Below are 121,896 nucleotides of genomic sequence, written 5' to 3' on the forward strand. Positions count from 1 at the left end.
AGCGCGCGGTCGAGCGGGAGCAGGGCTGGGAGCGGACAGGTGCGCGGACTCGCCCGGGGTGTTCGCGGCTCCTCCGGCAAGGCTGGCGCGGCCGCCGGGCTCTTCACCCGGAGCCTCCGGTCGCCGGAGGTTTCGCTCAGAAAGAAAACGCGGTCTCGGGCTTGAAGCGGAAGCTCAACCTGCAGGAAGCTGACCTTCCGCGGCGGAGCGGGAGCCCAGCGGCCGGCATGGCCTCTTTCCCTCGCCGAGCTCGAGTTCCTAGCTGGGCTTCCAAGCGCAGTCGTGGGGGCGGCTTTCGGGGCGCCGGTTACACACGGGGAGCCGTGCTTCGGGGCTCCCCCGCCTGCCGGGGCCCAGGCCTCACCGTCCTCCCGCATCCTGAGAGCTGACCCCGCGCCCCCCGTCTCTAGATGCGGTGACAGCCGCGTCCCCATCCCCTCTTTGAGTCGGGGGCGGAGTCTGTGGAGACAAGGGCCACCACCCAAAAAGTGAGGGTTGAGGAATTAACGGGTGAAGGACTCCTGGTGACCTTTATACAACCTGCGCCTCACCCAGCAGCAAACCCCCCACCCCCCGACAAGGTCGCCCCTCCGCCCACCGAGCAGGTGGTGTGGACAGGTCAGGAAGGGCAGGGGTCAGTGCCAGGATGAATGTTGAGAATGCTTTTGTCCGGCCTGGTCACCAGGCCAGCCCTCCTCTCCTGTCACCCTGTCCCATGGGGTCAAACTTTAATTAGCTCCTCTGCCTCAGGGATCTTTGGACAGGAAGCTGCCGCCCAACCAAGAGCTTTTACAAAAGGACAAGGATGGAGGGTTTACTTTCCACTTTGTTTTCTGAACATCAGCCACTGGTTGACTGGTTAAAGGAATGCGGGTCCTGAGCTGGCATCCACCCACCCCGAATCTTTAGCCAGATGCACTGATACAAGTCACACGGGCTAATTCAGAGAGTGTCCTGTTGGCCCTTAGTAAATGAGGCCGAGAAGTGGAGGGTCTGATTTCACAGGGATGGTGGTCACGCTGCCGGCCAGGACGGGCCAGCTTAGAGGAACTCAAGGCCTCCAGGCCATCTGTGTTCAGGGTCAGGGCTGAGCCTTTTCCAGGTGACATTTCCCTCTTTCAAGCCAAGCTGCCCAAGTGTCTCAGTGCTCATAGCTCTCCTGTCCTGACTTTCTCGTGTCTGGGCTGCCTCCTCTGAAGGAGTGGCCATGGATGGTTCAGCCAGGCCTGGGTGCCCCAAGCAGTGCCCCATAGGCGGCTGGGTGATCAGACTGCACACCCCCCCTACCCTGGCTACTCGGGAAGTCCAGCGGGAAACAGGACCCGACTTGCTCAGAATAAGGAGAACACTAAGCTTTTAAGCAAGAAGAAGCACTGAGAACCAGTTCGGAAGGTGTAGACACAGATTACTCATCAGATTGTGTGGAGGGTGGAGCCTTGTTATAAGAGGCTTGATTGAGACAGACGGGTGTGACTGCACGTAAATGAAGACAGTTCATACCCTGCGATGAGAAGGCCACCAGCTCCTGGAGGCGAATGCCCGGGCTCCCCAGGTCCTCTCCAGTGAGCAGCATGTCACCTCCCAGCGTCCACATTGACCCTCAATACCGTGAGGGTGCCTGCAACGGCCAGTCCCTGGGGACTCACTGAGTTAAGCTTTTATTTATTTTCTTACGATGCACCTCTTTAGAAGCACGTCTAAATTAAAACCATAGCCACAATAAAAATGCACCATCTGAACAGTTTTCAAACCTGAGTACTGACTGACTGGTCAGTCCCAGCAGGACAACGAGAACCCCAGCCCTCACACAGAGCGCACACAGAAACCCAGGCACACACTGGCTCTTCCCTGAGGAAGGACCGTTTCTAACTGGCTCCCTTTTGTACAGGGAAAGGAAGTGAAACCCATTGGGAAATGTTAAACATGAATTTTACCCTTGGGGACAGTCATTTCGCCACTGCATCCCATGTCCAGAAAACTGAAATAACTTAAGGAAGGAGGTGCTGTGTGGAGACATGGCCTCTTGGCCTTGAAGGCAAGGTTGGCCCCAGCAGGCACGAGCCCAGAGTACCATCCAGAGCTGGAGGCCAGCAAACACTTGGGAGTGCTGAATGCTGCTGGAGGGTCAGGGAGACCCAAACGGGGTGTCTGCTGAGGGTTTGGTCAGCACACCCAGGGCCCTGGGTCAGTGGGCACATTTGCTGGGGTGCTCCCTCCCCACCCCACGAGTTCATTGTGCTGAAGGCTGGGTGCGTTACTGGGGTGAGTACACCCCTCTTTACTAGAGAACAGAGAACGCGTCCACGGTCGACTGCCTGCTGCACTGCAAACCCCATGGCAAGCCTGGTTGCTCTTGTTTCCCCTTGTTGAGGGAGGCTGTGTAAGAACTGGCCCTTTGAGATGGCTGGTGCTCATGGGCCAGCCTCTCTGAGCCTCCCCAAGCTGGTCCCACATGCTTACCCCGTGTTGCGCTGTGTCGCTCTCTTTTCCAGCACAAGCCGCCCAAACGAGACGATGGACTGGGGCGGACTGCACACGATCCTGGGGGGTGTGAACAAGCACTCCACCAGCATCGGCAAGATCTGGCTGACCGTCCTCTTCATCTTCCGAATCATGATCTTGGTGGTGGCCGCCAAGGAGGTGTGGGGGGACGAGCAGGCCGACTTCGTGTGCAACACCCTGCAGCCTGGGTGCAAGAACGTGTGCTACGACCACTACTTCCCCATCTCGCACATCCGGCTCTGGGCGCTGCAGCTCATCTTTGTGTCCACACCTGCCCTGCTGGTGGCCATGCACGTGGCCTACTACAGGCACGAGAAGAAGCGCAAGTTCATCAGGGGAGAGATAAAGACCGAGTTCAAGGACATTGAAGAGATCAAGAAGCAAAAGGTCCGGATCGAGGGTTCTCTGTGGTGGACCTACACGGGCAGCATCTTCTTCCGCGTCATCTTCGAGGCTGCCTTCATGTATGTCTTCTACGTGATGTATGATGGCTTCGCCATGCAGCGCCTGGTGAAGTGCAATGCCTGGCCCTGCCCCAACACGGTGGACTGCTTCGTGTCCAGGCCCACAGAGAAGACCGTCTTCACAGTCTTCATGATCGCAGTGTCTGGAATTTGCATCCTGCTCAATGTCACTGAGCTGTGTTACTTGCTGATTCGATTTTGTTCCGGAAAGTCCAAAAAACCAGTGTAACTATAGTGGTCGTCGTGTTTAGATAGAAGAGGAGTGCGATCTGTGCTCGGCCGTGGGGCACAGTCAGCCGGTGGTACCCCCCACCCCACCCCGGGTACAGCTCGGCTTCAGGGCCACCTTTGACCCCCTCCCCAGTAGATCGCACATGCAACCCCAGATGCCCCTAGAGGCTGTGCCCCCTACCCCACCCCTGAAAGTGTCACATTGAAGGCAGACTCAGAGCCTCTGCCACTTTTCTCTAAAACCAGTCCTCGTGGGGCAAAGCTGGCCCTGGTGGCCATGCCTACTTAGGCAAAGGACATGGCATTTGTCTCCGTTTCTTTGAGGAAAGGAGAGAAACGCCAGGGCCTGAAGAGCACAGGGTCTGGTTGATCCACTTAGGGCTCTCTTTGCCATTTCCCCTGCATTAAAGGTGAACACAGAGAATCTTGGTTCTTTTATTTGCTTTGACGTTTCAGTCCTCAACAGTGGACGCGCTCCCTAATGCTTCAAACTCTGTTACACGTTTTTTAAGTGAAAATTTAAAATATGACGTGTTCTTTTGATCTGCAAGGAACCATTCATTATAGGTTCCTCTTATTTTCAAAGGCTCAGATTATGATATGTAAACGGGGTATAATTAGATGCTCTTGTTGAATTTAACTATGGCCTTTCAGGTGTGAGTGGTTTACACTGCCCCCAAGAGGCTGTCCATTGTGTGACATGTGGTGTATGCTACAGGAACGCATTTCAGCTTCCCTCAATGAAACAGACTAGGGCTTCTAATAGTTGGCGATGGCTTCTAATAGCAAACAGCCTCGTTTCAAAAGCTTAGATGTGATTTTGCATGAGGAATGAAGACTTTATATACCATGAGTTACTACCAATGGTGGGGTGGTTCAAGACACCCTGAGCTTCCTTACCATGGTGCCTTTTCCACTCCCACGGGTAGAATGCTGACTTACAGAGATTGCTTGGGACTATTTTATTGCCACAGTATGATTTAATGGTGCAGAAGAAAATGGAAAACTGAGGGGGAAGGGGCAGTAACTGTTTCTAAAAAAGAGGTGTAAAAACTAGACTCTAAATTCTGACAATTAAAAATGAGTTTCATCTACTTCAAAGGTTTGTTCACTTCCCTTTTCAGCATCCAGGCTTTTAAAGTGAAAATAGATTTAATAGACATTTTTTTAAAAGTAGAAACTAGGGTTTAGATAACTATTTAGCAGTTCTATAGGACAGACAGAATCCTAATATTTTCATGATGCTTGACATGGTTTCAAAAAAATGGTACTCAGTATACTTCAATGAGAGTAAATACTTTACTGTTGCCAAGAATAGTTTATAAAAACATTTTGTAATAATACATAATAGTTTAAATTACATACTTGTAATTAAAATAATTTTGTAACATCTCATATCATTTAAATATTAAAATATAATTGATTCATATAATGGTTATTTAAAATCTATTACAGAATGTGTGCTAAGTAGCTTCAATCACGTCCAACTCTTTGCAACCCCACGGACTGTAGCCCTCCAAGATCCTCTGTCCATGGGATTCTCTAGGCAAGAATAGTGGAGGGTTGCCACTCCTCCAGGGATCTTTCCAACCCAGGGATGTGCTGCTTGAATCTCATGTCTCCTGTATTGGCCAGCAGGTTCTTTACCACTAGCACCACCTGGGAAGCCCTTTGAATAGAATAGAATAGTAGCTTCTAATTTCATCTATAGCTGGTTTTGTAAAAGTATATGAAAAATTTCATAACACTAAATGGGTAAGTTACCACTGTGTCTGTCTGAGACTCTGGGATCCTTCTGCCCGAGTTACGGAAAAGCCTGTGTCACCAGAAAGATAGTTGGGGAAGGAGACAAAAGGGTTATTCCTGCCCTATGCTCACCACTAGTGGGTTCCTGAGAAATACGCACAGTGTGGGTGTGGACAGGCTTTGCTGCTTGGAGGATGCTAAGCTGGGGTCATGTGACCAGGCTGGCTCCTAGAAGAATCATTTAAAGATGTTAAAATGTTATTCACAGTCAAGGCTGGCTGAGCCATGAGAAAAATTCCATCAGGTGTCTTTTCTATGGGGTTTTCTATGGGGTTTCATGTCCATTTGTGTGCAACCAAATTGGTCTTATCACCTGCCTTCTGTTCCGGGAGCACCTTCCAGTCCGTGTGTGTGGCCTGCTGCCCAGCGCACTCCTGGGATGCCAGAAACACCCAAGGTGGTCAGAGATCTCATCCAGGGACCTGAAAGCGCTTTACACATTGGTAATTACAAGTGTGTTTATGAGGAACCATACGCTCCTTTGTTGCTGTTTAGCCTCTAAGTCATGTCCAACTCTTTGTGACCCCCTGGAATGTAGCCTGCCAGGCTCCTCTGTCCGTGAGGTTCTCCAGGCAAAAATACTGGAGCGGGTGGCCATTTCCTTCTCCTGGGGATCTTCCCGACCCAGGGATTGAACCCACATCTCCTGCCCGTTAGCAGGCAGATTCTTTACCACTGAGCCACCTGGGAAGCCCATATCATTTGTAGATGGGTTTAGAAGGACAGAAAGCAGTCACTTTTCCTCCAGATGATAGAGAAGGGGTAAGAAATGGTCCCTGGCCACCTTCCAGGCTGCCCTCCACACAGCCTGTTACAGGAACATGTGACTTTTTAAATAGATGCACTCACAAGCTATGAAGATTATGACTCTTGGGTATTAAAAGACTGGGTCAAAATAATTACAGACGACTACTGACCGCTTTTAAGAGTTTATAGACAGGTTTGGCCTCATGCCTGAAAATTAGAGCTTGAACTCTAAAAACGATCATCCTAATATATATCTCAAGCCACTCATTTCTAATTTGTTGTAGGTGAAAAAAAGCTCTACTTTTGTGTTATTTGTGGAGAGTCCACCCAAGTTCCCTGTGTCAGGTTGGCCACAGCAAGCCCGTAAGAGGCAGTGGGAACAGCCCAGCTGCTAAGGCTTTCTTGTTCAGGGTTTATTAGGACACCTCAACCCTTCCATGCATGGGCAGCTGTGGGCAGGTAAATCTGGGTTGAATCAGGAAGACGAAGGTGGGAATCTGGGGGTGGCCAGGGCCTGAGCGGTCCCTCACGCTGTCCCTGACCTCAGGGAAGAGCCTGAGGAGAGGTAGGGTGCTGAGGGGTCTGTCATGGGTACAGGGAGCTCACTCACTTGTCAGACTTGGTTCCTCATCTTAAAGCGCCAGCTGAACAGTATCTGAGGGTCACAGAAACCCAATAAGATAATTTACATCAAAGTGTCCACGCAGCAAAGCGCTAAGTGATTACACTTGTCTCTGTTTTCCATCAGGTGGATCCCAGGCTGGGGGGTGGATGGATGGGGTTCTAGAAGGAATGACCCTCCCAAAGCTTGGGGAAAGCGTCCATTTACTCAAAGCCTGAAATAAGTACAATTTGGGGGGGCAGGGGGTGGAGTGGCTGAGACCACCAAGAAGGGGAGGAGAGGCTCTGTTACCCTGCACCTGGAGAAAGATCTCGAAAGAAAAAAGCTTTGATTCACATTGTTAGGGTCACTTTACACCTCCTTCCGAGTTACCAAGTGCTCCTGAGCTGGGGTGGCCACGCCTCCTCCGTGTGGGGGGCGCAGCTCAGGGCAGGGGCGGTGGGGGGCGTGCAATTCTGGAGCTGGGGAGTTACTTCCGGAAGCTGGCAGCCTTTTCACCCTGCACCGGCAGGGCTGAGGGGCCCGCTCTGGTGACACCGCCTTCCGTTCCTGCCTGTCGCTAATTATTTATCTACTCAGCCAAGATTTACAGAGCGCCCACTGAGCACCAGGAACTGTTGGGCAACAGGACTGGGAGCAAACAAAATACCAACAAATACCTGAAGATGAGTGCACTGGAGAGAAATAAGCGGGAAAGAAGTGGTGCCAGGGGCCAGGCGGTACAGCGTGCCCAAGGGGAGGCCTCTGGGCTGGGGTGACGCCTCCTCCAGGACACCTGCTTCCAGCATCTATCCTGCCCTCTGCTGGACCCAGAGGAGTCTGTCTGCCTCTCAGGAACCTCCCGTCACCAAGAACATGTCCAAGTTCAACCCTGACTTCATTCTCCAGCCACATGGGTCTGCGTTCCCGTTAGCAGACTCTGACTCGTTTATTCATCACGATGAAACAGCTCCTGTGTCCGGATCCACCAGGTCCAGGAAGAGAAGGAACAAGACAGGCCTCGCCCTGTCCTCTGCCGTGGAGCCCCGGTTAGTCCCCGCCCAGGTCCAGCAGCAGGGGCTCTTCCCAGTCCTCTGAGCACAGATAGCCCGGCCACAGATGGACGCGGCCTGTGGCTAAAGCAGTGGGATCTCGAGTTTGCTTTTTAACAGCCGCCCCATCTTTCCTCATGATCAATCAAAAAGGCCAGTGATGTGATGTATGAGATTGTGAAATTAATATAGAAGTACATTGGCTTTGAGATTAAATACGGAAGCAAGTCCAGGTGCAGGTCTCCTCTGCAGCCTTACTCAATGTCCGTATTAACCCGTGGATGCAAACCTGCCCCAGAGGTCCTGCACTGCAGATATTCACACACAAACCCGCACAGACGCACACGGCCATGTCGGTCTGCTTTTCTTAGGTCATTTTCTCTGTGATGGTGTCTCACTCAGTAATACGCCCCAGAACTCTCTCCAGGTCTGTGTGTAGCTCCTCCTTTTCCATCACCTCCACTAGCTTTGTTCGTAGTGATGCTTCCTAAGGCCCACTTGACTTCACATTCCAGGATGTCTGGCTCTAGGTCAGTGATCACACCATTGTGATTATCTGGGTCGTGAAGATCTTTTTTGTACAGTTCTTCTGTGCATTCTTGCCACCTCTTCTTAATATCTTCTGCTTCTGTTAGGTCCATACCATTTCTGTCCTTTATCAAGCCCATCTTTGCATGAAATGTTCCCTTGGTGTCTCTAATTTTCTTGAAGAGATCTCTAGTCTTTCCCATTCTGTTGTTTTCCTCTATTTCTTTGTATTGATTGCTGAAGAAGGCTTTCTTATCTCTTCTTGCTATTCTTTGGAACTCTGCATTCACATGCTTATATCTTTCCTTTTCTCCTTTGCTTTTCGCTTCTCTTCTTTTCACAGCTATTTGTAAGGCCTCCCCAGACAGCCATTTTGCTTTTTTGCATTTCTTTTCCATGGGGATGGTCTTGATCCCTGTCTCCTGTACAATGTCACGAACCTCATTCCATAGTTCATCAGGCACTCTATCAGATCTAGGCCCTTAAATCTATTTCTCACTTCCACTGTATAATCATAAGGGATTTGATTTAGGTCATACCTGAATGGTCTAGTGGTTTTCCCTACTTTCTTCAATTTAAGTCTGAATTTGGCAATAAGGAGTTCATGATCTGAGCCACAGTCAGCTCCTGGTCTTGTTTTTGTTTACTATATAGAGCTTCTCCATCTTTGGCTGCAAAGAACATAATCAATCTGATTTCAGTGTTGACCATCTGGTGATGTCCATGTGTAGAGTCTTCTCTTGTGTTGTTGGAAGAGGGTATTTGCTATGACCAGTGCATTTTCTTGGCAAAACTCTATTAGTTTTTGCCCTGCTTCATTCCGTATTCCAAGGCCAAATTTGCCTGTTACTCTAGGTGTTTCTTGACTTCCTACTTTTGCATTTCAGTCCCCTATAATGAAAAGGACATCTTTTTGGGGTGTTAGTTCTAAGAGGTCTTGTAGGTCTTCATAGAACCGTTCAACTTCAGCTTCTTCAGCGTTACTGATTGGGGCATAGACTTGGATGACTGTGATATTGAATGGTTTGCCTTGGAAACGAACAGAGATCATTCTGTCATTTTTAAGATTGCATCCAAGTACTGCATTTTGGACTCTTTTGTTGACCATGATGGCTACTCCATTTCTCCTGAGGGATTCCTGCCCGCAGTAGTAGATATAATGGTCATCTTAGTTAAATAGAAAGCACCACTACGAACAAAGCTAGTGGAGGTGATGGAATTCCAGTTCAGCTATTTCAAATCCTGAAAGATGATGCTGTAAAAGTGTTGCACTCAATATGCCAGCAAATTTGGAAAACTCAGCAGTGGCCACAGGTTTGGAAAAGGTCAGTTTTCATTCCAATCCCTAAGAAAGGCAATGCCAAAGAATGCTCAAACTACCGCACAATTGCACTCATCTCACACGCTAGTAAAGTAATGCTCAAGATTCTCCAAGCCAGGCTTCAGCAATATGTGAACCGTGAACTTCCTGATGTTCAAGCTGGTTTTAGAAAAGGCAGAGGAACCAGAGATCAAATTGCCAACATCCGCTGGATCATGGAAAAAGCAAGAGAGTTCCAGAAAAACATCTATTTCTGCTTTATTGTCTATGCCAAAACCTTTGACTGTGTGGATCACAATAAACTGTGGAAATTCTGAAAGAGATGGGAATACCAGACCACCTGACCTGCCTCTTGAGAAATTTGTATGCAGGTCAGGAAGCAACAGTTAGAACTGAACATGGAACAACAGACTGGTTCCAAACAGGAAAAGGAGTACGTCAAGGCTGTATATTGTCACCCTGCTTATTTAACTTTTATGCAGAGTACATCATGAGAAACGCTGGACTGGAAGAAACACAAGCTGGAATCAAGATTGCGGGGGGAAATATCAATAACCCCAGATATGCAGATGACACCACCCTTAGGGCAGAAAGTGAAGAGGAACTCAAAAGCCTCTTGATGAAAGTGAAAGTGGAGGGTGAAAAAGTTGGCTTAAAGCTCAACATTCAGAAAACAAAGATCATGGCATCTGGTCCCATCACTTCATGGGAAATAGATGGGGAAACAGTGGAAATAGTGTCAGACTTTATTTTTCTGGGCTCCACAATCACTGCAGATGGTGACTGCAGCCATGAAATTAAAAGACGCTTACTCCTTGGAAGAAAAGTTATGACCAACCTAGATAGCATATTCAAAAGCAGAGACATTACTTTGCCAACAAAGGTCCGTCTAGTTAAGGCTATGGTTTTCCAAGTGGTCATGTATGGATGTGAGGGTTGGACTGTGAAGAAAGCTGAGTGCCGAAGAATTGATGCTTTTGAACTGTGGTGTTGGAGAAGACTCTTGAGAGTCCCTTGGACTACAAGGAGATCCAACCAGTCCATTCTGAAGGAGATCAGCCCTGGGTGTGCTTTGGAAGGAATGATGCTAAAGCTGAAACTCCAGTACTTTGGCCACCTCATGCGAAGAGTTGACTCATTGGAAAAGACTCTGATGCTGGGAGGGATTGGGGGCAGGAGGAGAAGAGAGGATGAGATGGCTGGATGGCATCACTGACTCGATGGACGTGAGTCTGGGTGACTCTGGGAGTTTGTGATGGACAGGGAGGCCTGGCGTGCTGCGATTCATGGGGTGGCAAAGAGTTGGACATGACTGAGTGACTGAACTGAACTGAATGTTCAGAGCGGCAATTGTGGCTTGTTAGTGCCTAGCTGTCACACTGTTACCAGTTTTTCACAGAGAGCAACCCCCTTTCCCTGCTCCCTGGCACCTCCATCTCCTTGAAAACTACACTTCCCTTTGTAGCAAGCACCATGTGGATTTTCAAGCCTAACTCAGGGCTTTGCGTTTTCCCAAGTGGATTCCAACCTGCTGACCTTGGCCTATCCCTCGGCTTCATTAGACCCTCCATGGAGAAGGCAATGGCACCCCACTCCAGTACTCTTGCCTGGAAAATCCCATGGACGGAGGAGCCTGGTAGGCTGCAGTCCATGGGGTTGCTAAGAGTCGGGCACGACAGAGCGACTTCACTTTCACTTTTCACTTTCATGCATTGGAGAAAGAAATGCAACCCACTCCAGTGTTCTTGCCTGGAGAATCCTAGGGACGGGGGAGCCTGGTGGGCTGCTGTCTATGGGGTCGCACAGAGTCGGACACAACTGAAGCAACTTAGCAGCAGCAGGCCGCATATTCAGTTTATATGAATATGTTGGAAGCAATTCCTTCCAACTTCATGTCACCTGTCAGTTTAACGCGCCTAAGGCCATTTCAGCCAGTATAAGTGTTGACCGTGGAATGCCTCCAGACTCTTCCTTTGCGCTCCACCACAGTTCATTTACCAGCAGGATTTGAGTTTGGAGTTTTCCAGGTAAATGTATTTAGCTGTCTCTGGTTCCCACGTTTTCTTCTTAAGAGTAAGGATATTATGACAGACTGGGCGAACAGCCTGAGTGCGTTTACGAATCTGGTATCCTCTCCAAGGACACACTCACCGAGGTCCCCGCAGGTGGGGGGTACTGATAAACACAGATGATTCCAGAAGCAGTCATGGTGTGGAGGGCAGGTGTGTCCAAACAGAACAGAAATGTGCTGGGGGTGATGGGCACGCCAAGCACCACAGGAGAGAACTGGGCTGGAAATGGTTTCTTTGGGGCTGAAAGGAGCACAAAGTAAACCAAGGAAGATGCAGCCTTTGGCCAGGAAGGGAGACAGTGTTCAGCCTGGCATTCTTCCTTTTCTTTGAGATGCTGCATGACTTATCAAGGCCTCTTTCTACCACTTGGTGATACGACTGGCTGGCCGGTTTCTGGGGAGTCCAGTATTTTGAAATCTTACCATCCAGGGCCGTAAATGCTCTGCTGAGATTATTTCTTATTCAGGACTCATCTATGGGGCAGGAAAGTCTCGTATTTAAAATGTTTTTTAAACCATCATCTAATATTAACACAGCAGCTCTAAATATTCAGTGTTATTTGGTCTTAATTCTGTTATAGATGGGAAAATCACCTAATAACATTCCACTCAAAATTTTCAGGCACTTTATTAATTGTGATATTTACACAATTAATATTTACAAGACATTAAAAATGGTTTTGGGCAATTGTGACTCACAAGAACTCAATAAAGCATTAATTTTTCTCATTTGCCCTACCTTTTCCAAAAGAAACAGATCTCAGTGTTAACAGATATGTGTTTGCCTGTGTTCGTAGCAGCTTTATTCACACTTGCCAAAAACTAGAAGCACTACAGGTGTCCATCAACAGATGAACAGATTTTTTTAAATGTGGCTCACATACACAATAAAATATTACTCAGCCTGAAAAAAAAAAAAGGAAATTATGACACAGGCTACCATATGGGTGAAACCTGACATTATGCTCAGTGAAATAAATCAAACACAAAAGGACAAAGGCTGTAAGATTCCACTTCCTTGGGGTCCCCAGATTAGTCACATTCACGGAGATAGAAGGATGGCTTCCATGGTCTCGGGCCGGGGGACGGGGCATAACTAATGGGCAGAGGGTCTCAGCTTGGGAGGATGAAAAGCTTCTGGAGCTGGTGCTGGGGATGGTCTCACAGTGATGTGAGTGTGCTTCAAAGTGCACACACAAAATAGCTAATATGGTGAATTTTATGTCATGTATATTTTACTGTAATTTTTTAAGATGTCTTTTCTCAACACAAGAGACAATGGATTGTCTTCACACAAGACACTGCTGGTGACCATAAGCACTAAGAAGAGTTCTGGGCTCAGACATACCTCAAACACTACGAACGTCTCCAAACCAGTTTATTAGTGCTATAATGCCCCCAAATAACTCCCTAAGCCCGTAGATTAACTGTAAACATGACGCAAACACAAGTCTGAGCCTGGAGCCTTCCTGCCCCACAGAGAACACTCCTTTTCAAGTGCGGTCAGGTCATCCAGAGAAGAAGCCCATGTTCAGACACTGGAGGGACTTTTCCTCACCTCAGAAGTGCTCACCGTGGTCTCTGCCGCCTGTGTCAGGAGAACATTGCAAACAGAGGTACTCTCGGGATAGAGATGAAAGGCAGAGGAAATGCCCATGGCCAGGTCGTGAGAGCTCACGCACATCCCGGGCCCCCAGAGGTGGAGCACTGCAGCACTGCATCCCTGCAGTGACGGCCTGGGCTTCACTTCTGCCCTAGACAGACACAGAAGCGCCTGTGACACTCACACAAGTCCAGAAACATGTAGGGGAAGAGTTTGCTCCTGACAGTCAGCACAGCTTTTACTCACAAAAAGCATTTTGATGGGCTTTTTGTTCTCAAGCATCATGACTACCTTTGCATTTCTGAAAACGTACACAAAGCTCCCAGAACAGCAAAGAGAGCCATCATCTTTACAAGAAGCAGAAAATGGACACCTCTGTGGTTGTCGTCCTTTTTTGAAAAGTGATTTGTCTCTGTCTTGTCAGGACAGGAAAGTCCTTCTGTTTATTGCCTGAGGTGGTGAGGCAGAGCTGAGCTGCTGCGTGTTTGCTGCCTCAGCGCCATTCTGAGCGGCCAGGAGGCTGGGGGCGTGGGAGGTGGTGGCGTAGGGGGACCCTAGCCCTTCATGCACTCAGACCCTGGACAGCAGGGGCAGAGCCCCCGTGATCTTTCTGTCCTGACCCGCCCAAGCCTCCCGTGTGCCCTGAGATGAGACCCTAAGGAACTGAACAAAATCCCAGTCTTTTGTTTGAATTGACCAGCCCTGCCTTACCCCCAGACCCTAATGAAGGGCACCCAGGTCCTGCCTCTCCTCCCCACTCTTCTTTCTGCACCTGCGTCAACCCATCCTCCCAGTTTGTCCTCCAGGACCCTCAAGTCCTCAGCTTCTCTGTCCCAACTCCCGGGTCACTGTCCAGACTGCGTGCACTGCTCCACCGGAGCTCAGAGCAGAGGGTGGACACGTGGTCCGGTTGGAAGGAGAAGAGACCTGAACGGGTAGATGTTCAGCACTTGGACTTTCATGCGCAGGAAAGCCCAGAGGCCGGTGAGGAAAGGCAGCTGACCCCAGGGATGAAGAAGGAACAGTTCTAGACTCGTCCAGGCTGGCCCCACACGGCTCTCCTTGCAGGAGAGAGGACTACTCACCTCCTCACAGCCAGGGACAGCGCCGGAGGGAGCAGGCGAGCGGTGCCCCCAGGATAGAGGCAGCAGTGGGCCCTTCAGTCAGAGAGGATGGCACTGGGGAGGGAATGGCGCTCACTTGCAGATTCTAAGACAAACAGTTCCTTGGTTCTTTCGCATTTGACCATCCCTGAAGCAGAGAGCTGTGTCCTACCACTGACGACATCTCAGCATCATGACCGAGCCTTTATTCTAGTGGAACAAAGCAGAGGGATCCTTGCCTCTCAAAACTTCACTTTACATGGCTTTGCTTTTACTAAAGACCTGCCTTCGTGACCATTTACCATCGGCTGTGCATTGGAGTCGACGGAGCTCAGCGTGTGTGCTGGGAAGGTGACTGTTTGGTGGCCATCACGTTGGACTGCGAGTTTCCAGGACGCAGTGACCGGCTCAGCCCGCGGCCTCGCCCCTAGCCTGGTGGTTGCCTTGCCGGGCTCCTGGCAGATGGGTGGCGGATCCTTCACAGGGAGCAGACAGTCCTCGCCGCTTCCAGCAGAGCTCAGATTCCCTGCGACGGCGTTGCCTGCACTAGGCACTTGCCGAGTTAATGGCGTTCAAGCTGGATGGAGAGCGTCTACCCCCAACAGGCCTGTGCTCATTGAGAGAAAGGAAAGGATTAAACATGCTTCATTCTTCTCGAGGGACAAGTGCTGGCAAGAGTGCACACAGCCTGTGTGTTCTCTTCTTTGGCCAAAGGCCAGCCCAGCCTCTGGAAAGAGAGTGCTGCTTCCTGAAACCTGCACACATGATCTTTCCTGTCACCCTGTGGCAACACTCTCTGCCTCGGGGACGTTACACGGGAATCACTTGAAAGCAGTGTCAGTTTTTTTTTTCTTCTCCAGAGGGTCGGCGATGTGAAGACAATGACACATCTGCATACTCCCAGCAGCTGCAAGCCACTTACAAACACGTACTCATGCATCAAGTGGAATGAATCTGGAACACGCAGAAAAGTAAGTCTGTCCCCGTGTGTGGGGACACGGGGCTCCTGGTCTGGGCGCCTCGGTGTGCATGCACAGGGCAGGGGCTCAGGCCAGGTGCCCAGCATCCCTTCTGCCTCTGCCCTGCTGGCCCCCAGGGGGCCGTGGAGGAACAGAAAGGAGAAAGAGGATGTAATAGGGTGTCCTGTGTCTGCCTGTTCACTCAGAACTGACCTGTGACATTTAGTCCCCAGTTGCTTCTTTCAGCAATTTTCTGAGGACTTTACTAACTATAGATGCACCTCTGGCCACTCTAGAGAACTTTCCCCAAGAACAGGAATCATGACGTGCAGACCAGTGTTTCTCAGACTGTCTGCAGTGAAAGATTGTTTTTCCCCCTCATCTCTTGGGGACCGATACTCTTGTAAGTTACAATATAAATGTCACAGCATTGATGATAAGTTGCTGGAAAAGTTTCCAAGTACCAGTAATAAGAGCCACGTGGGGGCGGCAGCTGTGTACTGTATTAGACTATTTCATACCCGGGCCACCTGGATTCATCTTCAAAACCATCCCACGGGGATTTCCCTGGTGACACAGAGAATCCGCCTCCCAGTGCAGGGGACACGGGTTCAATCCCTCGTCTGGGAAGGCTCCACATGCCATGGGACAACAAGCCTGTGCGCCACAACTACCGAGCCCATTCTGCAACTAAGATGCAAGGCAGCCAAATAAATAAATTAATTAAGGGAAAAAATCTGACCTCTTAAAGAAAACTACAGACTACGTAGATGCTCTCTATTTCGTGCTATTTTGGGCAAGCGAACCTTAATGAATGGGGAGACAATAAGGGTCAGGTCTATGATTTGAGCTTAGACATCCTCTCAGTTATCTGAAGAACATACTTAGCTCTTGTCTGATCATCGCTGCTGAGGGCAGGGACTCTGTAAGCAGGAGTTATCGGGGGGAGGGGGGCTTGCCCACCCACCTCTGCTCATTCCCATCACAGGTGTAGGTGTGGGGTGTGGAGGGGGAGCCGTCCACCCCGAGGAGTCAGGGGAGGAAAACAAGAATGACACGTTAGGCAAAAGTAAAATTAAAATGAGAAGGTGATGAAGAAGAAAATGTAACCGGTAGAAGTCAAGAAGGAAACAAGTAGAAAGCAGTTGAAACAGGTGATCAGTGAAAAAAGTCCGGTTAATCAAGAGCCAGGCTGCGGTGGAGCCGAGCCTCAGACACGGCTGTCCCCATTACGCACCCCAGGGCAGAGGCTGCATCAGGAGCCATCTCAGGGGGCCCAGGGCGGCCATGCTCTTCTGGCCCCTCTCACTCTGTGCCCTGGACGCTCGGTCTCAGAGGACCCCAGGCTCCCAGCGGATGAGGAAGCCCCCCACCTCCTGCCCTTACACAAGATGGCTCAGATGTCCTTCTGACAAATGTCCAAGGTCAGCTGGGGCACCTAGTAGGTTTTATTTAATGCACTGACACACCGAGCTGGTATCCAGCCTTGATGGGATCTGAACTCATTCCTCCCTTGTGGAAGGCTGGCCTCCTCACCTCTCCACAGGTGCAGTCCTGGCACCTTTCACTGCATCCTTCCTGCCCCCCAACCTGACCCTGCAGGGCTTCCAGCAGCGGGAACCACCCCCTTCTAGAGGACTCCAGGCACCTGTGATGGATTGAAGCAAAAGCCATTCTCTTTCCTTGGTGGCTCAGACAGTAAAGAATCTGCCTACAATGCAGAAGACACAGGAGACCAGGTTCAATTCCTGGGTTAGGAAGATCCCCTGGAGGATGGCATGGCAACCCACTCCAGTAGTCTTTTTTTTTTTTTTAATTGAAGAATAATTGCTTTATAGAATTTTGTTGTTTTCTGTCAAACCTCAACATGAATCAGCCATAAGTATACATATATCCGCTCCTTTTTGAACCTCCCTCCCCATCTCCCTTCCCATCCCACCTCTCTAGGTTGATACAGAGTCCCTGTTTGAGTTTCCTGAGTGATAACAGCAAATTCCTGTCGGCTATCTGTTTTACGGTTCCAAGTAGAAAAAGGAGTATGTCAAGGCTGTATATTGTCACCCTGCCTATATAACTTTTATGCAGAGTACACCATGAGAAACGCTGGGCTGGAAGAAGCACAAGCTAGAACCAAGATTGCCAGGAGAAATATCAATAACCTCAGATATGCCGATGGCACCACCCTTATGGCAGAAAGTGAAGAAGAACTAAAGAGCCTCTTGATTAAGGTGAAAAAGGAAAGTGAAAAAGTTAGCTTAAAGCTCAACATTCAGAAAACTAAGATCATGGCATCTGGCCCCATCACTTCATGGCAAATAGATGGGGAAACAGTGGCTGACTTTATTTTTCTGGGCTCCAAAATCACTGCAGATGGTGATTGCAGCCATGAAATTAAAAGACGCTTACTCCTTGGAAGGAAAGTTATGACTAACCTAGACGGCATATTAAAAAGCAGAGACATTACTTTGCCAACAAAGGTCTGTCTAGTCAAGGCTATGGTTTTTCCTGTGGTCATGTATGGATGTGAGAGTTGGACTATAAAGAAAGCTGAGCACTGAAGAACTGATGCTTTTGAACTGTGGTGTTGGAGAAGACTCTTGAGAGTCCTTTGGACTGCAAGGAGATCCAACCAGTCCATTCTAAAGGACATCAGCCCTGGGTGTGCTTTGGAAGGAATGATGCTGAAGCTGAAACTCCAGTACTTTGGCCACCTCATGCGAAGAGTTGACTCATTGGAAAAGACTCTGATGCTGGGAGGGATTGGGGGCAGGAGGAGAAGAGAGGATGAGATGGCTGGATGGCGTCACTGACTCGATGGACATGAGTCTGGGTGAACTCCGGGAGTTGGTGATAGACAGGGAGGCCTATGGTTCGTGGGGTCGAGAAGGAAATGGCAACCCACTCCAGTGTTCTTGCCTGGAGAATCCCAGGGATGGGGGAGCCTGGTGGGCTGCCATCTATGGGGTCGCAGAGTCGGACACGACTGAAGCGACTTAGCAGCAGCAGCAGCAGCAATAATGAGCGATGTTGAGCATCTTTTCATGTGTTTGTTAGCCATCTGTATGTCTTCTTTGGAGAGATGTCTGTTTAGGTCTTTTTCCCACTTTTTAATTAGGTTGTTTGTTTTTCTGGTATTGAGTTGTATGAGCTGCTTGTATATTTTGGAAATTAATCCTTTGTCAGTTGTTTCATTTGCTATTAGTTTCTCCCATTCCGAGGGTTGTCTTTTCACCTTGCTTATAGTTTCCTTTGCTGTGCAAAAGCTTTTAAGTTTAATCAGGTCTCACTCTACTTTTGTTTTTATTTCCATTACTCTAGGAGGTAGGTCATAGAGGATCTTGCTTTGATTTATGTCATCAAGTGTTCTGCCTATGTTTTCCTCTAAGAGTTTTATAGTTTCTGGTCTTACATTTAGGCCTTTAATCCTTTTTGAGTTTATCTTTGTGTATGGTGTTAGAGGTATTCTCATTTCATTCTTTTACATGTAGCTGTCCAGTTTTCCCAGCACCATTTACTGAAGAGGCTGTCTTTGCCCCTTTGTATGTTCTCTCCTCCTTTGTCAAAAATAAGATACCCATAGGTGCATGGGTTTATCTCTGGACTCTCTATCTTGTTCCACTGGTGTATATTTCTGTTTTTGTGCCGGTACCATACTGTCTTGGTGACTGTAGCGTTGTAGTATAATCTGAAGTCAGGAAGCTTGATTCCTCCAGCTCCACTCTTCTTTCTCAAGACTGCTTTGGCTATTCAGGGTCTTTTGTGCTTTCATATGAATTGTGAAATTTTTTGTTGTAGTTCTGTGAAAAATGCCATTGGTAATTTGATAGGGATCACATTGAATCTGTAGATTGCATTTGGAAATATAGTCATTTTACTCCTTGGAAGGAAAGTTATGACTAACCTAGATAGCATATTCAAAAGCAGAGACATTACTTTGCCAACAAAGGTCCGTCTAGTCAAGGCTATGGTTTTTCCAGTGGTCATGTATGGATGTGAGAGTTGGACTGTGAAGAAGGCTGAGCACCGAAGAATTGATGCTTTTGAACTGTGGTGTTGGAGAAGACTCTTGAGAGTCCCTTGGACTGCAAGGAGATCCAACCAGTCCATTCTGAAGGAGATCAGCCCTGGGATTTCTTTGGAAGGAATGATGCTGAAGCTGAATGCTATGCTACGCTAAGTCACTTCAGTCGTGTCCAACTCTGTGCGACCCCGTAGACGGCAGCCCACCAGGCTCCCCCATCCCTGGGATTCTCCAGGCAAGAACACTGGAGTGGGTTGCCATTTCCTTCTCCAATGCATGAAAGTTAAAGTGAAGTCACTCAGTCGTGTCCGACTCTTCGAGACCCCATGGATTTCAGCCTAGCAGGCTCCTCCATCCATGGGATTTTCCAAGCAAGTACTGGAGTGGGGTGCCATTGCCTTCTCTGGCTGAAGCTGAAACTCCAATACTTTGGCCACCTCATGCGAAGAGTTGACTCATTGGAAAAGACTCTGATGCTGGGAGGGATTGAGGGCAGGAGGAGAAGGGGATGACAGAGGATGAGATGGCTGGATGGCATCACTGACTCGATGGACATGAGTCTGGGTGAACTCTGGGAGTTGGTGATGGACAGGGAGGCCTGGAGTGCTGGGATTCAAGGGGTTGCAAAGAGTCGGACACGACTGAGCGACTGAACTGAACTAAACTCATAATATTGATTCTTCCTACCCAGAAACATGGAATATCTCTCCATCTGTTTATGTCACCTTTGATTTCTGTCATCAGTGTCTTATAATTTTCTGTGTACAGTTCTTTTGTCTCCTTAGGTAAGTTTATTCCTAGATATTTAATTCTTTTTGTTGCAATGGTAAATGGGATTGATTCCTTAATTTCTCTTTCTGATTTTTCATTGTTAGTATATAGAAATGCAAGTGATTTTTGTGTATTGACTTTGTATCCTGCAACTTTGCAAAATTCACTGGTTAGCTCTAGTAATTTTCTAATACTATCTTTGGGGATTTCTTTGTACAATATCATGTCATCTGCAAACAGTGAAAGCTTTACTTCTTTTCTGATCTGAATTCCTTTTATTTCTTTTTCTTCTCTGATTGCTGTAGCTAGGACTTCCAGAACTATGTTGAATAATAGTGGTAAGAGTAGACACCCTTGTCTTGCTCCTAATCTTAGAGAGAATGCTTTTAGTTTCTCATAATTGAGAATAATGTTTGCTATAGGTTTATCATATATGGCCTTTACTATGTTGAGGTAGGTTCCTTCTATGCCCATTTTTAGAAGAGTTTTAATCATAGATGGGTGCTGAATTTTGTCAAAGGCTTTTTCTGCATCTAATAAGATTATCATATGGCTTTTATCTTTCAATTTGTTAATATGGTATATCACATTGACTGATTTGCATATATTGAAGAATCCTTGCATTCATGGAATAAAACCAACTTGATCATGGTATATGAGCTTTTTGATGTGTTGCTGAATTCTGTTTGCTAAAATTTTGTTGAGGATTTTTGCATCTATGTTCCTCAGTGATACTGGCCTGTAGTTTTCCTTTTTTGTGTTGTCTTTGTCTGGTTTTGATATCAGGGTGATGGTGGCCTCATAGAATGAGTTTGGAAGTGTTTCTTCCTCTGTAATTTTTTGACAGAGTTTTAGGATAGGCATTAGCTCTTCTCTAAATGTTTGATAGAATTCTCCTGTGAAGCCATCTGGTCCTGGGCTTTTGTTTTTTGGGAGATTTTTGATCATAGCTTCTATTTCAGTGCTTGTAATTGGGCTGTTCATAATTTCTATTTCTTCCTGGTTCCATCTTGGAAGATTGAACTTTTCTAAGAATCTGTCTATTTCTTCCAGGTTATCCATTTTATTGCCATTTAGTTGTTCATAATAGTCTCTTATAGTCCTTTGTATTTCTGCATTGTCTGTTGTAACCTCTCCTTTTTCATTTCTAGTTTTGTTGATTAGAAAAAAAAATTAGTAGAAGGAAAGAAATAATAAAGATCCGAGCAGAAATAAATGAAAGAGAAATGAAAGAAACAATAATAAAGATCAATAAAAGCTGGTTCTTTGAGAAGATAAACAAAATTGACAAGCCTTTAGCCAGACTCATCAAGATAAAAATAGAGAAGAATCAAATCACTCAATATTCTTGCCTGGAGAACCCCATAAACAGAGGAGCCTGGCAGGCTACAGTCCTTTGGGTTTCAAAGAGTTGGACACAACTGAAGTGACTTAGTACACATGTACTGTCTTTGTTGTTCAGTTACTAAGTCATGTCCAACTCTTTGCTACCCCATGTACTGTAGCACACCAAGCTTGCCTGTCCTTCATTATCTCCCAGAGTTTGCTCAAACTCATGTCCATTGAGTCCATGATGCCATCCAACCATCTCATCCTCTGTCATCCCCCTCTCCTCCTGCCCTCAATCTTTCCCAGCATCAGGGTCTTTTCCAATGAGTCAGCTCTTCCCATCACGTGGCCAAAGTATTGGAGTGTTTCAGCTTCAGCATCAGTTCTTCTAATGAATATTCAGGACTGATTTCCTTTAGGATAGACTGGTGTGATCTTCATGCAGTCCAAGTAACTCTCAAGAGTCTTCTCCAACACCACAGTTCAAAAGCATCAACTCTTCAGTGCTCAGCTTTCTGTATAGTCCAACTCTCATATCCATACACGACTACTGGAAAAACCATAGCTTTGACTAGACAGACCTTTGTTGGCAAAGTAATGTCTCTGCTTTTTAATATGCTGTCTAGGTTTGTCATAACTTTCCTTCCAAGGAGCAGGCAAGCATCTTTTCATTTCACAGCACTGTCTTAGTTTCCCCAGTTCTCAAATAGACAAAATAACATAACATCTCCCCAGGCAATGACAGAGGATAAAGCTTCTGCAGACAGTGAGAGATGGAAGTGCGTGAGGACCCCAGAAACACCAGCCCAGCATCACAACCCGCGGCCTGACCCTTCCCTGGTGTTACAGGACTTTCCTCATTCATAAACGACAAAGTTCTCCTCATCAGCCTCACAAGTCTTGAGGTGTTACACAAAAAGTACTATGAATAGATTCATAGTCCAAAGTGTTAGCTGCTGAGTTGTTTACCAGCAGTGGTAAAGGTCGCTTCCCTGCAACTCGGCTTCTTTCTCCAGAACACGAGGAAGTGCCCCTGCCCTCACACCTGTGTTGTGAGGCTCAGGTCTGATCAAGCAGCTTGAAAACTAAAAGTTAAAAACCACCGAGCAGCTGTGGGCAGTTGCATTGTTATTGTCGGAGGGAAGATCATTTTCAACCCAAACGGTCTTTATTTCTGAAAAGCATGAAACTCCAGGAAGAGGCCTGTGCTCTGGGGTGATAACCCAGCAAGCAGGGCCTCCCACATGCTTGTTTTATCAGCTGTGTTCTACTTGCTTTAGAAATCACACTCTTCAATTTGAGGAGATGGAATTCGGCCGCCGGGATCACCTCCCTGTTAACCTCTCTGTTCACGTTTCTTTTAGGGTCATACAGTAAGTGTGAGGGCTTTTTCCACTTTTTTATTGTGGTAAAATACACATAACATAAAATGTACCATTGTAAACATTTCTAAGTATGCAGTTAAATGGTTTTAATACATTCAAAATGTTGTGCAATTACCACCTCCATCTGTCCCCAGAATTCTGTCCATCTTGCAAAACTGAAGCTCTGCCCCCCATTTAAGCACCAGCTCCCCACCTCCCTCCCTGCCCTCACCCATCCTACCTTCTGTCTCCTTGAATCTGACTAATCTAGGGGCCTCCTTTACGAGGAATCACTCAGTATTTGTCTTTTTGTGACCGGCTTATTTCACTTAGGGTAATGTTCTCAAAATTCATCCACGTGCAGCCTGCATCAGAATTTCCTCCCTTTTGAATTCTGAGTTATGCTCCACTATATGCATGGACCACATTTTGAATTATGAATTATGTTCCACTGTATGCATGGACTGCATTTTGCTAATCCATTCATCTGTCTATGGACACTGGCTTCCCTCTGCCTAAAAGCCACTGTGACTAACACTGCTGTGAACACCAGTGGACAAACATCTCTTTGAGACCTTGCTTTCAATTTTTTTGGTAATTCCCAAAAGTGGGATTGCTGAATTGTATGGTAAGTCTATTTTTTTTTTTAAATTTTTTTAAGAACTTCCATACTGTTTTCCATGGCTTCCCCGGTTCTTTCAGTGGTAAAGAATCCACCTGCCAATGCAGGAGACACGGCTTCAATCCCTGCTTCGGGAAGATCCCCTGGAGGAGGACGTGGCCAACCACTCCAGTATTCTTACCTGGAGAATCCCATGGACAGAGGAGCCTGGAGGTCTACAGTCCATGAGGTCACAGAGTCAGACATGACTTAGCGACAAAACAACAACAGCAAGTCAGAATAGGCTGCAAATTGCTCCAGTGGGCAGGATAGGGCCCAGAGCTCAGCACTAGAAATTCTTTGAGTGGAGAAAGTGGGGATCATCACACCTCTTCCAGCACTCATCCATGGCCTTGAATGAGCAGATGTTTTATAAAAATAGTAATTAAATTAATTTTCAAAAGTACAGTAGAAGATATGTATACCTCACGAGTAACTAAAATACCACGCATCACCTATTAGTATAAGTATGTAATGAATTTTAAACTAAAAGGAAAAAACCAAGTAACAACTTTTTATGAACCTTAAATCTGGCTATTTAAAGAAAAGTGAAAATGAAGTAAGTCGCTCAGTCGTGTCCGACTCTTTGGGACCCCATGGACTGACTGTAGCCTATCAGGCTCCTCCATCATGGGATTTTCCAGGCAAGAGTGCTGGAGTGGATTGCCATTTCCTTCTGCAGGTGATCTTCCCGACCCAGGAATTGAACCCGGGTCTCCCGCATTGCGGACAGACCCTTTATCGTCTGAGCCACACCATTAAATTCTACTGAACACGATTATGGCAGGGTCACTGTGTTTACTCTGGGCCATCGTGTCCAGGAAGGGCATCTATATTGAACGAATATTTGAATATTTGTTGAACTTCTCTTTGTATACAAAGCGCAGATGCACCCAGGTTCAACACAGGCCCTGAAGGTTAGTTCCGTCTTTGACCGCCAGAGGGCAGCAGAGGCGAGCGCATCTTCGCGGTCTCCGGGAAAGACCAGAGAGGGCGATGCCTTCGCGGGACCACGAGCTGGGGTCTCCGGGCTGTCTTCACTGCACGCTTTTTTCAGATACACATATTAATAGCATGTGGAAATGGGGTCTATCGTTTGAGGATTCAGCTCTAAGCAGGTTAGCATATGCGTATGTATATGTATATATATGTATTTTCCCCTGAAATTATCCTAAGCACAATCTCTCTTGAAACCAAATGGGCAGTCTTCACATCTAAAACCAAAACCATATGATTAACATCTTAGTTGTCTACCTAGAGAGTATACGTGCAAAGAAACCACTGTTTCCTAATTTTGGTAGTCTTTACATAATGTCCCTGAAACTTTTCATTGTAATAAAACCTACATAATATAAAATTTACCATTTTAGCCACTTTAATCATTCAGTTCTCTGTGTTAGTACATTCGAACTGCTCTGCAACCACCATCGTAACTTCATCTTCTCAAACTGAAACTAACACTAACTAAACACTAACTCCCATCCAGCCCTGCCGCTGCATCCACCACCCTACTTTCTGACAACTTTAGATACTTCATAAGTGGAATTATACAGTATTTTGTGACTGTTGACTTCACTTAACATCATGTCCTCAAGAGTCATCTGTGTGGCAGCCTGTGTCAGAATCTCCTCCCCTTTTTAGGGTGGATAATATTTCATTCTACATAGAAGCACATTTTTTAAGCCATTCATGGAGTTGTCCCTACCTTTTGGCGATTGTGAATCAGGTTGCTATGACATGGTGTGCAAGTATTTGAGTGACACAACATCATTTTAAATCTGCATTTTTAATGAAAAGTTTTTAAATCATTGCAATGTTGTATTTACACGTTTTAGCCTTGGAATACCAATGAGTGTCCCGCAAAGAGACTATAAATACTAAGAAATTTTAGTTCTTCTATGATCAAGAAAAAATAAAACCATTCTTGTACTTCTCAGAGAGAATTAAAAAGTGAGAAAATACCTGAAGACCTATTGTGTGTGTGTGTGTGTGTGTGTTGGTCATTCAATCGTGTCTGACTGTTTGTGACCCTATGGATTGTTGCCTGCCAGGCTCCTCTGTCCTTGGGATTCTCCAGGCAAGAATACTGGAGTGGGTTGCCATGCCCTCCTGCAGGGGATCTTTCTGGCCCAGGGATGGAACTCTGGTATTATGCATTGCAGGCAGATTCTTTACTGTATGAGCCACCAGGGAAGACTTCTATAGTAATATTTCTCAATTTAAAAACAAAACCTAAAAACAAAAAAAAAACCCCTAACAACCAAAAAAACCTAGGTCCAGGTAACCACCACCTACTAAATACACACACACACACACACACACACACACACACACACACACACACACGTCCGAGTTCTACAAGGGAAGGTGTTTTAGACGAGCCTTTAGCAGCTTAGCTTTCTTTCCCCCTGGGTTGCCCTCAAGTTCAGATCCCACCTGAACAGGTAAACTCTGCGGGGTGCGCAGCTTGCTCGTCAGATCTGAGCGCTAATCAAGCAACCCTGGAAGCAACCAGAGACTCGGTTGTTCTTAAAAAAAACCAACAGGAATCCCAGTGCCCTGGACTGAATTAAGTGTGTCTGACGCGAGCCAGGCTCGCTGCGCTATTTATAGCCCCCGGCCAGGGCACCACTACCGCCCCCGCGACAGCGTGGGCCGCTGCGACTAGGCAACACGCACCCGGCGTGGAACCTGCACCCCGCATTCAAGTCCCACACCCGCACCCCTACTGCCCTAAGCAAGCGGGCGGGAGGTGCGGGGTGGGGGGTGGGGGACGTGGAGCCACAACTTGGCCGGGGAGAAGCAGGCGGATGCGGGTGTGGAATGCGGGAGTTCGGCGTGTGAACTAGTGGCGGGAAGCGGGATGCGGGTGTAGGATGCGGGGTGCCAGAGTGGGATGTGTGATGTGTGATGTGCGCGGGGCCGGGCGGGGCGGGGCGCGGGGCCCTGGCGCTCGGTGTAGGATGGGGGGTGCGAGTGTGGGATGTGGGGTGTGGGCGGGGGATGGGGCGGGGCGCGGGGCGGGGCGCGGGGCCCGGGCGCGGGGCGCAGCGCGGGGCGCGGGGATGGCGCCGGGGCGGGGAGCCCGGGTGGCCGGGCGCACGCGTCGAGCCGAGCGCACGGAGACGGGGTGTCCAGCAGAGCGGCCCGAGCCCTGCCCGCGGGAGAAGCGACCGGGTCGGCGCGGCGGGTAAGCGTGGGCTGCGGGCTGCCCCTCAGGGTCCTGGCAAGTTTGGGAGCAGCGGGCAGGTCGGCGCGACTTGGGCACTCCCTGGGGAACTCTGGAGCTTGGCGCGGCGATGGCTTTTTCGGGGTGTGGGGGGTGGCCGGCGATGGCGTCAGACCTTTCCCTGGGCTGCGCCCCTGTGGCGCCGGCACTCCCGCGGGGCGCGCGCCGCTCTTCCCCAAGGTCTTGGCTCGCCTGCGCTCCTTTAAGAAACTCTCTGAAAGTTTTTTTAAAGACAGACTGGCTCTGAGCGCCTCGGCCTCGTTTGTTGCCGCGTGTACGCGTGGCGGCGGGTTTCAGCAGAATTTGCAGCGAGTGGGCTGGTCCCGCGTCTGCGCTCTTCGGGCAGCGCTCTGGGGCTGCGGACGCGGGCACGTGCTCGCTGTCCGGCCGGGTGAGACCCTTCCATCCCGGTGGGCAGACCCCTCGGTCCAGAGCAGCTGCGACACGGACTTCAGCGACCAGGGCAGTCCGCCAGGGTTTGCTTAATCAAGGTTTCGCCCAAATGTGCCATTTAAAAATGTTCATATGCCAACAGCAGGGGAGTGGATGGTGCTTTGGTTCTTAATCACCCAAGAATTCAAAATGATGGTTTATGACATGTGCTTCACTTCGCTGGCAGGCCTTCCGGGTGCTGGGAAATGTATTGCAAATCAGACATTAAGAGATTAGAGTGGAAAACGGACTTATTTCCCGAAGGTCAGTGTATTCAAAGTAAACCTCAGCTAATCTGGCGCCGATTCCACTGGTTCAGCAGTTTGGTTCTTGCCGAGATAAGCATCTGTTGAGGGCAGTGCACGTGTTTTGTAGTGAAAAGTAATTCACAGAAACTTTACAACTGTAACAGATTAGACAATGCTGTTCGTGTCAACCAGCAAATGCTAACTGGCGTAAAGCTGCCTTATAATAATGGCGTGTAACAGGATTTCATTGTTGGCCAACGAGAAAGAGAATTTTGACATAATTTCTTTGAATGTTCTTACATTTTGTGTTCATTTTCTTAACTAAGATAACTTTTACCCTGCACATTTGAAACTTTAAAATAATTATAGTCACAGCCATTTTACACAGTCTCACATGAGTCAAGAATTTAAATCTAATTTGCCGCTCACTTGTTACCATTACTTGAACACACATCTAACACAGAATAAATAGGACATACATGTCTTTAGGACTTTACCTCAGTACAGCACATAAATATATCAATAAGCACATAGTCTTTGTAATGTACTAAAATATTCCCAGAACATTCTATACAGTGTGAAGGCCTTTGAGGTTGCCCAGGGTCCGTATGGGAAAAAATTCAGCCAAACTCAGTTGCCGTCTTAGTGTACTCCCTCTTTCTCCCTGTACTGTGTCAGGTCTCCCCACCCTCCAAGGCCATGCCCAGGGCTGTGTAACACGTGTGGTGCTACCTTTTGAGCAGTGTGACAAGCATGCCTTTCCTGCTGTCTGAGAGGGTGGACTGGATCTGGATTATTTTGGTCACTCCATGTGTAGCACAGTCCCACACATGTAATAAGCATTTGATAAATATTTACTAACTTAAAGAGGGCAAAAAATCCAATACCTGCATCCCTAAATAGCATACACGTCTCTAAAAACACTATGTTTTTGCAATTTCAATGTAATTCTTAAAAGCAATAAAATAGCAATAGATTTTCATGTTACTTTTCATTCCTACACTGGTGGAAAATTTATCTTGAGACCTAGATTAGTACTATGATGCTTGCTTTTTCGAAGAAGGCAATGGCACCCCACTCAGCACTCTTGCCTGGAAAATCCCATGGACGGAGGAGCCTGGTGGGCCACAGTCCATGGGGTTGCTAAGAGTCTGACAGGACTGAGCGACTTCACTTTCACGCAATGGAGAAGGAAATGGCAACCCACTCCAGTGGGCTGCCATCTATGGGGTCGCACAGAGTCGGACACGACTGAAGCGACTTAGCAGCAGCAGCAGCAGCAGCTTGCTTTTTGGGATCTCTGCGTCTTCAAAAGTGTGACACTAACGGTTCATGTAAGGTTTCTGCATTCTTACATGTTCTTTAATTTGAAGTTTGTGGCTTGCTTTAAGTTTCCTGTTAACAGACTATTGATAAATGATGCTTAATGTAAAAATCACTTAATTTTTTTCATTCAGATCACATGATTAGCTCCTGAATGCTCATCTGTTCATGAAACTCCATTTCCTCTTAGTTTTATAATGAATCTTTTATTCTAGAACAGAGAAGAGAGTTCTGCTTTGTACTAATAGAAATAGATTCAAATAAGAAAATTCAGATTCTATTTATACTATATAAATTATTATTTCTGCAGAACATATAAAACATTTTGACAGATGTAATTTGTGTCTGTAATATAAATGGGACAATAAAATGCCATAATTATAAGGCTGTGCATTTTGTTCACTAAGCAAGAATAAAGATAATACCTGAATTTGCTTTAAAATGACAATTCCAATTTATATGATGAGGTAGCTGGCTGTTGTTAGCAATAAAAAATATTTGACAATTTTAGACATTCTGGACTGGAAGAAAAGAGCAAAGCCTAAAACATACCCTAACCCATGTTTCTACACATTTCTTTTAAAGTGTGGTAGAAACAGCTCAAAAGGCACCTGTTGTCATCTGGACCATGTGCCTGGTGCTTAATCCCATGAGGTCACGTGGACAGGGACCCAGAGCAGAAAGTCAGGAGTTCTTGTGCCAACTTCAGCCCTGCATGCTATGCAACCTCAGGGAAATCACAGAACCTCTCTGGGCATCCATTTTCTGATCTGTAAAGTGAGGATGACAGTAGGGCCACTTCTAAGGTCCTTCCAGCTCTAAGATGCTGCGATTCCATGTTCCTTTCATCGATTATGAATAAGATTCCTGAAAGGTGTCACTGGGATTTACATAGGGAAATTACCTTTTAACTGCATTCATGAGGTCACTGTCTGGTGTACTATTGAGACATGCTGACCTTGTGTTTCAGGCATGATGAGCTGCTCAGAACACAGGAAGCTGTCACACCCTATAGTTTCCTTGATTGTTATTTACTCTTGGCCCAAACCAGCCTTCAGAAGGTTGTGCACTGCCATGAGGGAGACAACTTTTTTTCCCACTATTCAGTTATTAAAACTGTGAGGGCTAATGTTGAAGTACATTAAAAGTAACACATCATTACTGCTGCTGCTGCTGCTGCTGCTAAGTCGCTTCAGTCGTGTCCGACTCTGTGCGACCCCATAGACAGCAGCCCACTGGAGTGGGTTGCCATTTCCTTCTCCAATGCATGAAAGTGAAAAATGAAAGTGAAGTCGCTCAGTCATGTCTGACTCTTAGCGACCTCATGGACTGCAGCCTACCAGGCTCCTCCGTCCATGGGATTTTCTAGGCAAGAGTGCTTAGTGGCGTGCCATTGCCTTCTCCGAACACATCACTAAAATGTCTAAATAAAATGTTTGAGTGAGTGAAAATCACTAATGGTGTTCTTAGGTCTTTCGCAGAGTTCATTCTAGAAATGTGCAACATGGTTTAATAAAGGACGGGAGGAGGTGACGAGGCAGTGGGCAGGGGACTGTTTGAAGGGCTTGGAGAGGGTGCCCAGCGTGGCATGAATAGCCTTGGAAGACAGTCATGTTTCTAATTTCACTGCAGACTATCTACGTTTTCTGTCAACTGAACTGAAGCACGACCAGCTGGTAACTTTCTAGCTTAATATTAGAATTCTAATTGTGGAACTGTTATGTGATACTCCTATCTGGAGGGAATATTTATTTTATTCAAGTATTTTAAGAAAAAATACTATGGCTAAAACCTTAAGTGTACTTTTAATTTTGCCATTCCTGAATATACAAGCTTGAAGACATTTGTTCTTTAACATAGTTGTTTAAATTGCTTTTGACTTAAAATTAGCTCTCACTAAGTTTGTATGTTACAGAAGGTCAAAAACAAAGACTAGTGAGTCCTTCCCTTTGACTAAAAATCAAAGTGTCACCCATATTTACCTTCACCAAATAAAGATTTAGGAGCATGATTTTTTGCATATTCATAAGTAATTAAATTCTGTGAAAGAGAAGATGTGAGAATAATAATAGTAATACATGGATGGCAGGAACTATTATAAATGTTTTCATATATTCTTAATGAATAAATAAGATAATGAAATTAAAATATGAATTTAAAACAGTTTCATGTTTCTGGAGATTTTTTATTTGACAGTAAAATATACAATCCTAGAAATGCTTTAGAATCACTAATAAAGAAGCTGGAAAGTTAGTGTTTTATAATTCCACTAAATCAGTCAGTTCTGGATGAGAGTGATATTTCCTGCCAGAGCTTCAGATTATTGAAAAGTTAAATTTCCATTTAAAATTAGGAAGGGAAACCCCTGGATATAATAAGAAATAATTTTACACTAAGGTGAAGGATACTCTTAAATTGCATATGTGTCATTTACAAAGCCATCAGTAAACACTAAAATCTTCATTATCTATTTAAAAGATCCTTAGGAGTTTTTGGTAGATGTATTCTATGTATTGTGAATACGGTATACATGATAAGACATTGGAAAAAATAACAAACTCTCACTTTTTTCAAGCATATCAAAATTGATTCTTTATTAAAAGAAACACTTCTAGCAAGACTAATACTTTAACAGCCTCAAACAATATTTGGAACCAAACAAAGGAATCTAACTACAGATATCATGGAGTCTTCGCATCATAAGAAAATACCATTAATAATTTTATGCCAATAAATTTGAAACTTGGATGAAATGGAAAATTCTCTAAAAGATATAAATGATCAAAAATGTCTTTAGCAAACCTACTTCTGTTAATAACAGTTAATGAGATTGAATTTGTGATCTAGTCCTCCCAACCACTCAAAATAAACAAAAAGACTTTAGGCCCAAGAGCTTTCATGGGACATTCTTTTTTTTTTTTTTTTTAGATAAGAAGTAGATTTATTCAGATTCAGAGAGAAGCACACTCCAGAGACAGAGTGTGGGCCATCACAGAGGGTGAGTGCGGCCTATTGGACATTTTTATACAAGCTTTTTACACAGAGAATTTTAAAATAACTTTCTTTTCAAAATCCAATGACAGTACAAAAAAACAATAAGATCAATCTCAAGTATGAACAAACCATAATCTAAAATAAAGTTGTAGCCAGTTTAATTTGATCATATATTAAAGTCATGACCCAAAAGATGCTTCACCATCTAAAAGTCACCATAGATGCAGAGAAAAAAGTATTCCACCAAATCCAATATTCATTCATGATTTAGAAAACAAAGCAAAGACTGAAGGAAAATTTCTCCACCTGATACAAGTTGAAACATCACACTCAATGATAAAACTTCAGAAGCATCATTTTCAGATTGAAACCAGGGAAAATGTCACCATTCAACATTGTACCAGAAGTCCAAGCCAATGCAAGAAGACAAGAAAAAGAAAAAACAGGGATTCAAATTAGAAGAGGAAGAGACACATCTCTCCTAAAGAGGATAGGATTCTGCGTCTTTCACAGAAAATCCAAAGGAATCTCCTGACTGGTCCATCTAGGAGGGGCTTTCTGCCAGGTTGCTGAATACAAGATCAATATACAGAAATAAGGTTCCTGCTGCTGCTGCTGCTGCTAAGTCACTTCAGTCGTGTCCGACTCTGTGCAACCCCATAGATGGCAGCCCTCCAGGCTCCTCTGTCCCTGGGATTTTCCAAGCAAGAGTACTGGAGTGGGTTACCGTTGCTTTCTCGGAATAAGGTTCCTAGGTACCGATAACAACTACTCAGAAATTATAATGAAGACAACTATTTAGAATGAAGAATTAGAACAACTACAAAGTTATCTCAGAATAAGTCTAACAAAAGATGTGTAAGACCTTTTGGGACAGCATCCTAATGGCATAAAGATGCTCTTCATCTATGGAGCAGTAGTGCTCAGCAGTGGGAGTACTAGATTGTACAGAGGTAAATTTGATTCATCTGTGAATTCCATGCAATTCCAATCAAAACTGTGTCTCAGATTTTTGTGGAACTTGACAAGTTCTGCCTAAACTTCATATGCAAGAAATAAAAATAAACTGTTGTGACAAATATGAAGAATGAAGCTGGAGGACTTGTCTTTTGAAGCATGAAGTGTGTCTGCAGCCACTACCACTGGGTGTCCTGCCTCTTGCTGTGGTCAGTCCCTTTCTTCTGGAGAACAAGTGTCCCGTTAGTCAGTGTGAAACTTTGGAGGTTTGGCTTTTTCCTCTTTCATGCTTGTCTCTGTGGTTGATCTTTTCTGTGCAGGCTCTTACAGGCCTGGCTTCCATCTTGCTCTTGGGATTCCAAAGCTATGTGTTGGGGTCATCTCCAAAGAGCAGAAGAAGAATGAATCTTTTGTTATTTTAAGAAACTTATTTTCAGTTCTATTTCCTCTTTAAAGAGTCAGACCAAAATTATAAAAAGGTGTGATAAGTATGATAAAGGTGGTGCTAGAGGTAAAGTGAAGAGGACGTAAAAAGCCTCTTGATAAAAGTGAAAGAGGAGAGTGAAAAAGTTGGCTTAAAGTTCAACATTCAGAAAACTAAGATCATGGCATCTGGTCCCATCACTTCATGGGAAATAGATGGGGAAACAGTGGAAACAGCGTCAGACTTTATTTTTGGGGGCTCCAAAATCACTGCAGATGGTGACTGCAGCCATGAAATTAAAAGACACTTACTCCTTGGACGAAAAGTTATGACCAACCTAGATAGCATATTGAAAAGCAGAGACATTCCTTTGCCAACGAAGGTCCTTCTAGTCAAGGCTATGGTTTTTCCAGTGGTCACGTATGGATGTGAGAGTTGGACTGTGAAGAAAGCTGAGCGCCGAAGAATTGATGCTTTTGAACTGTGGTGTTGGAGAAGACTCGAGAGTCCCTTGGACTGCAAGGAGATCCAACCAGTCCATTCTGAAGGAGATCAGCCCTGGGATTTCTTGGGAAGAAATGATGCTAAAGCTGAAACTCCAGTACTTTGGCCACCTCATGTGAAGAGTTGACTCATTGGAAAAGACTCTGATGCTGGGAGGGATTGGGGAAAGGAGGAGAAGGGGACGACAGAGGATGAGATGGCTGGATGGCATCACTGACTCGATGGACGTGAGTCAGAGTGAACTCCGGGAGTTGGTGATGGACAGGGAGGCCTGGCATGCTGCAATTCATGGGGTCGCAAAGAGTCAGACACGACTGATCGACTGAACTGAACTGAACTGAGAGGTAAAGAACCCGCCTGCCAATGCAGGAGACATAAGAGATGCAAGCTCAGTCCTGGGTTGGGAAGATCCCCTGGAGGAGGGCATGGCAACCCACTCTAGTGTTCTTGCCTGGAGAATCCCATGGACACAGGAGCCCGGCAGGCTATGGTCCATAGGGTCACAAACAGTTGGACACGACTGAAGCGACATAGCATGCATTGTTGTTCAGTTGCTCAGTCATGTCTGACTGTTTGTGACCCCATGGACTGCAGCACCCCAGGCTTCCCTGTCCTTCACCATCTCCTGGAGTTTGCTTAAACTGAAGTCCATTGAGTCGGTGATGTCCATTGTGTCAATATGCATGCAGGTACATAATACCATAGTCTAGGTTTCTTGGCATCTAGAAATTACTGTCTTAAGTGTGAGAGCTGGAAACAGGCATGTAAAATATGAAAAAAAAAAGCGAAAGAAACAGTCTTTCCAATGGCTAAAAAGATAACCAGATAAGCCCACTTTTCACTATACCAAGCCCACTTTTCATGGCCTACCAAGTCCTTTTAGCTTTGTACCAAGTCAGGGATTGCAAAAAAATAGCATTAGGGCCACCACTGCCCATGCCAAACCCTGGCAAACCCTGGCAAACGTTACTAGTTAAACATAGAACTCTCTGGTTTAGCCTGTACGTCAGTATCCAGATCCTACTTGTGGTGTTCCAGAAAATCACAAGAAAACATGGAATGAATATGCCTGGTCATTCTATTGCCTCCAATTTATAAACCAAGTAGGAGTGTTTCTAGTGTCAGTCTGTTACAAAAGGGAATCTAGTGCAATGCAAATTGTACATTTTGCTCTTGTTCATTCTCGAGTCTCAACTAAAACTGGCATTTTCAGATGGCCAGCTTATGGTCCTCTGGATGCTGGAGCACCTGGCTTGATCTCCAGCCCCTCTGCACTGCCCTCCCCACCCCCACCCCCGCCCCCGTCCGTCCCCATCCCAGTCCTTAGAGGACTTCCTCAGTGCTGTCTCAGGGCACTGAGGAGGTCCGTGATGACTTGACCTCTAATGCGTGTCTAATAGACATTTCAGGCTGAACGTTCCTAAATAAAACTGATCGTCCTCTGCCCCCGCCCCTCACCCTCCACCCTGTGACCCTCTGCTTTCACCCTTGCCCTGGAGATAGTTCTCAGCACCAGTACCACTGGAAGACATGGGATTGTATCACAGCTGTTCAACCCCCTCCCCCCACCCAGTATCTTCCAAACTCACCTGGAGTCAGAGCCCAGGTTCTGGTCACTGACCATTGTGGTCCACCTGCCTCCCCTTCACCAGATCTCGGACCTGCTCCACCAGTCTCACCCCCACCCTCCACCCCCTCCCCCCACCCGACACCCACTCCCCTCCTCACCTCTACCTCCCACCCCCCTCCCCCTCCCCACTGGGGTCTCCTCTGCTCAGTCCTCATTTGCCCTGCCCAGCAGGCTTGCTCCCCTCTGAGAGCCTTGTTATGCCCGGGTTCTCCTTAAGCCCCGCCTCCTCCACCCCCAGCTCCCGGCTTCTCCAGGGCACCCCGGCTCGACTGCTATGTTCCCACATTGCAAACTCTTCTTCTGCAGCTCAGGGCCTATCCTTGCCTGAAAGACGCCCTCTTGACTCGGGAGAGGAGTCTCATCTCCCTGCAGCTGCCCCGCCCCTCCCCCATCGCCCCCGCCCCCTCCCTCCTCCGGGCGACATGAGCCTCCACCGCCCATCCTCCTCCGGGGAACAGGTTGACAGGTCCCCCTCACCCTCGGGTCTCCAACCCGCCCCACGTGCTCCCCGGGCCTGGCCCGCGGCCGGGTCACTGGAAGGGCGTCCGTGGCCTCCTCGTCGTGAGATCAAAGGGCCTCTTCTCTGCTGCTTCTCCCGGAGTGGACGCCTTAGTCACCGGCTCCCCCGAAGCCCGCCAGCGTCCCCACCTCCGCGGGTCCAGCCCCTCGGGCCATTCTCTGGCCTCCGGCCTCTGGGGGGGCCCTCACAGGTGCGCCACCCCCTCCCCCGCACCTGCTGCCCCACGGGGTCTGGTCTGGGGAAGCTGGGGTTGCTGTTTGACTCTGTACCCCTAAGGTTAGAATTTCCTAGAAGTCACTTTTCCCAGAAGACTCAGGGGAAAATAGTAATACAGATAACAGATAAAACAAGATTTCAGAGCATACGCTCCCTGGAGCACGCGCGGCCCCCACCCAGGGCCCTGCCTCCGTCCAGGCTCAGCCCTGGCCCTCCCCCCGTAGTTGGACCCCCCACTACCCTCCCGGCTGGGAGACCTCTCCAGCTGGTCTCCCTCCAACCGGTCCTTCCGCAGGACACAGGGCCATGAGGCTGCCCCGCCCCAGCACTGCAGCCCGAAGTCCAGCCCAACAGGCGCGGGACACAGGCCCCTTCCTTCGGGAAGGACAGGCTAGGGCCCCGCGCCCAGGGCCCGTCCTCCCTGCGTCTGCACGCACACCAGTCCTGCTCTGTTTCATTTTCACGACGTGTTCTTTTCTGTCCTCCCCGCCACCCATCGACCCTCCTATCACCCGCCGGCCTTCGGCAGTCACCCGAGACCTCACGAGGCCCTTCTTTCTGAACGACACCAGCTGTCAGGTTAGGAATCGGCCCAGCTGTGTGCAGAGCGAGGAGGCCGGGAGTGGGCTGGGGCTTCTCTCAGGCAGTCCTCCTCGTGGCCTGCCGTTGCCTCCCTCCTGCTGGCACCTGTGCAGCATGACCTCTGCTCAGGGCCACAGGTGCTGGGGACAGTTACCAAACCCTCCTCAGGGAGAGACACAGGCATGCTCACAACTGTGCCTGCATCGGTGCACACACACACACACCTGTACTTGCACCCATACATATACATACACACACCTGGACATGTACATACAAACACACCTGTGCCTGCACACATACACATACACCTATACATGTACACACACACCCCCATAATGTACACACAGACCTATACATGTGCGCACACACATGTATATGCACATACATACACCTGTGACTTCACATGTACATACACACAGCTGTACATGTATACACACACCTGTGTCTGCACACATACACACATGCACACCTGTACATGTACACTTTGCATGAACATACACCTGTACATGTGCACACACCTGGACATGCACATACAAACACACCTGTGCTGCACACATACACACACCTGTACATGCACATGTGCATATACACACCTGTACATGCACATACACACACCTGTACATGTACACACACAGCTGTACATGCGCACACACCTGTGCATGTACACACATCTGTACATGCACATACAGACCTGCTCTTGCACGTGTGCATACACACCTATATGTGTGCATACACGCAGCTGTACATGCACACACACTCCTGTGCTTCACATGTACATACACACCTGTATATGTATACACACACCTGTGCCTGCACACACACGTGTACATGTACATACACACCTGCTCCTGCATACCCGCATGGACACTCACAACCTTCCCTGGAGGGTTCCCGCTGGGGAGGGTGAGCACAGCTCCCCATGACAGCATATCCCACGCACATCGGGGCCCAGGGCTGCCCGGGGGCCGTGCCCTCGGCTCGCCTGGCCGGCCTAGGCCTAGTAACGAGCCTGTTCCCCTGCAGGTTAGCAGTCTGAAGCGATGGGCGACTGGAGCTTCCTGGGGAGACTCCTAGAGAACGCCCAGGAGCACTCCACTGTCATCGGCAAGGTCTGGCTGACGGTGCTGTTCATCTTCAGGATTCTGGTGCTGGGGGCCGCGGCCGAAGAGGTGTGGGGGGACGAGCAGTCGGACTTCACCTGCAACACGCAGCAGCCCGGCTGCGAGAACGTGTGCTACGACCGCGCCTTCCCCATCTCGCATGTGCGATTCTGGGTGCTGCAGATCATTTTCGTGTCCACGCCCACGCTCATCTACCTGGGCCACGTGCTGCACCTGGTGCGCATGGAAGAGAAGCGGAAGGAGCGTGAGGAGGAGCCGCCGAAGGCCGCTGGCCCAGAGGGGCACCAGGACCCGGCCCCCGTGCGCGACGACCGCGGCAAGGTGCGCATCGCCGGCGCCCTGCTCCGCACCTACGTCTTCAACATCATCTTCAAGACGCTGTTCGAGGTGGGCTTCATCGCCGGGCAGTACTTCCTGTACGGCTTCCAGCTGAAGCCGCTATACCGCTGCGACCGCTGGCCCTGCCCCAACACGGTGGACTGCTTCATCTCACGGCCCACGGAGAAGACCATCTTCATCCTCTTCATGCTGGCCGTGGCCTGCGTGTCCCTGCTCCTCAACGTGCTGGAGATCTACCACCTGGGCTGGAAGAAGCTGAAACAGGGGATGACCAGCCCCTTCCGCCCGGACACCCCTGGTTCCAGGGCGGGATCCGTAAAGCCGGTGGGGGGGAGCCCCCTCCTCCTGCCCCCCAACTCCGCCCCGCCCGCCGTCACCATCGGGTTCCCGCCCTACTACGCGCCCTCTGCCTCCTCCCTGGGGCAGGCGTCTGCCCCGGGCTACCCCGAGCCTCCCCCGCCCGCGGCCCTGCCCGGGACCCCCGGCACCCCCGGCACCCCCGGCGGCGGCGGCAACCAGGGCCTGCGCGCCCGGGCGCAGAACTGGGCCAACCGTGAGGCCGAGCCGCAGACTTCGTCCAGGAAGACCTCCCCGCCCGCGCCGACGCCGCCTGCAGCCGAGAGCCCCGGGGGTGGCCCCCAACAGTCCCTTCCGGAGGGCGCGGCGGGGAGCTCGGGCGACAGCGACGGGGAGGGGGCGGTGACGGCCGTGGAGCTGCACGCGCCCCCCGAGCCCCCCGCAGACCCCGGCCGGTCCAGCAAGGCCAGTAAGTCCAGCGGCGGCCGGGCCAGGGCCGGCGACTTGGCCATCTAGCAGCGGCCCAGCGTCCAGGCCCAGGGCGCTCACCGGCGGGGGGCGGCCTGGAGGCGGGAGGGGCTGGAGCGGGTGGAGGGGGCGAGCGAGGGTCGGGTCCGTGTGTCAGTGCTTGCTGTTCCTAGCGCTGTGAGGTAGTGAGGGGCGCATCCGAGACGGGAGGGGGCACAGGGGCCGGGGGCCTCCAAAGATTGTCCCAGCAGCCTGCGCGCCCGGAGCCCGGAGGCCTTCCCGGAGATGCTGCGGCCCGGTGGGGGCTGTGGTGTCTGCTGTGGGAAGGCAGAGGGTCTGTGTCACTTCAGGTTGGGGTCAACGGTTTTCCAGCCCTATGCCCCCCGAGGCTTTGGACCGCCCAGCAAGTCTAGAAGCTCTTAGTCTTATCTCTGTTTGAGACTTTAACTTAGAGTTGAATTTCATTTGGGATATTTGCCAAACAGTACTAAAAAAAGATTCCATACAGTCACTGAGTTTCTGACAGGTCTCTGAAGCCCAGGACATCAAACCACACCCTTCATGACAACTGAGGAGCAGCCACCCTCCAGGGGCAGAGATGTGGCGGGCAGGCAGGAGAGCCTGCAAGAGGCGGACCCTTTAGATAAGTTTGAATGGCCAAGGAAACTGAGTAAAAGTGTGACAAGTATGCCTTAGGTATTTATTTTTTAAATGGCATTTTGTGCTTTGATATGAATTGTACAGATATGCCTATTTTTCCCCATTTACTATCTTTCAGGAAAAATGAAGCAAATAGTCCTATTAAAATGGATACTGATCAAAAGAGTGCAAATTTGTCTTTTGCATACTAGTAAAGATTTGAACTTTAAAAGAAATTCTTCGACTTTATGAGTCAGTTAATTACTGTGAAAATGTACCATATACAACTGAAGCCAGCGTTGGAAAATCTCTAAGTGCAGTTCAAATGCTTGAAGTTGTGAAGTTTTTGAATGGGAGGTTAAAAGTTAACTACTGTTGCCAGAAAACTTATTTATACAGATGAATCCATGACCTACATTTTTTTAACAGTACAAAATAAAACTCCTCAAGTCTCCTAACCATTCTTTGTGGGTAGCCTGTTTGCTTTTGGAGGTGTGAGTGACAGTGTCGTGGTTGCACACATGGGTACTGGTTGGGACAGGGCCTTAAGGTGTCCACACTGTTGCTACACTGACTGCAGAGGCAGGTTCTGTGCACCCGTGGCTGGACGACAGCACAGGGTCCCAGTGGCTCCTTGTTTACAAGCTAGTGAACGGTGGTGATGCTGAGCCTGGTGCTTGTCATACCTCACCTCGCACCTCCCCTGCATCTCATCAGTCCTTGTCCCCAAAACTGTACCTTGTCCCACCTGGTTCATTTTTTACGAATAACTTTACCTTCCTGATGATGTATGTGCGGCCACACTCCACGGCAGACTGTGTTTTATATCATAAACAGTGACCCACTGACAATATGATGAAAGGATGACTGTGTGGAGCTGGCTGGTAGTGCCTGCTTGGAAGGCACATCCCTTCTCAGCCTCGCTGAAGGCATGGTTAAGAAACTAGCTCTTTAACCATTAACACAACAGGAGAATCTCCATCTGGCATGTCTGCACAGCCAGGTCTCCGAGACCGCCTCCATACTCAGATGATTTAGTCTGGATGAGACACAAAACAGCCACCAGGAACCCTCACATTTTGGAGTTGACCCATTTGGCAAACCTAGCTGAAGCTGGAACAGTCCTTCCCTGTTCCCCTGTGTTCCAGGACTCAAGATTTTCTCCACTCACCATCTAAGCTTTGCCTTGAGACACTATCCCTGATGAGAAGTGATCCGTGGCCTCTGTATGGAGGGGGGTGGGACCGCAGGAGGCCCAAGGGCCAGGAATGGACACCCTGAGACTGTCCCGCCCAGCCTCTGTCTTGCCAGGTCCCCCATGGATTGAGGGATGGGCAGGACAGGCAGGGCCACCTGGAAGGGGCACCCCCTCATCCCCACCCCTGCACTTCAAATGGGCTGGGTCCAGCTTGGGTTCTGCTCGAACTGTCTGAACTTCCTCTGATGCAGGTTGGAGCAGGGGAGGGTATGGTTTCAGAGACACTCTCTCCTGGCCAGGCTGGGGGATTCCTTCTGTAAAACCAGCTCTACTGAGACAGACTTCGAGTTTCCCCTGAGTGGGTCAAAGTGCCACCAGCTCTGGGGCTAAACCCCTCATCCATGGGCTCCTGTGCCCCTCTGGTCACCTCTCCTTCAGGTCCTCACCCCAGGGCTCCACACTTCCATGGCAGGGGATGCAGGTTCAATCCCTGGTCAGGGAACTAAGATCCCACAAGCTGCGTGGCAAATAAATAAATAAATAAAAGTTTAAAAAAGAAATGAAATGAGGCTCCATGAGTGAGATTAAACAGAAACAACAGAAAGCAGAAATATACCTACAAGGAATTCAGATTCTAGACTTATCAGAGTATAATTGAATTATGCCTACTAAGTCTAAAGAATTAAAAGGCAAGGTTAATAGTAAGTGCAGAGAACAAGAAATTATAAAACTAATGACCAAACAGAAGATCTAGAAATTTTAAAAAATAATAGTTGAAATTTAAGACAATGAATAGATTTAACACACAGCTGAAGAAATACTAAAGGTACAGTTGAAGGGATGACTAGAATGCTGCTCAGAGAGTCACAGAAATGGGAAGCATGAAGAAGAAGTTCCATGTCATGAGGACAGAGACGGAGGGTCCCAGGCATGCCTAATCAGTAACCAGGAGGACAGGGAACAGAGAGGAGCAGAGACAATATTTGAAAAGACACAGCTGAGAATTTGCCAGGATTAATCAAAGATCCAACCCAAAGCTTCAAAAGCCCAATAAAGCTCAAGTCAAAGGAAAAAAGTCTATACCAAGACACGTGATACTGAAAGTACAAAGACCAAAGCAGGAAGAAAAATGTGCAGGACATTTAAAATCCCACCCAGAGATAAATCTTTGCTAACATTTTTATTTTTTATAGATATTTTCTAAGTGATCATATTTATTCTGATATTTTTTCCTACTATATTATGAACATTTCTTCAGGTTAATACATTTTCTTCAAATTCATAATTTTAAAGGCTTCTTGACTTTCTACCATATAAATATATGATAATTTGTTTAAGCAGAATCTATATGTTGGACCTGTAAATTATTTCCAGTTTTTGACTATTTTAAATAATGTATGTTGTTCATAAATCTCTTCCACATCCCTGTTTCATTAGGACACATTTGTAGAAATGGAATTACTGATCAAAAGACACAAACTGCACTGAGAGTTGTGATGTATCTGTCCCTCTGCTTCCCAAAGAGACCAGCACTCCCATGGGAGGACACCTTCCCACCCAAGGTCACTCCAGTGAATTCCAAACAGCTTGGTGGACACACTTCCTAAATCGACCAACTCTCACATACACATGGATCCAAAGCCAAACAATCCAATGCTTCTAAACTAGTAAAAGGGCATCAGTTCCTACACTGCGTGGGGACTAAAGTGACCCAGAAAGAAAGAAAAGAAAGTGAAGTCACTCAGTCGTGTCCGACTCTTTGCGACCTCGTGGACTATAGCCCACCAGGCTCCTCTGTCCACGGGATTCCCTAGGCAAGTGACCCAAGTCCCTCAGGAATGTTAAAAATAACAAGCATTTGAAAACCTTTTCAGCTCTTTCAAAATTTTGCCTCCCTGTTTTCCAAAATGACTGTGCTTCATTCATTTGAACAAAACAGTTTAAAATGCAGTCGTCATCTATTCTATGCCTCCAAGAGTCAGGCTGCTGTTTATAATAAAGGTGGTCTTAGTTCATGCCGCGTGACCAAGGGCATTCAGCCTCTAATCACAGCCGTAATCTCGCTTTCACATTCTCTCTGGCCCATCCTACTTGACCCTGCTTATTGAAGCACTTTCATTGTGCTGGCTCAAAGGACAAGAGATGAGCAGGGACAAAAGTGAGGTCTGAGGGTTGTGTTTATGCTTGTCCTCTATCCAACTCCTCTGTCGATGAATAAATTCCCTGGAATCTGGCCAAGTCACATGATGGAAAACTCTGATTCCCAAAAAGCATTCCTGGTGCTTTTTTAAAGCATCGCAATCTGCCCAGGTCAAAAGAGAAAGTTCTGACTGTTCACAATAGGAGCACAGCTAGCTAGGTAGCCAGCTGTATCTGCCAGGGTTCCTCCAATCTCCTGTGAAGGGATGGATAGTTAATATTTTAGATGTTTCAAGCCAGACAGTCTCTGGTGGCACTGCTCAGTTCTTTCGCCACTGCTTGAAGGCAGGCAGACTCTGAGCCCCTGTGGCCTGAGCGCCAGAAACCATCCCAGTTCCCCAGAGATCCAGGGAATGACCTAGCTGGCAGGCAGCAGCTTCCCTTGGTGCTCACCTGACTGTCACCTCCAGGGTCCCCTCCAGCCCTGAGATTCTTTGAATCTGTCACTAGGCTTGGCATTTGACATTTGGAGTTAGGCTGTCCCATGTCAGCTGGTGTAGGGATTTGAGGGTGGAGGCAAAGGAAATTCCGCTGATATGCAGAGATGGACCCCTGCAGCCCCGTGGTCTAGCTCCTAGACATGGCCTGTTGGTCCTTCTCTCTCTTCCCATTACATGTGGCCATTCCCAGAGTCCCTGTCCTTTTCTCTCCTCCCTTTAGAGTTTTCTGATAGCCTGTCCACACCTAGTCTGATCTGTGATCAAGGAGGTGCCCCCAGTCTTCAGGGCCCCACCTGGATCCCAGACAGAACACAGCCAAAGCTGACAGAGGGTTGGCCAGGGCTGGACGCTGTTCCTGATGGGCCTCCTTCAAAACCTCAAAACGACCACCACCTCCCTTTCCCTCTATCCCAAATCGTGTCCCCTCTTCAGCCCATTTCTCTGCTGGCAAGTCTCACATTTGTTTCTGCCACCTGCTCCCTGGCCATTCAACTGTGTTCTCTGCCTGCAGGCTGGGCCCTGTTCAGCCCATCTGGAACAAAACCATTCAGATTTATATTTTAAAGCTCTATTTTAAAGTCACACACCTACTTACAAACCATCTGTGAGTCCCATTTAAATAAAGCTTCGAAAAAAATAAATAAATAAATAAAGCTTTGAGGCCGCATGATCCAGCTCCAGCTGCTACTGGCTTTTTGGGGCACCGTTTTCCTGCATGGACTCTGCACCTGCACTGAGGGAGACCACCCACAGTACCCACTGTTCTCCCAGTGCAGGTCCTTCCTCAGGAACTGCTCCTCTTAGTCTCTGAGAGTTGAATGTCTTCTGTCTTTCCCAAACCATTCTCCATCCCAATTTCAAGTCCAACCCCTCCAGACATCTCCCCACACCACCGAGGTGGACGACAGCTCCTTCAGCCTCCTTGCACCACAGCCCTGAGTTTGCAGCCTTCTCATCCCCTGGGTCACGTGTCATCCAAAGGTGCAGGTGTGCCTGCCGGTATCCAGGCTCCCTGATTGCTCTGTGACCATGTGTCCTCTGAGTTGTCTTGTCCACTGCTGATGCCAATCAATACTGACCATGTGAAGAAGCGTGGGTGAGGGAATAGTGCTGTTTCTACCATTCCTGGGGAGAAGATCCTTTGTGTTTGGGGGCTGAGGTTTTGTTTTGTTCTCTTTTAAGACTGGCACAGACACGTATTTTACAGGCGAGTCTTAATCTTAAAATAATCAGCAGCAATGAATAAAGTACAAGGGAGGCCTTTTCCCAATGACCTTATGCTTAAAAAATTTTAAGAAGTCATAGTAAACTACAGAAATAGTTTATGTAATCAACAATACTCAGAGAAACTACGTAAAAAATACTTATGCTCTATTGGTGCAAAAGTGGAGTATGAATGTAATTGTATTTATATACCAGTTATGTGCGCATACAGGTAAGGACCAGGTGGGCAGAATGTGAATACTCCAAGAGGATGAACTTTCAGATATATTTGTTGTATTAAGATGTTTCCCCCTTATGGGAAAAATTTAGTATTCTTTATTCTTTCCACAAAATAATCTGGCCCAAAATATTTTTTCAAGTCTAAAGCAGAATATTTACCAAAAAGAATGAGAATTGTCCAGAAAGCCATTACTTACACATCCTAATTCCAAAATGTAGTCACTTTCTACCACCTCTAAAAAGCTCTCTAGAATCTTCTTTGCCTCCTCCCCTGTTTCCTGAGTGTTACCGCGTGCATCCATCAGCCTCTCCCCACAGGGTCACTGAGTGGCTGTGGCCTTCGGTTGCATGCTGACTGAAAGTTTGACCACATGATTATTTCAGAGATTCAGTTCAACAAAGTGGAGTTCTGGGCCACATCACTAGGCTAGGGGAGAAGGAGAAAGACAAACGGGGATTTAAATAAACACCTCTTATTTCAGAAGGTTTGCTTTTTCACAAATATCTAGATTTGAGAGCTTCTATAATCTGTCCTGGTGATGCTAGTAGTAAAGAATCCAGCTGCCAATACAGAAGACTCAGGTTCTATCCCTGGGTCAGGAAGACCCCTGGAGAAGGAAATGGCAACACACTCCAGTATTCTTGCCTGGGAAATGTCATGGACAGAGAGCCTACTGGGCTACAGTCCGTGGGGAAGCAAAGAGTTGGACACGACTTAGCAGGGACCCACATAATCTACCACAAAGCTGACTTCAGTTACAAAGGTGACCTGCTTCTTTCCTGACTCATACTCCCCCGTGTCACTGGAAATGTCCCCCATGTTGCCAGCGGGTAAACCTGGTCCTTTCTGGCACACCAGGTCATGTGTGTGTGTGTGCGTGTGTGAATGTGCCCAACCAACAAACACAAGACTTCCAAACTGTGGGGCCTGGAGCTGCTTCACCAGCTACCAGGTTGTCAGAACACAGTTTTTTCACCCAAAGGAGTGAGCTCAAGTGTACCTAGACAGGTCCCCAGACAACAGCTAGTACTTTAATACAGATTTTTTTTTTTCTTTCTTTCAAGTTCTGGGGAAAGGGCATGATTTTCCTTCTGCAGCTTGTCAACTGAAATTTTGTAAGAATTTTGTCAGTCGACATCCTGTAATAATAGTAACAAGGGCCGCCCTTCAGCACCCACTGTGCCCAAGCGTGGCTGCAAGGCTAGCCCCTCCTCTGTACTGGGGTGGGAAGTGGGGGCCGGCCCGCCTGTGATGGGGGCGGGGGCGCAGTCTACAGGCACAAAACACGACCAGAACGGAACCAGGCGGAGAAAGATGGACTTTGCAGAAGGGGCAGCAGGTGCGGCTGACCTGAGCCATCTGGTGGGAAGCCCCCGGGAGAAGCGACACGGCACGGATGCCCTGTCGCCTCTAGAGGATCCTCTGTCTGCCGACTGGGTACAAACCAAGGCCTCCCCGGCGGACCTCAGAGTGGCTGGTACTCCATCCAGGCCTCTCGAGTCGCTGCCACTTCTGGGTCAGCAACCCCGTTAAAAAACGAGCAATCAGATGTTTTAAAAAGATTGTGTGGAAACCGTGCCAGCAGCGCGCTCAGCCCGCCCCTCGCGGCCTGCTCTGAGGAACCAGTGAGCTCTGTGGCCAATCCGGGCCACACCAGAGCAAGGTGCTCCGCGTACCCAGGACCCCGGGCATCCGGGACCCCCAGCGTTTGAGATCCCCAGCATTCGTTGTATCCAGGAGCCTCGCGCATCCGGGACCCCAGCATCCAGGGACCCGCGGATCTGGGCACCCCGCGCATCCGGGACCCCCAGCATCCGAGGACCTCACGCCGGCTCTTTGGCGCAAAAGCAGCCCCACCCCCAGCGCAAACCACCCCCTCGCCGGCCGCCTAGCGCCTCCCAGATGGTGACTCTACCCGGGATCACGCTGTTGGAGCCTCGGCCCCAGGGGCCCCGAACACAGCGCTTTGTCCACCGCTCAGCCAGACTCGGGCTCGGGGGTCTGCGGAACCGCGGGAGAAAGGCGTACGCCCTCCCCCCGCCCACTGAGCACGAGACAGGAGTCCCTGACTGCAGACTTGCCCCGCGCCCCGGTCCCTCTCCTTCCCCATCCATCTGTCTCTCTGCAGTCAGTCCTGTGTGACCGCGGGGACTCCGCGAGGACTGCTGTCCACCCCCGCCCCCTGCAGCCCCAGGTGCGCCCTGGTTGGGGGACGGGCGGCTGGGACCCACGAGCAACCCCGGACACACCTGGTTCCTCTCTGGGGCGAAATCACGACCCAGGTGAGGAAGGGGCGCACCTTGACTTCGCACAAAAAACAGCGAATTAATATTCACGCTCCAGCTGAGGCTCAAGTGCATGTGTGCTGAGTCGCTCACTCCTGTCCTACTCTTTTGAGACCCCACAAACTAGCCCGCCGGGCTCCTCTGTCCATGGGCTTCTCCAGGCAGGAATACTGGAGTAGGATGCCATAAAAGATGACTCTTAAGTATGCAACCATGGGGGGAGTGGGGGTGGTGGGGACCAGCTGCTGTCGCCAGGATGGAGGGAGACTGCCCATCCCACCCGGGTGGACCTGGTGCGCCCGTGGTCTGCTGGGGACAGAGGTGGGTTAGGGGCCAACACTGAGGTTTCCTAGAACCCTGGTGGCCTGAAGCCTTAAATTTAAGAGGCGCCAGCCCCTTCCCTCCTCTCCCTCCGCCAGGCCCCACACCGATATCGCAAAGGGAAGGGTGCGGGTCCGAAATTTCCCGGCAGAGATCACCCGGTCCTGATCCTCCACCTCCATTCAATGCTCCCTCCCGTCCTGTCCCTGGACCCATGTCTCCCTTTCCTTCAGTCACCTCACTTTGGGAAGAGTCACTCCTTGACAAATGCACCTAAGAGGTAAACTTTCTGAGAACTTTTATATCTGAACACATCCTGGTAGTTTGAGATAACGAATTCCAAACTGGAATAATCATTTTTTTGTTGGAATCTTAAAGGCACTGGGGCATCGTTTTCTAACTCGCAGCACTGCTGTTAAAAAGCCTGATGACACTCGCACTCCCTAGCTTGTTTGGGTTGTTTTTTTTTTTTTTATTCTGCCTCTGGTGAACCCTTTAGAACCTTTTCTTCACATGCAGATTTTTTCCCAGCATTGTGTCTTGGTCTGAGTCCCTTAAGTAATCACTCTGTGGGCTGGGGGCCCTTTCACCCGGGGTGACCTGCTCCTTCTTCCTCCCCAGCATTTTATTCTTTCTGGAAGTCTGCCTGTTTCATGTTGCACCTCCTGAACCTTGAGTTTTCTTCTCTTTGCCTTTCTTCATCTTCTTACAGGACTTTATGAAAATCTTCTCAAACTTGTTATTTCCAATATTTTTCTTTTCTTGTCTTACATTCCTCTTCCATAGCCTCTGTTTACTGTGTGTTTATCTTTCCTTGAACATCACTTCCAGTTTTCTTCGTCTTCCACTGCAGTTTCTCCTTCCACCTTCCTTTTATTCTGATGTCCATCTTCCCTGTTGAAAGCTTCCATCCTTGCTCTAGAATGAGAAGACACCTGACAGCAGGCTGCAGACACAAGTGGAAGCTCCTGCCAGGTTCAGGGACAGCTCACGGTGCACACTGGGATCTCTGCCTCCCATCCTGGGCTAGCCTGCCCTCCAGCCTTCTGGGCACCAGACCAGGTCTCCCTCCAGCCTCCACCTGTCACACATGGTGCCTGAGGCCCTGGGTCTCACCCTCCCCTAAACCTCCAGACCCCATGGGTGTGGGGAAAGTGCACTGCAGGGGAATGGCTTCTTTTACAGACTCTTAAACCACATACCGGGGCATCCCTGGTGGCTCAGATGGTAAAGGATCTGTCCACAGTGCTGGCGACCTGGGTTCGATCCCCAGGTCAGGAAGATCCCTTGGAGAAGGGAATGGCAACCCACTGCAGTATCCCTGCCTGGAATATTCCATGGACAGAGGAGCCTGGAGGGCTCTAAGTCTGTGGGGTCACTCCTACACCCTATCTTCAGGCTACCTTGCTCCTCCAACTGAGATGCTGGGGCATAAATCACTAGCTCTGTTGGATAGGTTCGGCATCTGGACACCATAGTAGAGTGACGTGGTGTCTGGAGCTGCCCATGGGAACCCTGGTTCTGTCACCTCCTGGGTGCTGAGCTCGCTAAGTTATTGGGCCTTTGTTCATCAGCTTCTCCATCTGAAAAGTGAAGTAATAACACAGCTACCCTACAGTTGCTCATAGAGAGGGCCATAAAGCAACCCACAGCCTGGATCTGGTCCACAGCCTGCGTCTATATACCCTGTGGGCTAAGAATGGCTTTACGTTTTTAAAAGGTTGAAAAAAAAAAGAACATGCACCAAAACTATTAAGAGGCTCACAAAGCCTAGGGGACTTCTCTGGAAGTCCAGTGGCTGTGACTCCACATTCCCAATGTCGGGGGCCCAGGTTCAACTCCTGGTTGGGGAACTGAATCCCACATACTGCAACTATGACCCAGCACAGCCAGATTTTTTTTTAAAGAGCACTTACCCCCAAAATAAAATACATGAAACCTAACAGATGAATTTTGCAATCAACTTTGATGATAGTGAACCACTGACTTTGAAACCCAACTAAGCAAGGTGGGCACTCCCCCAAAACCTTCCATCCCCCTCATTGTAGCTGTTAGGAAATCTTGTTCTCAATTATATTTTGAATTTTGTCAGTAAAAAATGTGGAAAATTTTCTAAGTACCTACACACTATGCTTCACATTGCCTGAGATATTGACCCTCTGGTCCTATTTACATGGGTTTGCTGACCTCTGAGTTTAAGAATGGGGGAAAGTATTAGAGATGTGAGAGGAAAAGGTCTGGAAATGGAAACAGTGAGTGGATAGAGCAGTGGGGGAGGGGGGGATGGGGGCTGTTCGTGGCCCCGTCTGTCTCCCCACCTTCGAATGTTCCGCAGCTGTCTTTACTCCTGCCCGGGTATCTGCTCACAAAATACTTGTTCTAGCAACAGCAGCAGCTCCCAGATGACTGGGGTAGACCAGAAGGGACCAGCAGGGGTGAAGGGGCACACTGCCCACAAGACCTAAAGGGGCCCAGCTGCACCCCTTACTGAGCTGGTGTCAACACCACTGTGTGTGCTTTCCCACAGAAAGGAGGCCAGTGACTATTCAGCTCATCCCCACGGCCACTCTTGAGAAACAATATCCTCAAAGTTATGGAAACAGGCAGAGAAAAGGCCCATCTCAAATGAGCCACATGCCCCTTGGTTACGGCAATAGGTAAAAGCTGTGTCTGCAATAGTTCACAGTTCTCTGGAGCTCGACTAAGTGAACCGGAGACTCCAGTTAACGAGTCCTTCCACAAACGTAGGCTTCCTCTTGGTTTCCCAAAGGGACGCTTTCAAACTTTGAAAAGCATATGTTCCAATACACAAGTACAAAACAATTTTCATAAGAAAAATGCCTGTATTGGCTTCTCTTCCACCTCTTCTAAAGGAAATGTTAGTGAGGTCTTTGTGACTGTAGGTCTTGGGTTTTGAACCCAGGTGTAAAAAATGCAGCTCTCTGGGACCCACTCTGAATCTACTAAATCAACCTCCTGGAGACAGATCAGAAATCTGCCTTTTACGCTTCACTAGTGACGTCTAAGTATTTCTATTTTGAACATAACTATGAACCACCAAGACCTACATCTCAACTCCCTCAGCCCTCATAGACGGATGGTCACGGGCAACCAGCAGCTCCAGAGAATGAACACAAGGCCAATCAGACTGACTCCTGGAGATGCAGACCAGCGTTCAGAGGTAAACCCAAAGCAGGTGCTACTTACCCAAAGCAGGTGCTATTTCATGGATGGTGGGTCATCCTTCCCACAGGTCACATTCTAGGTGCTTGACTTTAAAAGTGCTTACAATCAATAATTCACTCAACAAATGTTTATGAACACCTTCCCTGTGCAGGGTTTTTCTAGGTGCTGGGGGTGGAGCCGGGATGCACACTCACCTCTGCCTGTGACCTTATCTCTGGTGAGACACCTGCCCCTGCCCCGCGGCTCCCTCGGGAACCTGGGGGGCCACAACCGCGGCTGGCAGCTGGGAAGCCAATAGCACAGTAGAGACCTGGCCTGGCCTACAGTCAGGGTCAGAAAGCTGGGCTAAGAGCAGTCTGTATAAATTACTTGACCTGTCTATTAAATTTTGTTGTTTAATACAGGTGGTCGTGTTCAGTAAGGCCCATGGCTCCATCTTATTCTGGTATTCCATCACACTTTCCCTTCTCCCCAGGTAGACATCTTTTGAGGAGAGGTACTGTGTTCCCAGCACCTTGCTTAGGGCACCTGAGAGAATAATAGTCACTTGAGTGTGTGTGCTGGATGAATAAACAGCTCTGGGACATAACATGAGCCACTCAAAAAAGGCTTTTGAGCAGAACAGTCATGCTACAATTTCTGAGGAAAAAGGAAAATAAAAGCAGTTGTTCTTAAGCTTCAGAATTCAATGATGGTTCTACAACTCCCACTGTATTTATGCCTGTTCCCTGCCATTTTCAATAGGCAAATTTTACAGAAAGCTTTCCATTACCTCTATCCAACTGAGCAACACAAGAGAAAAAAAATACTAGGTGTTTCATTGAATGAAAACAGTAGATCTGCCATTACTTTTATTACAGACCTGCAATCCCTCATCAGCAACTCTGAGACCCCAAAAGTCTTTTGTACTTTCGGCCCTGCATGCACGATCTTTGTCCCCTGAGCAGCGATCAAACCTGTGCCCTCTGCATTGGAAGTGTTGAGTCCTAACCACTGGACTTCCTGGGAAGTCCCATGGCACATTTTTTTAAAGAAAATTCTGGATCCTAAATCCCCAAGAATTTCCGATAAAGAGGTACAGTATATTTACAGTTGTATAAACAAAAAAGAGCAACTGAAGCCTGGGGCTGCACACTACTGCCACCTGCTGACAGCAGCTTAGAAGCACAGACATAATCAAAATGGAAAACTTGAATCTCGCACACAGGGCTATGAACAGCACACTGGTGACCAACTGCTATGAAATAAATGCTCAGTGGTTGACGCAATATACTGGATCTTATGTGTTCCATGCACATCACACAACCTAGAAGCGGTTACCTTAGTTGCATGTGGTTCCATGGTTTGGTATCGCCTCTGACTCACCAGCGCTAGCTGCCCCTCTAAGCACTGTTACAAGTTGGTCTGGAACCCACAGGTGAGCAGGGATGCCACCAAAATGGAACCATTAAACTAACCTGTAACGGCTCCTGACCACTTGCTACAGAGTCATGAGCAATGTCAAGATTACAGGAATCTAAATAAACTACAGGCGGTGGCTGAAGTCTATGACGTCTATGAAGACTACACTAGATCTTAACAGACTATCAGACGATTTCCAAGTATCCACCATCTCTGCTTTAAACTATCATGGATACGTTCCCTAGTGCTCCTCAGGAATTCAATATCCTTACAAGTATATCTTGTTCACCCTCATAATTGTAACCTTTGGAACCCTAACTTCATCTTTTACTTTCTCTTCCTAACTACCATAGTTCGCAGTAGCTCTCTGGCACAGAGAAAATATGAAATGAAGATCTGTGGTTTAGGTTTTGTGATAACGAATTTCCATGGGATTATCTAACAGTAACAGGATTCACAAAACTAGGTCTAATGCCCTTTATGTTCAGGCTATTTTAGGAGAGATCACTCCACTCTCCAAAAAAACATGTTGCTAAATAAATCATATGGATGCAAACATAAATCTGCAAAAATTTAATACAAAGTCTCTTAAGTATAATATTAACCATACTTAATTTGAAATTCCACAATCAAAAATCCAAGGCAAAGCTGTCATTTTACAAATAAACTGAGACCCAGACAGAATAAAGGACCTGGTCCTTTATTTATTCCCGGAGCCGACTGCTCTTCCTCTGGACCCCGGCAGGATCTACATCTGCTTCATTCAACAAAAACAGGGACCTCCAATGGTATACCCACAGGGTCTGTGGGCCCCTCTGGTTCTATTCCTAATATACACTTTATTCACAGATTAAATCTTGGTTTCTCTTTCGTTCTTTTCTTCTCAAAAGGCCTAAATTCATGGACTGTTTAACTCAGTAATGAATTAGGACATTATGTGTCCAGATATTAAGAAATTTCTCTTGTCCAGTATCATTTTCAGGTAGTAACAGCAATTTACTTGCAGTACCTCTCTAAGATCTAGCTTCTAAGTAACGAGGTGGGGGGAAGTACAAACTGAGACACCATTTTAAGTGTTTCTACTCAGACTGACACAGTTAACCTGTTCTGGACATCAAATTCTAATCTGTAAGATTTTGTTATAGTGGTATCATTTTCAAATATGTTATTCTCAGGAATGGCAAAAAAAAAAAAAAAGTACTTAATATTGGGGGAAAAAACCATTAACAACTGTCTATTTCTAAGAACATAGCAGAATGGAATAACTGAAATCCAAAGAACTGCTCTAAAAATGAGTATGGGGCTTATTGAGGGGGAAAATCCAACTGTATTATAATTTAATTAAAGAAATTTACTCTCTAAAAAACATTTTCACACGCACTTTCATGACCATATTGCTTGAGGGAAACAAGATGACCGTGCAGGCAGTGTTTACGTGGGAACATAAGTGATATGTGTGTAATAGTACATTCTGGAAATGTATTTAAGACTGCAAGACATTTAAGATCTCAGGTTAAATGGACCGGTATTAAGAGTAGTACAAACCAAAACTGTACAATGTTATCATGTCTGCATCACTGTGACCCTTAACATGGTGCACATACAACCACCTAACCACAAGCCACAGTCGCCCAGGACAGAACGAGACCCCATTACGAGGCAGTAACAGATGTGTGACGCACAACACAATTCACAGCCTCCTCTCCCTGTCTCAGTGTGTGTAATCCGCTGGTAAAAGCTCCACACAGCAGAGAAACATTAGGTACTATTTAAAATAATGTACTGTTTATGGCCAAAAGAAGAGTTGAGTTTCTTGCCTAGCAAAGTCCTTTAATATCTTACATTACCCAATACAGTTAGAAGTCTAAATAAAAAGAAAAGCGTTAATGAAGATTCAATTTTGCATGGGAAATTCACTTTTCTCAATATGAATAAAATTTTTTTCATTAATTCATTTTAAATGGCAAAATCTTCTTCAGAACAGAAAAACAGAGCATCTCCAACAGCAATCTGAAGGCAACCACGTTATAGTTGTAGGGCACTGTCATCAGAACCACTGAGGAGCAAAATGAACTATCATTTCATTGCCCCTTTCTCACGGTCATGTAGGACCACATACCAAGGAGGTCCAGGAAGCAACAAAATGTGCTCCAGATGAAGTAGTTTCACAGAACAAACAGTCCTCACAAAATAGGATTATTTTATTCTTTTGCTCCTGAGAGTCAAGTTAACCAGTCCTTGGACTGCAGTCAAGACAAAGACAGAAGTTCTAAATCCTCAATCGTATCCACATCAGAACTATGCGGACATTTCTGTTGAGAAAAGGGGGAAGCCTTTTTCACAATAAAGAGAAAGAAAATAGCAAGACAAGGTGCTATGAATAGTGGGGCCACAGCAGGATGTATGGCGTTTGGTAAAACACACATGAGGTGACATTTAGGGAAAACGTTATTGCTCTGGGTGGAATACTGCACCACCTCAAAGAACAAAAGATGGTTAGGATTAATCACCTTTAATCAACATGTGTTTATAGGAAAAGTGCTTAAAGCTGTAGTTCTTAAAAAGGTGAGGATGAGAAAATTTTTGTTATTGTAAATGTTACCTACTTCATTAAACAATGAGCAATCTATATCTTTTTAAGTAATATCAGATTTGCTGTCAATCTATCAAATCCACAAATATAAAACCAGTTCAGGGACAGAAATGTTATTCAAACTTTATAAAACAAGTTAGAACCTTATAGAGTAATTTCTACGTCAAAAATATTTGTTAATTATTGCTTAAATATACAGCTGAATACACTCGTGAAATTTCCCAAATCATGACTGAGGAGACTTTTTTCTGAATGCTAACATTTATCCCAAGGAAGAGAGAAATGTTTAAGGGATGTGTAGACACTGCTTAACCACTGTGCAAAGTAGCCCAATTTCCCCCAAACAGTTTTAATAATGAACATCACTGAAGTGACTCAGGAACTGGAAACAAGACCATGTGATCACACTCAAGCTCTATGAAGTCAGCCAAAGGATTTCTTCAAGATAATCACAGTTGGCACTTCCTCAGTATAGACAGTACGATTTTATATAAACTTCCTTGTTCTAAAAGAAAAGGTCTGAATGGATAAATCAACATGCGGCAGTATAAAGTTTTTTAATGCAATCTTCTATAAGAAGTAATTAAAATGTAAAAGCCAAACAGTCTAACATGGAACGTGATTTCCTTCGAGATACACTTGATCCAGTCTCCTTCTCTGCCCTCCAATCACCTGAACTGGCAGAGTCATTGTACTGCTAATCCTCAGAGTGAAACGGCTCCTATCTTATTTCAACTCACTCTCTTCCATAATGATGGTCTCAGGAGTGGCATTTCTGAACATAATTTTACCTAGCGTGAGGGCAGGTACAAGAATCTTCATAAAGTTTTAAAGCTACAGAGTCCTATCCAGGGACCCAAACGTGATCTGTGTCCTCAAGGGCAGAGGAAAACCAATGCCTATATAGTGAAGGGGTGCTTAGGGTTGACATAAAAAACAGAATTTTATATTTTCATCAGATGTTTTTACAAAGAAAATGTCCCTAGGACATATTAACATCATCTTTTATATGTGTGTATGTGTGTACATGAATGTACACACATACACCCACACACATATATATACAAGTGTGTATATGTATATATGTGTGTGTGTATATATATATATATATATATATATATATATATATAATTATTATTGCTTGGGATGCTACAGAAAGCCACCAGTGAGGAAAGGACACCAAGGTTTTAATACAGGGAACAGAGAGGTCGGCCTGCAGTATGGACTCACATAACAGTTCACCAGCATCCACACCAGGATCAACAGCATTCCCTCATCTGTTTTTGGTACAAAAGATGGTATCTCTCTACATAAGCTTGTAAGGCTTTAGGAACTAAAGCATAAATCAAACAAACAAAACCCCCAGAAAAACAAAACAAAAACCCCAGCCCATTAGTTTACAGTTTATTTTAAAAATTCTGAAAGACACTGCAAGTTCTAAACTTTTAGTAGGTGCTCCCCACACACAACCATTCGGTCAGAAACCCAGCAGAAGAGCCCCCTTTCCAGGAAGCTTTGCAACAGCAGAGTGGTGCAATATGGATGTTTCTTACTACAAGAAAAAATTATACATGGCACATTCTCATTCATATTTTGTAATGTAAAAAGTTACAAACATACCTAATCAAATAAATAATAATAAAAAAAAAAGAATTTGAATGTATTTGTAAGTATCCTAAAACCACTACATAGAATAATGGCAACTTCACTCACAGATTATTTACATGGTAGTACCCGGTGTGGGTGCACTGCTACAAAACCCAGAACAGGAGGAGTAAACCTGAAATGTTTCCATAATGAAGATCTAGCAGCATGACTGCCTAACGCTGTTATCCTGACTGCTTCTGAATCCTTCCTTTTTTTAGTCTGTGTCTTCATCCAGTTCGTAATTGTCTTTATCATAAATATCTTTTACTAAAAGAACCCGTACGAGCATGTTTTCCAAGGTGTTTCGGTCCAGTGAGGCGGACGTGTACCAGACAGGGCTGTCTGCAGAGCTAGAGCATTCTGGTTGCAAATAAAAAACATCCATTCTCTGATTAAGATTCTGTGGACTTTGGAAGAAAGAAGAAAGTCAATTTCACAGTATGTATACAAAATTCCTCACAACTTATTTTTTTATTTTAAGAATAATTCTGCTACCATTACCACATTACATGGGAGGACCACATGCATGATTAACTACATTAAATATTCTATCACTTGAGACATTCTGAAAGTTAATTTCTATAATAAGAGTATTTTCCCACCATAATTTAAATTCTGTATTTCACTGAAACCAAGACATCATCGATAGAAACATTATTTTTAATCATTATTTTAATACTGCCATTAAACAAGTAAAGCACTGCCAATTATAATACTTCAAGATTCATCCCAGTTCCAGAGACAGAATAAAATATGACTGGAAGATCCAAATACTGGTGTAGCCACAGAGGGCTACCCAAAACCACCTGAAATACTAATTATTAAAAATAATCATCCTAGAGGTGACATTACTGTTTTTATGGTTCTTGACAGCTAACCTGGGGACAGTTTATAAAACTGATTACCTAAGAAAATACATTCTGAGTTCATGTTTACCTTTTAAAAATTAGAGGGTACATATATAAAATAATGAACAAGCATACAATAATTTGTGATCTCTAAAAATTTCACTGGCTGCAAGAGAGACTCACAGCCCCCAAACTTTACACTGTTTACTGTCTCACCCTCTACAACAGCAATAACTTCCTTAGTAGAGAGCAATTTCTTAACATATGCTTAAGAGATACAAGCTGGGTGCTTTATAACAGGACTAAAAACATAATTGAAATAAGAAAAGAGAAAAATTTTAAAAAGGATCAATGAAAAAAAGTCACCTCTGATAAATTCACAGCACCTAACTGTTGCTACCATTTAAAAAAATCAAGTATCATAAATACTCACCTCTTAGACAAGTAGCATTCAAACATTTTCACAGGACATCTAGAAGGATTGGCTGTATTTTCAATTTGTTCAAATACTGGCTCATCATCTTCATGTTTTCTTTTTCCAGTAGTAATTTTATCTTAAGAAATAAAAATCACATAAACTCTCTACGACCAGCCTTCAAGAAAGGTGACCCGACTCACTGTGTTCACTCCCACTGCTCTTACACCAAAGGACGGGACCGGGTGTGCTCAGAGCCAGAAGCTGTGGCTTCTGTTAATTCCTAATTTTAACACGACATGGGCTGTCTTATCTTATGGAAGCGATAGTCCTTGAGTTCTTAACAAGGGACCTATGTGGCCTCCAGTCAGGCAAGAAGCAGCTATCCCTGCCACAGCCAATCCCAAAAGAGACCGGTTACACTACCTTCACTATCTGTTCCGCACAAGGAAGACACTTGGTACCGAAGACAGGCTTTATTTTCCATGGTTAAAGGGTTTTTTTTCCAGTGCCTAAACACAGTGCCAAAGGAAAGCCGTAAGTGCTGTTCCACTGTTTTCAGGCCAAAATACTTAGTGTTAAAGTAGAACAGGGTGTTCAGAAGAGCTACTGGAGAGTGTGATCCTAGCTGTTTTATCCTCCACAGATAATCTTCTTCAACTCGAGAAAATATTGACCCTTAAATAGAGAGAAATATTTTTAAAGAATTACAATAAACAGTTTTCCTGTAACCGTCTAGGAACAGATAGTTAATTCAAGAACAAACCTAATCCAATCCTCCATTCACTCCAGGGCAACTAGAATGAATTTCAGCATCCCCTACATGGCTCTGAAACAACACAGAGCCAGAACCATAACACACTACACAATTAGACCCTGGGGCCAGGCCTGGGGTCTGCTCCTGGTCTTCCAGGTGACGAGCAGACTGTGGTCAGAAGGGGATTTAAATCTGTAGAAATCCTGAAAAAAATAGGTCATTTCCATTCAAACAAGTTTTCTTTATACGTCTAAAACAGGTTTCTAAGAGAAATTTATATCAGAATCTCTACTAAAGGGCTTGAGAAACAAACATCCAGTTTATTTCTTATTCTAGAGAAACTGAGTCACATTTATCACAAAGTTCTTCATAAACACTAGTTATCAATCACATTCAGTTCTAATTCAACAAAGGATGATCTGATACATTCATAAATAAGTACTCTCTAATTTAAATTATTTCTTAATTTTAGCCACACTTTCTATAAAAACAAGGAGATCCCAGCAGAAAGTCACTGCTACTGTATTTAAAGGAGCATTACCATCTGGAAGTATGCTTGGTTGCCAACTTCGGAGTATCTTATTCAATTCTTGCTCAAATGTCTGGTATCCTGGATCAATAAATATGTTGTCTTTTCGATTACTACCACACAAGTACTGAAAAAAAAAAAAAAAAAAACACACACCTTGAAGGAGAATCAACTAATTGTATATCACTTATACTCTTTATTTCCTAAGAAAAAAATAAACGCCTTATATGTCTATTAGCACACTTATAAAATCGGAAATTATCTTTATCTATATACTTAGAAAATGAAAGAAACGTTAAGTTGACAATTAATCTGTTCCTGAAAACACTCCAAGCTGAGGTATACACCTAAGAACTCAGGATGTAAGAGGATGAGAGCTGTCAGTCTGTCAGGTAAGAACACAGCAGGTGGCTCCACTACTACATACAGGGTCCAGGGGACGCAGGTTGAGGCTCGGGGCGGGGGCTGGCTTCCCACACCTGTGATGGCCTCGCTGAGCAGCCCAAGAGGCTCTCTATGCTCCACTCTCCTCAAGTCAGTGCAAACTTATGAATCTTATCGCTTCCTATGACAATCCTTAACAGTGAGAGTTGTTAAAGAATGATGTAAACACCAAAGTCCATCTCCAATGAGTAAAAATAAAGTATAAGGGAAACATGGGACGAGCACAAAGCCTGGGAGGTGGGAACCAGGACCATACACAGCATTAGAGTGTCATGTATGTAATGGGGCACGAAGATATGAAGGGTGATAATAAGTCACTGAAGATGCATGTTGAAAATCCATTAGAAATCACCTAAGATGCATAAAAAATAAACCAATGGTGGAAGTAAAAGTATACAAAACTATACACAGAGCAGCTAAGAAAATCCTTTACAATTCCCTAGTATTTTCAAAAAGGTCAGTTTTCATTCCAATCCCAAAGAAGGGCAATGCCAAAGAATGTTAAAACTATCATACAATTGCTCTCATTTCACATGCTAGCAAGGTTATGCTCAAAATCCTTCAAGCTAAGCTTCAACAGAATGTGAACCAAGAACTTTCAGATGTACAAGGTGGGTTTCGAAGAGGCAGAGTAACCAGAGAGCAAATTGCCAATATTCATTAGATTACAGAAAAAGCAAGGGACTTCCAGAAAAACATCTACTTTTGCTTCATTGACTACACCAAAGCCTTTGATTATGTGGATCACAACAAACTGTGGAAAATTCTGAAAGAGACGGGAATACCAGACTACCTTACTTGTCTCCTAAGAAACCTGTATGGGGGTCAAGAAGCAACAATTAGAACTGGACATGGAACAATTGACTGGTTCAAAATTGGGGAAGGAGCACGTCAAGGCTATATATATTGTCACCCTGCTTATTTAAATCATATGCAGAGTACATCATGCGAAATGCCAGGCTGGATAAATCACAAGCTGGAATTAAAGACTGCCAGGAGAAATATCAACAACCTCAGACAGGCAGATGATACCACTATAATGGCAGAAAGTGAAGAGGAACTAAAGAGCCTCTTAATGAGGGTGAAAGAGGAGAGTGAAAAAGCTGTCTCGAAACTCATCATACAAAAAAACTAAGATCACGGCATCTGGTCCCATCACCTCATGGCAAAACAGAAAAGGAAAAAATGAAAGCAGTGACAAGATTTTATTTTCCGGGGCTCCAAAATTACTATGGACAGTGACTGCATCCATGAAATTAAAAGACACTTGCTTCTTAGAAGGAAAGCTACAACAAACCTAGACAGCCTATTAAAATGCAGAGACATCACTTTGCCAACAAAGCTATGGTTTTTCTAGTAGTCATGTATGGATATGAGAGTTGGACCATAAAGAAGGCTGAATGCTTAAGAACTGATGCTTTGGAATTGTGCTGGAGAAGACTCTTGAGAGTCCCATGGACTGCAAGGAGATCAAACCAGTCAATCCTAAAGGAAATCAACCCTGAATATTCACTGGAAGGACTGATGCTGAAGCTCCAATACTTTGGCCACCTGATGCAAAGAGCCAACTCACTGGAAAAGACCCTAATGTTGGCAGACACTGAGGGCAAAAGGAGAAGAGGATGGCAGAGGATGAGATGGTTAGATAGCAACACTGACTCAATGGACATGAATTTGAGAAAACTCCTAGAGATCCTGAAGGACAAGGGACCCTGGTGTGCTGCAGTTCCCAGGGTTGAAAAGAGTATAACACAACTTAGCAACTGAACAACAAAAACCCTATTTCAAGTAAATTATCTTTGCCTTGCTTGGTAAGCCAATAAATCCTTACGTTACATGATATCTTAGAAGAAAACATTTTTCTCTAGAAGCACTGCCATAACAACCTTCCTTAACAACATTGTATTTCAGAGCTGTGGAATTACTGACCTCCTGAATTCCAAGGCAGAGATAGTAGATGCTATCGGGTGCGTAGCTCTCCCCATTGGGCCTTCGGATCTCATTGACAAAGTGGGCCAGGCCGTAGTCCAGCTCAGCCGTGGTGTGAGAGAGCAGATCCTCTTTCAACTTCACTGACTTAGCTAAGAAAAGAAATTTTACTGTCTGAAGATTAAGAAACCTCCTGAAATCACTTTATTCTATAAGAATTCAAATGTATTTTAAGTTCTAGTCATCCTATTCAAAGGTGGTGGATAACAAAAAGCCTGATCTTAAACAGGAACCAGTGAAGACAGAACCAGAGCACTTACGAGGTGTCAGCCCATCTAACACCAGAAGGTCTTCCTCGAACCGCCTCGTCCGGACCCAGTGTCTCCAAGCATTGACCCCATACGCGTACTTGAAAGGGAAGCTGCACTCGGAATTGTCAGAGCTGTCGTCGTGAGACTGGTACCCTGACACCGCCTTCCTCTTGGTGCCCTGGTCATGAAACACCATAGTCACATCTTCTCTTCCTTAAGCCTATTTATCTCACGACTTTAAGTAAGCCATCTCTCAACAAATGCATATTACAGAGAGCTGACTGGAACTTCTGATTTGAGAACAGCTACCTACAACATGAAATCTCTCTCCAAGAATGCTGTATTTGTGCATAAATTACTTTGTATAACAAAATCATATTAACTTTTGCTGTGAGAGTGACTGATGATGAGATAATAAAGACACAAATAATAAACTAAAGATCTGAAGTAAGAGGATTCCAAATATTTATGTAAGACAGAACTAAAGAACTTCTCCCAAGCTCCACCTTAGGGAATAACTCAGTTCCTCCTGCTTCCCTGATGTACTGTTTGCCACACAAAAACTTGGAATTTGGATATAATCCAATTCTTCTATTTTCCCTCTTGTTCCTGAGCTTTTGGTGTCAGATCTAAGAAACTATGCCTGACACAAGTTGAACAAGATTTAGGCCTCTGTTTTCTTCCCAGAGTTCTAGTTCTTACATCCAGGTCTCTGACTCACTCTGAGTTCATTTATGTGCGTGGTGTCAAGTAAAAGTCCCATTTCATCCTACCACAGGTCTCACTCCTCTTTCAATTTTTCCTTTCTTTATGGAGAAATTCGTCAAAGTCATCTTTTTCTTTTATTTAGATCTTGCTTTATGTTGGAAACCAGAAATACAGCAAGTTGTTACTAAAACTTTCAGAACAATGATACCTGTTCGTTTGTTTAGGTCTGAGAGCCCTGAATGACTGAATTCTCCAGCACATCTTCCTATGTGCTAGAAGGCTTCACAGAGACCAAACATAACCAACTGTGAACCCCAGCCTCACCAAAAGTCACAGGGGGGAAAACAGTATCAACTGCTGTAAAAGTAGTGAATTTACTTTTGTAGAAAGTATGTCAGCCTTTAATCAAGATAAAAATTAAAAATAAAAGCTAAGTTGCAATGATACTCACTCTTCTATGAAGGTACAACAGAAGATCCTTTACTTAGAAATGAAGTAATAAAAACTTTACCTTTAAGCCATTTTAATCCTGGAAAAGGAAGTATCTTCCCATATTCTGGTGTACAACTGAAGCTCACTACTCGCACAGATGTGATATGAGTACAAGAACACCATCATGATTCATACCTTTTTCTTAGATCGAGGTCTAGGCTGTTCCTCATATTCTTCTCCAAAAACAGGTGGTAATAAAAACTCATTTTCCATGTCAAGCTCCTCAGCAGCTGACAATCAAATCAGAAGAACTTTCACTCCAAACATAATAGCACAGGCTTGCATCACATAAACTCAACCAACAAAAGGACCAATCCCTGACTCTGCACAATACCACGCACAGGGCAGCCTGTGCTGGCTGAAGAACCATTTCTCTACCTAACCTGATCTATGAGATCTGATAACATCTGTTTAGACTCTTAAAACACAAGTATAATGCATATCAACATGGAATTTCACGGAATGTGTGATAGAAAAATTACTAAAACCTGAAATTCAATTACAGGATCTACATGATCTCAGCACAAATCTATTTCAAGCTATTACATCTCTTCCAAAGTTAAACGCTTTATATCCTGTTCAGTACGCTCACTGGCCTTAAGTAGATTAAGAAAATAATGAAAAACAGAACACACTTCTTTTACAACAAAAGACCTAAACACATCTTTATTCCCTGTGAAGGTTAACTTAATTTTCAAAAAGGTTTTAAGAAAAATACTATCAATATTTTATTTAAATTTTTAAAAAGACACCAAACACTTCTTTATTCTTTATCTCTAAAAGTTCCTATAATGAAATAGTTTTAAGGTTTTTAAGGCTCTTGGAAATCCTGTTAATTAAGCTCCTACAATTCAACATGTGCTTCCTTTTGGAAGAAAACTGTTGAGTTTTATTTGCATGAAAAAGACAAATAACAGTACAGGCAATGACATGAACACGAGATTGTTTCATAACCACAATGATGACCCCATAGCTAAAGTCTAGAAACACACTTCATACTCCAAGAGCAAAACTGCATGCTCAGTACCTCTGGGAAAGTCTATTTCAATATCCAAGTCTGGCTCATATGGCACATCGGGCATGCTGGACTGGGTCTCCGGCTCAGCACTCTTCAAGAGGTCAGAACCAATTATGTCCGTTTCAATAATGACATCTGTAATCAAGCCGTAGTATCATCAGAAAACAAAACAGAAAACTGCAACAATACTGATATTTAATCTGTGAAAAGATACTTAATTATAAATGCAAAATAAGAATCTTTAATTTATCACAAAAGGAAAGAACATGCATCTACCTTCAAATATAAGCTACTATAAGCTTTGAATTAGATAATCATGAATACACAAAAACTTTCAATCCTGTAAGTTTTCACTGTGCCTCTACAAAGAGAAAAAGCATGTTTTAAGAGTAAACAACTCTATAGAGTATTTCTAAGAGCAATCTCTGGTCAAAAATAAACTTATGAGCACAGACAACTGGAATTTTCAACATTCTTTTTGAATTGTGACCTAGGTTTTCCACATCATTCAATACATGCTTATTTACAATTGTCTTCTAATGTTTTGAATAGTTGTTTTAAACACTTTTGTACTGAAACCCACTGAGAAAGGCATTTTACTGAATTCAGGGTGCGGTGGGAAACAGACATGTGCACACTGGAAACAAAAGTTGTACAAAATAACAGCCTTTCTAGGAGGGATTCATGCTGACACAGCTCCGCGCTCTGGGTGAGGGGAACGGGAGTACGAACATGGAGAAACGTGCTCAGACACAGAAGCATCCAGCACACACGCATCCAGCTACCCCATCTGGCCAGCACTGCCCTAACACAAGCCCTGGTTTAAATAATCCAACTTACTTTCTTCGTATAAATGAATAAAACAAAACTGGGGATAACCATCGTAAAATAACAGTTTGGATATTTATAAAACCTACTATAAAGTCAGTTTTGTGTCTGAGCTCACCCACTGAAACAAGCATTAATTTAGATTTGATTTTAAAAACCAAATCTTGTCAACCATTAAAAGAGACTGTTTGAAATAGGTTATAAATTGCTGGGCTTGAACATGGGCTTGGCATCACAGAGCAACTGCAGATCTGATGTGGGTCTCAACCTGCAATCACCTCTGCAGCAGTGCGTCCCCCACACCTCCCCAGGCTGAAGTTCAGTGAGGGGCCAGCCCAGACCCCCACCCGCTCTGCCCACCCTGGGCAGTGGGGAGCTCACTGTGGAGGTCGGCGCCTTCCGCCTTCCCCTCGTCCTCAGTCATGTCCGTCATGGTCAGCAGCTCTGTGCCCAGGGCATCTGAAGAACCTGTGCTTTTCAGCTCTTCGGGCACAGCAGTCTTCTCACCACTGTCCAGGGGGGCAGGGAGAAACACAGGGACTGGCACCTAAGGGAACAGAGGACCTACTATCAGGCTCACTCGCTTACAAGGTATTTTTCTAAATTAAAAATTACTCTGACATGTGATCTACTTCATAATACTGGATTTCTTAGAAACTTTGGAAAGTCACAAGGAAAGCCCCAAATACAGGCAGCTACTTTTTGAAGTAAAAATTAATTTCTGAGGTTACTGCCATCACCAGAGGCCTCCAGCAGCCACACCCTGCACAGGGACCCAGCAGTGCACATGACGACATCTGTATGTGGCTCCATACCATGTGTGAACCTTCTGGCTCACAAATCTTACTTTCTTCTAAAACAAACATGAATACAAAACATAGTATATGTAAAGCAGACACAGACATAGGTTGGAACTATTTACCTAATATCTAATTAAACACAGAGTAACCCTTGGCAAGGAGAAGGCGATGGCACCCCACTCCAGTACTCTTGCCTGGAAAATCCCATGGACGGTGGAGCCTGTAGGCTGCAGTCCATGGGGTCACGAAGAGTCGGACATGACTGAGCGACTTCACTTTCACTTTTCACTTTCATGCACTGGAGAAGGAAATGGCAACCCACTCCAGTGTTCTTGCCTGGAGAATCCCAGGGATGTGGGAGCCTGTTGGGCTGCCGTCTATGGGGTCGCACAGAGTCGGACACGACTGAAGTGACTTAGCAGCAGCAGCAACCCTTGGCAGAGCCTCCAACAGATTCAAGTGAAGGTCAGAAGCAGCCACGCCTCATCCTTGCCCACTGAGCCCACACGTTTGGTGGGGGGGGAGCCCATGCAGTGTGACTTACGGGCACAGGCACGGTGGTGGGCACGGGGATGCTCTGGCTGTACATGTGCATGGGCACTGGGATGTACACAGGCACAGGGATGGGCACAGGCACGTACTCCGTCCTCCAGTCGCCATCTGGGGACACAGAAGGCAGTCAGGGAGCAACCAGCCTCAACCGCCACCCACCCAGCTGCTCAGGGTGCCCTGAGTACCCATTTTAAAAAATGCCCAGTTTTCACAAAATTAGTTAAGTTAAAAACAACAAAACTGAATGCAGTAGCCATTCTAACTTATAGAAAGCACTGCATGTGGGAATCTTAGCTTCTGCAGTGGAAGTGGGGAGTCTAACCCCTGGACCACAGGGAAGTCCCTAGACTTGTTTTTTAACAAGAAAGAAAACATTTTTTGAAATATAATATGGTTCCAGACACCCCGGCACACTCCCCTCACACTCCCCTCAAAAAGGTTTACTTAAACAACAGAATACAGCTAACATTTAAATTTGGTGAAAATACAGGTTTGAATGATTTCAACTCACTCTGACAAGGAAACAGAATAGTTATGGTTACAGATCACACTCAAAGAGATGGTATTCTCAGAGGAGCTCACTTAACTTCAGTGGGCCCTGGCCCCCAAGGAAACCAGGTCACTGGTGACATAACTTGCACACCTCTGTAGAGACTGATCTTTATTAATGACTGTAAATGATATGCTGTATTCTGAAGGCATGTCTAGAACCAGAAAATCAACAGAAAGTGACAAAACAACCCAACAAATATACTCTGAAGCCACTGCTGAAAAGATTATGGATGTCACTCAAGGGCAGGGCCTGGGTCACCTGTCTGACAGGACTTGCTCTGCATGTGGGGTTTGCAGTAGGTCGCCTTGGTCATAGTCAAAGGTTTGCACAGAACTGCCTTGTTCTTCATCTCCTTGTTGGGGGTTGGAGAAGGGGGTGGTGCTGAACCCTACAGAGAAACAAAGAGAGACATTTTATTTCTGCCTCGAATTTTTACTGCTTTTGCTATTAAAAAATATCCAGTGTGTTCCAGTGGAGGGAACACACATGGAACCAATGTGAACCTACCCCAACTATCGGCAAAGCGCAGTAATTACCCCTCTACAGATCTGCTCGTCAAGACACCACAGCACACTGTCTGGTCCTGCAGCATGTGGGGTCTTAGCTCTCCACCAGGGTGTGAACCTGCACCCACCCCACTGGGAAGTGTGGGGTCTTAACCAGTGGACTGCCAGTAAGTCCCCACAGCAAAATTTTTTAAAATATAAGAGACAAGTCTCACTCCTAAGTGAAAAAGCAAGGTTGTTAACCCAGTATTTTAAAATAATTAGGCTCTTTTTGAGAAAGAAAAAAATTATTGAAATTATTATGGCTTTCTGATACTCTGGGTTTTTCTACTACATAAACTGTTAATGTGGTACTAACTCTGAAAAGAAAAATGATGAAAAGAATTGCCATAAATGCTATTAAACCTTAAGCTGTGTGTTTCAGGGTAATTTTAGAAACGTATCAATAGTCTATCAGATGCTTCAGCCTGTTCACATCACACACACATGCACACACACGCATACACTCTATAAAGGAAGCTGAAGCCCTGTCCCTAAAGGCAGAAACAAAGGTGCTATGGGGAGAGCGATAGAAAAAATGTGGGCACCAAACCCAGGCAAGTTGGGTCTTAACAGAGAAATGCTCTCGAAGCCCCTTATGAACCAGAGGTCCAAGTCAAGACGTCCTGGTCGCCCGTGCTCCACTCCTGTCACTCTACAAACAGGGCACCATGTCAACTAAACTTGGTCACCTGGTAAAAGTTCCTTCCTTTCCTGTTAGTCAACAGGCAAGGTCTATACCTATTGAAAACGAATGCTGAAGGACCCCCAATAATGAAGACTACAATGACAACAGCCACCACACCTCCTGAGTGTCTGCTGCAGGGCTGGGTGTCTGTGTCCCCTAAACTTCACACTGAGATGGAACCCCAACTGGATGGCACCTGAAGGCATGGCCTTTGGAAGGCGATAAGGTCATGAATGGGCTTGGGGCCCTCACAGAAGGGCCCCCACAGCCCCTCCCCTCCCATAAGGACACATGGCAAGACAGGAAGAGGAAGCAGGAAGAGACCCTCGCTAGGCCCTGGGTCTGCTGGAAGCCCCAGAACTCTGAGAAACACGTGCTGTTGTTGGCAGGCACAGCTTCTGGCTACAGCTCCTGTTATATATAACAGCTACCATGGGCAGGACTCCATGCACAGCACCCTTGCAGCACCTTATGACATGAGCCCTCTAACCCTCTCAGCACCACATGGGCAGCAGGTGTTTTCTCCTCCTGTTTTACAGACGAGGGAACTGAGGCTCAGACGATGCATGGCCGGGAGAGGTGACAGAGTGAAGAGTTCTGAAGTCAGGGCCCCAGCAGTTCCTTGATGCAGGCCTCTGTCTCAGCGCTCTTTGTAATGATCCTGAGGAGGTTCCACCACAAGGAGCAAAGCCCCACTTACAAACGAGGGTAAAGTCACACAGAGAACCATGAAGTGACTTGCCCCCAACTACACAGCTGACTCTCATCCTCTGACACTCCTCAGCAGGGAACTAAGGCTCCCAGAGTTCACAGGACTAGGTGGGGAGGACTCCGGACTGCAGAGCGTGACGCTGCAAGGCTCAGCTCCCCCCAGGTCACACCCCCTCTGTCCTCCCATCTTCCCGTGAGAAGGTCTCGGGGCTGTTGGAAGAGACAAGTATTCATTCGCCTCGGTGCAGGTGAAGGGGTGTCTTGAAACCTTGGTCAAAAGCTTGGAAACAAGCTTGGGAGTTGCCTTATGGCTGCACAAAGAGGACCAACAGGAAGCAACCATCTTTACACTCCTCAGCGTGGACCAAGTGCCTGGTGAGCATGGGACGATTCCACTGACTATGCTGTCCTGGCCCCCAGCACAGACCCCATCCTGTCTGAGGGGCGCCGGCCGGCCCACCCTGCCCCGGCTCCCCAGAACTCCACCTCAGGCCCCTCCGAGCTTGGCCTCAGGGAGCAGTCTGGACAAACGTGCACACCTCTGCACACCACATTCCTCCGGCTCATCGTCGTCCACTGGCAACCTTCTGCTTGGCTGTTCAGAAGCTCTGTCACAGCCGCCGGACCACACACGCTCGCCCACTGCAAACGCTCCACTACTCTTGCCCAGGGACACGAGTATTCATGTGTCATCTCGCCCGACGTGGGTGAGGGCCACAACTAATCCACCTTTGTGTCCCTCAGCAGGCAGAAAAAGACCTGTTTTTATTTTGGGTAATTCAACAGAATATGAATACTTCAACCATCTCAACAGGTAAGTAAAAAAAAAATCTTTTATTATTATAATCAGATTAAAATGGACTAATTACTTTTTATGCCCACACTATAAAAGTCAGTATTTAGCACTTTACTTAAGCAATACTTACTGTCATTTTGGTTCGGGACGTCTGACAACCCTGATCTAAAAACAAACAAATTTAAAATAAGACAAATATCACTTTCTTCAGGATTTTCTAAATCCATATTTCTCATTAATTTTTATGGATTTTTTTGAAATAGTCACTGATGGAAATATTTCATATTCTTCTGAGAGCTAAAATACAGAGCTAAGTTGTGGAATTAACTCTTTCCCCCTTTCGTTCCATTAGAAAGTATATACTGCTTTGGGAGCAATACTATTTTCTTAGATTTAACTCTTAAATAAATCACATCATCTAAAGGGTTTTGCTGTTTGTCCTATCGACCCTGGAGCACATACAGTTTGCTGAAAAATGTTTTCATTTAAATTGCAAGTGAATAGGCAAATTTTTTTTTAATTGGAGGATAACTGTTTTACAATGTTGTGTTGGTTTCTACCATACATCAGCAATACATGCCCTCTCTCCTGAACCTCTAGGTTGTTACAGAGAAGCTGGGTGAACTCCTTGTGCTAGACAGCAACTTCCTACTAGCTGTCTATCTTACACATGGTCACGTTTTCGATGCTATTCTTGCAATCTGTCGCACCCTCTCCCTCCTACGCTGTGTGCAGTCTGTTCTCTGTGTCTACATCTCTATTCCTGCCCTGCAAACAGGTTCACCAGTACCTTATTTATTGATCCCATATATATGTATTATTATATGATATTTGTTTTTCTCTTTCTGACTTACTTGACTCTGTATAACAGGCTCTAGGTTTACCTACTTCTCTAGAACTGACTCAAATGCATTCCTTTAAAAAAAAAAATGCATTCCTTTTTATGGATAAGTAATATTCTATTGTATATATGTACCAAAATTTCTTTATCTATTCAAGGCAGATGAAATTTTTTAAAAACAATTTTCGTTATAATTCTGTTTAGATTCTCTCTACCCCAACTAGACTCTATTTTTATCAACTACCATTAAATTTTTAAGAGAGTAAAAAAACAAACTGCAAAACGTCACTGCAGGCACTTCCACCTGGAGAAACCACAGAAGCTGATGTTAAACTAACCCTGAAATCAACTGTTTATTACCACCACCCTGAATCCAGGTCTGCTCAGCGGGCTTTTCAGGTCACTACCTGAAGGGACCCTTACCGTAGTGTAAGTTCTCAGGTCCCCTCTGGGTCGTCATGTTGGGCTCGCTCTGCTGGCAGTAGAAGCGTAACAGGCAGTGCTGGTCACAGAAGTGCTTCATCTCGCCACGCCACTGCACCCTCTCCCGAAGGGCTCCTTGAGACTTACAGCAGTCACACCTGGCAGCCTTAATGAAGCAAGGAAGGGGTCAGCATCTCCCAGGAGAAGGTTTACAAAGCCAGACATGTTTTACAAGACATGAGTTTTATAAGAGTTCTAGCATTTCAGTGATTAATGCCAAATGTGATAAAACAATGTCTGACAAAGAAAAAATAAAACTGTACTATAAATCGTAAGAGTAAAATCCACAACAATTTTAAAAGTAGTAGTTTAGCTAATTGTCAAAATCCCTTTCTATACTTACCAGAAGTCAAAGACCAGCATTACAAAGATAGGATAACCAAAACAAGTGCACAATGGTAGACCAGGCTGGTCCAGTGAGATTTAACATTACGAGGTAACTGAGAGCCACACTGATACACAGGTCCAAGTCTCCCAGTCACACTACACTGGAAATCTCTGAGTAGTGAATAGACTCCCCAGGATCAACTAACTCATAATAGACCAATTTATACAACTGTACAGGCCAGAATAATTTTGAAGCCAGCACTTATGCTAAGAAAAATAATAGATGTTATTTTGAAGTGTTTTGTTTCAATAGTTTAATAAATTTGAAGGGCTTTCATAAATATACTGTATTAACAGCTAGAACTTCAACTTTTTGTTTTAAAACACTCAACATTTAATTAATTAAAAACCAATTAAATTTTAAGACCACAAATTTGAACTACATCCAGGAAAACAATCAGTCCTAACTAGTCTATAACTTAATACGTAAAATAAAACCAACTAGAATTTATACATAAACAAGTTGTCCTTTTTGATGGTCAATCAATTAACCTAGAGACAGAATTTTTGGAGAGTCCATTCTGCCTAGATTTTGCCCATTTTCACTGTTTCTTAATACTCTGATCAATGAGTAGACCAAAAGGTATAAATAATTAATTTTAAAGATAATAGTTTTCATAATTTAGTTCTTATCTAATTACAGGAGAAATAAATTACTGTAATTTAAGAAATCACCCTTTAGTTTAGCCATCAACTTATAAGTTTTGACAAAGCAATAAATGCCAAGTACTTGGTGGTGGGTAACAGGCCCAAGGAAGCTCCCCTCACTACTCTGAGTCAGCCTTTCCCTGCCTCCATGGGAGTCCCACGCATAAACACAACAAATTCTAGCTGGCACATGAACAAAGCACTGTGTGGGTAAACAGGTCTTATATAACAAACATACCCCAGTTAGAACATGGGTTCTTTATTTCTCCAGGTCTGGTATTTCTCCTGCCGAATACATGTTAAATGAATGAAGATGAACAGTATCACTACTAAGTGATGCCAATATCACATCTCTCGTCCACAAACTTATGAGCTTAAATGCTATTACTCCTGGTAATATTACATGGTAACCTCAGTAACATTAGCACTATCAATCAGGTCTTGGTTTACTTGATAATAAAAAAGTCCCTACATAAAACTCTCACCAGCAGAGACTGTTCTTTAACCACTGACATGCTGCAGGTTTCCGGGGTTTTTCCCTTTTATGCTTCATACTCAAAGAAAAGCCAAAGCACCAGCTATATATCAAGAACACAGCAAAAGTGAAGATAAGGACCTGAAACAAGGGCCTGACTGCCCCCTCCACTCACAGCACAGTGAGTGACTTTCTAGGGCCCAATGTTGAAGTAAATGCAGGGTCCAAGCAGACACAAGTCCGAATGCAGGCTCTCTGTAGGGCATCCCATTACAAAGACAATGAAAAATCCAAGTGAGTTACTATGGTCAACCAGAAACACAAATCCTAACAGATGTGAAATGCTTGACAGTTCTCAATAACATCTAAAACCCACATTAATTTGTACTTGCACACAAAGTACTGACTTCTCGTACATGGTAATATTTCCAGTTATAGAGTAATTCTGTAGGCCTAGTGCCAACAACCAAGCACATTCCACCCAAAGAATCTGAACAGTAAACTCACTTCATTATTTTATAATTACAGACATTTGGAATTTTGTCCTAACATCACCTTAAGCTCCTTCTTCCCAGAAAATTCAAAACAAATTTAGAAAGTTTCTACCCCACTTACCCCCAAAAAGGAGCAAGATTAATGCTAATTCTGAAAAGGAAACAAAATATTTATGTATTTTTTTCAGGATAAAGGGTAATAACAGAAGTCAATACTAATTTGAAGTTAATACGAAAATCACAATTTTAGAGGTTATGAGCCTCTTGCTTTGGGCTGTTTCTCCCTTACTCAGTCACTCAAACAAACTCCTGGTAAACTGTGTGGCTACTACTGCTAAGTCACTTCAGTCATGTTTGACTCTGTGCAACCCACAGACGGCAGCCCACCAGGCTCCCCTGTCCCCGGGATTCTCCAGGCAAGAATATCGGAGTGGGTTGCCATTTCCTTCTCCAATGCATGAAGGTGAAAAGTGAAAGTGAAGTCGCTCAGTCGTGTCTGACTCTTCGTGACCCCATGGACTGCTGCCTACCAGGCTCCTCCGCCCATGGGATTTTCCAGGCAAGAGTACTGGAGTCGGGTGCCATTGCCTTCTCCAAACTGTGGAATCCGCATCAATAGAAAACCTTGTGAAAGACCATCATTCCTTACCAACACCAACACCACTGCCTCCCACTCATGAGATGGAACTCTTAGGAAAGCTTAACATGTCTACAGCATAAGAACTGAAGTATGACATGTTTCTGCTTTAACAAATATTGCATCATCATTCACTTCATGGCTTTCCCGTCACTGTAGAAAATCAAGGACTGTGTATTACTTTTAGGGGGAAAAAAAGTTACTGTTTCAAGCAATCTAAGTTATAGGCAGAAACTAAATTATTAATTCAAAAATGTTAATCCCCCCTCGCAACTAATCTAAGAGCCCCTCTTCAGTAAGCCAGGGAAGGCCACTGGACAGACACTACACTCACAAAGCCCGTGACCTGTCGTGGACAGTTTGGACTGATGCACCCACATCCTTGAAACCTTCCACCCTCTTGTTCCCTACTTCACCAACCACACCTGATTTTCTAAGGGGGAACCATGAATGGAACGGAAATAGAAGATTTTATAGTCATTTATTTTAAAAAAGAATGCAGAAATAAAAGACTGGGCACCAGGTACTATGCAAAGCATTGAAGTGTTAAGAATTCGTCAGTTATACCCAAAGGCACATTAAAAGCAAGAATATTAGGTACTTCCTTTCTAAATCTAATGTCAAAAAATGAGTAATTTTTAAAATCAATATTTCTAGCAGTTTATAGACAAAAAAGAAAAACACAGAAGCCCGAAATATTCTTCATTCAGTCATCCTTTTGTAACTAAGGCTTATTAAAATCTAAGTATTAATCTGACTACAGCTCAAAGTTCCACTACTCAACCATTAGGGCATTTGCTAAAGAATTTAACACTGTCACCCTTCCCTACTGGTTTTTAAAACAAATCAAAACCTGTACTAAAAACCTGTAATTTGAAGAAAGTTTCAGAAAAGCTCCTTAGTTCTATTAAAGAGAGTACTAGGAAAGCATTCTTGGGAAACCATGGGACTTTTGAATTATCTTCGCTGTATATCAAACACCTACCTAGCTATCATTTTATTACAATACTAAATCCTTTTTCTCAAAAAAAATGTAAAACTTACGGGAATGAAAAGAACTATCCTCTCACCTGGTTTCACATTATGCTTGGAAACAATAACTTTGAGGAAAAGTAAAACCTACTTCCTTCTAAAGAGTTATCTGGGAGAAGAAGAAACATTAATTTTACTCTCACCATTTCCTGGTTGCATGATTTCAATGGTCTTTGTATTCTAATTTAGATGAGACAGTACTTAATTAACCTCTATCTTAAATCCAAAAGCAAACCACTACACAGACCTGCACAGATTATTCAAAATGTCTTGTCTAGCTAAACAAACATAGGCAGAAAAATTTTAAATATAGTATCAAATACTTAAACTTAGACAAAAATGTAAAGCCATTTACACTCTAGGTCATCTCCCAAACCAAAGAAGGAAGATGAGAAAAGGTGGAAACTAGGTGTGTGCGCTCTGCCGGGCTACCTGCTCTCGTTAGTAAACACTCACTAATGAGGCACTTTTTATGGATTACTGGTCACATTGTTTAATGAACTAAAATCTAAAATTTTGAGTTCTTAAATTTAAAAAGTGGAAAGGGAGAGAGGTTCAAAAAAATGTAATTTGGTTGGGACTCAATTTAACACATTTTTCAAGACCACATGACAGTAACAGTGAATAAAGCGGACTCATGGTAAGTGCAGAAAACATAGATGGCTGAGGGAAGACTCACAGGCAGCGACTCTGAATCAGTACCGGCTGCCTCCACAGGGGCACAATGATTGATCAGGAGGGGCAACAGTCTCCTCATCTGGTAGGTTGTAATCCTACTGATTACATTAAAATCATCACTGCTACATGCCTCACAAACTTTTATCAAGTACCTTTACTCCTCCAATTAGCACAGTTTATAATAATGCTATGTCATACATTATACAAAGATATGCTGGGTTTAAAATAAAGCAAGAAATAATTAAAATGTTTAATGTATAGAATACTGACATTAAACATAATTGTCACTAATTAACTATTCAACTTTCTGAAATGTACTGCCTCACTGAAATTTCATTATTGAGCACATAAAAACATGAGCTACAATTATCCTTTAAATAGACGACATCTAGAATAACTTGGTCTTCTGTCAAAGAATACTTCTTTGCTTCCCAAAAAAGAAAAAAGGAAACCAAAGGATTTCTATATTTTAATTACAGATAATATAAAAGAGAACAGAAAGAATCAAATCAAAGAAAGAAGCCACACAGAAATACAGTTCATGTGCTCTGAATAGAAAGCAATATCTTCTAACATTTTTTAAAATCGAAGTTTTGAATTCACAATTACACAATTCAGCAGAAATCTGTATAATAAAATAATAACAGGGAAATACTTAGTACAACATGGGAACAACTTCTGTCTCAAACAATAAAACAGATGATGAAAAAGGTGACAGTAAGAATAAAATGGAGTTTCCACATTTGTGCCACTAAACACCTTCACTGTTTTCAAATGATCAAAAACTGATTTTTAAAACCTCTACATGATGTAAGAAAAGGTGTACTTGTGTGTGCTAAACTGAAACTGAGCATTTAAAGTCACTGAAGTAACATCTTCTGAGTGACGTCTCATCTGTAACAAGGTGCTGCTTCAGACGGAAAGGCATGTGTGTTCAAGTGAGTTAGTACTTATCCTGTGTGTTTCTAAAATCTGAACCTTAATTCTAAGGCTTAAAAAATAGAAACAACAGTAAAATAGTGACTAACTTTAAAACTGCAACAAAATCTTCGCCTATGACAACTTGTAAAGTATAACTTTTCTCTTTCTGTTTAACAGATGCTTGTTACTATGTCAAGCTGTATATTCAAGACCTACATGGAGAATTCCTACAATTCTCTTACGTACTGTCACTTTACCACTAGTAGCTTTCATTAAGAGACTAAATTACTGTATATGTTTCAACAATTTTATTGTTAGTTTCTTTAGCAGTATTTCACAAATCTGAGGTTACAATGACATCTGGCCTTAAGTGCTTTAGAACTGTATTCACAGCAAAGCTTTAGCACTAACATGGTTTTCATCAGGTAATAGAAGTTTTTATTTGACTAAATAAAGCCCAAATTTATACTCATTTTCTTACTGAAAAAGAAATCAAAGCAATGGACCAAAAGGGGCTTCTCTTCTACTTTTTAAAAAGTAGGTATTTCTAAGACATTTACATATGTATTCACAATTTCAAGATAAATGTTTCTAGTCTCTATTCATCCATAGTGTCCTTTCCATTTGAAATTCTTCAAAGATTCATAATTAAAGGGGGAGGGAGGAGGGAGAGAATAATATTTTAAAACACCTCCTGAGTATCTAAAACAATAACCTGCCAATATTCATAATTGATAAAGAACCCATCAAAAATATTTCTATTTAGTGAACTAATGACACACAAACTTTAGATAAATACTCCATGTTGTTAAACGACCCTACTGCAAAGACACACCCTGCTGAGGGAGTGATGCCTCAAGGCATGGAGTGAGGCCGGCGGGGGTACTTGCCTTGTAGTACCAGTCCTGGAAGCGGCGGCAGCACTCCTCGCTGCAAAAGTCCCTCACCACACCATCCAGCTCCCTTGTTGCCCCCTTCTTACACAGCTGAGAGCAGTAATTGCAAGTCACGCACCTCAGTCCTAAACGCCTTGCAAAGTCCTGTTTGTACAACAGTTTGCAGCCTGAAAAATATAAGATTTTAGTATTAAAACAAAAACTGATTTTTAAGGTAAGAAAGAGTTGACATGTCAAATAGATCACTGGCTTTAGAAAAGTGTTTATAAATTCACACATAAAGTCCTCTTTTTCTCCTGATCAAAACTGTGAAATCTAGTGTGATCAACACTAGCCTGTGAACAGTGGAACAGAGCGTGTAATATTAGATTTAGAATATCATGCAGGTTCAAATAATCAATGTAGTAAGGCTTTCAAATCTGGTAATGACTCAGAACTGTTATACCTGCTCTGTGCAAATATAATCCTGCTTGAGTGTTATCAACACAGCACAAATGGGCATTTAGAGAACTGAAACATGGAGACTGTTGAGAGGCACTGAGCAGACATTCAGCTCAATAGGCATTTTAGCTCAAGTCTCTAACCTTACAAGTGTCTGTCACCCTAAAGGACCTTCAGGGAAGTAAAACTGGTTTAATGACTTGCCCACAAGAGCAGTGTTACTCTATTCTTTTATTAAAACACTTCCTTTACCTACTATATAAATGCATTATTTTAACTTACATTTAAATCTTCTTTACTCCCTGTATCTTTATAAGGATTAAATAACCTTCACACTTCTACTCATGATGTGCACCTAAGAATGAACTTCTGCTGTTGTATTTATGAAATCCTACCCACTCTTTAATAAGGATGGCAGCTGTTTGCTACGTAATTTACTAGGCCATTACTTATGAACCATCCTTATGACTTCTTTTCTATTACTGTGAACAATATTTTAAAACATGTTTAATATTTTACCTTTATTAGCTTTATCTTTCTAACTAGCTTTTGATGGTAGTACCAGGTATTACATGTTTTGTTATTTCTGACAGGTTCCAGCAGAGAACTAGGTGTAGTTAAGAGAAAGCACAAAATATATTATTAAACAGAAAAAAATACACATCCCTTTTAACCTTTTATTGCCCAAAGCTATAAGTTCCTCTAACTGAAAATTATGTTCTTCAATGTCAGTTATCTATTTGTTGCTAATTGTCCGTCATTTCCATAAAATCTACATAATCCAAATGGTACAAGACCATTAATGTGTGTGCAAGCCCTTGACAAGGACATGTTCCAACTTGTGAATCACTGAGACTGCCACTGCACAAAAATTCAGGTAGAAGAGCTAAATTAATTTAGTCATTCTTTTCAGTGAAGCATATGTTACTTTTCATTAAGCTACAATCTTCACAGTAATCGTGACTGCTCTTCTCCAGGGGGCTGGACCCAAATGTGCAGGAATGCCTGCTGTAGGCAGTGCCGCCTGGAGTCATGGCCTCGTGTGTTGAAGACGCCTGATGATGGACTAAGAATCTTCTGATACTGCTGTTACTCTACTGCATTTAGGATCTCCCAACCCTGCTCTCGCCTCTAACCAGCAGAAGATGTCGACAGAAAAAGAGGATCCAGGAAGAAGGGGAAAAAAAAAACTGGGAAATAACAGATGAGGACAGCAGGTAGAAAAGCAGAGTCCAGTGCCTGGGGCCAAAGAATCGAAGGGAGAGCCACATATAATAAATAGAGTCCAAAGCCCATAGCTACAATCCTGATTCCTATCTCTGGAGAATCAGAATGAGGAAACGGAGTTCATCTCTATAACCTGCCGCCTGGGACCAGAGCAGCAAAAACTATACATTGAAAGAGGATTTCCGGATGTACTGTAACCAGGGCCAGCATCTCCCTGGCCTCCCAGACTGAAAACTTGGAGGTCTTTTCCGGCTATGGTGATGCCCGCACTGATACAGGGAATACCTCTGCAGACCAGCAGTCAACTGGGCAGGGAATGGAGCCAGTGGACAGTAACTAATCCACCTGGAAAATCAACTTTCAGATCACTATTTGCCTGTTTAGAAATGACCTGGTGTGGCAATGCTTTTCTTTTCTTTCACCCTCAAAACTTCCTTGTAATGGAAAAACATGTTATCAAATTCTTAGAGATCAAATACTGTGAGGCCCAGAGATCGAGCGATCTATCTACCTATAGTATTAGTAACAGTAGAAAAGCAAACAATTTTTTTGTTCAGCTATACTAAAATTATACCGCTACTCTGAACATATTTAGTGATAAAGTTCAAAAATATTTTGGCAAAAAATTAACATTAAATATTAATGAAAGTTATGAACAACACTGTATATACACTTGCCTTCACTACAGAAAGGTCTCTTAACGCCAGAGAAATTTACTGTTTCATGAAGAGTCTTCTCCTCTTGACAGTATTCGCAATATGTAACTATGCAATGCAGCTTCTTATAGTCATCTGAACAAGTTTTGCTGCAGAATTGATGAACTTTGTTCTAAATGCACAATGGGAACCTTGGTAAGTATATGACAACCACCTCAAGAACAAGTTTAAGAAATAAACAAGCCACTTTTACAGAAACAAAGTTAAATCATTACCTACTTAATGTTACAATCCTTAGTGATACATTTCCTATAATAGGCCACAGACACCTAATTTAACTAATTCACTGCTGTATTTAGATATAGCTCCACAAAATTCAATACCATTAACTACTCTAAAATTACTCAAAGAATAAAAGTGCAAGTATCACTAAGAAAAGGTGGCAGTCCAGTGTTGCTAACAGAACTGGAGAAATGGGAAAACAAAGGAAGGTACAACATGGGTAAGCTACAAAAAGATAAGAACTAGGACAATAATATGATTTTCACTTAAAAAGAAGTACTCTTTGTGGAGTACAGTCAAGTGGGCTCAGTCGCATTCCTGCCACAGCATTAACAGTAACAGCCCTAGTAGGGGCCACTGCACTGTGTGTGCCCAGTCTAAGCTGGTTCCCTTGAGTGGAATAGTAACAGCCCTAGTAGGGGCCACTGCACGGTGTGTGCCCAGTCTAAGCTGGTTCCCTTGAGTGGAGCAGGTTAATAATCACAGAGTTGTGTCTCCTGTCCCCAAACCCACCAGAGCCAGAGTGACTTCGCAAGTAGCCAGCTGAGCAGGGGTAAGGTAACATGTCCAGGGCGGCAGCCTTCCCTCTCTTACTACAGAGCATAGAGACGAGGTCCAAACCATCTGCCTGACACTCACAGCACTATCTAAAGACCAAGGGGACAAAGGCCAAGGTTTTGGAAACACCCCAGGAGTGAGCCGAGCTGCCCTACAGGGGATAAGCCCTCCCAGAAGCCTGTCAACCGTGGGACAAGAAGCAAGAGGCCTATGGGACAGGCTCACTCAGCCTCGTATAAAGACCCACAGCTGGGAACGCAGAGTGGGCAGCACTAGCCTGGGGCTGCTGTGGGGACCCTGCTCACCCGGGTCGCCAGGCCCAGTGTGTGCAGGGCTCTTGGCTCCTGTGTGCGCTATGCTATGCACCCTCCCCTCCTTCTTCAGCACCCCTTCACTCCTTCCTACAGGCCTAATATCCTTCCTGCTGTGATTTAAAGAGGGGAACAGTCACTGAAAACCATCACTGGTGCCAATAACAGTCTCAAAGAATGACCAATTTAAATACCCTTAAGACAGCACCAAACAAAATAGCAAAACAAAAAAAATTTTAGGGGCTAAATAATGCAACCTCGGATTTCCAAAGTACTTCAGAAATCACGTGGTCCCGTTCTGGGGACCAGCTTCTGCCTGAGACTAAAACACCAGGGACAAGCCAAGAGCCACTAGTAGGTCTGGCTCAAGGTCAGCGGCTCTTAGCACTACATCTTGTGACCATCTTATCACACACTCCATGCCCTCGAAAACATGAAAGAATGACCACAGGTGAACACAGCTCAAGAAGCTGCGTTTAGCCCGGGCCACCCTGTCCCTCCCTCCCTGCCTCCCTCCATCCACTCCTTACTGCCCCTTTCCAAAACAAACATTAATGCTCAGAGTTTCTGCTTTGGCGAAAAGATATGGCAAAGTAAATTAATATACCGGTGAAGACAAGGGTGGTTAAGAAAGGGAAAAAAAATTCATATTTGGATTCTTTGATAAAACACAACTATAAAATGTTACATCACAACATAAACCTAAGGCAGTATAAGATCCTACAGTTCACAGACAATGCTTATAAACACAAGGTGGGGAGAAAGGTGGGAACAGGAACACTCCACACAGAAGACGCTGTAGGTATGTGACCAAGCAAAGACTCCTTACACTACCATGAACACAATGTGGAGTATGACTTCAGTGTGCTCTTTGACTTAAAAAGAAACAGGTCCTTTCCTGGTGCTATTCCCACATTAAAAAAAAAAAAAAAGCAAATAATCCAATCTTCACTAAATCTGAAAAATGAATCTTTATTCACTAGGAAATAGTTGCTCAAATGAAAATGCCATGATTACTATACTAGACTTTTACTGTAGCAGAAGATAGCATGCATAATAAAACATGACTTGCCTCCCATTCCAAGATTTCTGGCTTTGAACAGAAAGAGTTTTTGCAATAGTTGCACTTCAATTGAATATCACTTGGCGCTACAAACTGGCCGTTGGGAGACGACTGCATGCTGAGAGCCTAAAACAGAGCAAGAGACACCAAGTCTGAGGTGGTTTTACAAGTTTTATTTGTGACAACCATCGAGTACCAACTACATCCAGAAAATAATACACATCTTTAAGTTCTTATCTCCTCAACATATAGAATGACATTTTTGAATTTTGTCTTTAAAAATACTAGTATACTGTTTAGTTTGATGAAACTGAATTTCATTTTTTACCACACAATTTCTATTAAAGATGAAAAAAGAAAAAAATATAAAGTTCAACTGTGATTTTTTCTTTAAGAAAATATAAACAAATAATAAATAGTGAGGTCGATCCACCAAGTCCTGAACCAGTAACGAAATACAGAAGAACGTAATTCCCAACTCTGCCTGTAACAGCTGATACTGCAATCATTTTCATTCCAAGTGCATCCGTGAAAATAGTCTTTTCATAATTTTTCTCGATGTTTTTTACATGCAATGTTGGGGAGGAAAAGATTTGTAGAAGGGGACAACAGAGGACAGGATGGTTCGCTGGCATCACTGACTCAATGGACATGAGTTTCAGCAAACTGTGAGATGGTGAAGGACAGGGAAGCCTAGCGTGCTGCAGTCCATGGGGTCACAAAGAGTCGGACATGACTGAGTGACTGAACAACAATGAATGGATAACCAGGAATTTCAGTTTCATTACACTTTAAAAAGTTAAAAGGATTTACAGGTTGAAGTGAGATAAGCCAACATGAGTGTCCCATGTCTTTAAGAATTTTCTACAGTTTGTTGTGATCCACACAGTCCAAGGCTTTAACATAGTCAATGAAGCAGAAGTAAATTTTTTTTTTTAACTCCCTTCTTTTTCTATGATCTAGTGGATGTTGGCAATTTGATCTCTGGTTCCTCTGCCTTTTCTAAATCCAGCTTGAACATCTGGAAGTTCACGGTTCACGTACTGTTGAAACCTGGCTTAGAGAATTTTGAGCATTACTTTCGTAGCATGTGAGATGAGCGCAACTGTACAGTAGTTTGAATATCCTTTGGCATTGCCTTTCTTTGAGACTGACATGAAAATTTACCCCTTCCAGTCCTGTGGTCACTGCTGAGTTTTCCAGATTTGCTGGCATACTGAGTGTAGCACTTGAACGGCATCATATTTTAGGATATGAAATAGCTCACCTGGAATTCCATCACCTCCACCAGCTTTATTCACAGTGACGCTTCCTAAGGCCCACTTGACTTCAAACTCCAGGATGTCTGACTCAAGGTGAGTTACACACCATGGTTATCCAGGTCATTAAGACCTTTTTTGTATAGTTCTGTGTATCCTTGCCAACTCTTCTTAATCTCTTTTGCTTCTGTTAGGTCTTTACTGTTCCTGTCATTTATCATGCCCATCTTTGCATGGAATATTCCCCTTGATGTCACCAATTTTCTTGGAGAGATTTTAGTCTTTCCCATTCTATTGTTTTCCTCTATTTCTTTGCATGTTCACTTAAGAAGGCCTTCTAATTTCTCCTCGCTATTCTTTGGAACTCGAGTTCAGAAAGGTATACCTTTCTCTTCTCTTCTTTCATCAGCTATTTGTAAGCCTTCCTCAGACAACTTTACCTTCTTACATTTATTTTTCTTTTGAATGTACAGTGCCTGACTGTACAATGTTACAAACCTCCATCCATAGTTCTTCAGGCACTCCATCAGATCTAATCCCTTCAGTCTATTTGTCACTTAAACTGTATAATCATAAGGGATTTAATTTAGGTCATGCCTGAATGGTCTAGTGGTTTTCCCTACTTTCTTCAATCTGAGCCTGAATTTTGCAATAAGGAGCTCATGATCTGAGCTACAGTCAGCTCCAGATCTTATTTTTGCTGACTGTATAGAGCTTCTCTATCTTAAGCTGCAATGGATATAATCAATCTAATTTCAGTACTGACCATCTGGTGATGTCCATGTGTACAGGCATCTCTTGGGTTTTTGGAAAAGGGGTGTTTGCTATGATCAGCATATTCTCTTGATAAAACCCTATTAGTCTTTGTTTTGTACTCCAAGACCAAACTTGAGTGTTATTCCAGGTACCTCTTCACATCCTACTTTTCCATCCACTTAGAACAACAAAATAGAACCTTCCCCTTAAGAGTCAGATGTTACTCAAACCATCCTATTAAGAACACACTGCACAGCAGGCACTGAGCACAATGAAACTGTGTGAAAGTGAATCAAGAAAAATCTCACTGAAAAACAGAGCCAAGAAGCCTGGTCAGCTCACCCCACAGACCCCAGCAGGAGGGAGACTGTCTCCATGGCCATCAACAACTCAGATTCTCACCAGCCTCCAGGTACGGCTAAGTCACTTCAGTCGTGTCCGACTCTGTGCGACCCCATAGACAGCAGCCCACCAGGCTCCCCCATCCCTGGGACTCTCCAGGCAAGAACACTGGAGTGGGTTGCCATTTCCTTCTCCAATGCATGAAAGTGAAAAGTGAAAGTGAAGTCGCTCAGTCGTGTCCAACTCTTAGCGACCCCATGGACTACAGCCTACCAGGCTCTTCTGCCCATGGGATTTTCCAAGCAAGAGTACTGGAGTGGGGTGCCATTGCCTTCTCCAGCCTCCAGGTAACTTGGGCTCAAAACCACCCCCAAGGCAACCCTAACCCTCCTTTGTTCTCCAGACTTGTCTGTGGTGCCTCCTGATTGGCTATTCCCAAATGAACTCGATTTTGCTGGCTAGACCACCTACTCTTTTGTTTTAAAGGTTGATAACTAAAATATATTTTCCTTCAAGATCAGTATCACAAATAACAGTTAAGAAGCCAATTTGAGTACCCACACTAAGTAGATCACTGGTAAAGTCACACCTGCTCTAGCCCAGAATCGCCACCCTCCAATCTGACCGTCAACAATATCATGTAAAACTTAGCATGTTAAATACAGATGAAGTCATGTCACAGTGTTCATTTTCTACCTATATTTTATCAGAAGCATTAAGCAAAATAAAAAACAAACCTGGAATTTAGCCACACAACTGGAATTGCAAAAGTTATACAACTTTCCATCAGGCATTGTGGCTTGATACTGAGGTAAAGAGTTCCGCTTACAAAAATGGCAAATAATTCCCAAACCTAAGAGAGAAAAAGTATGTATCAGATTTTTTATGAAATAGCCAAGGTTTTTCCTAAAAATCTTAACTGACCTCTCAGACTAGTCTACTAATGAAACTTTCTATATATTATTATTTTATTAATTTCTGAGATTAATTGCACCTTAAAAAAATACTGTCATAAAAGAGTCTGATACCATGTCTCCAAAACAAACACAGATACATGAAACAATCTCAGTTTTAGATAATGTTTGAATGGAAAAACAATTTTAGCTAAGAACACAGGCATGGACAAACTCCACACCAATATTTTAAAAACTAAATTATCAAAACCATTAAAAATTTTTTACATTAACAAAGTTTAGTGTGATGATAAAAATAAACCATTTATGTGGTTTAAAATGAGCATAAAAAGAGAAGAAATAGTTAAGAAATTATTAATGTTATTAAAGTTCTTAAACTTTCCAAATACCTGAAACTTACTTTGTGATTTTGCATATTTTGTCTTGTGACTGTTCATGCAAGCAGTTGAACAATATGGCTCCATATACCCATTAGGACCTATACACTGAGTCATATCAAAAAACCTGCACTGTGTTCGGCAACCAGTACAAGTGGTCAGTTTTCCATATTTCTAAAAATTGAAACAAAAAGAAAATAAAGAATTTAACTAGAAAAGTATTTTTCATTATACTTTTTCTCTCTGTAAAACAATTTTGTTCATCTCTAATCAGGCTTAGTGGGTCAAAAGTCTTCATCTGAGGCTGAGTTTACTGCAATGCAGCTATACTAGGGTCAAACAAAAGTATAATCTAAGTCTCCTTCAAAAATAGTGGTTTTCCCTATTAAGTTAAACCAAATCATTACACATAAGTAAACAGAAACTGAAAATCTAAGGCAAAAAATCTAAGGTTTATCTGTTCACCATGATGACACACTTCCTCGTCTTATGGTAGAAAAAATTAATGAATCCTAATAATCAAAAAACTACAGTCCTTCAAAGGAATAATTTGAAGATGTTAAATACTTTTTCCATTGAGCTGCTGCTATTTCAAGCACTCTGATACTTCCCTTAAAACTGATTTACCACCATTCTACTACATTTAAAACCTCATTCAACCAACATAAAACACAGAAACATTTACATTTTTTAATTAAAAACTTCATTCAAAATTATTTTTGGTTATTAAAGTTAATAATTAAGTCGATAGGTAATAATAAAGTCAATTGTGCCAAACATGAATACTGCCAACCCTGTATAGTTGAGAGAACAAGGAGAGAGTGAAGTTCAAGGGAAGGCACAGGAGGCCCACTCTGGAATCTACTGGACAAAAACAGCATCACTGCACAGTCTCCAACAACACACCCAGAGGCTGGTGTGTCTGTATACAAGAATCACCCTGAAGTCAAACAAAACTAAAGGCAAACCTTTAAGTGCAACTTTTATTTGATGTTTTTTTTCTGAGTGGTAACAGAATTATCATAATCAGTTACATCAAACGTCACATTTCACAACGCAAAGTAATCATCTTTTCAGTCCTCTGCATTTGCAGACACAAGCTCATCGCATGGAAGGGACTTGAGCATCCATCCTTCCACATGATGTTTAGATTGTTTCCCTTATCTTCGCACCCAACACCACGCAGTACAATATGATGATATAAGAAGGCCTCAGGACATTCCATGGACAAACGAATAAGAGATGTCAGGGGAAAACGACAATCAGGCCAAAAGTAACAAAAAATGAGCAAACTGCATGGATAAATTTCACAAATGCCACAGGATTTGAGAAAACAAAATAATAAACTGAAGGTAAAAACATTAGGCAAAAACAACAACACCGATAAAAAAAGAAAAATTTCCTCAGCATACAACAAATGGAAAAGTTATGAGAAAACAGCTATTTACATTCCAGGAATGCATGTCATATTCATACTGGTTCCTTATTTACTCAAACACCTAAAGGAAGCCATAAACATTACTTCTCAAAGTAGAAACCAACTCATCTCTTTATTCAATCTCTGAAAGGCTCAAAAAAAAAAAAAACCCAAAAAACAAAAAACCGAAAAACTTATCAACAGCAAAAGAATGCTAACATGGAAAAAAAGTAAGAATAACTGCAAACCTGTTAAGTCTAATTATGATTCTCCCAAGGTTACAGGACAACAGAGGAAAAGGCTGGTTTTTTGTTTGGAACGAAATATGTTTTCCTGGAGCTTAATAATTTACATTTTATATAGGAAGAAAAAAAAATCAGTAAGACAAAGAAAAAAGAAAAGAATGTTTAAAATCTGGCACTACAGCACAAATAGGGAATACTAAAAATATCAGACACCTGCCACTGTGTCACAGATCTACACAGAGAAAAGCAAAGTGGCTCTCAGCAGTGGACGTGAGACCTCCACAAGGCAGCTCCTAGGAAGAACTGTCTTACCAACATAACCAAGGCTCAATCATCCACTCTAACCTACATTACATGTTTTAACTTATCAGAAATATCCTTCAAGTTGACAATGAGTTTACTGTCAGAATGGCTAAATATCAATCATTAGTAACTTTTAAGACATACCAAAAAAAAGTAGATCAATTAACTTGGGTCAAGTAAACAAGAAGCTGAAAAAAAAAAAAAACAAGAAGCTGAGCAACTGGTCCCCACTAAGAAACAAGTTTTATGTGAAGACACTGAGAAAGACAGAATCATCAATACTGAGAACACTATAACAGCCACCTTTATGTTTGCCACTATTTCAACCCTGAAAGGGCCCACCTAATGGGAGAGTGAGAAGGTAATGGCACCCCACTCCAGCACTCTTGCCTGGAAAATCCCATGGACGGAGGAGCCTGGTAGGCTGCAGTCCATGGGGTCGCTAAGAGTCGGACAGGACTGAGCGACTTCACTTTCACTTTTCACTTTCATGCACTGGAGAAGGAAATGGCAACCCACTCCAGTGTTCTTGCCTGGAGAATCCCAGGGACGGGGGAGCCTGGTGGGCTGCCATCTATGGGGTCGCACACAGTAGGACATGACTGAAGCAACTTAGCAGCAGCAGCAACGGGAGAGTATTATCAAAAAAGACATACACTGCCATGCCGCGTTTTCTCTGCTTCCTATGTAAACAATCAACATAATCATATTTAAATGTCATGCTTCTATAAATATGCACTGAGTGGTTTAAGGAACAAAATTAAGTGAAACAAATTCACAATTATTACACTCCCCATTCAGGCATGGGGGAAACCTACTTATAAATTCAGTAAAAAAAAAAAAAAAAGTATGAAGAAGATCTGATTGAAACAGCACTGGTGTAAAAGGTAAAAATTATGGGGTATTTGTGGCAAATGGACTCATTTCCAGTCTACTCACTGAAAAAAAGTGCCTTATTAACCAACTCCACATGAATATAAAAATCAATCACATGATTCCAAAACTTTCCCATTTTTTCCTTTACTATGTAAGCAAAATATCTCGTTTATTACTTTTTTAACCAAGCGAGTGGACAGCAGTGGTAGGTGCTCAAGCAATAAAGGTTGGATGGACTTGTAACTGCGAATCTAACCCAGGAAATGGGCATGTGTGTGGCTGCACAAAACCAACTCCTGGCCATGTCCAGAAACAACTGAAAGCTAACTTCTGTCTGCAACACCGCATGGAGAAACATACCCCTTCAAATTCATTAACATCCAACCGACCGACATGCAGCTCTGTTTTTCATTTCCATTAGAGGCAATAAACCACACTAGTTAGCAGAACATGTGACTTTGTCAAAAATAAAAATTCCCAACTTTTTATCTATATTGGCAGGTGTATCAATGTATCACAGATGTCAACCTCAAAAAACATTATAGTTATTAAACACTATACCTTACTACTTAATGCATTAATACCACGTGCATAAATCACATTTCATTTAATACTTTTAAAACTATATTTTGAATAACTGGTCCTATTTGTAATCATAGATATTTTATTTATGCATCTAACAGCATTCTGAGAATCCATCTAACTGTGTTACCAAAGGAGTCCAAAGCATAAGAATAGTGAAGAACTAAATCTGTGGAGGAGAGGCAGTGGTAAACTGTCAACAATGACATGATATTATACTAATTTCTATATTAAGTGAAGATTAAGAGATAAATTCAAGCAAACCTTGTACTTCATTCATTCAAAAAAAACCCTGAAATTCTTCCTTCATGTTGAAAGATGTTTGTGCAGAAAAATAAAGATCTAAAAAATTTACACACCATCATGCTTGACTTTTCTTCACTATTGTATAGCTTACAATTTTTCTTTCAATACATATATACTAGTTTTGCAATTTTTAGAATTTTTCTAATTGACAACAGATGCTAAAAATAGTGAGAAGTTTGCTGAGCAACATGATATTTCCATAGTATAAAATACATCCCCTCAAAATAACTTATATATGGAGGGAAAAACAGCAACTGCCCTGGAGAAATGGGACAGCGCCCCCTTGACCGAGTGAGCCAAGCCAATGCACAAGAGCGGACAGCAGACATCACGTGCCTGCTGGTCTGACGCTGCACAAGGATGTGTACTGCTGCCTAGGTATTCGTGCCCACCATGCACCACCTCAGTGTCATCCTGAGAAAACAGCAGACAAACCTAACTCAAGGGCACTTCACCACCTGTCGTGCAGTGCTCAGAAATATCAGGATCACGAAAGACCTTGGGACCAGACAGACCAGGGACCAGTTCAGAAGTCCCTTATATAAAATGGTATAGTATGCACATCTCCCTCAATTACGTATAATAACTAAAACAATGTAAATGCTATGTAAACAGCTGACAGTGTGCAGCAAATTTAACTTTGTGATTTTCGGAATTTTTTGCCACACCCCCACCCCCAACACATTTTCAGTCAATTGAATCCATTAGATGCAGAACCTGTGGATATAAAGGGCCAACTGTATAACTCTGTAAAACATAGAAAGTTTATATAAAAAGGACATATGAAAAGAGCCACTATGATAAATATGCTGATATACTCAAGAAACCCATGGAGGAACATGAACATAATGCGGCCAGAAATAGAGGACATAAAAAAGACCCAGACAGAACCTCTAGAGATGACACAAAGGCCAAGCCAAAATCTACACCACACTGAACTAACAGTTGGTTAGAAACAACTGAGTAAAACCAGTAAAACCAAAGATACAATAGAAAGTCTCTAGTAGGAAGCAAGAAGGAAAACAAGACTTAAAAAACCTCAATAAATAATGAATGAGCCACTGCGACCAGGGGCAGGAGCAGGAAGTCTAGCACACCTGGAACTAGGGTCTCAGGAGGAGAGAGGGAGAAACTGAAAAAAAGGTTTCTTTAAATAATGGCTTATGACTCTGGATTAGATGTTATATAAATCTTTTTTCCAATTTGTTATAACAGACATTAATGAACAAATTTTGAATAAAGTCTATAGATGAACCAAACAGCAGTATTAAAAATGTCTTATTTTGATCGCTGTACTACAATCTTAATTACTGTTAATTGTATACATTTATTATTCAAATACTAATTTACTCATGCAGTTTAACAAATATAGATTTGGAAACAGTTTTTGAAAGAAAGGGGTTTTTTCCCCCTCTTTCAGGTAGGTCCAAGAGAAGGACTTTTATATTCTACATTTAAATGCTCACTGTGGTCAAGGACTATGAGTTAAAAATCTGTATCTTAAACTAATTTTTAATAACATAAATACCTAAAATCAATAGAATACATCATAAGAAAACACATAATATTTAGTGAAATGAAAGTTTGTTTGTCTGAAGAGATAAAACGATCATCATCATAACAGATTTTAAGTTCAGAAATGGTAATATGCTTCCAAATGCACATGATTCTCAGACACACAATAAGGCAGTAGCAGCATGTGTCACGTGGAGGCCATGGCCAGGCCACATTCCCACTTACCTCAGGGTGCGTGAGGAAAGAGTCTGGTGTGTGATCTCGAACCTCCTTCAGGCAGCCTGGATGGCTACCTACCTAAAAGAAGATTTTAAAAGGCTTTATTTTTTTTTTTTGAAGGATAATTGCTTTACAGAATTTTGTTGTTTTCTGTCAAACCTCAACATGAATCAGCCATAGGTATACATACATCCCCTCCCTTTTGAACCTCCCTCCCATCTCCCTCCCCATTCCACCCCTCTAGGTTGATACAGAGCCCGTTTGAGTTTCCTGAGCCATACAGCAAATTCCCATTGGCCATCTATTTTCCATATGGTAATGTAAGTTTCCATGTTACTCTTTCCACACATCTCACCATCTCCTTCCTTCTCCCCATGTCCATAAGTCTATTCTCTATGTCTGTTTCTCCAAGGCTGCCCTGCAAATAAATTCTTCAGAACCATTTTTCTAGATTCCATATATGTGCATTAGAATACAATATTTATCTTTCTTTCTGACTCACTTCACTCTATCTAATAGATTCTAGGTCCATATAAAAAGATATAAAGAAAGGCTCCCAGACTGAAAGGTCAACAAGCAACCTGCAAAAGCTGATTCTTAATTACCTATTTCGTGACTTAAAACAACCTCATCCAACTTTACAAATGCCTGTCTGCTCTGTCCTAGTGCCAACGCCCAGCTTACAGAATAATTATTACATAACTTTAATGATCCTATAGAAAAATAAGGCTCAGATGATGGTCAGTATTTTTAACTAAGGTATGTACATTATTTTAGACATTGATGCTACTTGCACACTTAGTAGTCTAAGTCTCACTTTAATATTCGTTCTGCTGCCTGCCACATGGGAGATCTGGGTGCGATCCCTGGGTTGGGAAAACCCCTGGAGAAGGGAGAAGCTACCCACTCCAGTATTGTGGCCTGAAGAATTCTATAAACTATACAGTCCCTGGGGTCACAAAGAATCGGACACTACTGAGCAACTTTCAGTCAGTCAGTCAATCTACTGCAGTGGTCTGGAACTGAACCCAAACATCTCTGAGCTGTGCCTGTGCCAGGTTATTCACCATTGGTTATCTGTAGCAGCAAAACAACGGAGATAACGCAGTACCATCCACAGCAAAGTAACGAAATAAACAACAGTTAGCCCAGTGTAGTCTTGTATACTGGTGACCACTGGTTCTTGGGAGGTGAGAGGAAAACACCATAATCCACATGGCACCAGCATAAAATGAACATGAAGTCAGCAAGGGAGACACGGATGCACTCCATTACGTACGATATCGCCACCACACAAATACAGTCATGGAAATAACTTCAAGAGCACAGATAACATTAAAATATAATAAAATAATTAGGAATTTCTAAGTTTTAAGTATTTATTTTCTTTGTTTTCAATACTCTGTGTCTCCCTCCACCCCAAATATATTATCTTTAAGCCCTTACTCCCAATGAGACTGTATCTGGAGCAGGGGCTTTAGGGAGGCAGTCAAGACTAAACCAAGTCCTACAGGACACTCTTTCTCCTGAGCACAGAGGAAAGACCACATGAGGACACAGAGAGAAGGCTCCCTACAAGTCTGGCAGAGTGGCCTCACCAGTCACCCTGGAAGGGCACCTTGATCTTTAAGCCTCCAGAACTGTGAGAAAGAAAATTCTTGGCTGTCTGAACCCCTCAGTATTTTGTTATGGCAGTCCTAGCAGATGAATACAAATGGAATTTATAAGTTTCTCAAACTTAATTTTTAACAATGGGTTAACAACCAGCTCACAAAATACCTAAAAACTAAGCCATGAAAAAAAGAAGAATAAGGAATATATTGACAGGGGATGCGTCCAAGATACAAATGTACAGTAAAAGCACATAACCGTATGCTCCCTTTTGTACAGGGGAAAAAAGAGAAACTAAGAACAAATTATTTCCTTAACTTTTCAGAAAGAACAGAAAAGAAAATACTATTAAAAATTGATATGTATAAAGAATAAGTAGGAACCAACAGAAGAGAGAAATGGGGCCAACTTCTGACTTTTGAAATCATTAAAAAATAAACTAGATCAAAAACATCTTAAATTTCAAATTAATATTACAAATAAAATAATCATTCCTAAGCATTAACAATCTGAAAAATCGTATTTGTGACCCCTCTCCACCACCTAAAAAAAAATTCAAAACAAGAATCACTGTGGTAAGCATTTACCTATGGTAAAATCACAACCTTATTTCCAACCATCTACATATATTTCCACATTTATCTGAGATAAGGTTATCTCTAAGATGTTAAGACAATAATGGAACTAAATGAGATCCCAAGATAAATCTGGTTACTAAATGCTGTTAAGAGTAAAACTATTACAGCAATTTAAAAACACACTCAAACCAGTGGTGAATTACCTGCTTGTATTCACTGACACAACTCTGGCAGCAAAACCTCTTCTGCTGACCATCAACAACCAGGACATTGTTCCCAGCTCCTTTGCTGGGTAGGTACTCGCCGCACTGCTCACAGCAGTTCATTATAAGGCCATTAGCCATCCTGTATCTGTTAAAGCAATGGTCACTGCACAGCTTATGAGTCATGTTTTTAAAGCTAACTTCATGGCGAATCTGAAAGAAAAACAACAAGCAAAATTTTAAAACACAAATTAATACACAACATGTAGCTTAAGTCACAAGGTGCTTCAACAAAAAGAAAATACCTCTATTTTTCTATGTAAGGCTTGTTTAAGAAAAGGGCAAAACAAAGTACATTTCATTTTTAAACTTTTCTTTAATAAACACACGGAATACACGTATGGCAGGAAGCAGGGAGGACCACCAGGATCATAATACAAGCTTCTCTAGAGGTCTCTATAAGTGATAGGAAGCAACCCAGTCTAGGTAGTATAAAACTTCTAAAACAGATTGGAAATCTTTAGCTAAATCCAAACGGAAATATAAATAAAGTACATTGCTATACAGAATAGGGAGAACTATTATAAATAATTCAAATAAGGATGGATACACAGATTTCTTTTTATTTCATAAAATGCCAAAACCATAATATATTTTTAATGAAATCCTCCAAAATATCCCCACCACTTATTTCACTGCTTAGACAAGATTGTTGCCTCTTGTTTGAAGCTTAGCACCGTTTAAACACTATGGTTTTGTCTGTGAGTGCTCCCAACATCAAGGAAAAAGTCAACTGATGCTATATTTCAGTTTTTTTATAACTACATAAAGGGATAGTTATAAGACAGATTTCATATACCCTCACTTTTAAGGAAACACACACTGATGATACATCATTAACAGTTAAAGTCATAAATATTCCTATTAATCAGAACTAAGTGATAAAGCACAGAAATACAAACCTCTGTTAGTTTACCACAAATTGTACATCTTGATTTATTCAGAGCTCCTTTAGTAGGATTCTGTTTGTCTTCATAGAGAGACAGACAAGATGTGCTACAGAACTCCTGGAAGGATTCACTTGAGTCCACTTGAGCAACAATGGTTCCTTTCATTGTAGTTATATCTCTGAAAAGCAGCAAAGTCAAGCTCCACTTAAAAATAAATCAAATACAAAAAAAGTAAGTGACATTTTTAACTTCCATAAATTGGAACCATTTTTAGATTCATTACATCACCTTTACTATGTAAAAACTCTTGGTTCATAAAAATATGATGAACATAGAAGCTTGAGAAGCAGTACTATTAAACCCCAGCCACCACTCAATTCATCTTCAAGCTCCTTAACAAGGCTTTCAGACACTGGAAACACTTTAAAAGAAAAGTTTTTGTTATAAATGTGGAGTTTAATGTCAAGGCCTAATTTACTGAGGTATAAACTACGATACCTATGCAATTTTCCTCTCCAGGTAAGCAGAAAGCATGAGATATCTAGGTCACAGGAATACAACATCCTTTTAGAGAGCAAAAGTGAATTTAAATACATCCCATAACCCAGAACAACCCCACTGACCATTCTGTACAGCTCTCAACTACAATTAAAAATGTTAAGAAACAACCACATTGATGACTTTAGAAATTTTCCTTTAATTCTGAATTTTCAGGTCTTACACTACTGCATGCAAGCCTATTACTGTAAAGCAACCAAAAAATGTATAACAATTGCACCAATATTTGAATTTACTAAACTTACACAGAGCACTCAGCCCTTTTCAAATTTCTAAGATCTAAAACATCTTCACAAACATGGGCTGCTCAAGAGATGGTACAGAAAATCCACCTGCTTGACCTTGTACAGAATATGCCATATTCATCTCATTTTTAACTAGTGAGGCCAGACGTAGAAACAGCAGGAGAGGATTCACTACAAGGCTGTCAAAAAATTGGTACCTGAGTCATCAAAAGGTAAGTATTAAAAAATGACCTAAAATTTAAGACAAACATAAATAAATGCATACAATAACCAAAGTTCTGCCAATTTTAAACAATCTTAACATGAAAGTACTCTAAATTTTGACCTATTTTAATACAAAACTAGTCACACATAAATTGTGTAAGAATTTTATCGGGCTAGAACTAAATTCTTATAATTAGTAATGTAAATAAGCATGTATGTATTTTTTACAAACTCAAGAAGTCCAAAGGAGATCACAGATAAAATTAATTACAGGGATCGAGGATCTAAATCAACCCCAAAGCCCATCCAAGTAGGAGGCTCTTTATTCCTAAACCACCTCAGCTTGACAGAGAACACTCTAATGTTCTACAAATTTTAGTCTGGCTTAGCTTATGCATTTTCAAAACACGGTGATTCACCTCTAAAACAATTTTTCTCAAATTTTATATCACCAATATTCAACCACATGGAAATATGCTGAAAGGTAAACCTTACTTTTTACACATAACACAAAGTTTCTTTGGAGCAGGCTTGTGAGAGAAGGAAGAAAGGCAGGTGGTAGAACAGAAGAGGTGAGCTGATCCTTTTCGCTGATAAGCTGTCTGTCCCTTCTGCAGAGGTTTTTTGCAGTTTGCACAAGTGACTTTAACTGGTTTAGTGGGTTGCTGTTGGGCAGAAGGCTGGAAAATCTGTTTAGGAAGCGAGGCCACTGGTGATAAAGAATCCACCCCTGGCTGTTTCTGATTACGGGGAAAGGATGCTGACTGGGAGATCCAAGAATCTAAAAAAAAAAAACACACACATACATTGAAATTTGTATCAGAGAAACATTCTGTACACGTTTCAGACATCAGGAAGGCACAGTACAGCGGACAGTCAAAGGCATAGACTTTGGAGTCAGCATGGCTGACATGCAGGCTTCATTACCTACCAGCCCAGGAAGTTACTCACCTGGAGCCTAACTCGTCTCTCAACTGCAAACAGAAACTTTAAACGAGATAATACATGGTTTAAAAACCAGTGACTGACATATAGGAAGCACTAAAAAGTATTAGCCATTAGTTATTAAACAGGAAGAACTTACAGAATATGACTTTAAGCAAGGAACACATATATCAACATAAAAGTATAATAAAATCTCGACCAACCAGAACCTTTGACAAATATAACATAGGTTGGATAAAGTTTACAAATGATTATACTCAAAACATCTTTCTAGGAAAGTCTCTTGCAGTCCAGTGCTAAGATTCCATGCTTCCACTGCAAGGGGGCATGGGTTTGATCCTTGGTCAGAGAACTAAGATGCCACATGCTGCATGGCACAGCCAAAAAAATTTTAAAATAATAAAAAGTTTAAAATAAATCTTTCTGAGAACAGCTTTTCCATATACATGTTTCATTCCATGGCCTCCAAGTACATCACATAATATCAAAGAAACCAGAGTGTTAAACAGACATGGGGACCAACGCACCATCACCCAGGGGTGCTGCCCCTGCCAGCAGCACAGCCTACCGGGCATGGCACTGAGAGCTGGGAGCCCAATGCTGGGGAGCAGAGGTCCACCCCTCTCTCCTTCACAGACCGCTTCAGTGGGATGAGCAGTGAGTTTCCAGCCCACCACTGGTCACTGCTCCACAGCCTCCCGATGCAACACCAATGTGTGTGCGCGTGCTCCGTTGCTCAGTTGTGTCCAGCTCTTTTGCAACCCCATAGACTGTAGCAATACCAATACGGCTAACGTTTTACATTTTGAAACTTTTCATGCTATTGCTTCTAACTTCTACTACTTTGTACTCTTGTAATATTTTTCCTTTCAAGCTCCTTGTGAAATTTGAACTTCCATACAAAAAAGATGTCCTTTTATAAGAAAAACAAAGTACAAAAATATCTAGAGTATGAGGACATTTCTTTACTATCAAAACCTTAAAGAGGGCAAGTTCCTGGTTCTGACCAGTCCATTCATTGACCTAATGGTTTCCAGGTGCTACATATACTGCTAGTCAAATTTTACCTAATCCACAAACCCCTCCAAATAAATCCATACTTTATACAGAGAGTAAACAAAGTGCATTCTGGAATCCTGTCATCCTGATACCATGAGGGCCGGTTTTAATGAAGAGGTAAAAATACTAAAGAACACGAAGAATGCAAATCACTGAAATGGCAGTTCCATCTCATGAAGGGCCGTCAAACAAAAATTTTATTTGAATATATGTTAGAAGGAATAGCTTTTACAACATAAAGTGGATCCTTAGAATTTTCAACTCTGTAGGCTTCTCATTTGAATATATACTTAAAGGAACCTATTTAAACCTAAAATCATCTATTAACTTGACTTTGAAAATTGGCAATTTTTTTTTCAGTTTAGTTTTAGGCCCTGTAAACTAAATACACAGTAGCTCCTTTTAGCTATACTTTAACTCTTACATTTCCCCTACTTTCAAATTTTCACCTCCTCCAACATCAACACACTTTTAGGAATGGAAGGAACTTAAGCATTCTGTCTGAAACCTCTGTTTTACACAAGGGACATCAAGGAATAGAGGTTAATTTGCCAAAGTCATCATTAGTCTAAGAGCCAGCATAAACAGCTAGGATGTTGTAATTCTCCATTACAAACAAAGACCGCAGGTACACACAAGAGCTAATTGGTAAACTCAGGAGCAAGAGGTGTATCTGTCTGGCTTTCTGATGCACACTTGACATTCCCTGACTCAGCAACAGTCCTCAAGTACTAGGGGTCCCAAGACACATGGATAAGAATATTCTTAAGAGTTATTTAAATACTAAAAACTGGAATTGAACTAAACAGAGAATTACCAAATGCAAACATATACTCTTGATATGGTCAAAAGTTAAAGATCTACTGTTTATTTAAAGGGGAGGGAGGAAGGGAAAGTGTGCAAAGCTAGACCTATCCTGCAATCTCAGGTTACAATTAAATGTACCTTCCTCAACAGTAAAGACTGCACACTATGTTCTTTTTCATACATTTTTAATATATTTAAAATTATGAGACAAAATAGCTGTTTTGAAACTAATTTGACTATTATCATGTCTTAAACTTTTATAAAAAGTGAGCCAGTAGGAAAGATATTCTAACATACAGCTGATAGCAGTTTAAATTGGTAAAACCTTTCCAGAAGGCAGCATGACAAACTATTTCCACAACTTAAAAATGCTCTCACAAATTCACGTACACATATGCACATCAATGACCTACCAACAATATATGTAAATACATACAAGGGGAAATGGTCTTGGGAGACATTAGAATTTTTCAAAACTGAGTGTTAAGAAACACACTTTTTTTCAAAATCATTATAAACCAGAACCTTTTTATAACCAATGATCTTTGGACAGATAGAAGCAGTGACACTCTCTGACCCAGTAACTTTACTTCTAGGAGTAAATGCTAAGAAATCATCAGAAATTTGAGGGGGAAAAAGTTCATCATATACCAACAACAGCAAAAAAGGAAAATGGTGTAAAAGCCAAATACGGCGACTGGTATAATGAAACCCACTGTGCAGTCATTACAACTTCCATGTATAAACAATTTTAGTGATATGAAAAAATACAGAGCCACATTAAGTGGAGGGAAAACAAGAAAGAACATTATGAATAACTTCACTCAAGCAAATTAAGAAGTACAAAGGAGAAAGAATGACAACCAGCCGCTCAAACCATTATCAACAGTGGTAGGTAACCTTCAGTTAATCACCTATAAGGGTTTCTCCCCCCCATTTTTTAATTATGGATTTTCCAAATATTCTTCAGTAATTAGACATTACTATCATAACCGAAAAGAATAAGTAAGAAAAACAACTAGCATTTCACAAAACATTCTACACAGCTTCGGTTTCAGTCATTTCTTATTATTCCCCACAATCCTAGGCTGATAAAGTTGCTAACAAGCTTAAAATGATGAAGCCTAAGAATAGAAGGTACACGAGAGACAGGCAGGCCTCACGTGGTCGGGAAAAGCCACAGAACTCTTCTCACAGTTTCCACAGAATAAAGCTGCCTGCAGAAAGTATTTTCAAATAGTCAAGAAATTTACCAATCTTTACATATTAAAAAAAAATTAGTGCTAATAAGTAAAAATTAAAATCAGACAGGCAATCAAAATTAAAACACAAATCTAAACGCAATTACACAACATTATATTGCTCCTCACATGTACTAAATATCTTTTCGTTCTCTATTTGCACATTAAAACCATACCATTAAAAACACACGAGCATAAAATGAGTACATGACAAATAGGATGCCAAATTATTAGAATATGGTGACTATAAAGAGTATTTTGTTCTGATTAATTTTCCAATACTCTACAGAGAAATATTACATACATAGTTTACATCTCTTATTAGTTAAAATTTGAAACTTGAAAGTCAATAGAATTAACACATCTTACATGAGTAAACTAACCAAAGTAGCACCAATTAGGACAATGAAAGAAGAACCTGCCTGTAAACAACCCCTAAAGGGGGAGCGGGAGAGGACCCTCACTGCTTACCAGGGTTGTGATGAGCTGCAGACTCTCCGTTCTGAAATGCGTCTCCTGCCACATTCATTCTACCAGGATTGAAAGGTCCTACTGCAGTCTTGGTCTGTGAAGTTAAAGACGGGGTGTATGTTTGCATATTAACACCAAAATTACTTGACTGCAGTCCATTAGAGACATCTCCCAAGCTGGCATTCTGCAGGGATGTTACGTGTGTGATCATCAGGTTCATGTCTCTCCCGTCAGTGTGTTCTAACTGGCCATCACTCACAGAGCCGACGCCTGTTTCTAAGGTCGTAACGTTAGCGATCTGAATCTCAGAGTCTGGTTCTGTGGTGATACCACTATTACCCATTCCTGCATTTACCTTACTTCTTGAAAAACTGGAAGGGGAGAAATCCACATCATTGGTTCTGTTTTTAGACTCAGATGGTCTCCGTTCAATAAAACTGGAGGAATTTTTCTCTTGCCCTTGATTTGTTTCCATATCCTCCTCATCATCAATGACAATCGTCTCACTTACACTCCCCTTCTGAGAAGCCAATTCTTTTGAGGAAGGAAGAATTTTGGAATCATTTCCTGGCAGCTCTTCATTTTTCGATGATGTAAATGTTATGGTTCTTTGATCAGCCACCACTGGTGCACAAGGAGGAGGTGGTTGTACTGGTTCAATAAACACAACATCATCATCGTCTTCCACTGATGAGCTCTGAAATTTATTAGATCTATTCACTAAAGGATTAGGTGGCCCACTAAACGAATTTCCTACATCCGTGAGACTAGCTGCCATGGCTGTCCTCCCCAACAGAACAGGAGTCTGATCAGTCACTTCCAATCCTCCTGCTGAACCTGTGTCCATGCCAAAGACCCTGTTAAGGAGACAGAAAAAAGACACACGTTACAATTGTCAGTATATGGCTTTTGATGCGACTCAAATTCAAAGAATTTTTTGAAGGTACTTTTACTTTCTTTCTTACTCTAAGTAACAACGATTCTTATCGATGATCCAGGAAAAATTTGATATCCATTCTGTGATCTTCCCTCATTCACTAATCATTTCATATAGTTTATGTGATATAAAAACATGCGATATAAAAATACAGGTAATTATACAATTTTCAGTAAGAATATGCAGTATATTTGCAACCTTCTCTTCTCTACCACTGCCTACCCTATAAATTTTAACACTGAAAACATACATAAATCGTTCCACACACGTGAACAAAAAAATAACTAAAATCTGATCATGACAATCTCTTGATATTTATCCTTATTCACTGTATCGAATAAAATGACATAATTTAATCTCCAACTTTGCTTACCTTTTTTTTTTAAAATCCACTGTTCTCACATTCCCTGGCTCCCATGTAGCTGCATGATTAAATCCTTCTGAGAATCTGAAATCTTTGCCAACCGCATCCACAAAGCATAAATGCCCACTGCCCTGCCCTTCATGTCCATCTATTGGGCTGCATAACAGTCCTGACGACATCAGATACTAAGCCCTGGAACCTGTAACTGTTACCTTACAAGGAAAGGGGGTCTGTGCAGAGATGATGATGAGAAAGGACTTAAAAATGGGCTTGGCTGGGTGGGCCCTGCACACACCTCTTGTACCCCATCAAGAGGTGGAGGAGATGACAGGCACTGAGACCAGAGGCGGCTGCGGAGAGGGAACGACACAGCCCAGCATGTCACAGCACCAAAACCTACAGGAGGTGAAGAGCGAGCCCTCCCCAGAGCCTCTGGGCAAGCTTAGCTCTGGTCACACCTTGGCTTGAGCCCCAGGCCACCAATTTCTGACTTGTGACTTCCAGTTTTAAACTGCTAAGTTTGTGGTAATTTGTTACAAAAGTCCTAGGAAAATATTATCTGCCCCTTGGTTACATCTTTAAAATAACCCTGATATAGCTGTAATATTTGTCCATGTTCATGACTTAGAAATTGTGGCTTAGAGACGCTAACTAACCAAGTCACACAGCTAGAATGCATCCCCAGGTTTTCACCGCAACAGTCCAAACTCCTCATGACTCTGCCACAGTCGACTCGTATTTCTGAGCACTTACTACACAGGCAGAGCTGTGCCGAGGCCAAAGAGATAGCAGCAAGTTAACAGTAAAACAGTCAGAAAGGAGAAAAATAAGTTACTGAGCAGATAGACGATGAGGTGATGGGCACGGATAGTAGCAGACCCAGTCCTGAACATGGATCACCTTCATCTCAGAGGCTAAACTGGAAAAAAACAAGAAGGGAAAATGCAGGGTGAGTACAGACTGCAGGTCAATTTGCACAAAGACAGGACCGTGAAGTGGTTTGTACCCTACACCTTCACAGGAGACAAGACTGCAGCTGTGCAGGTGTGGAAACCTGGTCTAAGGGCCCAGTGCCAACTGTGAACTGCCTGGTAACCCTTCTTCTCTCCTAAGGCCACTCAACCCAGTCTGATAACACAGAAGCTTACAAACAAACACTGCTTCATCTATACAGCCATTTGCTTACACTGCGACAAAAGCCTCTGGACGGAAGACGATCACCCTAATATAAATAATTATCATGTTGACAGATGGCTGACAGGCATGAAGAAACTATTCAGTGTGTGTTTTGGTGCATTTTCTGAATTTGTGAGCATGACTTTTCACTTATTAAGTTAAAATTTAAATTTTAGAAAAAACAATGGGTAACAGGATGAAGAAAAAAGACCGAAGACCTCTGTGAGCAGGTGATACTTCACTGAGACCTGGAATGATGAGCAAGAGCTAACTGGGAAACTGGAGTGAGGGCAGCTCCCAAAGAAGCCCAACGGGAACAAGGCTGACACTTCCAGCACTAGGGTGAAGGCCAAACATGGCTGGAACAAGGTCCAGGTCCATGGAAGGGAACAGGATGAGAGGAGATACAAAACAAGCAAAGAACTCACCAAAGTCAGCAAGTCAGGTTAATAGTTGCATTCAACAAAGATTTATGGAGCACCCAGTATATACAAGACACAGTCTGAGGCGTTGAGAAAAATCAATAAACCAAACAGGTCAATACCCCTGCCATGAGAAATCATGAACCTGGGAGTCACTTGATGGACTAGTGGTTAGGACCCCAGGCTTTCACTGCCGAGGCCTGGACTCAAGCAACCACTAGGAGCTATTCTAAAATTCCACAAGCCAGAAAAAAAAAAAAAAACCTGTGAATCACTATGTTGTACACTTCAAACTTTCAGAATATCATAAATCAATACTTCAATTAAGAAAAAGCAGTAGCTCAGATATATACATCAAAAGTGCCCAAGGTTCCAAGACAATGTCAGGACTCTACACACTCTGCACAAAGCTTGGCTCCAAGGCTTCCCTGGTGCTCTAGTGGCTAGGATCCACCGGCCAATGCAGGGGACACAGGTTCAGCCCCGATCCGGGAAGATCCCATGTTCAGTGGAGATTCTGCACCCATGCTCCGCAACTACTGAGCCAGCACCACAGAGCCCACAAGCCACAACGACTGAAGCCCACACTGTAGAGCATGTGCTCCACTATAAGAGAAGCCACCGCCATGAGAAGCCCACACACCACAGAGAAAGCCCACACAGCAATGAAGACCCAGCACAGCCAAAAATAAATAAATCTTTTATTTTTTTAAAAAAGCTTGATCCTACAACTCTCTTCATTCTTCTTGTTTAAGCTGTTTGTTTCAGGATGGAAGATATAATATTGGAAAATGAGAAAAGATACATTTATATCTGCTTAAGGAAAATAGATAATTTCATTTAAAAATTTAAGGGGTGACTATTTTGCCTTACTCAAAGACCTAAAAATTATCATTCTAAGCTCTAAGACACTTTAAGTATTATTATTATTTTTTTTTAGCTGCACCATGCAGCATTCAGGATTTTAGTTCCCCAACCAGTGATTGAACCCAGGCCCTTGGCAGTGAGAGTGCAGAATCCTAACCACTGGACCACCAGGGAATTTCCCTAAGACACTTTAAATACACTTTCAAATATTAAAATATATACTATATTAACCTAATAAGGAAGACTTGTTTATGGTAAAACAACAGCATGTGCTGGGAGAAACCTTCATACAAGGCCTTCACTTAACTTTAAGTAAACATAAAAAATTTTTAACCTCGCTACAGGAAGTTTTAAATGCTGAAATAAATTGAATGACATTTGATTCAAAAATTTAATAACTGATTCAATTAGGTTCTCTTAAAATACAAGTACATTCATCCAGTAATAGTTAACATGTATTTAATACTTATTATGCACCAAATATTCATGACGATTAAACATTTAAGCAACCCAATGAAAAGTAAAATCATTATCTCCCTTATACAGATTTTTTTAAAAATGCAATCATCTAAAGTAAACTGCCCAGGACTTCCCTGGTGGTCAAGTGGTTAAGAGACACCACTGAAGGAGGCATGGGTTTGACCCCTGGTCAGGGAACTAAGATCCCACATACCACAGACAAAAAAAACTTAAAGTAAGCTGCCAAGACCACGGTGAGAAAATGGGAGAGGTCAGGATCTGAATATTCGTAACTACTATATAATGTTATTATTAAACAATAAAATAATATAGCACAACTCTTATTAATTAAACAAAAAAAAAAGAACACACCATTCAATAAAAAAGTAACCAAATCAGTATGTGAAAAATACAAGTATCAAAAGGAAGAAATATCAAGCCCAAAGTGCCAGGGTAAGATGAGATGTAACACAAATGGAACTGACTTGTAGTTAACATCTATCTGTCAGAAGGAAGGATGGATCTTCATCAACGTAACAATTTTCAGAAGAATGTGGTGTAAATCCATTGAACTTAGGGAATGCAAAGGCTTTTAAAGCATGAGTTTTTTGGATCTTTTCTATATTTCAGCATACCTAAAACAAGATGACAATTTCTGGGGCTTAAGACAGAACTGAATCCCCAGTGCCCTCTGGTGGCCGTGAGGTATCCCCTCATGTCTCCTCCCAGTGTAACCGTGGGGAGAGGAGACTTCTCTTGCTGCACAGTTCTCTGCAGTAACCCACGCTTCAAAACAGAGTAATTACTCACCCGTAACAGTTCTTTCCAAATCCTAGACTATAAATGTGGTCACTTCTATACGCCACAGAGAATATGCTTCAACTACCACTCACTGAGCCCTATAAAGAAAAGACAATCTAATTCAAGTTGGTCACTTCTACCTTATCCAAATAAAATCTATTCCCTTCAGCCACTTTTCTACACTAAATCAATTCTAATTATCTATTTAACACCAAGTAAATAACTTCAGTTTTCTGGGTTTCAATTTTCCCTAAAATAAATGGCATTTATTTTATGGTTTTTCTTAGAATTTAAAAAGATAACTGAATGTGAAAATCAATTAACACATTGTTAACTCCTAACAATCACCAGGCAGTTTTGTCTGTACCTCAAGATTTTGGTTAAGTTTCTAATTCATTTTTAGGCTTCCTTGCGATACTGCTTCACTGTTATGGACCACATGCTTGTGTTCCCCCTTCAAATTCATGAGATGGTATAAGGAGGCGAGGCCTCTACAAGAAGATTAAGTCAGGAAGGTGGGGGGGCCCTCATGAGTGAGATGAGTGACTGTTTTATAAAAGACACCAGAAAGCTCCCTCTCCCACCACATGAGGACACAGCACGAAGAGGGAAGCCTGTCTGTGAACAGGAAGCAAGCCCTCACCAGCACCTGGTCTGCAGAAGCCCCAACCATGGGCTTTCCAGCCTCCAGAACTCTGAGACATGAAGGTCTATTGTCTCTGGTACTTCAGTTATACCAGCCCAAGTAGACTGAGACAATCGTCATAAATTATAAATGCTTTCACAGCTTTACTTGGTCTTTGATTCCATGAGAATCAATTAACCCCAATACTTGATGTTCTCAGGAAAAAAGAAAAGGTAGTTAAAAAATAAAATGTTTGGGACTTCCCTGATGGTCCAGTTGGTTAAGATTCTGTGTTTCCAATTCAGGGGGCATTAATTCTATCCCTGGTCAGGGAACTAAGAACCCACATGCCACATGGCATGGCCAATAAATAAATAAAATGTTGACATTCATTACAATAAAGTATTACTAGTAGGTAAGAAAATCTGGTTAACTTCAATGAAAATCACAAAGAAAGCATTTCAAATGATTCAAGAAAAATATTCATTCATCATTTTCTCACTGATGAGCCCAAGCTTTCTAGGTACCAAAGGAGGTGCAAAGAAAGCTAAGGCAAATTCGTCTCTACAGTAAAGGCTATTATTCAACATGTGTTTATGGCACCTATAATAGTTCTGAGGCAGTAAGACAAATTAAACTTTTTTAAAATAAAAATCCCTGGGAATTCCCTGGTGGTCCAGTGGTTAGGACTTTACACCTAACCACTGCCACTATCTAACCCTGTGCTTCCAATGTAGGGGGCATAAGTTTAATCTCTGGTTAGGGAACTGAGATCCTGCAGGCCCTGTGGTGCAAGCCCCCAAAAAGTAAACAAACAACTGGAGAGGGTGTGGACAAAAGGGAACCCGCCTACACTGTTGGTGGGAATACAGACTAGTGCTGCCACTATAGAAAACAGTATAGAGGTTCCTTAAAAAAAAAACCTAAAAACAGAGCTATCATATGATCCAGCAATCCTACTTCTGAGCACATATCTGGAAAAGATGAAAACTCAAACTAGAAAAGATACATATGCACCTCAATGCTCATAGTAGCACTATTCACAAGAGCCAAGATATGGAAGCAATCTAAGTGTCTACTGACAGGGAAATGGATACAGATATGGTGGATATATACACAGTAAAATATTACTCAGTCAGAAGAAAGAATTCACATCAACATAGACGGACCTAGAGATTATCATACTAAATGAGGGAAGTCAGATAAAGACAAATGTCATATGACATCACTTGTAGAATCTAAAGAATGATACAAATTTAGACTCATAGACACAAGATAAACTTATGGTTACCAAAAGGGAAAGGGGGATGGAGGTGGATAAGTTAGTTTGGGATTAACAAATACACAGTATTGGGACTTCTCTGGCAGTCCAGTGGTTTAAGACTTCAACTTCCAATGCAGTGGGTGCAATCCCTGGTTAGGAATCTAAGCAGCTAAGATCTCATACTGTCTCCTGGCCAAAAAACCAAAATATTAAAACAGAAGCAACACTGTAACAAATCTAGTAAAGACTTTAAAAATGGTCCACAGGGGGGAAAAAAAAGTCTTTAAAAAAAAAAACACACAGATACACACTATATATAAAATAAACAAGGACCCACTGTAAAGCACAGGGAATTACAGTCAATATCTTACAGTAACTCATAATAGAAAAGAATACAAATAAGAATATATATATAAAACTAAAATCACTTCACTGTATACCTGAAAACTAACACAACACTGTAAATCAATTATACTTCAATTAAAAAAAAATTAACCAAACAAAAATCCTGGAGATGAAAAATTTAATAGCAGAAAAGAAAAAAGTCACTAGAGGGGATTAACAGCAGATCTAAGCAAGCAGAAGAATCAGTAAAATGAAAGGCAGGATAATTAAAATTATCCAGTCTGAAGAGCAAGAAAACAAGAATGAAGAAAAATGAATAGAGCCTAAGAATCTGTGAAACACCACTATGTGCACCAATATATATAACAAAAAGAGACAGAAAAGAACAAAAAACATATTTGAAGAAATAATGGCTATAAACTACCCAAATATGATGAATATAACGAGGATAAACACATACACCCAAGAAGCTCAATTCCAAGATGGCCATACCAAGACAGTAATAATCAAATTGTGGACCCAACAGTAAAAGAGAATTTTGAAGTAAGAGAAGTAAGAGAGAAGTAAGATCCATATGCAATGGATCCTCATCACCAGATTTCTCATCCAAAATCATGGATGTGAAAAGCTATGGCATGATATTTAAAATGGTGGGAAAAAAAAACTGTCAACCAAAAATTCTATATCCAACAAAATATTCCTCCAAACATGAGAAGTTAAGACATTCCCCAGAAAAACAAAGGTGAATTTATTACCTGCAAACCTACCCAATATGAAATGCTAAAGGGAATTCTTCAAGCAAAAATATAAACTACAGAGTAAGTTGAAGCTCTAAGAAATATAGAACACAAATGAATACATTTAAAAAAAGCAACAGGAAGCCAGTATTAATGTATCTTTGGTTTATAACTACTTATTGCCCTATGATTTAAAAGGCAAAAGCATACAATAATAATTATCAATATGTTAATGAACACACACATATAAAGATGTTATTGGCAACAAACCTAATGTAAAGGGAAGGACAGAGATGTGTAACAGGCAGAGCATTCACAGATTGTTCAAATGAAGAGTATCATTCCTAGTAAGCTGTTGTAATACTAAGATTCTTGTTTTAATCCTCAAAGTAACCATTATAAAAATAATTATAAACTAATCAGGAAAGAAAGGAATCAAAATGGTACACTAGAAAAAATTAAACACAAGAGAAGGTGATAATAAAAGAAACGGGGGGGTTGCGGATTTAAGACAAACAGAAAACAAGCCACAAAATGGTGGAGGTAAACTTCTCCTTACTCCTTTCGAACAATTACTTTAAATGTAAATAGACTAAATTACTGAAAGAGCTTAGGCTGGATAAAAAGACACACATAATCCATCTATATTCTATCTAGAAGAGACTCATCTTAGATAAAAAAAATACAAGGAGGTTGAAAGTAGGATAGAAAAGATATCCCATGCATATAATACCCAAAACAGAAATGCAGTGGATGTGTGGATATTGGACAAAATAAACGTTAAGTCAAAAAAGCTAACAAGAGGGTTTCCCCAGTGGCCCAATGGTAAAGAATCCATCTTGTAAATACAGGAGACACAGGTTCAATCCCTGATCCAAGAAGATCCCACATGACACAAAGCAACTAAGCACTTGAGCTACAACTACTGAGCCTAGCTCTAGAGCCTGGCAACTGCAACTACCAAGGCCCGCACACCCTAAAGCCTGTGCTTCACAACAAGAGAAGGCCCGAGCACCACATCTAGAGAGTAGCCCACAGAGCAACAAAGGGCCAGCACAGGCAAAAATAAATAAATAATTTTTAAAGCCCTGATTAAAAAGAGAAACTTGGGAAATGAGAAAATACTCATGAGACAAAAGAAGACAAAAACACAACAAATTGAAACTTAAGGGATGCAGTGAAAGTTTTATTCAGCAGAAAACTTACTGCTATTAACACCTACATTAAAAATCTCAAACCAATAAACTTTACACCTTAAGAAATCAGAAAAAGAGCTAAATAAACTAAAACTAGCAGAAAGAATGCAGTAATAAAGATCAGTGCAGATACACAAAACAAAGAACAGAAAAATAAAGGAAGGGCTTCCCAGGTGGCGCTAGTGGCAAAGAATCTGCCTGCCAATGCAGGAGACATAAGAGACATGGGTTTGATTGCTGGGTCCGGTAGATGCCCTGAAGGAGGGCATGGCAACCCACACCAATATTCTTGCCTGGAGAATCCCATGGACAGAGCCTGTATAGTCCATAGGGTCACAAAGAGTTGGACACGACTGAGGCAACTTCACACACACACACACACACAACCCAGTACAAAATAAAAAAGGGGGAAAAAAAAGAGTGAAAAAAAATGTTTTAATAAAAGAAAAAATAGAGGAAACACAAAATTACAAATATGTGGCTCCTTGAAAAAATTAACAAACCTTTAGCTATACTGACAAGGAAAAAACTCTCTAAAGTTATTAAAATCAGAAACAAAGAGAATTCTCTGGTGGTCCAGTGGTTAGGACTTGGCCCTTTCACTGCCAGGGCCCACGTTCGATCCCTGGTCCAAGAACTAAGATCGCACAAACCAAGCAGTGCAACCGAAAGAGAAAGAAATTGACATGTGACTAGCATAACAAATATAATTTTTTAAAAAAAATCAGAAATATTAATAAGGTATCACTACTGACTTGATAGAAATGACTGAATATAATTTCGCAATTATATGCCAAAAAACTGGACAACCCAAAATAAAAAATTTTTAAAAACGGGTAAATTTTTAACACAAATTACAAAAACTGACTCAAGAAGAAACACAAAATCTGAATTATAACATGCAAAGAGACTGAATAAGTAATCAAAAAATCTCCCAATAAAGAAATTCACCAGGTTCACCAGGTGAAGTCTACCAAACATTTAAAGAAGAATTAACACTGTTCTTTCTCAAATTCTTTCTAATGATGTTCAACATAATCAGTCATTAGGGATATGCAAATCAAACCAGGAAAGATATCACATCCATCAGGATGGCTACTATCAAAATAAACAAAAAGTAACAATATCAGTGAAGGGAAATTGGTTAGCTGATTGAAGAAAGGGTGATTCCTTGTGCACTGCTATTGGGAATGTAAAAAGGTGCCACCACTATTCACAACAGAATGGAGGTTATTCAAAAAATTGAAAAATGGAATTACCATAAAATTCAGCAGTCCCACTCTAGGTATACTATATCCAAATATTTTCTCTATAGTTAATCACAGTTGTATGTACCATATGTATCTATCAATATTAAGGGATTTAGTCAGCATTTCATTGAATTTAGACATATTTGAGGACAAAAAAAAATTAATCTTTTACATTATTCAAGTCTTCCCATTCAGATATATGTAAATCTGTCCATTCTGGTTTTCTTGCATGTCTTACTATATTATTTTACAATTTGCTTCATAAAATTCTTGCATATTTGTTATAGTTGTTCCCATTGCTTGCAATAGTAAAATGGATTTTTCCCATTACATCATAAAATGTTTACATAGCAAAGAAACACTATAAATAAGGTGCAAAAATATGAAAAAGACACATGCTATATAATGTATATATACTTGTAATTGAAATAACAAGAACTGATTTCCATACTTTAGAAAGAAGACAAATTAAACTGACAAAACTTTAACTATTTGATAACATTCAGTGTTGGCAAGAACATGGAAAAACTAGTAGAAAGGGCAGTGAGTTTTGTGGTCCAGTCGAAAGCAATCTGGCAGCGTCTATAAAAACGTGTAATATGCACGTGTGCGTGCTCAGTCGCTAAGTTATGTCCAAGTCTTTGGGACCACATGGACTATCGCCAATCAGGCTCAACTGTCCTGGGATTTTCCAGGCAAGAGTACTGGAGTGGGTTGCTATTTCCTCCTCTGGGAGATCTTGCTAACCCAGGGATAGAACCCCTGTCTCCTCTGTCTCCTGTATTAGCAGACGGGTTCTTTACCATGGAGCCACATGCTGACTGGTTCTCCAGAATCTCCCCCAGAGAAAACACACATGAACCCAAAGAAACTACTTCACATATATTTCATGCAGCACTGTAAATAACAAAAAAACCCAAATAGATTAAATGTCCACCAATGGAATATCTGAACTGCTAAAAAAGTGCATGTCATGAAGTGCCACACAGCATTTTAAAAAGAAATCCTTACATACTAACTCAGAAAAATGTCTAAGACATACTATTAAGTGAAAAAACCAAGACACAGGAAGATGTATATAGTTGTTTATTATTGTTCACTCACTAAGTCGTGTCTGTGTCTGACTCTTTGAGGCACCATGGACAGTACCTGTGGTATACCAGGCTCCTCTGTCCTCCAGTATCTCCAGACTTTGCTCAGATTCATGTCCATTGAGTTGGTGATGCTATCTAACCATCTCATCCTCTGCTGCTCCCTTCTCCTTTTGCCCTCAATCTTTCCCAGCATCAGGGTCTTTCCCCATGAGTTGGCTCTTTGCATCAGGTGGCCAAAATATGGCATATAGCACACATGTTTTCAACATGCACATATAAGTTTAATTTATTATTACAGGTACATGTTAATATATGCCCAGGAAGGATTTAGAGTAATACACACTAAATTGGTACTACTACTAATCTCTGAGCAAGTGAGGAAAGCAGCCAGGAGATCGATGATAGATGAACACAGATTATGACTTCATGTTGCTTACCATATAGCCACAAAATCCCTTTTAAGAAAATCTCTTAATATCTTTATCAGATATGGGACAATGCTACTCTGGTTTTAGAAGCTGATAGGAATTATTTAATTAACATACTAAAAATCCATTCAAGGGCTATGCCAGCATCTAAAAACTAATCTCTTCTGATTTAGTAAATAAATGAATAAATCAATTAATTGATTCAAGTTACCTCTAGAGTGTAGAATTTCCAAGTTAAGGAATAATCTCTTCTTTTCCATAGGGTCAAACTTTAACTGCAAGATAATTTCAAATAATTTTAACTTTCTCTGGGGATCTCATCCACTCCCCTGATTTTAAATAAAACCTCAATGCCCAGACTGATTAACTCATCTCAGTCGAGGTGTCTCAAAGCCCCAAACCACCTACTCCCAATATCCAAGTCATCTGAATTTCCTTTCACCGTTTTTACCCCTCCTCCAATCTTTGCCATTTGGGGGAAGTTAATGTATCTAGCTTCCCAGGTGGCTCAGTGGAAAAGAACCCGACTGTCAAGCAGGAGACTTGGGTTCAGTCCCTGGGCTGGGAAGATCTCCTGGAGAAGGGCGTGGCAACCCACTCTAGTATCTTGCCTGGAGAATCCCTATCCATGGACAGAGGAGACTGGCGGGTACAGTCCATGCAGGTGGCAGAGAGTCAGACAGGACTGAGGACGGAGCACACATGGTTGTCTGCGTATGTGCCCTGGACCTGACACTCTAAGGCTCCTCCTGACCTCACCCTGCTAACAACAGGCTCCTCACACTTCTGCTGAATTTGCGCTACTACCACCACCACACAGAACTGAGGCTTGTGGACCAGCCTAACACACTGGTCAGTACAATTCACACATTAATCTGCTGAAGACCTTGGCAACATAAGGAAAGGGATTATCAAAAATGTCAATTGCTTATTTATGTATTTATTTGGCTGCATTGGGTCTTAGTTGCAGCATGTGGGATCTAGTTCCCTGACCAGGGATCAAACTGAGCCCCTGCATTAGGAGCTTGGAGTCTTAGCCACTGGACCACAAAAGAAGTTCCCAAAATGTCAACTGTTGATAATAGTATATATGCAAAATGACTAGTATGCTGAGAATGAAAAAAATCATAATGTTATTTTAAAAATACAAATCTTGAGGGACCTCATAAACTTTTTTCTGTCTGAAACCTCTAGCTGTGCATCACAATCTTACTTAAAATACTTAACTTAAAAACCTCAACACCTGCTTCACTGACTATGCCAAAGCTTTGACTGTGTGGATCACAGTGTGAAAAAGTCCTTAAAGAGATGGGAATATCAGACCACCCTACCTGTCTCCTAAGAAACCTGTATGCAGGTCAAGAAGCAACAATTAGAACCAGACATGAAACAACTGATCAGTTCCAAATTGGGAAAGGAGTATGACAAGGCTGTATTCTGTTGCCTTGTTTATTTAACTTACATGCAGAGTATATCGTGTGAAATACTAGGCTGGATGAATCACATGCTGGAATCAAGAGTGCTGGGAGAAATATCAACAACCTCAGATATTCAGATGATACCATTCTAATAGCAGAAAGTGAAGAGGAACTAGAGAGCCTCTTGATGAAATTAAGATGCTTGATGAAAGTGAAAGAGGAGAGTGAAAAAGCTGCCTAAAAATTCAACATTCAAAAAACTAAGGTCATGGCATCTGGTCCCACCACTTTATGGCAAAATAGAAGGAAAAAGTGGAAGCAGAGACAGATTTTACTTTCTTGGGCTCCAAAATCACTGTGGACAGTGACTGCAGCCATGAAATTAAGATGCTTGCTCCTTGGAAGAAAAGCTATGACAAACCTAGACAGCATATTTAAAAGTGGAGGCTTCACTTTGCCAACAAAGGTCCATACAGTCAAAGCTATGGTTTTTCTAATAGTCATGTATGGATGTGAGAGCTGAACCACAAAGAAGGCTGAATGCCAAAGAACTAATGCTTTCGAACTATGGTGCTGGAGAAGACTCCTAAGAGTCAAACCAGTCAACCCTAAATGAAATCAACCTTGAGTATTCATTGGAAGGACTGATGCTGAACCTCCAATACTTTGGATACCTGATGTGAAGACCTGACTTACTGAAAAAGACACTGACACTGTGAAAGATTGAAGCCAAAAGGAGAAGGGGGTGGCAGAGGATGAGATGATTAGATAGTGTTACCCACTCAATGCATATGAATTTGAGCAAAATCTGGGTGATGGTGGAGGACAGAGGAGCCTAGTGTGCTGCCATCCACGGGCTTGCAAAGAGTCGGACATGACTTAAGAGACTGAACAACAACTGCTACACATTACAACTCTAGACTTCAATAAAGAAAGTGAAGTCACTCGGTCGTGTCCGACTCTTTGTGACCCCATGGACTGTAGCCTACCAGCTTCTCTGTCCATGGGATTTTCCAGGCAAGGGTACTAGAGTGCGGAGAAGCCAATGGCAACCCACTCCAGTACTCTTGCCTGGAAAATCCATAGACAGAGGAGCCTGGTAGGCTGCAGTCCATGGGGTCGCTAAGAGTCGGACATGACCGAGCAACTTCACTTTCACTTTTCACTTTCATGCACTGGAGAATGAAATGGCAACCCACTCCAGTGTTCTTGCCTGGAGAATCCCAAGGACAGGGGAGCCTGGTGGGCTGCCGTCTATGGGGTCTCGCAGAGTCGGACACGACTGAAGTGACTTATCAGCAACAGTAACTTTCTCAATGACAATTTATAGTTTTTACATATTGGAGCTGTCCATAAGAACTTTGAGATTTGAATATCTTAAAGTGAAAGTCAAAGTGGCTTGGTCCCGTCTGACTCTTTGTGACCCCATGGACTGTATGTAGCCTGCCAGGCTCCTCTGTCCATGGAATTCTCTGGGATAGACAACTGGAGTGGGTAGCCGTTCTCTTCTCCAGGGCATATTCCCAAGCCAGGGATCAAATCCAGGTCCCCAGAATTTCAGGCAGATTATTTACCATCTCAGCCACCAGAGAATATCTTAAAAGTTCTGTTCAATTCTAAAATCCCAATTTGTGCTCTGACAGGAATAGAAAAAAATTAACCAAATGAAATCAAAAATGGAAAATACATGGAATCAACATACTGTCTCAGCATACTTGCTTCCTAACTTAAAATGCCCTACATAAAATACTGTTAATCCAATGGGAGAAAGCACTTGGGTTTAGGCTCATCTTGCATCGCTTAAATAAAACATGCAAGGTGAATATGTCAACGTCCTCTTATAATAAGTGTTATTCAACATAATATATGTGTGAATATTACCAGTAGACAGATATGAATGCCTAGAAAAAGATACAAAATTTCTAATTATACCACACCTTTTGACAACAATAGAGCTCCAACATGCATACATATTCTTTACATAACAGTTACAACACAGCATCTGACCAAAGGTAAGGATTCACTTTGCCTCAAATGCATTAGTAAGGCACTCTGTACCTCAAACAAGGGCAACATACAATAAAACTTCTAAAAATAGGAACAGTGTTGTACGAAGATGGTATGTCAAGCTCCATACCCACACAAAGGTCTGAAATGTTCACTGTCAGCATCGGTGTGACATCTGAGTACTCAGAGTTGTCCCACCACATGGGGTACAAGAGTCCAATGCAAGAGAACCTAGAGGAGAAGAATTCAGAAAAGCAGGGCCACTCTCCCTTTCCCTCAACTGTGTGACAAATGACAGGAGGAGGAACACATACTATTAAGGATGCACTAAAGAAGGTACCATAAACATGTGAAGTATTTTTAAATATCAAAATACTTCATAAGTACACCTAAAGGTACCTAACTCACATTAAGTGCACGATAAATTTACATATAATAAAGAACTTTGATTTAATCAAAGTGAATTTAAAATTGTCAGGTTATCTTTTTGCCTGGTGCATTAAAGCACCATTAGTTGATGCTTTTAAGTAAAAGAATTTTTAATTCTGAGCTAAATCGTTAAGGAAAACAAGAACCACATCCCTTCAAAAACTGAGACTTCCCTGATGTGAGTGGTCAGGACTCTGAGCTTCCACTACAAGGGTCACAAGTTCAATACCTGGTTTGGGAACTAAGATCACACATGCTGCACAGTGCAGTCAGAAAAAAGTACATCCGTGTACAAATTATAGTTGGGCCTCCCTTTTACTGAGTTCCTTCATATCAGCAGATCCAACTGCCTGCAGCACTATTAAAAAAAAATCCAGGCATAAGGGGACCCACAATTCAAATCCATGTAGTTCAAGGGTCAACCGTATTTGAAAGAATCTTAGCTTTCATACATACATATGTTCATACATATGTTGACATTACAGTAAAGTCCTGATTATACATTTTGTATGTCCTCATCTCCAAATGTGTACTTAACATAACCAATTAACCTTCCTCCACCGACATCACAAATAAATACAAAGAAAAATTTTAGAATGGTAAATCTTCTAGGAAAATATGTGGTGATAATATAAGCTTTACCCATCTATTGATAGTTGAAAGATTTAATCCCTGATCCACTATATCTGAATGATTTAATGCCTGAAAAGACCTTTAAACTTATTACAGAAGTTATATTCATTTTAAGTTACAGTATTTAAGAAGTAGATACTAAATTGCACACATACACACTGAAAGAAGAATATATTATTTCTGATTCAAATAGACCCTATTAGTTTAAAACCAGTCAAATAATTATCTAATAGTTATCTAATTGATAACTGTGGTACTACTTTTTTTTCTTAAAGATACTCAGTAAGATTTAACATTCCATGTTTGTTTACCCACTGGTCTCCAGCAAAAGAATACAGGCTGAAAAGACTGTAACTTCCAGTTTTTTCAATTTCAATTTCTAAATTTGTGAAACAAGCATATTATATACTTTAAAACAGGACAACACAAAGGACTTCCCTAGAAATCCAGTGGCTACAACTCCACACTGCCAATGCAGGGGGCACAGGTTTGATCCCTGATCACAGAACTAAGATCCTACAGGCCTTAGTGTGGCCCAAAGATTTAAAAATAAATTAAAAAAATGAAAATTTACAAATAAAACAGGACACCACAGCTGCTGAACTCAGGCCTGTAACCAAAACTGGTTAAGTTCAAACCCTGTTTAAACAAATACTACTACCTGGGTTGTCTGCTTAGGCCTGTTTCCTCCTCTAAGAATTAGGAATAAAAACACTAAGTTTTTATAAAGATTAAACTATTTAATATGTTAAAAATTAGTCTGGACATGTGTTGATAATTATAGAATGTAAATGATAGGTACACAGAGGTTCAATATACTATTTTCCCTCATAAAGTTGATAGTTGCCATAGTAACTTTAAAGAAAAAAAACTTATGCTAGCATACAATACAGGCTCAATACATGCTATTTTTATGACCCCTGCAGGCCATTTGCCAAGATTTCCTTAAAGGAAATAATACATGAAAGCACCGGGGACCTGCCTAAAGTGGTATTTGCTTAATACAAGTTGCCATCCTCACATCATCCTTCACAATCAGTATTCAGTTTGTGTTCATTGTCTATTATTTTTTGACCCATTTGAGACTTAATATTTAAGCATAAGCGACCATACTCATGACTCACCTTTGGCAGAGACCTGCAAGTTAACTATTGGTGGGCTCCAGAGATATAATGTGTCCAGAACAGTAACTTCACTGATATTTTGTAACTCATTACAACGGATGGAAAATGACCCGTTATGTTTATCTTACTGTCTAGCACATTACGAGGCTACTTTAAAACCGACAAATTGCAAGCATTAAACAATAACTCTCAGGTAACACTTAACACGTCAGGAACAACTCAAGGGAACACTAAGCATCACAAAAGATTTGGGGCTAAGAGTAACCAGAGCAGGGAACTAGGTGATAAAGTAAGACAACAGGAGGAGGGGGCCTCATGCCTTTCCTAAGCAAACACTTTAAAGACATCCACCAACTCATGAACCCTAAGAGTCAAAATTTGTGTTTTACATCACACACTCAGAGCTAAATCCGTCGTTTTGCTTCTCCAACCCCTTCAATCAATTCTCCATTGAAAAGGAAGAGAAAGTGTTAAAAGATGGTTGCAGACCAGGCGTCAAACGAAACGACTTCAATTCCCACCCTGGAACTCTAGAGGGCGCCAGCAATATGCCCTCCTTCCTCCACCCCTCCTCCCGGGTAACGTGAGCAGCTGCAGGAGCCCGTATTCTGGTTGCTGAGGTTGGTATTGCAGCAGGAGCGCTCTCTGCAGCGGTGCAAACAGCAGCGCCCACTCCCAGCTGCCTCACCAGCCATTATCCAAGCTGCGCCCCGGGGGCAGTGCCACCCAGGGGGAAGCTCCTCCCCCTCAAAACAACGGGGACGCACCGGTCCCCAGGCCGAGGCCCTACATTAACCTGCCAACGTCTTCTAGGAGCATCAAATTAGGGGCAAAAGACTCACAATCGGGGTGTTGTCCTCCTCACGCTCAGCCAAAGATGCACCAGGTAAGGATGAATTCAAGTCCTGGTCCTGGGATAAGAGAAAAAATGAAAAAATGGATCAACAACATCTAACCAGGTGGGAGAACCAAACCTTTTCCACCAGAAGGAGGCAGAGAACTGAGTAAGAGGTCAAGGAGGTTCGGACCTTCGATTATTGCTCCCTAGTCAGGCACCAACAATCCCCTCCAACGTAAAGTAGAGCAAAACGGCATAAAATTTTTATTTGGGACCAAAACCCACGTGAAAGGCAAACCCTGGGGGGAGGAGGCGGAGGGCATCAGGCCTGCTCGGGGGGAAGGGGGGGAGGGGTAAGGGAAGGGCGAGCGCAGCCTCGACGCCAGCGGAGACTCCGATCCCCCGGATCGGCCCGCCCAGCGCCGTCTCCGCCGCGCCCGCACCCACGCCAGGCTGGGGAGAGCCCGCGTCGCCGCGGGGCGGAAACCCCCCGCCTGTGCCCCCGGCTCTTGCCCGGGGCCCGAGACTTGCCCCCCCGCAGTCGGCGACCGGCAGCGCTGCCTCCCCGTCCGCCATTAGAGACCCAGCCAAACAATACGTGCGGAGCCGAGCCGCGCGCGCGCCGGGGCCGGGGCGGCCGAGGAGGGGACCGGCACGGGGGGCCCGCTCCCTCGCCCCCAAACTCGGGGACCTCGCGCCGTCGCTGGGAGAGCGCTAACGGGACCCCGAGCCCCCACGGAGGCGCCCCTCCCCCACCCACCCCACCCCCACACCGCGCGACCCCCACAGCCGGCCCCCGCCCCGGGCGGCCCCGGGCGACCCCCGCCACCGGCGGCTGCCTCACTCCGCCCTCGCGGCCGCGCCCGCACTCCCGCAGCCCGCGGGCCGCCCGCCAACGCGCCTGGGACATCAGCGGAGCCGCCGGCAGCCGGAGGCCCCGAAGCGGCAGCGGCGACGGCGGCCGCGCCGCGGGGCGCTCGTCCCGGGTCGGTGGGAGGCTTCGGAGGCCGCCCTCACCCATCTCCGCCTCCCGGCGCCTCCGCCTCCGGAGGCTGCGCCGCTCCCGGCCACCCCCACTGTCGGCGGCCCTGGACTGGAGACACGGCGGGGACAAGCCTCACCCGGTTCTGGCTGCGGCTCCACGGAACGAACCTCCCCGCCCCCGGCCCACCCCCCTTCGGCAACACGCGCAACTCCGCTCGGTCCAGTCCCGGCTTTAGCGCTGGTGAGGAGGCGGAGGCGGCGGCCGCGGCGGCGCGGCCCGACCCGGCAGGCCCCGCCCCCTGCGCCCTCACTGGCGGCTGGGGAGGGCGGGCTGGGCGCCTGGGGGACGCCCATTGGCTGCGTCCGCCTTCCTTCAGGGCCCCCCCTTGAGGGGGTGGTCCGATGCTCTGTCCGTCAGCCGCAGGCCACACCCCGCGCCTCCATTCCATTCCCCCCCCCCCCCCCCCCCCCACCGTGGCCCGGCCCGTCAGGGTCGGGCCGCCGACTCCGGTTCCCGCAGCACCGGCCGCGGCTCGGCCTCTGGGGCTGGGCGCTGTCGAGCCCCGGCGGCCCGAAGACCTGATCCGGGCCACCTGCCCTCGCAACGGCTACGAGCGCCGCCTCCTCAGGAGCGCCGCGGCCTCGATGTCCCCCAAGCCCTCCCTGTCCAGTGTCTGGGAGCCCCGTGAGGGCTGGAAGAGCAGGGGCTTCGGCGAAGGGGGCGGGAGCCGGGGTCTGGAAGGCTGGCGGGGGGCCCCACGCGCTCCTAGGGCTGGAGGCGCTTCCCCTCTCCTCAGCCCCGTGGGGAGGCGTCCCTCGCTCCCGTCATGGCTGAGGGAGGAGACGACGTCCTCCATCTTGTCGGGGCCGTGGGGGGAACTGGGGGCAACTCCGACTAGTCCCAGGAAGCCGGGGCTGGACCCCGCGGTGGAGACGGCGCCCGCTGCCGGCTGCGAACCTGGGCCCGGCCAACGCGACGGGGTCCGGCCCGGACGCCACTCCCGCTCCGCCGGTCAAGATGGAGGCGACTGCGGGTCCCCGATCCCGGCGCCCGCCTGTCGGAAGGGCTGGGCCGGGCCCGCCGTGCCCCGGCCTCCGCGCTCGTCGGCCTCGCGGCGAACAAGGCCGCGGGGCAGGAGGGTGCGCAGGTGCGAGGCCTGCCGGGCGGGACCGGGCGAGCTCCTACCGAGGAGCCACCTGGGCCGCAGGGCTCGGCTTTTGTTCGCCGTCTACACCTACGTCCCGGGCGCGCGTCACGGGCTGTGCGGGTCCGGAGGTTCCACGTAGGAGGCGGGCGGGGAGGCCGCCCTGGCGGCTGTCGGTGGGACTGCAGCCGGCGCCGTTGGGGCGTAAATGGATGGAAACAGTGGACCTAATTTCACACACCGCGTGCTAGTGTAAACAGACGCGTGATGTTCAACTTTAAAGTTCAACACGATGGTGGACAACATGAACTTTCTAATGAAATTATAATCATCCATGAAGGTCTCAGAAAAGACTGATCTTAAAGAGACGCTACTTACAGAGCACAGTCTAGTAGAAAGTGAGTCTCATTGTGTATAAATCAATGAATATACTGCTCTTTATTTAAATTGAAAGATATGCATTTCAATATGCATTTCAACCCGCTTCCTCAAAATGGTACCATTTATTTTTCTGCATTTTATTTCTTAATTATAAAGTTTTTCAGTTTTCAATAAAAACAAAATATCCTTGTAAGACTATGTGTATTACACAGTACCGTTTTACACTGACATTCTTCACGTCACCATCTTCATGACAGAAACGTCCGCTATTACAAAATGCGGGATAACATTGTAATCAGTCCATGAAAACTTACATCATCCCCTTTATGTTACCACATACCATTGCAATAACTTCTCTTCATTGAGTTTATAATTAGATGGCTTAAGTAGCTGCTGCTGCTGCTAAGTCACTTCAGTCGTGTTCAACTCTGTTTGAGACCCCATAGACGGCAGCCCCCCAGGCTCCCCCATCCCTGTGATTCTTAAGTAGAGATACTTCCAAATAAGCTCTGTCACAGACTTTAGTGACAGATTGGATTGCTGCATGCCGTTTAATTTAAGGAAGCTCCATATTGACACTAATTATCTAACTGTATTGCTGTTTTATAATTAACAAGAGTAATAATTGCTTATTAGTATATATTAGTCACATTTTGTATTTATTCAAATCCATTTGTGAAAATGTTCACTAGATTACCTACATGATATCAGGGAGAATTTTAGTTGAGACTTGAAAACTTGGGGGAGTGGGGGGGGGAATGTTTTGTGTCATAATTTAAATAAAAGCTACATTTAATTTTATAGAAAAGCACCTATAAAAACAAATATTTGCATGTTCACAACAGAATTATTTGTAATTTCCAAAACGTAGAAACTGAAATGTCCATTAACTAATGAATGCATAAACAAATGTGGTAGATCCATACAATGGAATATTATTCAGCAAAAACAAGGAATGTAGCTCTGACACTGGCTACAATATGGATGAACTTTGAAGACACTATGCTAAGAAAAATAAGCAGTCTATACATTGCATGATTCTATTTATGTGACTTGTCCAGGCAAGGCAATCTATAGAGATAGAAAATAGATTAGTTCCCTAGGCCTGGGGAGGTAGGGAGTGATAGCTAAAGTGTAGGGAACTTCTTTTTGGAGCAAATTGATTGTAGTGATAATTGGACAACAGCTCTGAATATGCAAAAAAAAAAACATTGAATTGTTCATTTTAAATGGATGAATTGAAAAAAATGGACAAATTATATGGTATGGAATTCTACAGTCCATGGGGTCGCAAAGAGTGAGACATGACTGAAGCGACTTAGCACACACGCACACATGAAATTATAACTTGAGAAGGCTGTTACAAAAATGTGTGTGTGTGGAGTTATTCTGCACTAATCACAAAAGCAGACTAAGCTTTGCAAGAAAGCAACATGAAGATTTGGGCAGAGGACTTGTATTTTAAATACTTGTTTGGGCACTCAAACCCTTGAGCAAGTTTGCTTCTCTTCTGATCTGGATGAGAATGCAGAACTGACATGGATGTGACTCCACCATTCCTCAGCTCTGTGACCCTAGACCTTCCAGAGCCTCAGTTTCTCCATCAATAAAATGAAGCAATTGTACATAATGTGCCCTTGAATAAAAGTCCACTTGTCTCTTCAGTCTTTTCATCCCTTGGGATCCCAATGTCTCCTCCATCTCTTCTCACTTTCCCAACTTATTATGAACATTGCTTTCCTCTCATTTCCTATGGCTTTTTAAAAATTATTAAATAACCCAATATATTTACTATATATATGTATGTATAAACTTTCCCCCATGCTGAAATGCAAGGACCCACCATGTTTCTCATTTTACTTCCCAGGCAGCATTGCCCACCCAACTGCCTTCTAAACTTTAGAGGTCCTGACTACAATAGAAGCAAATTTTTAAAAAGAAAATTGTATCCTGATTATGGAGGTCCTTTCCAGTAATCAAATTCTATGATTTTCATAAAATCATTAGCTGAAAATAATGATTTAAAGCTTAATTTTTGCCCATTTAAGAGTTCCTTATATTATCAACTATTGTTTTTCGAGTTTCTGTACTAGGTTACAATTCTCTAAGAGACTGAGACCTAAAATTAAGCAAATCCAACAACTTTGAATTTAGCATGCTGCTACTGCTGCTGCTGCTAAGTCGCTTCAGTCGTGTCCGACTCTGTGCGACCCCATAGATGGCAGCCCACCAGGCTCCCCGTCCCTGGGATTCTCCAGGCAAGA

The 121,896-nt window shown here is 43.4% G+C and overlaps 3 protein-coding genes across 10 annotated transcripts in view; 2 read left to right on the plus strand and 1 right to left on the minus strand.

The window, feature by feature from the left end:
- Positions 1 to 4,291, plus strand: part of GJB2 (gap junction protein beta 2) — a 4,776-nt gene extending 485 nt beyond the window's left edge. The window contains exon 2 of the mRNA XM_061435014.1: positions 2,493 to 4,291. Coding sequence (XP_061290998.1) covers positions 2,515 to 3,195 — 681 coding nt within the window. The 5' untranslated portion in view covers positions 2,493 to 2,514 and the 3' untranslated portion in view covers positions 3,196 to 4,291. The remainder of the gene's footprint in view (positions 1 to 2,492) is intronic.
- A 21,948-nt stretch (positions 4,292 to 26,239) lies between these two features.
- GJA3 (gap junction protein alpha 3) lies at positions 26,240 to 39,243 on the plus strand. Its single transcript, XM_061435015.1, has 2 exons — positions 26,240 to 26,324; positions 37,217 to 39,243. Exon 2 carries the CDS (start codon positions 37,234 to 37,236, stop codon positions 38,464 to 38,466), a length of 1,233 nt encoding a protein of 410 aa, XP_061290999.1. The 5' UTR covers positions 26,240 to 26,324; positions 37,217 to 37,233; the 3' UTR covers positions 38,467 to 39,243.
- Positions 39,244 to 55,515: 16,272 nt separating this feature from the next.
- Positions 55,516 to 118,332, minus strand: ZMYM2 (zinc finger MYM-type containing 2). Of its 8 annotated transcripts, XM_061435023.1 has the most exons (27): positions 118,244 to 118,332; positions 117,127 to 117,195; positions 100,019 to 100,928; positions 99,064 to 99,565; positions 98,709 to 98,802; positions 94,681 to 94,966; positions 93,191 to 93,356; positions 92,229 to 92,441; positions 89,843 to 89,914; positions 84,397 to 84,547; positions 83,820 to 83,935; positions 80,735 to 80,851; positions 78,533 to 78,683; positions 76,182 to 76,354; positions 69,960 to 70,125; positions 68,826 to 68,860; positions 66,214 to 66,343; positions 65,395 to 65,510; positions 64,432 to 64,597; positions 63,232 to 63,357; positions 62,340 to 62,434; positions 61,014 to 61,182; positions 60,694 to 60,845; positions 58,333 to 58,447; positions 57,461 to 57,712; positions 57,053 to 57,173; positions 55,516 to 56,178 (listed from the first exon to the last, which is right to left on the minus strand). In XM_061435023.1, exons 3-27 carry the CDS (start codon positions 100,186 to 100,188, stop codon positions 55,986 to 55,988), a joined length of 4,047 nt encoding a protein of 1,348 aa, XP_061291007.1. In that variant the 5' UTR covers positions 100,189 to 100,928; positions 117,127 to 117,195; positions 118,244 to 118,332; the 3' UTR covers positions 55,516 to 55,985. The 8 variants fall into 8 exon arrangements, with proteins under 8 accessions (XP_061291007.1, XP_061291000.1, XP_061291006.1 ...); XM_061435016.1 differs by having other exon boundaries at positions 98,709 to 99,565; XM_061435022.1 differs by lacking the exon at positions 100,019 to 100,928 and adding an exon at positions 110,885 to 110,948 and having other exon boundaries at positions 98,709 to 99,565.
- Positions 118,333 to 121,896: the final 3,564 nt, after the last annotated feature.

Source organism: Bos javanicus, chromosome 12, assembly GCF_032452875.1.
Source record: "Bos javanicus breed banteng chromosome 12, ARS-OSU_banteng_1.0, whole genome shotgun sequence".
NCBI classification, from domain to species: domain Eukaryota; kingdom Metazoa; phylum Chordata; class Mammalia; order Artiodactyla; family Bovidae; genus Bos; species Bos javanicus.

Excerpts from the sequence above, each read along its gene's own strand:
- ZMYM2 (XM_061435016.1), bottom strand. The coding sequence starts at position 100,188 with ATGTCGTCAGGACTGTTATGCAGCCCAATAGATGGACATGAAGGGCAG. Across the intron at positions 60,846-61,013 it reads GTTAGATGGGCTGACACCTC|CTAAGTCAGTGAAGTTGAAA; the intron begins GTAAGTGCTCTG and ends TTCTTTTCTTAG. Across the intron at positions 58,448-60,693 it reads TCTGCCTTGGAATTCAGGAG|TACTTGTGTGGTAGTAATCG; the intron begins GTCAGTAATTCC and ends TTTTTTTTTCAG.
- GJA3 (XM_061435015.1), top strand. The coding sequence starts at position 37,234 with ATGGGCGACTGGAGCTTCCTGGGGAGACTCCTAGAGAACGCCCAGGAG.